Below are 144,179 nucleotides of genomic sequence, written 5' to 3' on the forward strand. Positions count from 1 at the left end.
GTTATTTTGTCAATGATGCCGGCTAGCATTATTTGGGGCCGATAGATTTTTTTTATATAGTGCACCCCTTTAGTCTATTTTATAGACATCCGGTTAATATAACACCATTTACGATTTGGGCAGCATTTGTTTATGCATCATGAAGTTGGAATATTATTTTCTATACACCCAGGTTTGAACAAGGTTAATTTGTGCTACATGACTCATTTTCGCACATCATGCACGCATGTGATCATAGAACATGCGACTAAGTATGGTGTCTTTTGACGAGCACATATTGTTTTGCAATATTTTTATATGCATTTTATTTGTTCATCATTTTTTATGTTGATTTTCCCCGAGTCATACTTTGCTGTGATTCCATTGAGAACAAAGTCTTCACTCTACATAAGGGAATAAATACCTTGATTTGTGTCAATATGACCAAACCAGAGGCAATTTTCATGCAACTTGTATTTCTTAACATGTGTCAACATGACCATGGCAAGAACAAACTATCAAATTTGTGAGAATACCACTTGACATGTGTCAACATGAGAATACTACTTCTGAGAGTGCTACTTGACATGTGTCAACATGACCATGCCAAGAACAAATTATTGAATTTTGAGATTACTTCTTGACATGTGTCAATGTGACCATGCCAAGCGTAGAATTCCAAATTTGTGGAGGATGAAGGCTACTTGGGATGTGCCAATATGACCAAGCCAAGAGCAAGAATCATGTCACTTGGAGAAAAATTCAAGATTTGTGTCAATATGACCAAATCAAGAACCATCATATGGAGGAAAAAGCAAGGATCATGCTACTTGAAGAAAGGTTCTAGATTTGTGTCAATATGACCAAATCAAGAACCATCATATCAAGCAAAAAGCTACTTGACTCGTGTCAATATGACCAAGCCAAGAGCAAAAATTGGGCAGCATGGAAAAGAATTCATGATCTGTGTCAATGTGATCAAATCAAGAATCATCATATGGGGAGAAGCCACTTGGTTCATGTCAATATGACCAAACCAAGAGCAAAGATTGAGAAAACATAGGGAAGATCACCAACAAGAGGAGCAACGGGATTAGGAGAGAACCATGAATTTCACCTTCTTGCCAAACTCCTCCAAGTCTCCTTCTCTTCGTGTGTGTGGAATATTTGCAGCAGTATTTGTGTGTAGCAGTGTTCGTGTACAACAATCTTCCTATGCAGTAGCGATGAAATGGGCAGTCTAATGCGAACTAACCAGCGGTGGCCATCCAACCTCCTTCCTGTATACAACATGACAGTATTTATAGGGCGAACGGCGACGGGGCGCTGTTGGACGCTCGCCCACGTTGGCAGATCGTGGGAAGTGTTCGTGCAATTGTGGGAGCAGCTGGCTCTTTTTTCATTTCTTTATTTCTTAATCACAAGTTGACCGAGCTTTGAACCGGTCACTGGCCTAATTAGCCCATTTATTCTCAATCACCGTGTGGGCTTGATTAATTTAATCAATTTGTGGGCCTTGTCACTGTTGAGCATGCATGCATAAGCCTACAGCCACTGGTGGAAAAAGGGCCTTTGGTCGCGGTTCGCAACTGCCATTAGTCGCGGTTGCGCAACCGCGACCAAATAGGCGCGACTAAAGGCCCCCCCCTTTAGTCGCGGTTGCTTAAGAACCGCGACTAAAGGCCCGTCCACGTGGGCGCCAGGCGGCCGTCGGGGCGGAGGACCTTTAGTCGCGGTTCTTCTGGCCAACCGCGACTAAAGGCCGCCGCAGGTTTAGGGTTTTAGCCCCCCCCCTAAACCTGTTTTCTGTTTAATTTGTATTGTTTTATTTCTTTTGTGCTTTATTTTAATTTTGAAGGAGTTTCACATATTCTACGGTACTACATACATGCATATGAATGTACAATTTCAAACAAATTTGAAATTAGAACCAAAAAGAATTCAAGAGGAATATACAATATATATTCAATATCATCGGATGACCATATACAATTTTGAACAAGTTTCCATACATAATTTAATGCATATAAAGTTCTACGTCCTCGTAATGGTGTTCTCCTTTAGGATGGAGGACTTCCCTCCTGAACCATCCAGCTAGTTCCTCTTGAAGTGGTCGGAAGCGAGCTTCTGGACTAAGCATCATCCGGAGGTTATTCCTCTGAGCATTGGTATCACTCGGAACCCGCTCAGAGGTGTATCTCCGGATCATCTCACAGACATAGTATGCACATAGATTGGTCCCCGCTGGCTGAATATCCTCACCATTCTTAGCCTAGCTCTTTTTTGAATTCACCGACCTTTGTATCTACGAACCGTCTCCAAACCCTACGAGGCAAAGAAAATTAAATGAACAAGAGAGTTATTAGTTACTTGATATTAGGAAATGAACGAAATAGGTCGATCGATATAGAGCGCAAATGAATGAAAATAATTACTTCTGCAGCATTCTTCTCATGCCGCCCCAAAGCTTTGGATCCTTATTCAGAGAGTCGTGGACAAGACATTCTAAGGTGTCAACTTTAATTACTAGCAGAATCCAGTGGAACCTGCGGACACGATACATGCACAGTACGTCATGCATAACTCATCGATTAGCCGGCCACATACCATGCATGGAGTAAACAAAAGAGAATGTGCTCAAGACAGAAATACTCACCCAAAATGGTAAGGAAATAGAATATCACTTTTGAGTTCCTGCTTTGTAAGAAACTGCCACAGGTCTGCCTCCATGTCGGCGGGGTGATGCTCCAACACATATCCATTAACGATGTGTGGGTCAATGAACCCAACATCATGGATGTTCCTTACTCTGCATTCCTTAATCTTCATTCTGCATGTATAATAGCGGACACAACAATATAGTTAGGACATATATATAGTGCAGGCAATATGAACGAGATGGGGTAGAAATAAATCACTTACAGAACGTAGCAACTGATGATAGATTTGTCGAGCTCGCGCAGATTGAAAAGCTGGAACAATTCACTCAGATGAATTTGTACATAGTAATGTTTGAAGTGATGCTCATATCTAACTTCCGCATAAATATATTCTTTGGCGCTTTTATTTTTTATGTAACCCTTGTACCATTTCAGCATACCTTTCATTTGTGGAGGTAGATCCTCTTCCTGCGCAGGCTCGACGAGAAGCCCATTCTTCACATATGTAATTACTACCTCCTTCACTGGCGCCTCATCAAGGCCTAACAGTTCACGAAGAGTAATACCTAAGTTGGCCGCTTGTTCTCTGGCACTCGTTACAGTCAATCCATGTGCTGCCGCAGCTGCTATGATATCGGGGTCATCCGGACCGGCGGCTTTCACTATAAGCGGGGCAATCGATTGTTTACTTTGTTCCCCGAGCTGGGCAACTCGTTTCCCGCTTTTTTTACTTTCTAATTCCGTTTTCTCGGCCTCCTCCAAGGCTTTGTTCTCCTGGTTCTCCGCCCGCTCTTTCTTCTCCTTCAACATGAGTGCCTGCCTACGAAGTTCACGTGCATAGTCGTCAGGCAGATTCTTCGCGGCTTGGGACGGTGTGCTCAAAAATGACTTAGCCCACTTCTTTTGCTCATCAGAAAATACTGGCTTGGGCTTGGGCTCTCTTTTCTTCTTGCAGTCGGCCTTCCATTTCTCATGATCAGCAGCCGCGGCCGCAGCAGTTTCCTCGGCACTATGTTCCCAAGGCCTTGTGGGGAGAGGCTTCAGTGATGACTCCGGTACCTTTGTGGTCTTAGGTACATAAGGGTCCGGGTTAATAATCCAGGACTGCTTCTGCTTCTTTGCCGGAGGTGGATTGGGGGGCGGCGTCTGATCACCCGCCGGACGAGGACTGGGGGGCGGCGTCTGATCACCCGCCGGACGTTGTGGACTGGGGGGCGTCGGCTGACGTGACGGAGGTGTAGGTGAACCGCCACCACCGTAGGGGGTGGACTTGTTGTCCTTGGCGCCTCGCCTGGAAACTTGATAAACTTCTTTTGCCATAGAATGAAATGGCGCTTGACATCTCCAAGTCTTTTCTCCCCTTCAGGTGTAGCAATGTCAATCTCCAGGTCCTCAAACCCTTGGACTATGTCCTCCACCGTGACACGAGCATAGCCATCTTGAATGGGGTTGTTGTGGTGGAGTGCTCCAGGTAAACATGGTAAAGCACTGCCGATGGCTACCTTCATGGACATGTTCCCGATAGGATAATACAGATGACATTCTTTCATCTCCTTTATATCGTCCACGGGGTAGCGAGGAGGCTCCGGTGCAGTAATTTCGACCACCAGAGGCTCCGGTGCAGTAATTTCGACCACCAGAGGCTCCGGTGTAGTAATTTCGATCGTGGTGCATCTGCACCAGCCGGTGGGGCCTCCGTGGAAGCCACACTGCTTCTCCGCTGCTGGCTTCTGAGATCCGCTGGATGATCTTCATGCTGCGCCCGAGCTGCATCTCTTTCGGCTACTAGTACACTCACGGTTTTCTTCATCACATCCATTTCCGATGCCAACCGCGCCACAACATCTGCTTCCCGATCCATCTTTCTCTTCCGGCTTCTGTAACCATACGGGTCATCGTTCTGGGGGAACCCTATTTTCCACGGAATGTGCCCCATGCCTCGTACACGTCCTCCGTGTTCAGGATTCCCGAGGGCTTTTGTCAGCGCGTCGTTCTCTCTGTTGAACTTGATCTTCCCCTCTTGAGCATCCCTCATTGCGTCAATAAGGGCTTGGGTGGGTTTAATTATTTTGCCCCGGTAAACACACTCCCCTGTCTCCGGGTTCAGCGTTCCCCCATGCCCGTACCACCAGCTTTTGGCCCTTGGGTCCCATCCCTCCGTACCTGGACAGATTCCTCGCGCCCTCAACTCGTTCTCCATCTTCTCCCACCTAGGCTCCCAAAGGCGATACCCTCCTGGCCCCATAATATGATTGTACTCCTTCTTAGCCGCATTTTCCTTATTTTTTTCGATATTTGAATGAACTGCTCCGATTTCTTTTGCTTCACAAATTCTGGCCAATCATGTTTCAGTTTCTCATATTGTCCTTTGAAATCCGGAGTCTTGTTCTGCTTGACAAAGTCATGGGCTAGATTTTGCTTGAATTTCCGGAATGCGTCGGCCATCTTATGAAGAGCGAACTGTTTGACTAGCCTCCTCCTCTCCTTGTTTTCCTCAATCTTGTTACCCTCCTCATCGAATTTGTTGTATTCCGAAGGTAGAACGAAATGTTCCATAAGCTTCTTGAAGCAATCTTCTTTTGTTCTCTTATCGACAAAAGTGAAACCAGCAATTCGTGCCTTCTTTGGCTTATTCCACTCCTGGACGGTGATCGAGACGTTGTCTCTAACAACGGCTCCGCATTGGTTGACAAACTTGGTGGCGTTCTTGCGGGGCTCCAGCGGCCTGCCGGTTGCACTGTCGACAACCTCGATGGTGCATGTTTCTCCTTGTTTCATCGTCTTGGTTGCGCCACGCTTTGACGATGTACTCGATTGTTTCGACGATCCGGCCGAGGGCTAAAATAAGAAAGAGAGTCGCGCGTGTTAGTACACACATATTTATTCAAATCAGTTAGTTTGTATCACCAGAGGCTCAATGTATATATATACCTCGGCGCCGGAGGTGGTTGCTACTTCCATTTGAAGATCGTCGTTTATCGACGTTTGTTCGGCATCATCTTGCTGACGGCGCCCTTCATCTTCACCGTCAAGGTTCAGATAAGAAGAGATATCATCTTCTTCTTGTCCGGTCGGCACATATAGAATATCGCCGTTTATGATGCCGAACATATGTGCTTCACCGTCCGGATCATAGTTGTCCATAATCGGGTCAGCTCTATCGTCCGCCATTATGTCAGTCCTGAAAACATGTAGTAAAAACAAATTAATTAAGTGAAGAAGGGGGGCGGTGGCGGTGGCGGTGGCGAAAGGGCGGTGGCAAAAGGAGGGGGCGAGGAAGGGGTGGGAGAGGGTGTCGCGGTAGAGCGCGAGACGGGGCGGCAGACGACGGCGTCACGGAGAGGGAGGCGAGGACAACACACATGTATAACCCTCGCCGCCCCCTCTCGATCCCAAAAAAAACACCGCGCGCATCGCCGCCCCCTCGCCGCCCCCTCTCCGTATATGCGCGGGGTCGTGTACATTTTTTTAAAGCGGGATCGTTGTACATTGACGCGCGGGGTCGTTGTATATATTGATTATCAAGTTTTACTTTTTTTGTTGTTAATTATCAAGTTTTATATATGTTTTTTTGTTAATTATCAAATTTTACGGTTTTTTTGTTAATTATCAAGTTTTAAGTTATTTTACCGTTTTTGTTAAACTAATTAACTAGTTAAAATTAAAAAGAACAAAAAAAAGAAAAAAAAGAAAAAATTCTGGTGGCCCGCGGCGCCCCTCTCTCTCTCCACGATCTCGCTCTCTGTCTGAGACCGGTGGCCCGTGCGCGCGCGGCAGTACTGAGGCCGGCCGGCGGCGTTGAGGGCGGGCGAGCGAGGCGGCGCGCGCGCGGTGGGCGAGGGAGGCCGGTGACGGCCGGCGGCGCCGTACGTGTGGGCGAGAGGGGGCGGCGCGCGTGGGCCGGGGCAGGGCGCGGTGTGCAAACATACGGCGGGCGACGGCGGGCGGCGTCGAGGGCGAGGGCGACGGCGGGCGGCGTCGAGGGCGACGGCGGGCGGCGTCGAGGGCGACGGCGGGCGGCGTCGAGGGCGAGGGCGACGGCGGGTGGCGTCGAGGGCGAGGGCGACGGCGGCAGGCCTTCGGCGCGGTGTTGAATCGGAGAAGACGAGAAAGGGTTCGGGCCCTTGTATTTATAGCCCCCCCCCCTTTAGTCGCGGTTGGGGAGGCGACCCGTGACTAAAGGGTAACCTTTAGTCGCGGTTGGGGAGGCGACCCGCGACTAAAGGGTAACCTTTAGTCGCGGTTGGCCAGACCAACCGCGACTAAAGGGTTTTTTGGCGGGTTTTTGCGTTCCCGCGCGCAACGACCTTTAGTCGCGGTTGGCCAGGCCAACCGCGACTAAAGGTATTTTTAAAATACTTTTTCTTTTTCAAAATCTTAAAAATACAAATAATATATCAAAAAATTCAGAAAAATAAAACTAATTCAATTCAATATGTTAAAAACACAAATATTATATCAAAAAATTCAGAAAAATAAAACTAATTCAATTCAAAATTCTAAAAATACAAATAATATATCAAAAACTTAAGAAAAATAAAACTAATTCAATTCAAAATGTTAAAAATACAAATAATATATCAAAAAATTCAGAAAAATAAAACTAATTCAATTCAATATGTTAAAAACACAAATATTATATCAAAAAATTCAGAAAAATAAAACTAATTCAATTCAAAATTCTAAAAATACAAATAATATATCAAAAAATTAAGAAAAATAAAACTAATTCAATTCAAAATGTTAAAAATACAAATAATATATCAAAAAATTCAGAAAAATAAAACTAATTCAATTCAAAATTTTATACGCCTAGGCAGGAGTACGACAGCGACGACAGCAGCGACGACGACGGCGGCAACTTAGAAGGCGACGACTACCAGTACAACGGCGGCGGCTATGAAGACTACGAGTATGCATATTATACGCCTAGGCAGGAGTATGACTAAATCACTCCAAATTTCATGTATCATCAGTGGTATCTCGAATCATTTGAAAATGGACACCAAACACATCACGGGTAATATAATTCACATGATCCATTCAACAAAGTTTGGTACAATAAATTATTACACATCATTTCTTCCCTTGTGTCCCTGCTTGCTTACGATTGTGCCGTATCCATGGAGCATCCTCATCATTTAACTTAATGCTTGGGTCGGTGTTCACTTTGAAGGGCGGAATTTCAGCAAACATATTATAATCTTCTGACATGTCTGTCTTGTCCTCCACTCCCACGATGTTTCTTTTCCCTGAAAGAACAATGTGGCGCTTTGGATCATCGCATGATGTACTGATCGTTTTCTTATCTTTCCGTTTCCTCGGTTTGCTACTCATGTCCTTCACATAGAAAACCTGAGCGACATCTTTCGCTAGGACGAATGGTTCGTCAAGGTAACCAAGATTGTTGAAATCCACCATTGTCATTCCGTATTGCTGGTCCACCTTTACCCCACCTCCTGTTAGCTTGAACCATTTGCACCGGAACAAAGGGACCTTAAAGGAGGGTCCATAGTCAAGTTCCCATATCTCCTCTATGTAACCATAATATGTGACCTTTTGCCCATTCTCGGTTGCTGCATCAAAGCGGACACCACTGTTTTGGTTGGTGCTCTTTTTATCTTGGGCGATCGTGTAAAATGTATTCCCATTTATCTCGTACCCTTGGAAAGTCGTTATAGTCGAAGATGGTGTCTTGGCCAACATGTACAGCTGATCTACAACATCATTGTCATTCATTAAATGTTTTCTCAACCAACTGCCGAAAGTCTCCATGTGGGCCTTCCTAATCCAGGATTCAGGCTTCCCCGGGTTGTCCGAGCGTAAAATATTCTTGTGTTTCTCAAAGTACGGAGCCACCAAGCTGGAATTGGTCAGTACAGTGTGGTGTGCTTCAGTCAGAGAATGGCCGTCCATACATGTCGTTGATTTCCTTCCGATCGTGCCTTTTCCACTTAGTCTCCCCTCGTGCCGCGATCGAGGAAGACCAATCGGCTTAAGGTCAGGAACAAAGTCAACACAAAACTCAATTACCTCCTCATTTCCATAGCCCTTGGCGATGCTTCCTTCTGGCCTAGCACGGTTACGAACATATTTCTTTAATACTCCCATGAACCTCTCGAAGGGGAACATATTGTGTAGAAATACAGGACCGAGAATGAAAATCTCTTCGACTAGGTGAACCAAGAGGTGCGTCATAATATTGAAGAAGGATGGCGGGAACACCAACTCGAAACTGACAAGACATTGGATCACATCGTTCTGTAACCGTGGTAGATCTTCTGGATTGATTACCTTCTGAGAGATTGCATTGAGGAATGCACATAGCTTCACAATGGCTACTCGAACATTTTCCGGCAGGAGCCCCCTCAAAGCAATCGGAAGCAATTGCGTCATAATCACGTGGCAGTCGTGAGACTTCAGGTTTTGGAACTTTTTCTCCGCCATGTTTATTATTCCCTTTATATTGGACGAGAATCCAGACGGGACCTTCATACTGCTCAGGCATTCAAAAAAGATGACCTTCTCTTCTTTGGTCAGAGCGTAGCTGGCACGACCTTGAAACCATTCCGGATGCCGGTCATCAGGGTCTTTCAAACGTTGCTGGTCCTGCCGTGCTTCCTTTGTATCATTTGTCTTCCCATACACGCCCAAGAAGCTTAGGAGGTTCACGCAAATATTCTTCGTAACGTGCATCACGTCGATTGCAGAGCGGACTTCTAGGACTTTCCAATATTCTAGCTCCCAGAATATAGATTTCTTCTTCCACATGGCTGCGTGCCCGTCAGCTCCCTTCGGAACTGATTGTCCGCCAGGACCCTTTCCAAAGATGACTTTCAAATCCTTGACCATATCAAATACCTCAGCACCAGTGCGTTCCGCAGGCTTCGGCCGGTGATCTGCCTTGCCGTTGTAATGCTTGCCTTTCTTTCTTACTGGATGAATTTTCGGAAGAAATCGACGATGCCCAAGGTACACGTTCTTCTTACAATTTGGCAAATGTACACTTTCAGTCTCATGTAAGCAGTGCGTGCATGCATTGTATCCCTTATTTGACAGTCCCGAAAGGTTACTAAGAGCAGGCCAATCGTTGATGGTTACGAAAAGCAACGCTCGTAGGTTAAATTCCTCTTTTTTGTGCTCATCCCACACACGGACACCAGGTCTGCCCCACAGCTGTAAAAGTTCATCAACTAATGGCCTTAGGTACACATCGATGTCGTTGCCGGGTTGCTTCGGACCTTGGATGAGCACTGGCATCATAATGAACTTCCGCTTCATGCACAACCAAGGAGGAAGGTTGTAGATGCATAGAGTCACGGGCCAGGTGCTATGGCTGGAGCTCTGCTCGCCAAAAGGATTCATGCCATCTGTACTTAGACCAAATCTTATGTTCCTTGCGTCAGCTGCAAAATCTTTGAACTCTCTGTCGATCTTTCTCCATTGCGTTCCATCTGCGGTGTGTCTCAACTCCCCGTCCGACTTACGGTCCTCTTTGTGCCATCGCAACAACTTGGCATGCTCTTTGTTCCTGAACAGACGTTTCAACCGTGGTATTATAGGAGCATACCACATCACCTTGGCGGGAACCCTCTTCCTGGGTTTCTCGCCCTCAACATCGTCACCAGGGTCATCGCCTCTGATCTTATAACGCAATGCAGTGCATACCGGGCATTCATTCAAATTCTCGTATTCACCGCGGTAGAGGATGCAGTCGTTGATGCATGCATGTATCTTCAGAACCTCTAAACCTAGAGGGCAGACAACCTTCTTTGCTTCGTACGTACTGGCGGGCAACTCGTTATTCTTTGGAAACATATTCTTCAACATTTTCAGCAAGTTTTCAAATGCCGAGTCAGCTACACCTGCCTGTGCCTTCCATTTCAGCAAATCCAGTGTGCAGCCCAGCTTTTTCAGACCATCATCGCATCCGGGGTACAACGACTTTCTGTGATCCTCTAACATGCGATCCAAATTCTCCCTCTCCTTTTCAGTTTCGCAGCGTCTCCGTGCATCAGCAATGGTCCGACCAAGATCATCAACGGTCTCATCACGTGCCTCTTCTTCACCTTCACCTTCCCCTTCACCTTCCCCTTCACCTTCAGCATCCTCCATGAAAGTATCACCGAAATGAGCAAGATAGCTTTCATCGATGAAATCATCCCCTTCTTCATCTTCTTCCATTATAACCCCTCTTTCTCCATGCTTGGTCCAACAATTATAGCTTGGCATGAAACCGTGCCGAAGCAGGTGCAGGTGAACTTCTCTTGAGGAAGAGTAACCCTTCTGATTCTTACAGTCAACACATGGACAGATAACAAAACCCTTCTGCTTGTTCGCATTAGCCACTACGAGGAAATCTTTCAAACCCGTAGTGAACTCGCGGGAGAGTCGGTTACCGTACATCCATTGCCGATTCATCTGCATTATTATAATATAAAATATATAATTAACCATCATGCATTTGTTAAACTAACTAGCTATAAACAATAGAAATTAAACAATGAACAACACACATGCATATTTTATCAATGACACACATGCATGAAAGGTTCAAGTTGCTAACCGCGATCGAGGAGGAAAAAATAAATGAGGAACCTCAAGTGTGGCTCCAACACTTCATATCATGTTTGTTTCACCCTCTTGGGGCATTTCATCAAACACCTTGTGTGCATAAGAGGAACCAAAAGCAAACCTACACCCCCTTGTGAAGCTTGTGAAGAGAAGTGGCCCCAAATGGCTAAGTGAGCATGCTGAACTGGTATATATAGGGGAGGAGCTTTAGTCGCGGTTGGCCTGGCCAACCGCGACTAAAGGCCTTTGGGCACCTTTAGTCGTGGTTGGCCTGGCCAACCGCGACTAAAGCCCCTCACTTGCACCAGCTGGCCACCGAGCGCCATGGGCCCAGGCCTTTGGTCGCGGTTCGTCTGCCGAACCGCGACTAAAGACTTCATTAGTCGCGGTTCCTACAGTTTCGCGACTAATGGGGCTGGACGGAAGCCTCTTTTTCTACCAGTGAGCCATGCAACGTGGCTGTATTTTTTTAATGGGCCACTAAACCTAATTAATATATTAATGGCTCATTGAGGCCTAGGGTCAGGGTGTGCATGTTAATTATTTTTGCATGCAAACTCAAGGTCCAGAATCAGATGAATATTTGACCAAGTACACCGCGCGTATATTTCATTAGCGTAATGTATTTTTTTATGCGCCGATTCAATAGTTCATTTCGTTGATGGAACAAAGCCGGACATTTATCATATAGTCAACATTTTGATGATCTTAGCATCCCTCATGACAATTTTATGTTTGTATTTTTTGCCGTTTAGTGGTGACGGCATGCGTGCGAGCCTTGTGTCCTCTATATTTTCTTCATGACAAAATCTAATGTGTTTCGTCACATTTTATAATTGTCAGTTTAATGTGTGCATTATCGACGTTCAAAAATATATCATATGCCTATTTTTTCAGTACTTAATTTGAGCGGTTGATTATATTTATAATTCATTTTTTCATGATAAAACATATTTTTGCCGTTTTGTATTTATATTTTAATATTTTATACGGTTTATCCATTTCATTTTATCTTGGTCAAAATCCATGTCAACAGATGCCCCTCGAGGTCTGGGTTCGAAGAGAATATTATTTTTTTGACTCAGGCCCAGAGCTCGAAACTTGATTATGCATATTTCATGTGTTTATAGCATTGCCGGTGAGTATATGGGCTTGTGATTTTTAATCAATTGTGTGCCAGCTATGTGGTTGTGCAGTTTTATCCATACAGTGCATTTTTTTAATTTCAATTTAGGCTCGGAACTTTTTTTTGGAGTGCACAGCTTAATACTTAGGAGTTTAAACTCATGAAGGTTGGATCAAATTCAACATTAATAAAACATGCTTATAGTTTAGCATCATATAGCATTAGAGCATTTTGTATGTGCGTACAAATATTTCACATGACGCTTATAGTTTAGGCTCATATAGCATTGGAGCTTATAGTTTAGGCTCATATAGCATTGGAGCAATATGAGGTTTCAGTTTATCCTCGTGAAGCAAATGATTTGTGCTCATAGCATAGAGCATTAATTTTCCGAATATATGAAACTAATAGTTTATTCTTATAAAGCTTGGAGTGTCTATTTAGTATGATTTATTTTGCATGATGTCAATGGTTTATATTTTCGAACACCCGGGTGATTTCATTCAGTTCTTTTTTTTTCATGAGGCTAGCTACTTTTACTCATCAACCTCTGGCAGGTAACATTTGTTTTTGGTGACATCTTTCAAAAGATACCATATGATACACAATTTGATAAATGCCACCCTAGTTTATACTTATGAGCCTAAACTTATACATATGAGGGTATGGAGTAATATTTTTTCCTATCATAGTTTGGACTCGTAAGTTTATTGGAGTGTATTTTTTTTGGGTGCCCCAGTTTAGACTGCTGAGGGTATGGAGTGTATTTTTCTGTGTGCCCCAATTTATACTCATGACGGTATGATTAATCTTTTTTTATATCATAGTTTAGACTCATAAGTTTATTGGAGTTTTCTTTTGTGTGCCCTAGTTTATACTTTTGAGGGTATGGAATATATGTTTCTTTTAAGTTACAACTTATACTCATAAGTTATTGGAGTAATATATGTTTTATACCATAGTTTATACTCGTGAGGTATTGGAGTATTGTTGGTATATGGTATAGTTTAGACTCGTAAGTTATTGGAGTGATATATGTTTTATACCACACTTTATACTCGCATTTTAACTCGAGTGATTTGTATATGCCACAGTTTATATTCGTGAGGTATTGAAGTATGTTTGGTGTGTTTTTTTTGCATCACAGTTTAGACTCATAAGTTGTTGGAGTATTTTTTCGTATGCCCCAGTTTATACTCTTGATGGTATGGAGTAGCTTGACGATTTTATTTTTGCATCACAGTTTATACTCGTAGGTCGTTGAAGTGTTTTTTTTTGTCTGTGCCCCAGTTTATACTCTTGAGGGTATGGAGTAAGTTTTATGATTTATGTTTTTTTTTCACCACAGTTTAGACTCATAAGTTGTTGGGGTAATATTTCTTTTTATGACACAATTTATAATCATGAGGTTTTGGAGTATATTTGCTTTATTTTATATCACACAGTTTAGACTCGTAAGCTTTTGGAGTATATTTTCTCTATATGACACAGTTTATACTCATGGGGTTTTGTACTATATGACATAGTTTATACTCATAAGATATTTTATAGCAGCATGATCGGTGTGAACAATCACTTTAGAATCAACAATGTAAGATCTAAATTTACCACAAGCAAACACCAATGCTAAGATTTCTATTTCAGTAGTAGCATAATTTCATTGAGCACTGTCTAGAGTTTTACCAGCATAATGAATAACATTTAATTTCTTATCAACTCTTTGTCCTAGAACAACACCAACAACATAGTCACTAGCATCACACATAATTTCAAATGGCAAGTTCCAATCAGGTGTTTGAACAACGGGTGCAGAAATTAAGGCTTTCTTAAGTGTTGCAAAGGCTTCTACACAATCATCATCAAAAACAAATGGAATATCCTTTTGTAAAAGATTTGTAAGAGTCCTAGAAATTATAGAGAATTCTTTAATAAACCTCCTACAGAAACCAGCATGATCGAGGAAACTACCAATACCTTTGATATCTTTAGGACATGGCATTTTCTCAATTGCATCAACTTTAGCTTTGTCCACCTCAATACCTCGTTTAGAACTTTTATGTCCCAATACAATACCTTCATTAATCATAAAGTGGCACTTCTCCCAATTCAGGACAAGATTAGTTTGCTCACACCTCTGCAGAACTCGATCAAGGTTGCTCAAGCAATCATCAAAAGAAGTTTCGTAAATGGAAAAATCATCCATGAAAACCTCAACAATCTTTTCACAAAAGTCAGAGAATATAGCAGTCATGCATCTTTGAAAGGTACCAGGTGCATTGCATAAACCAAAAGGCATACGTCTATAAGCATAAGTTCCAAAAGGACAAGTAAAGATGTTTTTCTCTTGATCAGGTTATGAGACAGGTATTTGAGAAAAACCGGAGTATCCATCAAGGAAGCAAAAATGTGTGTGCTTTGACAACCTTTCTAGCATTTGATCAATAAAAGGTAGAGGCTAATGATCGTTTCTAGTAGCTTTATTTAATTTTCTAAAATCAATTACCATTCTATAGCCAGTGACAATTCTTTGTGGGATAAGTTCATTTTTATCATTAGGAACAACAATAATACCTCCTTTTTTAGGGACACAATGAACGGGACTTACCCATCTACTATCAGCTATGGGATAGATTATACCTGCTTCCAGAAGCTTCAATATTTCAGTTCTTACCACACATCGTTGGTGATCAACAACGGGTTTAGCATCAGGCTCCATATTAATTTTGTGCTGACAGAGAGTGGGACTAATGCCCTTTAAATCATCAAGAGTATATCCAATAGCAGCTCGGTGCTTCTTCAGAACCTTCAGTAATCTTTCTTCTTCATGTTCTAAAAGGTCAGCACTAATAATAACAGGATATATCTTTTTCTCATCAAGATAGGCATATTTCAAAGTGTCTGGCAATTGTTTTAATTCAAACACAAGATCACCTTTAGGTGAAGGAGGACCTCCTAGAGTTTCAATAGGCAAATTGTGTTTAAGCAGAGGACGTTGTTCAAAGAAATTTTATCTATTTCATTTCTTTCATGCAGATACATATGATTTTCATGGTCTAGCAAATATTGTTCTAGAGTATCAGTAGGAGGCACATCAATAGAAGCAAGACCAATTATTTCATCCTTACTAGACAATTCTTTCTTATGGTGCTTTCTACTAAACTTGGAAAATTAAACTCGTGAGACTCATCACCAAAACTAACACCGACAGTTTGCTTCTCGCAATCTATTTTAGCATTAACGGTGTTCAAGAAAGGTCTACCAAAGATAATGGGACAAAAGTCATCTTGTGGGGAACCAAGAATAAGAAAATCAGTAGGGTATTTTATTTTCCCACACAAGACTTCAACATCTCTAACAATCCCAAGTGGTGTGATGGTGTCTCTATTAGCAAGTTTAATAGTAACATCTATGTCTTCTATTTTAGCGGGTGCTATATCATTCATAATTTCTTGATATAAGGTAAAAGGAATAGCACTAACGCTAGCACCAATGTCACATAAACAATGATAACAATGATCTCCTATTTTAACTGAGGCAACATGCATGCCAATAACGGGTCTATGTTTACCTTTTTCATCGGGTTTGACAATTCTAGCAGCTTCATCACACAAGTAAATAACATGCCCATCTATATTTTCAACCAAGAGATCTTTAACCATAGCAACACTAGGTTCTACTTTAATTTATTTAGCAGGTTTGGAAGCTCTAATATAACTTTTGTTGACCACAGTTGAAACTTTAGCATGTTCCTTTATCCTAACAGGAAAAGGTGGTTTTTTAATATAAGCAGTAGGAACAACTGGATCAACATTATAGATTATAGTTTCATCTTTAGCTATTACCGGTTCTATAATTTCTTCTTTGATAGGCGGGTGATATTTTAACCACTTCTCCTTAGGAAGATCAACATGAGTAGCAAATGATTCACAAAAGGAGGCTACTATTTCAGAGTCAAGTCCATATTTAGTGCTAAACTTTTGAAAAGCATTGGTATTTATAAAAGATTTAACACAATCATACTTGAGCTTAACACCTGACTCTTTACCTTCTCGAGTTACCAATCTTCATAGTTGCGTTTAATTCTTTCCAAAAGATCCCACCGGAAGTAAATAGTCTTCTTCATAAAGGAACCAGTACAACAAGTATCGAGCATGGGATCGATCATCATGAGATACCCAAACATAAAAAATCTGAATAATAATTTTTCTTGAGAGCTCATGATTGGGGCATGAATATAACATTGACTTAAGCCTCTCCCAAGCTAGAGCAATACTTTCTCCTTCACGAGGCAAAAAATTATATATATAATTCCGATCACGATGAACTAGATGCATAGGATAATATTTTTGGTGAAATTCCAATTTCAATTGATTCCAATTCCAAGATCCAATATCATCACATAGCCTATACCATGCAAATGCTTTCCCCTTAAAAGATAAAGGGAAAACCTTCTTCTTAGCTTCATCTCCGGGTAAACCTGCAAGCTTAAATAATCCACAAATTTCATCCACATATATCAAGTGCATATCATGATGTTCGGTTCCATCTCCTGCATAAGGATTAGCTAGCAGTTATTCTATCATACCCGAAGGAATTTCATAACCAGTATTCTCAGTAGGTGTAGTGGGTTGAGGGGTAACTAATTGTGGTTCCGGTCAAGGTGAAGATACCCGAAAAAACCCTCAAAGGATTGTTTTCCGTAGTAGAAAATTGTTGACACCAGATTTTGGCACAATCAAGAACTTATTTAAAATGGCTTCAAATGGAGAAGTGTTCTACATGAAAAAGTTTCATGTTGTCGATACGAACATCTTTGAAGTTTGGGCCATCGCCATCTGATCTCATCTCGAAGGCCGAAGTTGTGTTCGAAATACTGAGATTTTGTATTCAGAACACTATTCGGCACATTACGCCCCCAAGACTGCCTCGTACGGAAAAATGATCTACATGGATTGTCTTTGTCTAGTCGAAACGATCGATTTTGATATAAGAATCGTTCCAATCCGAGTTCGTATGCAAAAGTTAGAGCCATCCGAATACAGCACTATCACGAGCCAAAAGTGGCGCGCCCCACCAGACACCCTGTCTGATGGGTAGCGCGAATAACAGCCTGTGTTGCACGAGCGATTTGACCCTCAAGATGAACTCTAATCAAAAAACGTTCAACAAAAAGTTGTTCATCTCGTCAAAATGGTCAAGATTGCTTTTGGGCTCGTTTCCATCCGAGGTCGTTTACCACCTCAAAAGTTATCCGCAAGGTGCAGCCAGTTTAAACCGAACAGTTTTGGAAAGTTCGGACAAAACCAATCCGAATTTGACTAGGGTTTTGGATGTGAATCCAAGCCTTTTCATTGCACGGGAAGTCCAGACGCCTCTTATATACCTGAGGGGTGATGGCCGATTGAACAACACACAATCGATCAATCAATCTACCACTTTTTATCTTTTATCTTTTCTCCTTAACCCTAGTTCTTCTTCTTCCTCGTTCTTCGTTCATTCTTCTTCATTGCAGGGCAGCGAACCTCGAGGCCCTAGGGGCAATTAAGTCGACCTAGGGCAGCCCATAGCCGCCGCGCGCCCAGACGGGGTCCCTCCCGGGCGTGTGGGGTTTCGGGTCCCAAAAGCGTCGGCTTGCTGTCTTGCGTATTGCGCTGGAAGTCGGCCTCCCGCGGTGTGAGTTGCGGAGCATCTCCCTCGGCGCCGCGGGTACACATCGACGTGTTCGTGTGACGCGTTCCAGCGTCAACACACTTTTTGGCGACTCCGCTGGGGACGAAGCATTGAACGGTCTCCGGCCCATTCTTGCTACGAAGAGATCGTCATCTAGGGTTTGCAATCTACAAAGGTAATATGAATACCAAATTCACATATGTAGATGCAAATAATGCATATGTTGTTGCTAGATCATCTAATGAGCATAATGCATCGTCTAGCCCTAGCTTTATCAATCATGCATCTAATTATGTGCAAGGGCCGATGCAACAAAATCTCCATGATTCTACTTCATATAATTTTAGCAACATGCAACATATGTATCCCAACTCCCATGCATCGGCAACCCCACAAATTTATATGCCGATGAATAACATGATGAGTTCGGTTAATCAAGTTGAGACACCCTATGTAGGAACTTCCAATGCTATGCAACAAAGTGTTTCAAGTTTTTATTCATCGGCAAATAACTTGCAGTACGCTAATCCAAACGTGCCGGTGGATAGGGGAATTGGTCATGTTACTACTAGTTATTTGGCCAATTACCCTCAAACATCATATGCTACGCCTAACGCTACTAATATTTTGGCACCATACGCAACTGTTGATGTCCATAATTCGGCTCAGCACCTTCATGGTCATGGCCGAATAAGTGAAACTTCTGCAGGAGCACAAATGCCTTCACCTACTACCGTGGCATATCATGTCCCCCCTACACAATTACAGAATTTCGGCAACATCTCATTGCCGAAAGAGTCTAAAAGCATTGGGGGGCAACCATATCCAGACTGGGTAATTGAGAACAAGCTTACATTCTCTTGGGATTTGTGCAACTCTATTCACCAGGAACTAATAGAAGGCGGGAAGCCTCATGATTTTGCTGCTGTAAAAGCTAGAATTGTGCAAATGATGCAGTCGCCCAGTGCTGTACCATCCAGTGTACCACCTAAAAATCGCAAAGTTTCGGCACCTCATTGCCGAAAGAGTCTCAAAGTATTAGGGGGCAATCTCATGACGAGTGGATGGAAATTGAGATGAAAAAGTTTAAAGCTCGCCAAGCTGAGAAGTGGGCTAAAATTAGACGAGAGCGAGAAGCCTTGCAAATTCAGAAAGATAAAGTTGTTGATTCAGGTAACAAAGAAAATTCGATTATTAGAAAAGCCAAATCAAGTAGTATATATTCTGAGACCATCAAATCCAAAGAGGCAAGCATTATTGAGAAAAGGCATGGAAATCATAGCAAAACAACCATACTTGATTTTTCCGAAGTCAATGGAACCTACTTCCTGCCCTATGAGTTTCGTGCCATAGAAATTAACAAGCCTCAAGGACAAGAACAAGTAGCCGAACAAAGTTCGGCTGACATGGATCTTCAAAGCAATGATGCACAGAATCAAGAAAAAGATGATGACAAGGTGTTGGGGAGCCATCCAAAGACGAAGCAAGATGTTCTTCAAGTGGCACCACCATCATGCTCTCCCAACATATTTGAAGAGGTATGCATAGCGGGTAATTTACCTATTTTCAGATTTGGTCACAACTTTATTGTTGATGCATCTATTAGAAAAATCCTCATATGTAATTTTGAAAGACTAATGAAGAAGGGTAATTTACTTGTTAGCAATAAAATTGTTTTAGAACATATTGGTCAACCAATTGTGCCATTTATAAAGACCGATAATGACTTATTATTGCAGCCAAAGCTTTCCCCGTTGCTTTATCTAAAGTTCATATCTATTTGGGTAGCTTTGCTTATTTCATACTTGGCTTGCACTTGGTCTCAATTGAGACATGTATGTTCTAACTATTTTTATTTTAGAAATTTAAAGCCAAGGTTAAATTCTGTTGAGAAAACTGATGCTAGTATAATATCTTACCCAAAGACATCGGAGATAGAGTGCAAAACACAATGCATAGTCGAATGGTGTGATGCAAAATCTGAACCATTCGTTTGCTTAACTCCAAAGCCGCTCTCACAACAAGATCGGCTAGAGAATGAAAAGTTTACCTTCAATTCAAGCATGTGTGATCAAATATTTGATTTTTTGTTGCAAAATAATTATATTATAATTCTTGATCACCATGTTGAACCATTTGTCCAGGGACGAATGTATTGTAAGTTGCATGATTCGTCCAAGCATAATTTTGAGGATTGCAACATGTTTCGTCAAATAGTTAAATCGGCCATTGATAAAGGACGATTGAAATTTGTTGAGACACCAAGAGATGACCAGTCTATTCCGATTGGTCCCGATGGTAGAAAGTTTTTGCATCGGCTGATTCAAGCCGATCCATTTGAAGATAAGGTAAAAACTACAGGTGATGGGATCAAACTTTCAAGTAAAGAAGTTGTTGAAGAGCATAATGAACATAATCTTGAGGGTAAGAATTCCATCGAAGCTACAATGGAGACGCCAAGGACTGGGGGGCAACAAGCAAATTCAATGATCGATGAAAGCAAACCAGAAGAAAACAAAGGCCGAAATAAGCGCAAGTGTAAGAGATCAAAAGTCACCTTCGCTGAACTATTGGATAAATATCAAAAGAAGAGTGAAGAGAAGAATGCTTATCAGCCAAATCATGCAAAGAAACCAAGGTCACCCCCAAGGCGCAAATATGAGGATCGGTATTGGCAAAGTGATAATTTTAATACAACATATTCATATCCTAATTTTGGGCCGCCAATGCCAATGCCGTGGATGCCTCCCTATGCTTATATAGATACATATTCATCATGGGATAGGTATGATACAAGGGCACATTCTCCATCTTATTCTAGACCATCTCACCAATACTATGCAGCTCCAAGAAGATCAACATTTGAACAATCGCGCTTCAAAGACCGTTTCAATCATAAGGAATCGGTCCAGAGCTCAAGGAAGAAGAAAGAGGTGGTCAAGCAGGTTTACCGCATTAAGAGAGATGGTCGTAAGAGTGCAATTTCAGATTTGATCTCAAATGAAAAAGAGCCAATTAAAGTGTTGACATTGGCTACTAAAGGCAATGAGACAAAGCAACCAATTATTGAGAATCGAAGTGCCAAATCTGAAGAAAAGAATTTGAGAGTGCACAAGGCCAAAAAAGAATTGCCATTGGTCAAAACAGAATCACAGCCGAGATGCCCGCTTGGCTTATCGTATTGGCAAAAGAAGAAATTACAAAAACTTAGTGCACAAGAACTTGAAAAAAGGAACATGGCATGGGTTCCCAAAGGAAGTGCTCAAAATAAGAATTATGTGCAAGCTTCCATTACAAGAAGTGCGGCAAAGGTGAAGAAGGAAAAGTGTGAAAACTATGAAGGACCAAGCCGAAGGTTTCAACATCTTTGGTCTACACATTATCCATATTCTGCAACTATGCCATTAATGCCTATGCCATGGAATTCGTCATCAGGTATGATTGGTAACCCTCAATGGGCTTATTTTAATCCATGGATGCAATATAATTTCTTACATCATGAAAGGGTATTGCCAAATCACTATACATTTGATTAGCTACAAGTTTGTTGCTGATCCAAAGGGCCGAAATACTTGATTTATCATTTTGTTTGTTTATTTCGGCTATATGTGCTTCGAATGAAGTTTACATGGTAATGGTCGATATTTATCTATCGTCCTAAGATTATGTCAATGCATGGTCGGTGTGGTATCCAAACATCGTCCTTAGTTCAATAGGAGACCAAAACAAGCCTCATACAACTTAAAATATGTTTGCACAATAATAAAAGCCGAATATGAAAATTTATTCGGTTTGGAGCTTTTGGTTGCTGTAGGTGCTATACAGATTGAGGCTTTCAGTGATTCGTTATAAGTAGTGCAACAAATATATAAGGGTTATCAATGTTTTGACGAATCACTTATAGTTTATCTTGGGATATGTCTAGATGCAAAATTTACCTTGTGTTGCTTTAATATCCTTCATATATCTAGACATGACAATTCGAAAGAGTTGGCACAGCAAGCATCCGGCTACTATGTTAACCATGGTGAATTGTATTATTTCTATCAATAGCCGATGCTAGGTCTTGTCAACATAGGTAAGGCTGAACCGAAGCCCACCGCTTCGCCCACTAATGAAACTTTTATGCACGCGAAGTAAGGATTGGAGAAAGTTTATTATTGATTATCAGTAAAATCCTAGCGAAAGGGTGAATAATATGGTTCCGAGGATGACCTTGAGATACATATCTATGGGACTTTATCATCGGATTGTTAAGGAAGTTGAGAAAGTTTCACCCAAGCTTGCGTCAAAATATTCACACAAGCAATGGCCGATATAAACTTATCGTCCTAAGAATATGCCAAAATGGCCGATGGAGTGTTGACATCGTCCTTGGAGCAAGCTATGTGCAAGTTATTTTTCGGCACACAAGCTTTGCCGAAAAACAGGGGGCATGTGTTGACACCAGATTTTGGCACAGTCAAGAACTTATTTAAAATGGCCTCAAATAGAGAAGTGTTCTACATGAAAAAGTTTCGTATTGTCGATACGAACATCTTTGAAGTTTGAGCCATCGCCATCTGATCTCATCTTGAAGGCCAAAATTATGTTCGAAATACTGAGATTTTGTATTCAGAACACTATTCGGCACATTACGCCCCCAAGACTGCCTCGTACGGAAAAATGATCTACATGGATTGTCTTCGTCTCGCTGAAACGATCGATTTTGATATAAGAATCGTTCCAATCCGAGTTTGTATGCAAAAGTTAGAGCCATCCGAATACAACACTATCACGAGCCAAAAGTGGCGCGCCCCACCAGACACCCTGTCAGATGGGTAGCGCGAATAACAGCCTGTATTGCACGAGCGATTTGACCCTCAAGATGAATTCTAATCAAAAAACGTTCAACATAAAAGTTGTTCGCCTCGTCGAAACGGTCAAAATTGCTTTTGGGCTCGTTTCCATCCGAGATTGTTTACCACCACAAAAGTTACTCGCAAGGTGCAGCCAGATTAAACCAAACAGTTTTGGAAAGTTCGGACAAAACCAATCCGAATTTGACTAGGGTTTTGGACGTGAATCCAAGCCTTTTCCTTGCACGGGAAGTCCAGCCGCCTCTTATATACCTGAGGGGTGATGACCGATTGAACAACACACAATCGATCAATCAATCTACCACTTTTATCTTTTATCTTTTCTCCTTAACCCTAGTTCTTCTTCTTCCTCGTTCTTCGTTCATTCTTCTTCATTGCAGGGCGGCGAACCTCGAGGCCCTAGGGGCGATCAGGTTGACCTAGGGCAGCCCATAGCCGCCGCGCGCCCAAACGGGGTCCCTCCCGGGCGTGTGGGGTTTCGGGTCCCGAAAGCGCCGGCTTGCTGTCTTCCGTATCGCGCTGGAAGTCGGCCTCCCGCGGTGTGAGTTGCGGAGCATCCCCCTCGGCGCTGCGGGTACACATCGACGTGTTCGTGTGACGCGTTCCAGCATCAACAAAAGTGACAATAATTTTCAGCACATAGTAATAATTTTTCCTTACCGATTTCCACTTACCAAGAGCACTTCATTCCCCGCAATGGCGCCAGAAAAGAGCCTTAATGACCCACAAGTATAGGAGATCAATCATAGTCCTTTTGATAAGTAAGAGTGTCAAACCCAACAAGGAGCAGAAGAAAATGACAAGTGGTTTTCAGCAACGTAATGTCTGCAAGGACTGAAATTGTAAGTAACGAGTAGTTTGATAGCAAGGTAATTTGTAACGAGCAAGTAACGGTAACGGTACAAAAGTGCAGCAAGGTAGCCCAATCCTTTTGAGGCAAAGGACATGCCAAAACAGCCTCTTATGATAAGCAAAGCATTCTTGAGGGTACACAGGAATTTCATCTAGTCACTTTCATCATGTTGGTTTGATTTGTGTTCGCTACTTTGATAATTTGTTATGTGGGTGGACCGGTCATTAGGTGTTGTTCTTACTTGAACAAACCTCCTACTTATGATTAACCCCCTCCCAAGCATCCGCAACTATGAGAAAAGTACTAAGAATAATTCTAACCATAGCATTAAACTCTTGGATCCAAATCAGCCTCTTACAGAATAGCGCATAAACTAGGGTTTAAGCTTCTGCCACTCTCGCAACCCATCATCTAATAACTACTCCGCAATGCATTCCCTTAGGCCCAAGTACAGTGAAGTGTCATGTAGTCGACGTTCACATGACACCACTAAGGGAATCACAACATACATATCATCAAAATATCGAACACATATCAAGTTCACATTAAGGACAGTAAAACTGTGCCCTTTCCCAGCCCTCTCACGCCTCTGATGATTCTGGCCGTCCGATCTCGGGGTTCCCTCCTTCCCCGCCGTCCGATTTAATTTTGAGGCAAGTAATGGGCTAACTGTCCTAAGGGACGCTGCTCGCGTAGAAAAATCCGAGATCCCGGGTTAATTGGGCTTTTGACCGCACGAAGCCCACAACACGCATGTAACAACCTTGCTTGACCTTTCTTCTCCCTTTCATCACGCAGCGGCGCCCCCTGCTCCACGACACCGCCGCCGGCGACCCCTCCCTCCCACTCGAAGTCTTCATGCTCGCGTCCATTTAAAACCTTGCTTCATCCTGACTCAATTTTCCCTTCGCCCAATCCCCGTCCGCATCAAACCCTAGGGGCCCGGCCGACTCCAACGCACCCTCTCAGATCCAATAGGCAATGCGCCGTTGACGCAGAGGCTGGGAGGCGGGCACGCGTTGCCGGGGGCGGCGGAGCAGATGTTCGCCACGCTCGTCGGCGACTACCCGATCTCCTCCGAGTTCTGGAGGCAGCTGCTCGAGCTGCTCCTCACCCAGCAGTGGCCACGGGACCGCCTGCTGCAGGCATGCGACGCCTTCCTTAAGGACCAACGACTCGAGATCCAGACCACACATACGCCTACAGTTGCTCTGATCGCTTCCGTTTCCGCCCTTTTGTTGTTGCTTCGGATGATGATTAATTGTTGTTTTGCGGGTTTTGGTCTGCAGGGGCAATGCGGATCATGTGATTTATGCGTGCGCGGCTGTGGGTCGCACCGTTTATCTGCTGCTTTGAGGTGAGATGGCAGGGTTAACGTAGCATTTCCGGCATGTTTGTTGTGTCTTTCGGGGCGTTGATTTTTTGTCTACTGCAACTTGCATTGGTGCTTAGAATGGGAAATTAAGAGGTGGGCTTTGTGAGTGGACAAGGAAATAGGGCATGTATTTGCACACGCGTCCAATCAATATTTACTGAGTTTAGTGCGTGATCAAGGTTGACTAAGCTTAGAATATATGTCTATGTCATTCATCCCATAGAACTGTTTACTACTATATGCCACAGGTTACTTACAACAGAACAGTAAAATGTGCAAAAAAAACGTAGCCACTCATCGAGTGTTTGTGCTATCAAAAAGTATTCTTCTTCTTTTATCTATCTGTTCTCTCCTGCCATTGTTCTGTTCCTTGCATTCCCCATTTTGTTCAAATTGCACCGTTGATTGATAATAACGCGCCTTTCAATCCTGGTCATTCCAGCAGCCAGCTTGGATGGTATTTAAGCTAAGGAGTTGTATAAAGGTAACATCTGAACCTCTTCTCTATCAAACCATGGCCTTGTCATATTTAAAAACTTATATTATGAGCTGAATGATGTAACATGACTTCTACATGAATTTTTGTGACGGAGCTATCTCAATTAGAATACAAGATTGGTGGCTCTCACTTCCTACAGGGATTATATACCTCTGTTCTTACCTAGCTATGAAACTGAGCTAGGTAGTAAGAATTTTTGGTGACCCTCAGATGGAAGACTGAGTTTGCAATTCTTGACTAAATTTGCAACTAAAATGTACCTATGAACGATATTGTTGAAGCAGGTTTCTCGGACGTCTACATTAGAAGTACACAATAAGAAATTTAAGTCTTGGATTCACTCATAGCTAAGTTTGTTTTGATCAACTTGAATGATTCGTGTCATAGCTATGCTAAGATATTAGTACATGCTAAAGGGGGTTGTTAACTGTTAACTTTATGTATTTTAGTTTTACTTTATTGAATGGCCACATGAAATTCCCCCATAAATTTTATTGATGTGAATTGGTTATGTGGTATCTGTATGAACACCCCAGTTTTTCTACAGTAGAAACAAAATATGTTGTCAACTATGAAAATATAAGAATTTCTGCATTGTTTTGAGAAGGAATATTTTATCTTCCTAGTCAGTGTTTGGTGTTCCCCATCCGCTACAGATCTGTTTCAGGCCCCTACTGCAGAATGGTGGAGAGGGAGCAGGCTTTGGAAACTCATGTTTTTGCTTGGGATTAAATTTTTGGTCGTCTGAGAGGTTTAGAAGCTGCTAGGTACGTGCTAATTAGCTCATGGTGTGTGCTGATTAACCTGTTGCCTTAGATTTTAAGCTTTTGCTGTGACTCAAGGTTATCTTTGAGCTTTCTCCTTTTGCATGAATTTAAGATGTTGCTGAAGGCTAAGGCTATTCCTATTGACAAATTAATGAGAATTACCCATAATTTGGCATTCTAAAAATATGTGAATTTTATTTTGAGTGAAATGATTGCTATATCGATATGCATACATAATTTTTACTTATGACTTCCCTTCTGTCAACGGTTACCCTCTATAGAATTATGTAAACTCCTTTGGTATCCCCATAAACATTGTTGATCTATGTCCAGTTTATTTACCTAATGTATGATTGCACTGTTCATGGCTGTCAGGCTATATCCAACATGAAGCTTTGATGCTCCTGCAGATGGCGGCAATGTAATTACTCAAGGCTACAACTAACTACATTCACCTGTCCTTGGTCAAATTGTAATACACTAACCTATCAGTCTCCAGTAATAATAGTAAACACTAGCAGTAACAAGGAACCTGAGCACAAGGACAACAATAATGAAAGTGATAACAGAGGAATGCAGATCTTTCCTACGTTTTGATGCACAACCTTCCCTCCAACTTGTTCATATCATAGTATATTTGTTACACTACGCATGCCTTACGGTAGATTTGGACGGGAAGAATGAAAGACCACCAAAGGATCATTAGAGGGAGGTGTTTTAAAGACGTTTAGACTTCTGGTATGCCAATATGGATTATAAATTTATAATACAAGGTGATACTAATAGTTTTCTGGAACATATGCAGACCACCTAATGAGGAGACCAAAGGGTTGCTAACCTGGGAAAGTTACAGTTGTTTATCTTCTTCCCATCGTACCTCCTCCATTGGTGGTCGTAGTTGTGCGGTGCAAAGGTATCCACCTTCCTCGATGGCTTCTCCACACAGGTCCATCAGGAGGAAGATCAAAGATGAAAGTAAGCTATTAGATTGTTTTTCTTCATATGGGATATTTTATTGAATTGTTCCCTACGCTCCATTGCTTTTCAGCAATTCTATACTCAACGATGATTTGGTGTCACTCTACCACATCAATATATGTGATCCTATAGCTAAAGCTTTCAGCATATGTGACCCACTCTATATCGAGGAAATGTAATTTCAAATATTTGAAGTTTCTCAATATTTCCATTTTCTTTAAAAAATTCCCTTTTTCTATCACTAGACAACATGCAACTTAACTATAATATGTTTATTTACATAAATTCTTACCGTTCTACATCAAAATAGACGGACGCAGCAACGCGCGTCATCGATGATCTAGTGATTAGTTGCAACAAGATTTCTCCTGTGACCTCAAGAACAAAAGTAACTACTCACAAATGATAATCATTCTCATGATCAGAGGGGTATTAAACAGAATAATGGATTTGAACATATAATTTTTCACCAAATAAACCATATAGTAATCAACTACAAGATGTAATCAACACTACTAGTCACCCACAAGTACCAATCTATAGTTCTGGAACAAAGATTGGACATAAGAGATGAACTAGGGTTTGAGAGGAGATGGTGTTGTTGAAGATATTAATGGAGATTGTCCTCCCCAAGATGGAAGAGTTGTTGGTGATGACAATGACGATGATTTCCCCCTTCAGGACGGAAGTTCCCCCGGCGGAATCGCTCCGCCGGAGGGCAAAAGTGCTCCTGCCCAAGTTCCGCCTTGAGACAGCGGCGCTTCGTCCCGAAAGTCCTCTCCTGATTTTTTCTAGGTCAAAATGACTTATATACCAGAAGATGGGCACCATAGGTGGGCCGAGGAGGGCACAACCCACCAGGACGCCCCTGGGCTCCCTAGCGCACCCAGGTGGGTTGTGCCCATCTGGTGGGCCCCCTTTGGTAGTTATTTGCTCCAATAATTCTTATTTATTCCATAAAAATTTCTCGTGAAGTTTCAATTAATTTGGAGTTGTGCAGAATAGGTAGCCTGCCATAGCTTTTTCAGGTCCAGATTTCCAGTTGCTGGAATTCTCCCTCTTTGTGTGAACCTTGCATATTATGAGAGAAAAGGTATTAGAATTACTCCAAAAAGCATTGCTATGCATAAAAACATTATAAATAACAATAAGAAAACATGATGCAAAAATGGACATATCAGTGGCCATTGATCTCAAAGTTGACTGGTGGGGAGTGGCCTTCTGCAAGCCTTGCGAAGACTGGAGAACACTGCAGCATGTTGATATCACTGTGAGAACCCGCCATGCCGAAAAAAGAATGCCATATCTAAAGATCTTGTGAAGCCACCGCTTCTAATATGACAGTGCATGCTTTAACATGCCCCTTGTACTGGCCCTACCAAGCAAAAGGACAGTTCTTCCACTCACAGTGCATATAATCTATGCTGCCAAGCATGCCTGAAAAGCCTCTATCAGTGTTGATCGCCAACAACCTTTCTGTATCAGCGGCATTTGGTTGCCTCAAGTACTCAAGACCAAACACTGGCACCATGGCCTTGCAGAAGTTGTACAGTGACTGCAGACATGTGGACTCACTCATGCGCACGTATTCATCCACCAGATCGCCTGGAATTCCATATGCAAGCATGCGGATGGCTGCAGTGCATTTCTGATAAGAGGAGAATCCAAGCTTGACAAGGGCATCCATTTCGCACTCGAAGTATGGGTCATGAGCAACCACTCCCTCTCGGATATGATTGAACACATGCCTTGCCATACGAAAACGACGACGGAATTTATCCGGTTTGAAGAGCAGGGTATTCACAAAGTAATCATCATAGAGTAGGGCGTGGCCTCTCTCTCTCTTTGTTGAGGTTTAGGTTGGGAGCACGACCAGGAACTGACCCTCTGTACTGAGGAAGTTGCAGTTGAATGTGGTCTTGAACGACCAGTGCAGCCACCACAAGATCTTCGTCATCCGAGGATGAATCATCCGATGAATAAATGAAGTGGTTGAAGAAAAAATCATCTCCACTGTCCATACCTTTGTGGGCAAAGTGTCAAACACCTTGCGGTCGTGGTGGCTAGGAGGCCGCGATGATCACCTCGATGCAGCAGGGGTGGTTGGCGGCCGGCTACATGCCGCTCTCAAGCACCCGACGGAAGATGCCGTGGTCCCTAGCCGTCGTTGACTGTCGTATCCCCTTTGGCATTGACTACGACGATGACGGCCAAAACTCCTCCAACCGACGGCCAAAATCTTACGAAAGCGCAGGCGTGGCGGCGACCATGTCGAGACGTGGTTTGGTATGGACGGCTGGAGGGTGAGCAGTGAGGAGGCGGATGGAGTATAGTGGCGGTGCCGACGGCGGGGTGGGGGGAGAGCGGGTGAAGGGGTTGGAGACGAATGGAGTGCTAATGTCCTCGACAGGCGGACCACGGGAAGGACAAGGGCGTGTGTCCAGCCCGTCCGCGCGATGTCCGTTTCACCCCAAACACGACGCAAAGTTGGGCCGGGAATGGGTCAAAAACGGACAAAAATCGGACATTTGTCCGTTTGAGGTCGCGCGTTGGGCCACGCAATTCGTTCTATCCAAACAGATTAGGGCATGTACAATGGTGTTATCTTAGTAGTGCCACGTAGGATAAGAAATGAGGTGAAGGAGAGAGAACTCATAAGAAAAGACTTGTCTTCTCTTATTTAAGAGAAGACAAGAGCTGATCTCTTAGCACAATATGTCTCACCACATTTTTAGGAATAACTAATTATTGAAGATAAGGCTAAGAAATGACCCATTGTAGACATCTTTTTTTGTCCTCTCTAAAATACGTGCAAACTTAAGATAAGATCATCTTATCAACCATTATTTAAACCAATAATGAGGCTAGCCAACTCGCATCCACAAGGCTCCCCCGATTGCAAGCTTCGTTAGCCGTTGGATCTGGTCATCTAGAGTGTCTGAGCCGCATGATCTTTACCTGCTGTCAAATCTGATTTCACCTCGTGGTTCTTCTGGCTGTCCAATGACTGGTGGGCTCGCGCCGCATGTTTATGCTGGGTTGATTGATCTCGCGTGAAAAAGGCTTTCGCCCAATCCTCCCGCGCGCTCCGCTCCCAATACTCGTCGCACACCAGAGCCCACACCCGCACCAACCCTAGCCACCACACCTCATCTTCCTCCCTCGCTCTGCCCCAACCTAGCCGCCACACCTCTCCTTCCTCCCTTGCTCGACGCCATAGGCGCCGCAGCCCCTACCTCCTTCCTGCTCATCTGGATAGCCGCCGGCCGCCACATCCTTTCTCCTCCTTCTTCCTCCTCGCTGGCGCCCCTCGCCCTCGTCCTCGGATAGGGGGCCTCCCGCATGGATGGTCGGGTCTTCATCGCTAATCCCCTCCGCCCGCTCGCCGTGCTCATCATGTGGAACGTGCGAAAGGGTCAAAACCCTAGCCGCCAAGCCTCCTCGTCAAGCCCGTGCCCCCTCCGCCTTGTCTCCTCTGTGCTCCCTCCTCTCCCACGTCGCCACCCTCGAGCCCGCACCCCCTCCGCCTCGTCTCCTCCCCGCTCCCTCCTCTCAAAACCCGCGCCATTGACGTGCCGTCAGGGACGCCGTCGACACGTCGGGGATACGCCGCAATGGAGCTCAAACAAGAGCAGGGCAGCGGATTGGATCGAGGGCACCCGATGACCTCGCCGCCGCTGTCACCTGGATTTGCTAGCCGCCGCGTGGAGTCTCCCTGGCCGCTGCCTCGGGTCACCTCCGTCGCCGCCGCGAGTCAGCTCCACTTTTGCCGCCAGGAATCTCGTCCTCAGCAAGGTATGCTTCGAATCCCTGCTCTCCCTGGTCCTCCTGCCCTACTTGCTGCGTCTATGTTGTATGTGTTTAGCCATGATCTACTCGAGGAAGCTCGAATTCCTCGAGTTTTACAGGTACCATCCGCCTCCCTCTCGATATTCAGATCTCCATATTTGGTGAATGCGATGTTTTGGTTTCGTCAGATTACTATCTATATTCGGGGATTATGTTTTTAGTTCGAGCATGGATACTCGGCAGTAGCGATTTAGGTCTTTTTGTAGAGCAGAATGATTAACTCGATCTATTTCTGGAAAACTGCACTATAGAAGATATATGTATGAACGATCGTAACACTGAAAATGCAAAATTTACATTATGTTGTAATGATGGTCGGTGGGGTGTGACTTTTTTGCTAGCATTGTCCAGTGCAGTTTTAGGATTTCTACTAAGTGGTGCCGTGTTCTGAGATATGTTTTTGTGTGTTGTTGTCTGCAGGAAAATTCCTAGGGATTTGATTGACGGAGGCATCAGTATCTGGCATTGTCCAAGAAACCATCAGTGGGGTTGGATCAGCTAGGCCGGAAACCTCCGATCGCTTAGGCCCCATGGCAGCAGCCGGATCGGGCGGTGGTGGAAGGCCATGGAGGGTGTGGCGCATCCGGGCAGAACCAACATGGGTTGGTGGAGCGACGGATGCGGGCAGAGTCAGCGGTTAGGGGCACTGCGAGGAGTGGAAGGCAGCGGTCATGCGCCAAATCGGACCAGCAGCAGCAAGGAGCTGCTGGTGGTTCAGGTTTGCCTCAATGGTCGTCAGCTCCAGCCCCGGCCCGGACAGTGCCATGGATCCGGTGAAGTGGTCCACGCTGAGGAAGAGGCAAACAACGCAGGGAAGAAGCCAACGTTCTTGTGGTTTGTTCTCCTGTCGATTTCCCCTCTTGCCTGGTCTGATTTTGTGGTGAAAACAATGGTGGATTTCTCTGCTGGGTGGTCTAATGTGGGGTTGATTTATGCCCTCGATTCCTTCCTTTTCTGGTTCCTTTCCGGCTTGCTATTCATGTCGTTGCAATGGCTGGAAGAAAGGGGACACAATATAGCTTGTTACAAATCATTTCAAAATTTCCTTGAAAGACACCATAGAAGAGTTCTTTCATCATTATTTTGTATGGATTTATCCTTGTTTACTTTGTTTTTTAGTTCCCTGTGTAACCATCAGATGCCATTGCTCTTTTATTTAGTTGAATGCAGGTATATCTGAGGTATTAGGATGAGAGGCCAGTGGATGGAAAAGGCGTTGCCTGCTCTGATTTTGTGGTGAAAACAATGGTGGATTTCTCTGCTGGGTGGTCTAATTTGGGGTTGATTTATGCCCTCGATTCCTTCCTTTTCTGGTTCCTTTCCGGCTTGCTATTCATGCCGTTGCAATGGCTGGAAGAAAGGGGACACAATACAGCTTGTTACAAATCATTTCAAAGTTTCCTTGAAAGACACCGTAGATGAGTTCTTTCATCATTATTTTGTATGGATTTATCCTTGTTTACTTTGTTTTTTAGTTCCCTGTGTAACCATCAGATGCCATTGCTCTTTTATTTAATTGAATGCAGGTATATCTGAGGTATTAGGATGAGAGGCCAGTGAATGGAAAAGGCGTTGGTACAAAAGTCACTGACAAACTGGCGAAAAAGGTATTTTCCATTGATACTCTTCCATAATTCAACAATGAGTTTATTGTTGGGTTTGCATTCCCATTCCTACAGTTTCTTGCCTTGAAAGGTGGGGTGACTTTTCCCTTGCTTGCTTGCAAGATGTTCAATGAAATGCCTATGCAATCAGTAAACATCCTTATCTTTTGTTTCATCTTGGTGCTGCTAGAAACTGGTTTGTTCTTAGTGTTGCCACTTGCCAGGGAATTTAGAGTTGTAGATAAAGGCTTGCAGTAGGAGGGTGATCATTACGCTGGGGAAATAGCAAATTGTATAGGGTTACTGCCATATTGTTCATTTGTGTGCTCTGGACTGCATATTTTTGCCCTTGGGAGATTAAGCCGTTGTGGTGTTGCTTGGTTAGTAGACGATGGGATAACTTGTCAGTTCAGTTTAGATATGCATGCATGACCTAATAATGATGACTCATAATCTTAGGTTTAAGGTGTTTGGTTTAGTCAAGTGTGCATCAAGGAGATGGCTAGCCGCACAATGCTGGGTATAGAAAGAACCAATTGGTATACACATGATAGTTAGAGGCATTCTGAAGGAATTTCTATGAAGTGGTTCGCGCTAGAGAATGGAAAATATAGTAGTTGCATAAAAAATATTTCTAGATAGTTGTATCAGTTTTAGAGAATGTTTAATATAGTTGCTGCATAAGTTTCAGAGAATGTTCAACATAGTTGCTGCATAAAAAGATTGATAAGAGTCTCATGTCAATAGAAATGTATGTCTGGATTAGCTAGCATATTTTCCCATTGTTTGACTATATTTCAACATTCAAATAAAAGCACCCTGGTTTTGTTGAACCCTTAGGGAAATAAACAATCTGATCGATCCTATAAGGGTTTGGTGGTTGCTGCCACGATTGTCAAGGAGGCTCACCTGTTTCTTTTATGTTTCTTCTCTGGCTTGAGGGAGTGAATTTATTAGTTGATAGTCGGTAGTTATTAGTTGATTCCCTAATCTGATTGAAGTAGTCTGACGAATGTCTATTTACTTATTAGTGACAAGACATTGAATGTGGAACATTACAGAGAAATGATTGACAATTTGATAGAAGTATTATATGAGTTTCGGACGACAAGGTCGCGTATGGAGTACTTTCACCATTAGGTTTCCATTGCCCAGCTCCTGAAGGTATGATGTCTCGACGCCTAATTTGCTTATTTTTACTTGTTGAGGGGTATATAACAGGACGCCCCATTGTTGAAAATGTTTTAAAGATATCGACAAACAGTATAGCTCTTAGCACACATATGTTAAATTAGTTTTTTGGGTGTATGAATGCTTCCCTATCACATGAGTCATACGATTTATAAGTTGCACTATCACATGATGAATTTACGGTATATCAGGCTTAAAATTGGACTTTTGTTTGGAGAGATGAAGTATGGAGAATCGACGTCTAAAGGAAAATAAAATGCTCGCAATATGTTTCAGTTCATATGATAAATGTCTCGTGTTTCTCCTGTGTAATATTACGCTAAAGTCTGATTTTTTTTTCTCTGTACTACTCAATCTTGATTCTATCTCAAACCCCCAAACAAAACCTGCATGTCTTTTTCATTTATACATTGGTAAAAATGTGATGTACTAACCAGTTTTTAGTAAATCTGATGATCCAACTATATATTTTAATCATGTATGTGCTTGATGATTAGGCACATGTAAGTGCTTTTGTCATATTGCTCAAACAATGATCTGCTACCACTGAAGTTACTGACCAGCTCTTGTTTAGAAGGCGGGGGTCTGCTTTGGTTTCTTGCTATTTGCCTTTCTCTTAAAGTACTTGACTGGATGCATATGACAGTTTATAAATCAATAATTTCGATGGTTCTACTTTTTAAATTTATAACTCTTAGGCTTTTCTCTTAAAAATAATGTGAGAGTTATTTTTTAGGGGGAAATAGCTTTTGTTCATTTCATAAATCATGTTCGTTATAATCAGTGCTGCTATATCAAAAAGTAGTGCCTCGTGTTGGGTAGCATCCATGTTGCTATTTCTCCATGTCTTCTTCACATGAATAGATTGCCTTCCATCGAACAGGGCTACCATTCTTGATCATAAGATCTGTTATTGTTCTAATTTTATTAGATGAAGCTACAATGGTTAACATATGAAGTGCAGGTTCTAGGTTTGTTATATCAAACATGGCTACTGTTCTTGATCATATGATCTTATATCCTATATGTGCAAATCATGCCTTTAGGCTACTGGAATTTCACTATTGTTTAATTTAGGAAGAGTAGATTTATCCATTATCAAGGGCAACATGAATTATATGTGATTCAACACCTTTATTAAGTTTCCCTTCTTTTAGCTTATTTGTTGCTACCTGAGATAGTACCAAGCATGATCTTTGGTTTGTCATGTACGACACCGCGGAGTCATTTTATTAAGCTGGCATTAGTAATTTTGGATTTTACATAGTTCATGTGCAAGTTAAATGTATGTCCAATAATTACTAATATTAAGTTTATAATGTCGGCACAGTCTGTTATTGCCGTTATCTTCTTGGGAGTACTTGAGAAGGCGTAGCCGGGAATGTGGGGACACGCCTGTTGGGAAACATAGTAATTTCAAAAAAAATCCTACGCACACGCAAGATCATGGTGATGCATAGCAACGAGAGAGGAGAGTGTTGTCCATGTACCCTCGTAGACCGAAAGCAGAAGCGTTAGCACAACGCGGTTGATGTAGTCGTACGTCTTCACGGCCCAACCGATCAAGCACCGAAACTACGGCACCTCCGAGTTCTTGCACACGTTTAGCTCGATGATGTTCCCCATACTCCGATCCAGCAGAATGTTGGGGAAGAGTTTCGTCAGCACGACGGCGTGGTGACGATCTTGATGTTCTACCGTCGCAGGGCTTTGCCTAAGCACCGCTACAATATTATCGAGGAGAACTATGGTGGAGGGGCACCGCACATGGCTAAGAGATCAATGGTCAATTGTTGTTGTGTTTATGGGGTGCCCTCTCCTCCGTATATAAAGGGGGAGGAGGAGAGGGCCGGCCAAGGGGAGAGGCGCACCCTAGGGGGGCAATCCTACTCCAAGTAGGTTTGCCCCCCCCCCCCTTTCCTATTCCAAGTAGGAGAAAGGGGAAGGAGGAGGTGGAGAAGGAAGGAGAAGGGGGTCACCGTCCCCTTCCCTTTCTCAATTCGGATTGGGGCAAGGGGGGCCGCGCGCCACCTCCTGGCCTCCCTCCCTCCTTTCCACTAAGGCCCATAAGGCCCAATAGCTTCCCGGGGGGGGGGGGGGGTCCGATAACCCCCGGTACTCCGATATATATCCGATAACCCCCGGAACTATTCCGGTGTCTGAATATAGTCGTCCAATATATCAAACTTTATGTCTCGACCATTTCGAGACTCCTCGTCATGTCCGTGATCACATCCGGGACTCTGAACAAACTTCAGTACATCAAAACTCATAAACTCATAATATAACTGTCATCGAAACCTTAAGCGCGCGGACCCTACAGGTTCGAGAACTATGTAGACATGACTTAGAACAGTTTTCAGTCAATAACCAATAGCGGAACCTGGATGCTCATATTGGCTCCTACATATTCTACGAAGATCTTTATCGGTCAAACCGCATAACAACATATGTTGTTCCCTTTGTCATCGGTATGTTACTTGCCTGAGATTCGATCGTTGGTATCCAATACCTAGTTTAATTTCGTTACTGGCAAGTCTCTTTACTCGTTACGTAATACATCATTCCGTAACTAACTCATTAGCTACATTGCTTGCAAGGCTTATAGTGATGTGCATTACCGAGAGGGCCTATAGATACCTCTCCGACGATCGGAGTGACAAAACCGAATCTCGAAATACGCCAACTCAACATGTACCTTTGGAGACACCTGTAAAGCTTCTTTATAATCACCCATTTATGATGTGACGTTTGGTAGCACACAAAGTGTTCCTCCGATAAATGGGAGTTGCATAATCTCATAGTTATAGGAACTTGTATAAGTCATGAAGAAAGCAATAGCAATATACTAAATGATCAAGTGCTAAGCTAACGGAATGGGTCAAGTCAATCACATCATTCTCCTAATGATGTGATCCCGTTAATCAAATGACAACACATGTCTATGGTTAGGAAACATAACCATATTTTATTAATGAGCTAGTCAAGTAGAGGCATACTAGTGATATTAAGTTTGTCTATATATTCACACATGTATCATGTTTCCGGTTAATACAATTATAGCATGAATAATAAACATTTATCATGATATGAGGAAATAAATAATAACTTTATTATTGCCTTTAGGGCATATTTTCTTCAGTCTCCCACTTGCACTAGAGTCAATAATCTAGATTACACATTAATGATTTTAACACCCATGGAGTCTTGGTGCTGATCATGTTTTGCTCATGGAAGAGGCTTAGTCAACGTGTCTGCAACATTCAGATCCGTATGTATCTTGCAAATCTCTATGTCTCCCACCTGGACTTGGTCCCGGATGGAATTGAAGCGTCTCTTGATGTGCTTGGTCCTCTTGTGAAATCTGGATTCCTTTGCCAAGGCAATTGCACCAGTATTATCACAGAAGATCTTCATTGGTCCCGATGCACTAGGTATGACACCTAGATCGGAAATGAACTCTTTCATCCAGACTCCTTTATTTGCTGCTTCCGAAGTAGCTATGTACTTCGCTTCGCATGTAGATTCCGCCACGACGCTTTGTTTAGAACTGCACCAACTGACAACTTCACCGTTCAATATAAACATGTATTTGGTTTGCGATTTAGAATCGTCCGGATCAGTGTCAAAGCTTGCATCGAGGTAACCATTGACGACTAGCTCTTTGTCACCTCCATAAACGAGAAACATATCCTTAGTCCTTTTTAGGTATTTTAGGATATTCTTGACCGCTGTCCGGTGATCCACTCCTGGGTTACTTTAGTACCTACCTGCCAAGCTTATTGCTAAGCATACGTCAGGTCTGATACACAGTATTGCATATATGATAGAGCCTATGGCTGAAGCATAGGGAACATATTTCATTTTCTCTCTATCTTTTGCTGTGGTCGGGCATTGAGTCTGACTCAACTTCACACCTTGTAATACAGGCAAGAACCCTTTCTTTGCATGATCCATTCTGAACTTTTTCAAAACTTTATCAAGGTATGTACTTTGTGAAAGTCCAATTAAGCGTCTTGATCTATCTCTATAGATCTTGATGCCCAATATGTAAGTAGCTTCACCGAGGTCTTTCATCGATTTTTTTAAATTCAAATATTTCTTTATGCTATCCAGAAATTCTATATCATTTCCAATTAACAATATGTCATCCACATATAATATCAGAAATGCTACAGAGCTCCCACTTACTTTCTTGTAAATACAGACTTCTCCAAAAGTCTGTATAAAACCATATGCTTTGATCACACTATCAAAGCGTTTATTCCAACTCCGAGATGCTTGCACTAGTCCATAAATGGATCGCTGGAGCTTGCACACTTTGTTAGCACCTTTTGGATTGACAAAACCTTCCGGCTGCATCATATACAACTCTTCATTCAGAAATCCATTCGGGAATGCAGTTTTGACATCCATTTGCCAAATTTCATAATCATAAAATGCGGCAATTGCTAACATGATTCGGACAGACTTAAGCATCGCTGCGGGTGAGAAAGTCTCAACGTAGTCAACTCCTTGAACTTGTCGAAAACTTTTCGCAACAAGTCGAGCTTTGTAGACAGTTACATTACCATCAGCGTCCGTCTTATTCTTGAAGATCCATTTATTTTCGATGGCTTGCCGATCATCGGGCAAGTCAACCAAAGTCCATACTTTGTTCTCATACATGGATCCCATCTCAGATTTCATGGCTTCAAGTCATTTTGCGAAATCTGGGCTCATCATCGCTTCCTCATAGTTCGTAGGTTCGGCATGGTCAAGTAACATGACTTCTAGAATAGGATTACCGTACCACTTTGGTGCAAATCTTATTCTGATATACCTACGAGGTTCGGTAGTAACTTCATCTGAAGTTTCATGATCAATATTATTAGCTTCCTCACTGATTGGTGTAGTTCTCACAGGAACCGGTTCTTGTGATGAACTACTTTTCAACAAGGGAGCAGGTACAGTTACCTCATCAAGTTCTACTTTCCTCCCACTCACTTCTTTCGAGAGAAACTCCTTCTCTAGAAAGGATCCGAATTTAGCAACAAAAATCTTGCCCTCAGATCTGTGATAGGTGGTGTATCCAATAGTCTCTTTTGGGTATCCTATGAAGACACATTTTTCCGATTTGGGTTCGAGCTTATCTGGTTGAAGTTTCTTCACATAAGCATCGCAACCCCAAACTTTAAGAAACAACAACTTTGGTTTCTTGCCAAACCATAGTTCATAAGGCGTCGTCTTAACGGATTTTGATGGTACCGAATTTAACGTGAATGCGGCCGTCTCTAAAGCATAACCCCAAAACGATAGCGGTAAATCAGTAAGAGACATCATAGATTGCACCATATCTAGTAAAATACGATTACGACGTTCGGACACACCATTTCGTTGTGGTATTCCGGGTGGCGTGAGTTGCGAAACTATTCCGCAGTGCTTCAAATGTAAATCAAACTCGTAACTCAAATATTCTCCTCCACGATGAGATCGTAGAAATTTTATTTTCTTGTTACGATGATTTTTCACTTCACTCTGAAATTCTTTGAACTTTTCAATTGTTTCAGACTTGTGTTTCATCAAGTAGATATACCCATATTTGCTCAAATCATCAGTGAAGGTGAGAAAATAACGATACCCACTGTGAGCCTCAATATTCATTGGACCACATACATCAGTATGTATGATTTCTAACAAATCAGTTGCTCGCTCCATAGTTCTGGAGAACGGTGTTTTAGTCATCTTGCCCATGAGGCACGGTTCGCAAGTACCAAGTGATTCATAATCAAGTGATTCTAGAAGTCCATCAGTATGGAGTTTCTTCATGCGCTTTACACCGATATGACCTAAACGGCAGTGCCACAAATAAGTTGCACTATCATTATCAACTCCGCATCTTTTGGCTTCAACATTATGAATATATGTATCACTACTATCGAGATTCAATAAAAATAGACCACTCTTCAAGGGTGCATGACCATAAAAGATATTACTCATATAAATAGAACAACCATTATTCTTTGATTTAAATGAATAACCGTCTCGCATCAAACAAGATCTAGATATAATGTTCATGCTCAACGCTGGCACCAAATAACAATTATTTAGGTCTAAAACTAATCCCGATGGTAGATGTAGAGGTAGCGTGTCGACCACGATCACATCGACTTTGGAACCATTCCCCATGCGCATCGTCACCTCGTCCTTAGCCAATCTTTGCTTACTCCGTAGTCCATGTTTCGAGTTGCAAATATTAGCAACAGAACCAGTATCAAATACCCAGGTGCTACTGCGAGCATTAGTAAGGTACACATCAATAACATGTATATCACATATACTTTTGTTCACTTTGCCATCCTTCTTATCCGCCAAATACTTAGGGCAGTTCCGCTTCCAGTGTCCAGTCTGCTTGCAATAGAAGCACTCAGTCTCAGGCTTAGGTCCAGACTTGGGTTTCTTCTCTTGAGCAGCAACTTATTTGCTGTTCTTCTTGAAGTTCCTCTTCTTTTTCCCTTTGCCCTTTTCTTGAAACTGGTGGTCTTATTGACCATCAACACTTGATGCTCCTTCTTGATTTCTACCTCCGCAGCCTTTAGCATTGCGAAGAGCTCGGGAATAGTCTTGTCCATCCCTTGCATATTATAATTCATCATGAAGCTCTTGTAGCTTGGTGGCAGTGATTGAAGAATTCTGTCAATGACACTATCATCAGGAAGATTAACTCCCAATTGAATCAAGTGATTATTATATCCAGACATTTTGAGTATGTGTTCATTGACAGAACTATTCTCCTCCATCTTACAGCTATAGAACTTATTGGAGACTTTATATTTCTCAATCCGGGCATTTGCTTGAAATATTAACTTCAACTCGTGGAACATCTCATATGCTCCATGACGTTCAAAACGTCGTTGAAGACCCGGTTCTAAGCCGTAAAGCATGGCACATTGAACTATCGAGTAGTCATCAGCTTTGCTTTGCCAGACGTTCTTAACGTCGTCAGTTGCATCTGCAGCAGGCCTGGCACCCAGCGGTGCTTCCAGGACGTAATTCTTCTGTGCAGCAATGAGGATAATCCTCAAGTTACGGATCCAGTCCGTGTAGTTGCTACCATCATCTTTCAACTTAGCTTTCTCAAGGAACGCATTAAAATTCACGGAACAATAACACGAGCCATCTATCTACAACAAACATAGACAAGCAAAATACTATCAGATACTAAGTTCATGATAAATTTAAGTTCAATTAATCATATTATTTAAGAACTCCCACTTAGATAGACATCTCTCTAGTCATCTAAGTGATCACGTGATCCAAATCAACTAAACCATATCCGATCATCACGTGAGATGGAGTAGTTTCAATGGTGAACATCACTATGTTGATCATATCTACTATATGATTCACGCTCGACCTTTCGGTCTCAGTGTTCCGAGGCCATATCTGCATATGCTAGGCTCGTTAAGTTTAACCTAAGTATTCCGCGTGTGCAACTGTTTTGCACCCGTTGTATTTGAACGTAGAGCCTATCACACCCGATCATCACGTGATGTCTCAGCACGAAGAACTTTCACAACGGTGCATACTCAGGGAGAACACTTCTTGATAATTTAGTGAGAGATCATCTTAAAATGCTACTGTCAATCAAAGCAAGATAAGATGCATAAAGGATAAACATCACATGCAATCAATATAAGTGATATGATATGGCCATCATCATCTTGTGCTTGTGATCTCCATCTCCGAAGCACCGTCGTGATCACCATCGTCACCAGCGCGACACCTTGATCTCCATCGTAGCATCGTTGTCGTTACGCCATCTATTGCTTCTACGACTATCGCTACCGCTTATTGATAAAGTAAAGCAATTACAGGGCGTTTGCATTTCATACAATAAAGCGACAACCATATGGCTCCTGCCAGTTGCCGATAACTTCGGTTATAAAACATGATCATCTCATACAATAAAATATAGCATCACGTCTTGACCATATCACATCACAACATGCCCTGCAAAAACAAGTTAGACGTCCTCTACTTTGTTGTTGCAAATTTTACGTGGCTGCTACGGGCTGAGCAAGAACCGTTCTTACCTACGCATCAAAACCACAACGATAGTTCATCAAGTTAGTGCTGTTTTAACCTTCGCAAGGACCGGGCGTAGCCACACTCGGTTCAACTAAAGTGACAGAGACAGACACCCGCCAGTCACCTTTAAGCAACGAGTGCTCGTAACGGTGAAACCAGTCTCGCGTAAGCGTACGCGTAATGTCGGTCCGGGCCGCTTCATCTCACAATACCGCTGAACCAAAGTATGACATGCTGGTAAGCAGTATGACTTGTATCGCCCACAACTCACTTGTGTTTTACTCGTGCATATGACATCTATGCATAAAACCTGGCTCGGATGCCACTGTCGGGGAACGTAGTAATTTCAAAAAATTTCCTACGCACACGCAAGATCATGGTGATGCATAGCAACGAGAGGGGAGAGTGTTGTCCACGTACCCTTGTAGACCGAAAGTGGAAGCATTAGCAAAACGCGGTTGATGTAGTCGTACGTCTTCACGGCCCAACCGATCAAGCACCAAAACTACGGCACCTTCGAGTTCTTGCACACGTTCAGCTCGATGACGTTCCCCGTACTCCGATCTAGCAGAATGCCGGGGAAGAGTTTCGTCAGCACGACGGTGTGGTGACGATCTTGATGTTCTACCGTCGCAGGGCTTCGCCTAAGCACCGCTACAATATTATCGAGGAGAACTATGGTGGAGGGGGCACCGCACACGGCTAAGAGATCAACGATCAATTGTTGTTGTGTCTATGGGGTGCCCCCCTCCTCCGTATATAAAGGGGGGAGGAGGAGAGGGCCGGCCAAGGGGAGAGGCGCGCCCTAGGGGTGGCAATCCTACTCCAAGTAGGTTTGCCCCCCCCCCTTTCCTATTCCAAGTAGGAGAAGGGGGAAGGAGGAGGTGGAGAGAAGGAAGGAGAAGGGGGGCCGCCGCCCCCTTCCCTTTCCCAATTTGGATTGGGGCAAGGGGGGCCGCGTGCCACCTCCTGGCCTCCCTCTCTCCTTTCCACTAAGGCCCATAAGGCCCAATAGCTTCCGGGGGGGGGGGGGGTTCCGGTAACCCCCGGTACTCCGATATATGTCCGATAACCCCCAGAACTATTCCGGTGTCCGAATATAGTCGTCCAATATATCAAACTTTATGTCTCGACCATTTCGAGACTCCTCGTCATGTCCGTGATCACATCCGGGACTCCGAACAAACTTCGGTACATCAAAACTCATAAACTCATAATATAACTGTCATCGAAACCTTAAGCGCGCGGACCCTACGGGTTCGAGAACTATGTAGACATGACCTAGAACAGTTTTCGGTCAATAACCAATAGCGGAACCTGGATGCTCATATTGGCTCCTACATATTCTACGAAGATCTTTATCGGTCAAACCGCATAATAACATACGTTGTTCCCTTTGTCATCGGTATGTTACTTGCCCGAGATTCGATCGTCGGTATCCAATACCTAGTTCAATCTCGTTACTGGCAAGTCTCTTTACTCATTACGTAATATATCATTCCGTAACTAACTCATTAGCTACATTGCTTGCAAGGCTTATAGTGATGTGCATTACCGAGAGGGCCCAGAGATACCTCTCCGACGATCGGAGTGACAAAACCTAATCTCGAAATACGCCAACTCAACATGTACCTTTGGAGACACCTGTAAAGCTCCTTTATAATCACCCAGTTACGTTGTGACGTTTGGTAGCACACAAAGTGTTCCTCCGATAAACGGGAGTTGCATAATCTCATAGTTATAGGAACTTGTATAAGTCATGAAGAAAGCAATAACAACATACTAAACGATCAAGTGCTAAGCTAACGGAATGGGTCAAGTCAATCACATCATTCTCCTAATGATGTGATCCCGTTAATCAAATGACAACACATGTCTATGGTTAGGAAACATAACCATCTTTTATTAATGAGCTAGTCAAGTAGAGGCATACTAGTGATATTAAGTTTGTCTATATGTTCACACATGTATCATGTTTTCGGTTAATACAATTATAGCATGAATAATAAATATTTATCATGATATGAGGAAATAAATAATAACTTTATTATTGTCTCTAGGGCATATTTCCTTCAACGCCATGACAGAGGCGCGTGGTCGGCAGGAGGAGTCAGGGAGGCATGAAGGTGGACATGTTGATGTTATCATGGCATTGACACATTTCACTCCACCGATGCTACATACCAGGGTGAGTGAATGCTACCGTGGCCTTAGATACCCTGTCTAGTTCTTGCTTGAATTATTGGTTTTGTATGCTTGGATGTATGTTCAGTTTCTACATTGTTTTTCTCATGTGGAGTTGAAACCACATTTGGTTGGTCCAATAGCAAATAATGGTATGTTTCACTCTGAAATCATATTGCATATAGAGAGATGTTCATTGTTAGTCATTGGGTTGTGGTATGAACTGACGACTTTTATAGTCAGTTTATCGTGTCATCTATTTAGAATCAAGCAAATTTGGGCCTCTAAAAAACAATCAGGTCGACACCTTTGATAGGAAAATGTTTCCTGTTTTGTGGTCTAACCTGTCGTAATTTTGTCTCGTCAGTCCATCTATATGAGAACCTTCTGAGTGGAAGTCACAAGGTGGAGTCTTTGACAGGAAAATGTTTCCTGTTTTTTGGTCTAACCTGTCGTAATTTTTTCTCGTCGGTCCATCTATATGAGAACCTTCTACGTGGAAATCACATGGTGGAGTCTCAGTATGTTTTCATTTAAGTTAAGCTAAAAAGTTTTTACATGATATTTGAATTGAAACTTAACTATGCCATGACTGGTACTTCATTTGAGACTCCTGGCTGATACTATGACCAGATCTTCTCCATCTTGATTCTTAATGCCTTCTTCGTTTTAGTCTCCATCTACATGTGCAACCAATATTTTGCTAGAGTGTCTATATAATTGTATTGCACATTGTTTTTCTGCTATCTAAATAACACTTACGTTGGCTTTGACGGTGGTGGTGCAGGATATATTGGAAGCCACACAGGGCACCCGAGAAGGAGAGGAGGAGAATGCTCTGAAGAGAGGAAATGATAAGTTTTATTGTTTCGTTTTAAGAGCAAGGGAGTTGATATGTAGTCCCCTGGCTTATTTGTATTCTACTATGTGTATGGCCAAAGAAATCATGATTTTATACACACATATATTTTTAAACAAAAGCCTATGTATTTTTTGCTCAAACACAGTCACGGGAAAGCGCACATATTTTCAATGCGTACATGATTTTAGATGGTTCTTTGTGAAGATGGTAGCAAATATTTTGTGCTATCAAATTAAAATATGTATATATACATGTCATTGTAGACAACAATCAACCATGTTTCCTATTAAAAGTGATTGAACCATGGATAATTTTTTCCTTGTGCACAGGGATTTAGGGGGCCTCTGCGCCATTTGGCGTGACAGGTCCCTGTTTTCCCTAACTAAGAGAGATTAAATTTGTTGTCATGTGTGCTTGCCTGTAACAAAATCAACTAAACCATGGATTTATTTTTGTTGCTATTTTGGAATCATTGGCATGATAACCATATTCTTAGGTTTCTTATCTTTTTCCTTTATTTTGCAGGAACAATATGGATGGCCAGGTTTTTCATCATGATAACCATGTTTTCAAACTTGCTAAAAGAATACAACCATGCCAACTTTACTCTTTCATCATGGTGGCCATATTTTCAAACTGAACATATTCATATTATGCAAAGTTTTCCTTTTCCCAGACTATTACTCCCTCCGTCCAAAAATACTTGTCGGAGAAATGCATAAAAATGGATGTATCTAGAATTAAAATATGTCTAGATACATCCATTCCCCGACAAGTATTTCAGGACGGAGAGAGTATTTAACAACGTAATAAACATGTTTAAAAAATAGCATGATTTAATTGAAGGTTCTTGCAACATGAAACTATTTTCATCGACAACATATCTTTAGCACGTCTCTGTGTCATTTGGGACAACGGGTCAACTAGTATCCTTAGGAGGGCATGTACAATGCATAGCCTCAAGGTGATGCCTCGCATGCCATGTAGGATCGGATATGACGTAAAGTAGGTTCGGATAGAGAAGTGGGATCCTCTCCAGGAGGCGGGTGCTTGAAGAGAAAACGTGTGGTCCGGTGACAAAAGCTGAAAAGATTGGAGTAAAAAGTAGAGATGCATGTGTACTAGAATCTTTATTTTTTATTTCTTAATGAGGCCCACTAGTGGTAGCTTGCATTGGGGAGAAAAAATAAATGTAGATGCCTGAAATTACTTTTTGTCATGGGGCATATGTATCCATATGCCACCATCGTACATGCCCGGAGTTGGCCTGATGAAGCGAGCAGCAACCACTCCAAACAGGCGTTAAACGTCATCACTCGACACATCGACCCTTGACTCGAGTAGACGCAACAACAGCATCGACTTGACCAAAGTAACCTCCTCCTCGGCATGAGCGGCTCATCAGCCATTGCCCATCCAATCCGCCCAACCTCGCATCTCCCTTCCCCCGAGGAGTGGCAGAGCTCGCCTCCCTCGCGTCATCGTCCTCGTCGGCATGAGCGGTTTCCTCGTACGCACTAGATGCTCCAGCTTCATTCACTTCTCCAAATCTTCAACAGGAAGTTCCTGTTGATTTGTTTGTTGTTCGTCGGAGCCATTTAAGCTTCGATTTTTTATTTTTGTTTCGATTCGTCGATCTTGACTGTTGCCGTTACGATTTGCTTGGAGTTTCAGGCTGTGGCCGGCAAGATTGTCACGTTCCTGCTGTGGGTGCTCTTCCTGATCCTGCAGACAGCCACCAAGGTTGTTGGGGGCCTCCTGCAGGTTGCACCGCCAGTCGAGGCACGGGAAGAGCCGCAACCAGAAGCAGCACCACGACCCAGATCGCCGCCGGCTGCGAGGAACAGCGCCGGCGGCGGCCCCGCGGACCCATACGATCCATGGTCACAGCCGTGGGACCCACCACCGTCCCCCCACATCGCTCCGTTGACGGATGAATATCACTCGTCCTCAATCTACCGGCGGCGGGTGAGCGCTCCGCAGGCCGCTGAGGATTTGGTGGTTTCCTCCAGCAGTTACTCTCGTTCGGCCGTGGCAGCAGTGCCAGCCTCTCTGGCTCATGCTGTCTCAGCGCCACCAGTGTCGCGGACAATTAAGACACCGGCAGTTGCCAGTAAGCGGTCCAAGCTGGAGAGGAAGTACTCCAAGATTGTGGACCAGTACCGCTCCTTGGATGAGGTATGTATCAATGTGTGTATGGGATTTGGTGATGCTCAAATGTTCAACACTGCTTCCAAAATCGGGCTCGAAGCCATAACAGGGATGGAATTAGCCATTGTAGATGGCTTGGACATAGGTGGTATCTGGGCTAATGTAGTGCTGTGGAGCTTGCATGGTGCTTGCGTGTAAAAGGTGCGAAACTGATAGTGCAAAATTTCACCCGGATGATAACAAGGTGGGGAACAATTTGCACGAGCCGCACAACAAACTGATGCATCGCCTCTTTTGAAATTTAAAATTGCAAACCGAGCCCACCGAATAAACACTGTTTGTAGACTAACGCCAAACAACCGAGTCCGGAGGGGAGTACTTAACAAATTGTAAGGAAATATACTCCCTCTTTAAAGAAGTATATTTCTTCACGGAGGGAGTACTTAACAAATTGTGACACTTGGCTCAATACTAGAGTTCTGTATGCAGGTTATTGAAGCATTAGCGCAAGCTGGCCTCGAGTCTTCCAATTTAATCATTGGAATTGATTTCACGAGAAGTAATGATGGACAGGTAGTTGAATAGAATATATGCGTTGGACAAAACATTCATTCTTGATGCTTGACTATGTATGCAATTCGGCATGCAGGAAAGAGGTCATTCAATGGTGTGAGCCTGCATCATATTGGTGATGCCCCCAATCCTTACGAGCAGGCAATCTCCATCATTGGACAAACACTGTCAGCTTTTGATGAGGATAACTTAATTCCGTGCTATGGTTTTGGAGATGGTAAAGCTCAAACTTTTCTTTTGTTAATTTACCAATATATAGTGAAATTGCACAAGACTAATAGTTCAGTTTTATTTGGAAAACACAGCATCTACTCATGACCAAGATGTATTTGGCTTCAATCCTGACGAAAGACCATGCTATGGGTTTCAGGAGGCTTTGGCTCGATATAGAGAAATTGTTCCTCATCTTCGTCTTTCCGGTAGGAAAGCTCAATTTTGATTGTTTTTTTTGAAGCGTACAATCATGGTCAATGTATGCATAAAATTTGTTATATGTTTGAAGGTCCTACATCATTTTCTCCAATAATTGAAATGGCCACAACCATTGTTGAGCAAAGCGGTGGCCAATACCATGTTTTAGTAATAATCGCCGATGGACAAGTAGGCTTTTTTTCTATCACCCTTCTTATTTTTATTTTTTAGTTCAATTATTATATCATTGGCTTCTTGTGCACGATGATGTTTTTCCTATGTTGGTATTATTTGGCCTGTGTCTGAAATATCACTATACAGGTCACACGAAGTGTTAACACTGAATTTGGTCAATTAAGTACCCAAGAGCAGATGACTGTAGATGCTATTGTGCAAGCCAGGTAATGTGGGGTTATTTTAGGCGGAGTATGTAAAATGGTGTACCATAGAAGTTTCTTAGTTGCAATAAATATCATGATCAAGATGCTGTTGTGTTGTATGTTTAATCTTAACATGATTCCTGTTAACACCAGATGTGTACAGTTAAGGGTGTGTTTCATTATTCTACTACCCCAATTTTCTATTGCTTACCTGATGGCATAATGCGTATATGTACTTGGAAAGTTTTGTTTTGGTATGTCAAAATACACCTATTTGTTTGTATTTCTTGTTCCTGCAGTATCCATGTCCAGCTTGCAACAAATTATTTACATTTGATTAGTAACTACAGAGTAAGCGTAAGACATTGAAAAGCTCTTGCTACTTGTCTTGATTTTCAAACAGCTGCAGTAATTGCTATCAGCATTTAATTGTTTTTATGTCACCAATAGCCTTGGGGAAACACAAAGTCCCAACACAGTACATTACCCTCACCAGGATGCCCGTAATGGTGAGTATCATATACTAGTATCACGCATATGATACTAGTGTATGATACTACTTCTGTAATGCATAGAATCATAAGTTAGTATCTTAGGTTGCCTTATTAATTCCCATCCATGACACAAAGTAGTACAACATTTAATATGATACAGTATCATGATATGATACCACATCCTCTCTTTCCTCATTTAATTGTGTGCCACATAATAAAAAAGTCTAGTTGGCATGCATGATATCGTTTATGATACTACCATTACGACCAGCCTCAAGGACATATACGATAATGTTGTGAAAAGTGTTCGAACAAGTGATGGCGACACTGTTGACTTTCCAGTTAAAATAGCACTCCACCAAGGGTCAACTTTGAGGCCTTATCTTTTTGCTTTGGTGATGGATGAGGTCACAAGGAGATATCCCATGGTGTATGCTCTTTGCGGATGATGTCGTGCTAGGCAACAATAGTCAGACAGGGGTTAATAGGAAGTTAGAGCTGTGGAGGCAAACTTTAGAATTGAAAGGTTTTAGGCTTAGTAGAACTAAAACTGGGTACATGAGGTGCGGTTTCAGTACTACTAGGCGCGAGGAGGAGGAAGTTAGCCTTGATAGGCAGATGGTACCTTAGGACACCTTTCGATATTTGGGGTCAATGACGCAGAAGGATGGTGATATCGATGAAGATGTGAGCCATCGAATAAAAGTTGGATGGACGAAGTGACGCCAAGCTTCCGGCGTTTGCTATGATAAGAGAGTGCCACATAAGCTAAAAGGCGGGTTCTATAGGACGGCGATTCGACTTGTGATGTTGTATGGTGCTGAATGTTGGCTAACTAAAAGACGACATGTCCAACAGCTAGTTGGTACCTTAGAAGGACACCTTTCGATATTTGGGGTCAATGACGCAGAAGGATGGTGATACCGATGAAGATGTGAGCCATCGAATAAAAGTTGGATGGACGAAGTGACGCCAAGCTTCTGGCGTTTGCTATGATAAGAGAGTGCCACAAAAGCTAAAAGGCGGGTCCTAGAAGGATGGTGATATTGATGAAGATGTGAGCCATCGAATAAAAGTTGGATGGACGAAGTGACGCCAAGCTTCTGGCGTTTGCTATGATAAGAGAGTGCCACAGAAGCTAAAAGGCGGGTCTATAGGACGGCGATTCGACTTGTGATGTTGTATGGTGCTGAATGTTGGCTAACTAAAAGACGACATGTCCAACAGCTAGATCTACAAGAGATGCGCATGTTTAGATGGTTACAATGTTTTCGAGTCGATGAGTCGACGAGTCGCTCAGGGGGGCCGACTCTAGACTAGTCTAGACTCATGGTCGATGAGTCGACATGGCGCCGAGTCGACGTGAGTTAAGCAGCAGCCAGGGGAGGAGCACAAGTGCTCAACAGCAGCAGCAACAACAAGGGGAGGGGCACACCAGCAGCCACATCAACCAGGGGAGGAGGGGAGGAGCACAACAGCAGGAACAGCAACCAGGGGAGGGGAGGAGCACAATAGCAGGGGAGGAGGGGAGGAGCACACCATAGGAGGGGAGGAGCAGAACAGAGGAGGGGAGGAGCAGAACAGCAGCAGGGGCAACCAGGGGTGGCGGCTAGAGAGGGTTCGATCGGGGGAGGGGGTGGGGGATGATCGATCTAGGTTTCCAGGGGAGATGGGCCGGCCCATATAACAGTTGGGCTCAATTTAAGTGAGTCGCTCGACCCAGAAAGAGCGACTAGTCGTGACTAGTCGAGACTAGTCGCTCGAGTCGCTCGACTCATGCCAGGAGTCGAGTCAAGAGTTTGAGTCAAACCTAGAGCAGCGACTCATCGACTAGTCGCAACTAGTCGAACGACTCAAAAACAGAGGATGGTTATGTGGCCACACAAGAAAGGACCGGGTCTGAAATGATGATATACGTCATAGAGTTGGGTTGGCATCGATTGAAGGGAAGCCTGTCCAACATCGCCTGCGATGGTTCGGGCATATACAGTGCAGGCGTCCAGAAGCGCCAGTGCATGGCAGACGGTTGGGGCATGCTGATAATGTCGAGAGATTGGGGGTAGACCACACTTGACATGGGAGGAATTCGTAAAGAGAGATATGAAGGGCTGGAATATCACCAAAGATTTAGCCATGGACAAGGGGTGCGTGGAAGTTAGTTATCCAGGTGCCAGAACCATGACTTGGTTTCGATATCTTACGGTTTTCAACTCTAGCCTACCCCAACTTGTTTGGGACTGAAAGGCTTTGTTGTTGTTGATGATGTTATTGAAGTTTAAATGAAGTGGTGAATTCTTAAAAAAAGTCCGAAACACCACCACCACACATCACCGCAATCCTTGTCTGCCACACGCACCTATGTTTGCAACCGTCAACCGCTACCCATCGAGTTCCCATGCAACTAAGACACAAGATATTATCATCTACTACCCATGCCACCCAAGGTATTTGCACTGGTAGGTTGCCGGTGCGCCTTGGATTTGCCTGCTAGAGCCAAGGCCTTTGCCACCGGGTCGCGCTCTAACCTAGGGCCAGACCTCCAAAAACAATGCCTCTGGGGATGCAGCGATGTTGTTGACACCGTGTCTGATCTGGCAAGCCAAATCTTTGTTTCCAAGCGGAGGACTAGCCCATGACGGGTGGAGGCGATTTTTGGCTTTTGACAACCCCATCAAGGATGAGACAATGGGCGAGGGGGTCGACACCGAAAAAGGTTGCTAGGGCCTTCTCCTGTAGAGCCACGACAACAATTCATGCCACCTTCCATAGAGCCATGACCACAATTCATGCACTGATCACATCCCTTGAAGACATATTGGCAAAATCGTAGCACCACCCACTACTGCACCAGCTTGAGAATAGAGGCCATCACATGTGTCGTCTGGCCAACAAGGGCCAATACACGCCGCATATCAAGATCAGCACGGGTGATTGAGGGCAAGCCATTAGGGTGGCACTATCTTCACGATTGGAGGTGGATTCACGAATGAACATGAAGAACAAAGGGAAAATTAGAGGGAACACACACAAGGCTAAGGTTCACTACCTATACTCATATCACAAGTCAATACAAGATATGCCTTTTAGATCCAACAAACAAGCAAAGAAAAAAGTCAGATAGCTCATCCCCAAATCCCAAAGAGAGATGGAGGCCTGGAGGTCTTGAGAGGGAGTTTTCCCCCAAATCCAAAGAGGGGGTCTTGAATTCCCTTAGGAATCTTCTCGAATGGAGGTCTTTGATCACTCTAATGGAGTCTTCTCCACAAGTGGAGGCCCTGATCCCCTTGGGGAAGGTAGATTGAGGAAAGCTCTCTCAAGTTCTTAGTGTATACTTTGCTAACCCTAGAAACTGAAAGAGGGTTAACTTATGTAGGTCCCGAGGAAGAGGAGAGGGGGTAAGTGAGGGTACATGGGCCATTCCAAATCATATGCACGCAGGCAAGTCTTGGAGGCCCGTGGTTAAGTGGCCCGGAGCTCCGAGGCATCCAGAGAGCACACCACCCAGGGTTTGGAGGCCCGGTCTCTTTGGTATCCAGAGGCGTGACCACCTGATGCTCGAAGCTTCGGGGTCCTTGAGCCCGGGTCTCTGGGGTGTCCAGAATCACTTCCCCTGGGACTTGGTGCTCCATCCTCTTCCTCGGCTCCTCGCACCTGGTCATGAACTTGGTATTCCTTCCTCATCTTTTCATGATCGTTGTCAACACACCTAATTAGACATAGGGTTCCACTTTGAGGTAGCAGCCAAGTCTCATTCAAATGTATAGGGAGCTCAAAGCGGAGTAAAGTCGCCTTGGTTTGGGTTGCGCATGCATGTGCTCGTGTGGTCCACCTGGACTTGTCGGTGAGTCCATGGTGATGTCGATGAGCTGGCCTGTGGCTGAAGCAACACAAGGTTGTGGAGGAACAACTCCTCTGCTACAAAGTGTACATCACTAGTGTTGAAGGAATTATACTTAAACGAGATATTGCTCTAGAGGTGAATATTGGCTGGTGTGGCAGGAGTTCAGTCCAAAACTCCTAGAACACAAGATCTACTCCAAGATCTTAGATAAGAACACCAAGTATTATTATAGGTAGTTGGTAAACATGCTGAGTTACAAACTAGAGGTGAGAACCTCTATTTATAGGCTTTGTGAAGCCTTCACATCTCATCTTCTACTTATAGCTAAAAGACCCTAGAAAGCACTCCTTACGGTTCAACCTCTACTTGTAGTTGGAACACTCTAGATAACATTATTTATAGGTTAAAAAAATAACCAAATGCAGCTACATATGATTTGAGGACCAACTTATCTAGAATGGAGTAGAAGTATCTATCAGAAGTCGGATGGATTTGACTTCTGACTTTGTATTAATTCTCTCTGTTGTTCCTCATTTGTGGCCCCAAGGGCTTGTGCGTCAGCCAACCTAGACATGCAACAATGATGCCAAATCTGCATTATAACGCCGACACACTTGTAAACACCATGGCCTCATGAAGTCGTGATCCACACTGACAACAAGGTAAGGGAGAATGCCAACCCCGTGAAGCCGGCCTTGCCAGACATGGGCCAAGGTGCGCATCGGTGAACACACGCTGTACGCCACCAATCACCGTGTAGGCTGCCGGGTCAATCGTATGTAGCTACCTAAGCCAACCACCACGCCAAGAACACCTCCAACCCGCGTGACAGGAGGGCCCAGCTCTCGCCGGTCGCCTAACAAGCCAATGCAACCGAAGCCGACACTTCCCACCCACGAGGAAGGGTGGATGCCATGCTGTTAGGATCGAGGTCTCAAGACTAGAGGGGGGAGGGGGGGTGAATAGTCCTATGAAGATTACTACACCTAATTTGAAGACATTTGGCAATTTTAAGCAACACAGTAGATTGGTTGGTCCTTCGGTGCACTTTAGCAAGCAAGGTGCAAAGAGATGGTAGTGTAAAGCAACACAAAGGTCGTGGAGGAGCAACTCCATCTTGCTGCTACAATGTATATAGCACAAGTGTTGAAGGAACAACTTCAACGTGCTGCGCTAGATATCGCTCGAGAGGCGAATGTAGGCTGATATGGCAGCAAGAGTTCAATCCAGAACTCCTAGGGCACAAGATCTACTCCAAGATCTTAGATAAGAACAACAAGTTGTATTATAGGTAGTGGGTACATAGTCTGGGTTACAAAGTAGAGGTGAGGACCTCTATTTATAGGGCTTTGGGAAGCCTTCACATACTTCTACTTATAACCGGAACGCTCTAGGAAACATTATTTACGATTCACCTCTCTACTCACAGCTACTTATAACTAGAGAACTCTAGAAACAACAGGAAGGGTAAAGAAAGAAAAAAGAATACTACACTAGAGTGGAAGTATCTAGAAGTAGCCAAGCAGATCTGGCATCTGTTTTTTTTTTCTCATCTATTGTTCCTCATCGTTCTCCCCTGGTTGTTTGGAACTAGCCCTCGAGTTATTGTCATAGAGCGCTTCTTTTGGATGGTAGAGAGTCAAGTACGCAACATCGAAAGTGTTGGATATGCCCATGTCACTTGGAAGACCTATCACATAAGCATTATCATTTATCTTCCTCGTGATAGAGAAGGGCCCATACCTTCGCTGCCTAAGCTTCCCCTTAACACCTAAAGGCAACCTCTCTTTTCGGAGGTAGACCATCACCTTATCATCAACTTGGAATGATTTTGGCCTCCTTTTGCAATCAACAAGTTGTTCATATTTCTGATTTTGTGCTTCTAGAACACCATGAATCACTTCAAATAACCCAGTGTAATTATTAGCAAAGGACAATGCTGATTTTGAGTTTCCCCTTGATGGTAGCTTCACCAGGTCCACCACATGAGTTGAAACTCTAATGTAGACAATGAAAAAGGGATCCTTCCTGTGGATCTATGCTTGGAGTTGTTGTAGGAGAACTTTGCAAGAGATAGAGCCAAATCCCATTGTCCCTTTCTTTCTCCATAAATGCAATGGATCACATTACCCAAAAACTTGTTCACCACTTCCGTTTGTCCATCTGTTTGTGGATGAGCAGTGCTAGAAAATTTCAATTCAGTGTTGAATTGCTTCCACAAAGTGAGCCAAAATGAAACAAATTAACTTGCTATCACGGTCTGAGACGATGGACCTTGGTACTCCATGAAGTCTGACCAGTTCTCGAAAGAATAGGTTTGCCACATGATGAGCATCCGTTGTCTTGCGGCATGGTATGAAATGAGCCATCTTAGAGAATCTATCCATGACCACAAATACAACATCACTTCCTCGTCTTGTTCTTGGCAAGCCCAAGACGAAGTCCATAGAGATGTCCTCCCATGGAGCAACAGGGACAGGCATTGCAGGCTTGACATATGGGGCACCGCTGAACAAACTTGCCAGCATCTCTCTTTAGTTGTGGCCAAAAGTAGCGAGCTTCCAGGTTGGCGATAGTCTTGTCCCGTCCAACATGGCTACTAAGATCACTTGAATGGAGTTCTTAATTAGTTTGTCATGCAGAGAACTCCTTGGAATGCACAAATGATAATTTTTGTAGAGATAGCCATCCTGCACTGAATAGTCGCCACCTAATGGCTGGTCCCTGATGTGCTTTACCCAAACATGGCCAAAGTCTTCATCCTCATACAACTCCTTTATTTGATCCATGCCTGGAAGTTCAGCTTCAAAAGAAGTCAAGAGGCATGCACGGCGACTCAAAGCATCGGCCACTCGGCTAGTTGTCCCAGATTTATGCACGATGAGATAGCTAAACCTCTCCAGATATGCTGCCCATCTCGCTAGCATGCGGTCAACATGCTTTTGATTTTTAAAATGCTTCAAGGATTGATGGTCGCTATATACAATGAACTCTTTAGGCAGCAAATAAACTTCCCAAGTTTTTAAGCCTCTGAAAACGGCATGCAATTCTTGCTGATAGGTGCTCCATTTCTGTCTAGCTTCACCTAACTTCTCACTAAAGAAAGCAATGGGCTTCCTTTCTTGAGATAGAACCACTGATTACGAGTCGAGGGACTAGTCGAGACTAGTCGACAGACTAGTCTATGAGTCGCAACTTGAGTGTCGACTACAAATCTCGTGTAGACTACTTGGTGTAGTCGAGCAGTCGACAGACTAGTCTGGACTAGTCGAGCTATTTGAGTCGAGCGACTCAAAATTTTGAGGGGATAAGTCACCCAGCCTGGCCGGAGCTCGTGCTCGGGCGGCAGCCATGGCCGTGACATGTAGGCGCGCGCGGCCCTGAGACGAGAGAGAAGGAAGAGAGATAGAGGAGAGGAGAGGAGGAGGCATGGAGGTGGTCGGCGGTAGCGGCAGGGGCCGGTGGAAGGCGGCTGGAGGCACGGGTCACGCACGCGTGCTCCCTTGTGTGATGGTGCTAGCGGCGGCAATGGGATCGATCGGGAGCTAGGGTTCCAGTGACGGGAGCTAAGTAGGCTGGCCACTTGGGCCCAAATGGGCCAGCTGGGGGGTGTTGTGTGGTGCTGGGCTGGGCCTGGCGAGCGTTGCCTAACACTTCTAGTTTTATTGCATACTGTACTGTTTATATATACTACTACTAGTAGTTATTAACAAAAGTTGAGTACTACAGTACCATGTTGACTAGTCCAGCACTAGTCTAGACTAGTCACGATTAGTCTATGAGTCTCAACCTCGGAACGACTCGTAAACCTTGGATAGAACAGCTCCAATGCCTACTCCACTTGCATCATACTCCAACTCAAAAGTCTTGTTGAAATCAGGTAGCACCAAGACAGAAGCTTGTGATAGTTTTTGTTTAATCTCATTGAAACTAGCTTCGGCTGCTTCTGTCCATTGGAACTTTCCTTTCTTCAAACACTCGGTAATTGGTGCCATGATAGTGCTGAAATTCTTCACAAATCGCCTATAGAAAGTCGCAAGGCCATGAAAACTTCTTACCTCAGAAATGGTCTTCGAAGTTGGCCATTCTCGGATTGCTTCAACCTTTTAGAATCATCAACACGAATACCATCACATGTTATGACGAATCCTAGCAAAAGAAGTTGTGTTTGCAGGAAAACACATTTCTACAAGTTGACGTAGAGCTCATTTTCCCTTAGTACTTCTAGCACCTTCGGAATGTGATCAAAGTGTTCATCCTCATCCTTGCTATAGATCAAGATGTCATCGAAATAGACCACAACAAAGTGGGGTAAGAAGGGTCGAAGGACTTGATTCATTAAGCACATAAAGGTACTTGTGCATTTGAGAGTCCAAATGGCATGACTAGCCATTCAAACAACCCTTCCTTTGTCTTGAAGGCGGTGTTCCATTCATCCCCGGGTCTGATACGGATTTGATGATATCCGCTTCTTAAATCTAGCTTTGTGAACACTCTTGCTCCACTAAGCTGATCCAACATATCATCCAGACGGGGAATCAGGAATCTATACCTTACGTTGATCTTGTTAATGGCTCTACTGTCCGTACACATGCGCCAAGATCCATCTTTCTTTGGTGCGAGTAGGGCTGGTACAACACATGGGCTAATACTTTCTCGAATGTGCCCCTTTTGTAGCAATTCCTCCACTTTCTCCTTCAATATATCATGCTCCTTTGGGCTCATTCGATAGTGTGGAACATTAGGAAGACTTGCTCCCGGAATTAAATCAAATTCTATGTTGAATTCCTCTCATTGGTGGCAGGCCTTGTGGCTCTCCAAGTATGTTATGAAATTCTGCCAATAAACCGCGTACCATTGCTGGAATTTCAACAGTCAGGTGCTCTTCTCCTTTTACAACAAGTGCAGCACACAAATCTGCCTCCTTCAAGTCTTCCATAAACTCATGAGAAGTATGGGAGAAAGTTAACAGTTTTCCGCTCCTTAGAGGTATTACCTTCAGTTTTGTTTGGTAAAATAATGATCTTTCTTCTGTTCCAAATGAAAGAGTAAGAATTTTCCTTGCCCTTGTGTGTACTATACACATCAAATTGCCAAGGTCTCCCAAGAAGAACATGGCTAGCGTCCTTATCTATACCACTATATAGTGTGCCAATAGCTTCAAATATTAGTCGTTGGATATGCCCATCCAACGGTCAAGAGATGGCAAATCCGAGCATTGTCATCCGTTGGATATAGTTTTTAACTCATAGGATACTGCCACGTGGCCTTCTAATTGAAAACCCAACTCTACCATCTCATGTGTTCTAGAAGTATCTATCCACATGCCTATCCGATATTCTAATGAAAAGAGGCTAGAACAATCTGGATTCTAGAGAGGTAAGAGCCAAGTTGGATCTTGTCCAGTACGATTCTAGAAAAGGAAATACATATTCAAATGTATTTTTCCATGCTTTTTATATATATTTAAATGACGTGCAAAGCACATACAATTTACTAGTCAACTATGTCACTCAACACATTTGAGCGATAATGCTTGCCCAAAGAAAGTGGCAGGTTGCATTGTTTGGTGATCCTCATATTCACTCCTTTCTTGATCCACCCAATAGTGTAGGGGTTTTGGATGATCATGAGTATCAAGCTTTAAATGGTTCACCAACTTCTGGGAGATAAGATTCTCGCAACTGCAACTATCAATCACTAATTTGCATACCTTGCCATTCACTGTGCATTTGCTCTCAAATATTTTCTTCCGTTATGTGTCGTCAGGTTGTGGTGTGGAACATAGGAGACGCTGAATCACACATACCACCTGTTCACCTTCTTCTTGACAAACCTCTCGTCCCTCTACATCTTCAGATTCGTATTCTTCCTCATCGCCTTCACCATCATGGATAGTTGTGTTAACAAATTTCCTTAGTGGGCAACCGCTGGATATGTGTCCCTCTTCACCACATTTATAGCATTTTGGGCCTTCATTGGACTTACCCTTGCCTCTAGTTTGCATCTGGGTGGGTCGTTTTGCCTTTGGTGGAGCGGTCTTTTCTTCCACTCTATTAGGCTGACTCCTGGACGAGCCTTCGGCATGAGGATATGGAGCCTTAGTTGCCTTTCTTGTCCTCACAAACCTCTCGGCCTTTAAGGCTAAAGCTTGTGCTTGATCAATGGACTAGATTTGTTGCATCAACAATCGATCTTGAATAGCATCGTTGAGACCATTGATGTACCTTGCAACTTGTTGATCTTCAGTTTCAGCATGGTTGCACCTCACTTGTAGCCTTAGAAACTCCTCCGTGTAATCTGAAACAGTCCTATTTCCTTGAGCATAATTCTAAAATTGGACAATAGGATCTGGTCATAATCAGCGGGCAAAAATCTCCCTTTCAAGAGACTTTTCATTTGCCGCCAAGTTCTCACCCGAGGTTCTCCTCTCAGCCTGCGCTCTTCTTGAACGCGATGCCATCATGTACTGGCTCCTCCTTTCAGCTTGTATGCGACCAAATGAACTCTACGATCTTCCGGAACCTCCATGACCTCAAAGAAAGTCTCCACTTCATATAACCAATCTAGGCACCCTTCAATATCAACATTTCCATTAAAAGTTGGGATCTCAGCTTTCACCTTGTATGTATCTCTTGCATATGTAGGGTTGGGTACTCTCCGATATGCGTAGAGATCTGGTTCTTCAAGGGCATCATCATATTCTTCACCTTCCGAAGCTTCAACATAAATTGGCCTTGCTGCTACAATGTGTACAACACACGTGTTGAAGGAGCAACTTCAACGTGCTGCGCTAGATATCGCTCTAGAGGCGAATGTAGCCCGATATGGCAGCAAGAGTTCAACCCAGAACTCCTAGAGCACAAGATCTACTCGAAGATCTTAGATAAGAACAAGAAGTTCTATTATAGGTAGTGAGTACATATTATGGGTTACAAAGTAGAGGTGATGACCTCTATTTATAGGGCTTTGAGAAGCCTTCACATACTTCTACTTATAGCTGGAACACTCTAGAAAACATTATTTAGGATTCACCTCTCTACTCACAGCTACTTATAACTAGAGAACTCTAGAAACAGCAGGAAGGGTAAAGAAAAAAAAAGAAATACTACACTAGAGTGGAAGTATCTAGAAGTAGCCAAACAGATCTGGCATCTGTTTTTTTTTCTCATCTATTGTTCCTCATCATAGTGGTATAAAGTATCTTGCACGAAAATAAGAGTTGAGCTTAGAAGATGCAAACACAAGGGGCTCGATGACGTTTTCCCATGGTTCGATAGTTGGCGCCATCCTACTCCACATTTTTTATTGCGTGGATATCCTACTCCACGATGATGGAGGCTTTGAACCAAATGGTTCTAAGATTGCAAGGAGCTCAATGAACCTATTCCACCATGGTTTGCGCCAAGAAGCCTCACTAAGGGGTAGATCTTCACGAAATAAACGATCTCCTTGCCCTCACAAACTCTTGAGTCCTTCACAAAGTAGTGGATGAAGGCTTTTAAGTGATTCCTACCCATCTACAAGGCGCATACCCTCCAAGAGTAACAAGCGAAGCAAACTCACTTGGCAGATTTCCTCGAAAGATCTTTAATCAAAGCTCTTCTCAAGAGCCTATATGATCTCTCTGATACAAGGTGTATGAGTGGTGTAAGAAGAGAGGAACACTAGGTGTAGGTGTTCAAGAAGAAGGAAAGAGTTCTTGACCTAAAAACCTTCCAAGAATCAAAGAAGTGTTCATGTAATCACCCATTGCTTGTCTTCTTTTCTTTCCTCTCTCTCTCTCTCTCTCTCTCTCTCTCTCTCTCGACTTGAACTTTTGGTAGTTGGAAATGAATGATATGAGTTGAATGGCTTGCCAGAACGAAGGGGTATCCAAATCTATATATAGAGCTCGACGGAAACCTGACTGTTACTTGAAAAAGTCACTAGTCAAGAAGTGCTGGAAGAAATTCTTTGGAACTTCCCAATGTGTTTTTGGGAACCTTGGGAAAACATATCAGTCAGAAGTACCGGGATAAAAAAAATAGTGGTTGCGGAAGACAAAAAGGTGGCTCCTTTCTGCGTGCATAGAACTATCTTGGAAGCATACCGTGTAAAACCAAATTCTCAGTAGTACTTTAGTAGATAGAACAGTTCTCATAATGAGGATCATGCAGGAATGCCAGAGTCACAGCTCGGAAGTATTGGGTGGATTTGCTCGGAGGTATTGGACTTAAACTGTGACCAGATAGCAAACTGAAAGCTGTTTGGAAGTGTCTTTGTGACAAGTTAGGCTTCGAAGTGCCGGAGGTAACACAGAGAGGAGTTTGGCTTGGCACCGCCCGCACAGAAATGAGCGGCGGTCCGAACTGTGGAAAACTTGGTTTGGCGCTCTAGAATTAGCACACTCAGATAAGCTCGCTAGAACCGGTTAGCAAAAACGGTGGTACCGGGGCTTTGGAAAATCTTAGAAGTAGAGTGGCTAAAGTGAATTATTTCCAAAACTTTGGCTTGGGATCTTTTGTGGGGTTCAAACCAAAGTACCTTTGCTTGTGCCCCTCTTGATAGTACGACTGTCCTACACTCGATGGACAGCCGTCGCCTCAGGCAACTTGCGAGGTGTCGTAGGGTTCCCTCTGGGTTCTGGTAGTCATGAAGCGAGTGTTCAACAAACTGGTCCAGTTGATACATGAAGCTAAGCTAAGAGTTCGCACCTTGCTTTTGCATGACCATTGCCAAAAAATATAACATCATAAATTCATCATATGGATTGACATAACACTGACTTCTCCTTGGTCATATATTCCCATTTTGTTGCAGTGAATTTCCTTTGTCTATAATTCTGGTCGGAGTTGGAGATGGTCCTTGGGACATGATGAATGAATTTGATGACAACATTCCTGCTAGATCTTTTGACAATTTCCAGGTAAATACTAAAATTATATAAATACTGATATTTGCTTCCCAAGCAAAATAACGGTGATATTCGCTATCCTAGTTTGTCAACTTCACTGGAATCATGTCAAAAAAGATCAGTCAAAGCAACAAGGAGACAGAGTTTGCCCTTTCAGCACTCATGGAAATACCTTTGCAGTACAAAGCAACATTACAGCTTGGAATACTGGGGTAAGCAGAAGCAAGAGCACGTGTAGTTACACATATTTCTTATTTACCATTCCTAGTTGGCTTGATTGTCTCATTTTGTTATTCGTGTTTTTACTAACTAGGCGTCGACTTGCAAAGTCTCCAGAGCAAGTTCCACTTCCTCCTCCTTTCGCAAGTTATAATACCACCTCAAGAGCAGCACCATCTTGGGCAAATAACTTCCAAAGTGTGCCTTCTAATCTTAGGGAGGAGGCAACTTTAGATTCAACAATCACACCGTCAGTTACACCCCCACCAGCTGCAGATGCTAGAGCATCGGAACTCCAAGTAAGACAAATACTGCCCTGCTATATCGTATGATATTTATAAATTGATCCAGACTAGAAAAAAACGAGAATCTCATGGGCAGGCACACACAATATAGAAAATAGTGTATGTAGTAATTTTTGGAACAATGTTACAACATAGTGACTTGAATAGTAAAAGGTTGTTCCAAAATTGCTACTTTTTGTGCACAATTTTACTATACTACGTATAGTTTTTCTAACTATTCTACACTCGAGCTTATTGTGTGCGTGCATGCGTGTGTGTGTGTGCGCGTGCGTGCATGCTGAGCAATTAGCCAACTACCAAAAATAAGGAGATCCGAAATTCGTAGGAGACATGATAGTTTGGTTTTTCATGTGATTTGTTTGGCACCGTCAAATAAGATACTACCATATTTTTCATGGTGAACGTAGTGGTATAATGAATCAGTATATGAATATGAAAAGAAGTATATATGTTGAAAGTGGTTTCCATCTTTAGGATGATTAAACAATTAATGATACTAGCCACTATCCAAACAAGTATATACTTGTTGGCAATTGAAAGGTACTACCTCTGTAACTAAATACTCCCTCGGTCCCATAATATAAGAGCGTCTTTGTCAAAGACGCTCTTATGTTATGGGACAGAGGGAGTACAAGACATATTTAGTTACAGAGGCTTGAACTGCAAAAACATCTTATATTTAGTTACAGAGGTAGTATATATTAGCACTATACTGCTTAATTACAACCCAAAAGATTACAACCCAAAAGAGTATATATTGTTTGCCAATAAAATAGTTATATACTACCGCGTGCTAAATTAAGGGGTATGTACTGTTTATATCCAAAACAATATATACTGCTTGGCAATTAAAGGAAGATATACTCTTTTCTTTCAAAGGAGTATATAGCTTATTTTTTACGATGGAGTAAATAACTTCTTTTCTACCCAATGGAGTATGTCAAGCTAAAGTATGCATATATGTCCATAAAGAACAGGAGTATATACATTTAGGAGGTGTTTGGTTCCAGATTGGTAACGCAAACGCAAACGTAATGAGTTTACGGTGTTAATGTAAACGGAATGGACAAAAGTTGAAATTTGTTTGGTTACCTACTGTAACGTCAATCAATACCGGGGTTGCTCAAGAATTCACGCCAGTGAACATGGATAGGCAGGCCGGGAAACGGCAGTGGCGAGTCACCGTTGGATATGGCGGCGGAGTACAAGGCCACGGACGGTAAGAGTATGAGTGAGAGACGCGGTGGCCGCTTCCGCCGCCGGCCGGCGAGCGGCGACCTGCCGTCAAGGTTGAAGGCCGAGGCGAGGCGCCGCAGGCATGCTGAGGAGCGACCGCGCCGGCGTCGATGCCGCCGTCAGCTGGACAAGACCATGACTGGCGCTACAGGCACGTCAACGCCGGCGAAGCTTCCTTGCGGCGCATGAGGAAGGAGGAAGGAGGCCGCATAGCTCGTGCGATCGCATCTCGTGCGGAGAAGATACGGCTGTAGCGTTTTCTGTTACAGCAGATTTCCAGCGGTATCAGTTTTGTATTAGGCTGGGATTTGATACCATGTTATCAGATTACAGAGCAAGGGAAACAAACACGATTTTGCGGGACCTGTTAGCGACGTAATCAGATTATGTTACAGTAGCGCGAACCAAACACCTCCTTAGTTAATGGAGATGACTCGTGATCTAGGCTAGTGGCTGAGGGGATCAATTAGCCAAGAAACTACTAAACAACCCTTGAGATGTTATCAGCCTTGCAAAGGCAAGCTGACATGGCGACCACTAAGGTCTATTGCTGCAAGAAATTGAAAAATCCAGCAAAAACAAGGTAACAAGCAATCTTAAAAAAGATAAGCCCACTTCACAACCCTCAACTCACCAAAGAGTTTGACTTGCAAGCCTTGACTCCCAAATCGGTTAGAACACACTCCTAACTTCCAATACTGTTTACTTTACTCCCTTGAGACGATTGGGACATGGTTTTGTGTGGCGTGGCACATTCAAATTAACCCCTCAAAGCTGAGGTGGCATCCGAGTTAGCAAAAATTATAAAACAAAATTGCTTGTCCCATTTGTCATAGCACATCTTCTTCCTCATCTTTCTCTTTCCTTTCTTTCTTCCTATATCCCGAGCCCAAGCGAGCAGCTGCGGCGTGCTTCCGGCCGTACCCTCCCACCAGCGTGTTCCCGTGCTCATGAAGATCTAGCACGTCTGCTAGCATCTGCCTAATAACGATCCTAGGTCACCACTTCCACACAACGCACACTTTGCAACGTGCACGCCATGTAGGTGCAATGCTCGGTATCATAACATAATTCCATACAAATCCGTAGCTATGCGTAGGGGAGGAAAAACGAAAAAAGTCCCATAGCAATTAGGTCCGCGATCAGCCAACTGCAACATTGACCATATCCGCACCAACCATCTCATGAGAGCACACGGACGATGAGGTTCTTCAACATCAACTCCTTCAGGAAGGAAGTGACGCTCAAATGTCACTGTCACCGGATCCAACCACCTAGGCCAGAATCTAGGCTGTCTAGGTTTTCAGCCTGAATAATCAGACCGAGCATATCTGAGTAATGCCTTCAACAAGGTAACGACGTAGAAAAAACATCGCTATTGCCAGGTATAACCAGCTTGGGTCAGACCTAGGCTTTCACCTCGGAGCTCAAGTAGCACCACCATCGAAGTCACCCATGTGTTGTCGCCACCGCTTTTTCGTGATTCCAACAACTACATGTGATGTGCGACCGCCACTGCTGCACAACCATCCCTCTGTGTCAAGCCGTCGTCCATAGTTTGCATCTCACCGCCGAAGTCAACCACCAGATATGAAGGGGAAGGGATGAACCCTCCCGAAGACCTTTCAGTGACCACCGCTGTTGTGAAGCCGCATGAGGTCGCTCCCCCACAGTTTGTAGCCACCACGACTTGGCCGACCGGTTTTAGATCACCGCCATCACGACGTCCAGATTTGAATCAGGGCAACCACGCTGGTTTGACCAAGGACGATGCCAAGCTGTGGTTGAAGGGAAACTCCCAACTCATCACTACCATCAATATGTGTGCACAAGTCTCTCAATTCATCATCATACATCGCAATGGTTGAAGGGAAAATCCCATGCTCAACCGTCTTGTCACCGTCGCCACGGGTGAAGGCCGAAGATGGCACATCACCACTCGCCTTCATGACCGAAGGGAACATCCCATGCTCGGTCATCTCACTATCGCCTCTAAAGATGGAAGCATCATTCTTGCTTGTCACCTGTCACTCGCCTCCAAATCTTGGTCCTTGAGTGGCTCCGTAGTCGTAGTCGTCGCCGCACCGTTTTCAAAAAGAGTCATGGTAGACTCGGCATCGTCAATGCCACGAGGAGGGATGGCGGTGAAGTCGAACTTTGGAGCGTAGTCTTGGAGCTCGTCCGGCTTGGACATCTTTGTGGTACTACCCTCATGCTCGTCGCCTTGGAGTTCGGTTGTCGCAAAGTGTGCATGGGGTCGAGAAGCCTTGGCCTTCTTAAGTTCTTGTTCCGCATTGAGAGCACTAACGTAGAGGTCATCGAGAGACTCGTATTTATTGAAGAAGATAGTCTTAGCGATGTCGTTGTTCAATCCCGTGGTAAAGTGGCACTTCATCCAAATGGGGTCGTCCACACCGGCTTGTCGTAATGCTTTCTTCATCTGCATGAAGTATCTGTCGAGGGACTTGGAACCTTGTTTGGTGTTCTCCAATTGGCGTTGAAGATTTTCCGTGTAGGTGGATGAAAGGATCGATATAGTTGACTAGAGGGGGGGGGGTGAATAGGCAACTAACAATTTTTAGCTTTTCTTTATCAAATTAAACTTTGCATCAAAGTAGGTTGTCTAGATATGCAACTAGGTGAGCAACCTATATGATGCAACAACAACAATTACACAAGCAAGCAAGGGATACAACACAATATAAGCTTGCACAAATAAAGGTGAGAGATAACCACGAGTGGAGACGAGGGTGTGTTACCGAAATTCCTTCCCTTTGAGAGGAAGTACGTCTCCATTGGAGCGGTGTGGAGGCACAATGCTTCCCAAGAAGCCACTAGGGCCACCGTATACTCGTCACGCCCTCACACAATGCGAGATGGCGTGATTTCACTACTGGTGCCCTTGGAGGCAGCGACCGAACCTTTACAAACAAGGTTGGGGCAATCTCCACAAATTAATTGGAGGCTCCCAACGACACCACGAAGCTTCACCACAATGAAATATAGCTCCGCGGTGACCTCAACCGTATAGGGTGCTCAAACACCCAAAAGTAACAAGATCCGCAAGGGATTAGTGGGGGGAATCAAATTCTCTTAGTGGAAGTGTAGATTGGGGCCTTCTCAACCAATCCCTAGAGAATCAACAAGTTTGATTGGCTAGGGAGAGAGATCGGGCGAAAATGGAGCTTTGAGCAACAATGGAGCTTGGGGAGGGAAGAGGTAGTCAACTTGGGGAAGAAGACTCCCCTTATATTGTGAGAGAAAAGATCCAACCGTTACCCACTTACTCAGCCCGCGACATGCGGTACTACCGCTCGACGTTGCGGTACTACCGCTCCCGCGGCAGAGACCAGACGAGGCCATGTTGCGTTAAAGCAACGAGCGGTACTACCGCGCGTCCTTGCGGTACTACCGCAAGGCAGGGTTCGACTAGACTGGGAAGGCACGGACTAAAAAAATTAGATCCGTGGCTACTTCCGCTGTGTTTCGATCTGTGCAAAAATCCGGAACGATACTACCGCACGCATGGAGCGGTACTACTGCGTAGGGCGCGGGTGTAGAAAATTACTTTCGCCCCTACTTTCGCGCATGTCACTTTGCTGGGCTAGAGGCCACGGTACTACCGCCCTCGAGGAGCGGTACTACCGCATTGCGCGGTACTACCGCTTCCCTGGACGGTACTACCATGGGCCACTGCGGTACTACTGCTCCCTTGAACAGTACTACCACATGCCACAACACAATAGCGTTTGGAGTCCTCCATTTTGTAGAGACACGGATAAACGGTTGGTGCTCCAAAGAAGCAAAGGAAAGGTGGTGCACAGGGACAGACGTGTACGTGTTGATTCCACCCAAACCTTTCCGAAGCGGACCCCGTCTTAATAGTACGGCTTTCCTATGACTCAAATCCACCGAAAAGAAACGTAGAGAAATGCCGTCTTCACTAGGCTCCGAGGGGCACCGAATCGTCTTGTGCCTAGACATGAGATATCTGAAATGCTCAATGCACACGATTAGTCCGCAAATGCGTTGTCATCAATCACCAAAACCACATAGGGAGAAATATGCCCTTACAATCTCCCCCTTTTTGGTGGATTGATGACAATACGGGATTTGCACATAAGAGTATAAAAATGAACATAAGCAAACCCAATATCTATAAAATATAGAGATACTCCCCCTAGATATGTGCACTCTATAGATATGCTTTGGACTGCACGACACACATACTAGGATCAACACTCCCCCTATATTTTATAGACAAGGCATTCCTTGCAATAATATAAATGACGCTAAGCATGGAGGCAAGGCAATGTATATGAGCATAACGGAGAGGGCACAAGATAGCATAAGCTCACAAACTACTAAGCATAATAGACAATAAGATAAGCTTGAGTGCATATGTCTCACACCATATGATAGTCTCCAGGACACACACGAACACAAACACAAACCAACAAACCAAAGCAACATGAACGAAGGTCCAACGAAACGAAAACAAAGAGACACGAGTCGCAAATCCTACACTCTCCCCCTTTGGCATCAAGACACCAAAAAGGCAGAGAGGACATCTACGACACAGGTGGTAGCATCCTCTGTGGAGATCATCCAACAATCTCCTCATCGGTCTCGGCAGCGGGAATGGACTCCTCCTCTGACTCGGTCCACTGATTGCCATGCTTTGTCATCCAGTCAGCCTCAGGAGCGATGTTCTTCTCTGACCCGCTCTCCACGATCTCGCCGAACGTCCTCAAGATCCTCTTGTCGCGCTGGCGACTCCTTCTGAGCAACATGGGTCTTGTACTGCCCCTTGGCCTGCATGCAGAACAGAGCCTTCATCTTTGCCTTCAGCTTCTTAGCCCAAGAGGGCTCAGAAGATGGAGGAGCGTACCCCGCAGAATTGTCCTCAGCCTCCTCCTCAACCTCGTCCTCATCAACATTCATCCTAGCAGCCTCAGCCTCAGCCTCAGCCCTGGTAGTGGTATTGGCCCACTTGTTCTTCTGTCGCAGCTTGATAGGCTCATGGCAAACCCAGTTGGGAGCAGAAAAGTCTTCATCCGGAAAGAGCTTCTCCCAAGTCTTCGAGATCAAGAGGTGCATGTATGGACCATAGATGGGAACTTTGCGATTGTAGACCGCAAACCGGAGCTCAACCCACATGATATGAGAGATGCCCAGTGGTTGGGTAACTTGACGACGCGCCTCCTCACAAAGAAGCATCATATCCACGAGATAAGCATGCACCTTATCCTTGTCACCAATGCGCGGAAAGAGAGTGTTGCGGAAGATCCGGTGCATGACATCAAGGAAAGGGTTGAGTACGCAAGACTGCGTGCCATTGGCTAGCTTATTCTCCACAAGGAACGGTTGAAGCTTGTTCTTGTTGGCGGACTCTGGGTTGCCGTGAGGGCGGACACCAATGGGCACATTGAGCCCCTCATTACGAACATGCAACATCTCCATGAATTCCTTCCACTTAGCAGACATCCGCTCCCATTGGTCATCCAAGTCATAGTCCGTTCCTCATCCGTGTGGAAGTGGACGGAAGCAAAGAACTGAGCCACGATCTCCGGGTCAAAGTCCATGTGGAACATGATAAAGTCATCAATGCCAAACTGCTCCACCAAGTCCAACGCCTCACCAAAGTATGCCCGGTCCTTCCTTAAATGGTTCATATCAATCCACTGCATTGGAACATAGATGTTGTGCTTGGACTTGATCACATCGATGTAGATGAGATTCTGCTGCTTGGTCCAGAACAACTCATTCCCTTTGGCATTCTCAAGAGGGTTCACATAGGGGTTAATCCTCCTTCAAATGATGAACTCGGCTTGAGGCATCTCGTCCATCCAACGGTTGGCTCCTTGAACTTGTTGGCGGTTTTCTTGACATTGCGTTGTTGGGCATTGGAGCCCTTAGGTGCTTCTTGATTGCGAAGCCGCTTGGAGCTCGTGTCGCGGCTGGGATTCGAGCGACGGACATTGGAGAACCACCTATGTCACACAACACAAAACACACGAGAAGAACGAGAAGGGTCATTGCAAAGACCAGGGTCAAAACAAACGAAACAAGTAAAAATAAGATTGGGTAGTCACAACAAGGTAGTTCATATGTCAACGGTAGTACCGCACCATGGGGCGGACGTAAAAATTTACATCTGCTCTAGCCGAGGTAGTACTGCACCGGGATGGCACGGTAGTACCGCGCCTAGAGCGGAAGTAAATTTTTTACTTCCGCGCACCGGGCGGTAGTACCGCTCCAACGGAGCGGTAGTACCGTACGGGGCGGATCTCGCCAGAGCGGTAGTACCGCACGAGAGGCGCAGTAGTATCGCACGGATTTGAATTTGGCAAGAACGGATCTAGGCACATTCGCAAATTTGAATCGGTACTACCGTTGATCAAAATTACCGTGTTGCAACATATCAAAAGCATCTCTACATCACCAGCACTCTCCTACACCCTCCTCTTGCAATGATTTAGCCAAAAATCTCAAGAACTACACATGCATCTTCCAAAACCTAGAAGCAAAAACGACGAGGCAGAGAGAGGACTAAGGGAGATACCGGGTTCCATGGCAAGAGGGCGAGGTGGGGATCGATCCCACCGGTCGGAATGCGAGGAGAGCGGCCGGAGATGGAGATCTGACGAGGTCCTCCGGCGCCGTTCTTGGGCAGGAGAGAGAGACGAAGTGGAAAAAAGAGTTGAATGGGTATGGGGAAGTTGGAACTCCCCCTGCCCGCTCTTGACCCCCACTCGCTCGCGACGGCGCGGTAGTACCGCGGGTCAACGCGGTAGTACCGCCCGGGCTGAAGTACCGGGGGCGGTAGTACCGCTCTTCCAGCGGTAGTAAAAAATTACTGCCGCGATGGAAGCGGTAGTACCGTGCCTCGGATGCAGCTGTGCACGCACAGGGCAACCCATCTCCTGCGGTAGTACCGTGGCTTGCCACGGTAGTACCATAAACCGAAGAAAGTGCACGTTTCGATAAAACAGAAAAACACGGCCTTTGCAAAGCAACCGGACACGCAAACGAGCACACACACGAGGCAACTCAAACACAAACACGACTCAAAAGAAGGCAAAAGACAACAAGGACCAAACACGAAACAAAACCTCGTAAGGGGAGAGGCGGTGGCTGAAGCCACCTATGTTTGAGTCAATTGGTATGGCACCGAAAAAAATTATCCTTGGGCCCAAAACTCGTCTTTGAAACACAAGTACCATTAAAAATGGCTAATGTGAAAGAGTTGATCAATTTATGCATAATTGGGGGAGAAAGAGTTCATTGAGAGAACAACACCCTCCCTATGTCCATGCCTACACCTAAACAAGACATCAAGATGAGTATGGTGGGGTGTGCAAGGGTTCAAGCCACATTGCTCGAATCAATGATATTTAGCTCATGCCTTAACTCGTGAAATCTTGCTTCATCCAAGGGCTTCGTGAAGATCTGCAAGGTTATCATGAGTGTTGACATATTTGAGCTGGATCTCCCTTCGCCTAATGTGATCCCGGATGAAGTGATATCGAATCTCAATGTGCTTCGTCTTGAAGTGTTGCATCGGGTTGAGAGAGATCTTGATGGCACTTTCATTGTCACTCCAAAGAGGCACTTTGTCACAAATGACACCGTAATCCTTTAAAGTTTGCTCTTCCATAGAAGTTGAGCACAACAACTACGGGCGGCCACATACTCTGCTTCAATGGACGAGAGAGACATACAACTTACTTCTTAGAAGACCAACTCACCAAAGAGCAACCAAGAAATTAGCACCCTTCAGAGGTTGACTTCCTATCCACTTTGTCTCCCGCCCAATCCGAGTCCGAATAGCCCAAAAGGTTGAAGTTAGCTCCTCTTGAGTACCATAAGCCAAAGTTTGGGGTATGAGCCAAATATCGAAAGATTCGCTTGACCGCCACATAGTGGCTTTCCTTAGGTGCGGCTTGAAACCGTGCACAAATTCCCACACTCAACATGATATCTGGTCTAGATGCACAAATGTAAAGCAAGGAGCCAATCATGAAACAATATACCTTTTGATCCACCGCTTTGCCATTGGGATCTATGTCAAGTTGGCATTTGACGGGCATTGGAGTGGAAGCCGGCTTGACATCACTTAGCTTGAATCTCTTGAGCATGTATTGAGTGTATTTGGCTTGTTTGATGAAGGTTCCTTCTCTTCTTTGTTTGATTTCGAACCCGAGAAAGAACTTCAACTCTCCCATCATGGACATCTTGAACTTTGAGGTCATGAGAGCGGCAAATTCCTCATTGAAAGCTTTGTTAGGGGAACCAAAGATAATATCATCAACATATAGTTGGCATACAAACAACTCCCCTTTGACCTTCTTAGTAAAAAGAGTGGGGTCGATTTTCCCAATTTCAAACCCACGATCTTGCAACAACTCGGTAAGGTGCTCATACCACGCACGTGGGACTTGTTTAAGGCCATAGAGTGCCTTATCGAGTTGGTACACATGATTGGGGAACTCGGGATCCTCAAACCCTGGGGGTTGTTTGACATACACCAACTCAATAATAGGACCATTAAGAAAAGCACTCTTCACATCCATTTGTTACAACTTGAAGTTATGATGAGAAGCATAGGCAATCAACAAACGAATAGATTCAAGGCGAGCAACGGGAGCAAAGGTTTCACCGTAGTCGATACCCTCGACTTGGGAGTAGCCTTGTGCTACCAAACGAGCCTTGTTGCGAACGATAATTCCATGAGCATCTTGCTTGTTCTTGAATATCCACTTGGTTCCAATGACATTATGGTTCCCCGTTGGCCTTGGCACCAATCTCCACACCTTGTTGTGCTCGAAGTTGTTGAGTTCTTCATGCATGGCATTGAGCCAATCCGGATCCTCGAGCGCCTCATAGACCTTTTGGGGTTCAACACAAGAAACAAACGCGTGATGTTCACAATAGTTTGCTAATTGTCTACGAGTGCTCACCCCCTTTCTCAAGCTTTCAAGCACATTCTTCATAAGATGATCTTTGGTAGTGAGCTTGGAAGCAATCTTGGCGGCACGACGCTCTAATTCCTCCTCAAGAGATAGTTGAGGAGCGGTAACATGATCTTGAGCGTCGTCTTGAGCTTGTTCTTGATCTTGAGCTTGCTCTTGATCTTGAACTTGCTCGGGAGGGAGAACTTGACCTTAGGCATCACTTGGTGGTTCACCACCATCTTGAGATTGATCTTGCCCTTGATCTTGTTCACTTGGTTGAGGGCCTTCATTTTGTTCTTCGGAAGCGTGTGTGTCTTGGGTTGGTGATGGCTTCACTTGAGTGGAACTTTGTCCTTCTCCTTCAGCCACAAGGGGTTCCTCAATGGGTAGGATATGACCAACATCCATTCTTCTTATGGCTTGGGGAGGAATTTCATCACCTACATCACAAGTACCATTTTGCTCCACTTGGGAGCTGTTATTCTCGTCAAACTCCACGTTACACGTCTCAATGAGTCACGTGGACTTGTTGAGGACACGGTAAGCATGAGAGTTTGTAGCATAACCAACAAATATGCCCTCATGAGCTCTAGCCTCAAATTTAGATAAACGAACACCTTTCTTGAGAATGAAACACTTACAACAGAACACCCGGAAGTACTTGAGGTTGGGCTTGTTACCGGTAAGTATCTCATATGGAGTCTTGTTCAAGTCCTTGCGGAGATAGAGCCGATTGGGTGCATGACAAGCGGTGTTGATGGCTTCGGCCCAAAAGTTGTAGGGAGACTTGAACTCCGCCATCATGGTCCTTGCCGCGTCCATCAACGTCCGGTTCTTCCTCTCCGCTACACCATTTTGTTGAGGGGTGTAAGGTGCGGAATATTGATGCTTGATCCCCTCATCACTAAGAAACTCATCCAAGGTGTAGTTCTTGAACTTGGTGCCGTTGTCACTTCTTATTGTCAAGATCTTTGCATTGTTTTGACGTTGAGCTTCATTTGCAAAGTTGATGACGGTTTGTTGAGTCTCACTCTTCCTCTTGAAGAAATATACCTCAGTGTATCTTGAATAATCATCCACAATTACCAAGCAATACTTTCTACCCCCAAGACTATCAAAGGATGGAGGCCCAAAGAGATCCAAGTGAAGGAGCTCCAAGGGCCTCTTCGAGTAGATGATAGTCGTGGGAGGGTGAGCCTTCTCATGTAGCTTTCCTTCGATACAAGCACTGCAAGCACGATCTTTGGCAAAACTAACATTTGTTAGTCCACGGACATGGTCCCCCTTGAGAAGACTTTGCAAAGATCTCATATTGACGTGGGCTAAACGGCGATGCCAAAGCCATCCCACGTCAACTTTAGCCATTAGGCATGTCGCGGTCTTAGTGGGTCGCTCCAAAAAGTTAATCACATAAAGACCGTTCTCGACATGCCCAACAAAGGCTACTTTAAGAGTCTTGCTCCACAAGAGGGCCACGGTATCAATATCAAAGAAAGTGGCAAAGCCCATGAGTGCAAGTTGACGAACGGAAAGTAAATTGTATGCAAGGGACTCAACAAGCATGACTTTCTCGATCGTGAGATCATGAGAAATGACAACCTTGCCAAGACCCAATACCTTAGAAGACGAGGCATCACCCCACTCGACATTGGTGTGCATAGATGAGACCTTGTGCACGTCCACCACCAAGTCCTTGCTTCCGGTCATATGATTTGTGGCTCCACTATCGAGCAACCATGATCCCCCACCGGAAGCAAACACCTACAAGAGATCAATGCTTGGTTTTAGGTACCCATTTTGTAATGGGTCCTTTGATGTTAGTAACAAGGGTCTTAGGAACCCAAATAGACCATTCAATGTACTCATAAGGAGAACCAACAAATTTGGCATAAACATGCCCATCACTAGCACGGCATAGCACATAAGAAGGGTTAAAGTCGCCGGCTTTGTTGGAAGGAGTGGCAATGCCCTTCTTGACACCACCACCCTTCACATTGTTCTTCTTCTCCTTAGAAGCACCCTCTCCCTCCTTCACAAAAGTTTGCTTGAGAGGAAGAGGTTGTTTGGCCTTGTCATTCTTCTTCTTGTTCTTGGACTTGGGTGCAAACCCAATTCCCTCCTTGCCCACAACTTCCTTTTGATTGCTCAAAAGATCGTTGAGGTTCTTCTCACCTTGTATGCAAGACACAAGGCCTTTCTCAAGTTGCTCCTTCAACTTGGCATTCTCCTCCACAAGATGCACATGCTCACAACACGGGTTAGTAGCATTTGCATTATCAATTAAGACCATATGAGGAAAAGTGGCTTTCTCCTTGGTTAGCTTCACTTGGAGTTGATCATGAGACTCCTTGAGGCTAGCATGAGCACCCTTCAAGGCCTTGTGAGCCTTGTCAAGTATATCAAACTCCTCCTTGAGTCTAGCATGGTCAACCCCAAGTTTAGCCTTCTCAGAATTGAGCACACGAGATACAACAAGAGCATGATCAAGATCTTTCTTTAATTTAGCATGATCATCATTGTGTGACTCCTCAAGAGCCAAACGATGACCACGCTCTTCCTCAAGCGCATTAGAGAGATCCGATATCTCATCGGCATAGTCACGACTATGTCCTTCCATCTTAGAGATGGTTTCTTCGTGAGCCTCGAACATGTCATTGGCTTCACCAAGTTGTTCCAAGAGAGCAACAAAGTGCTTCTTGGATTTACCCTTGAGCTTACTCATAAAAGACTCAAATTCATTTACTTCCTCATTAGACCCCTCACTTTCATCAATGCAATCCGTCAAGGAAGGATTAGTAGTGATGGTAGTTTTGATGTTGGGGGTTACCTTGTTGGTGGCTTTGGCCATGAGGCACTTGGCGGTGATGTTCTCGTTGGGTGAGTCGAAGAGGGACACCCGTGGAGTTGTGACAATGGCAACGGAGGCCATTGCCACCATCTCACCATCTTCATCATCCTCATTGTACTCTTCTTGTGCCACCAACCCCTTGGGGAGGAGTCTTCTTGATGAAGTTGTTCTTGTTGGCGAAGGACTTGGCTTTGTCTTTTCGGATAAGCTTGCCACCATTGTCTTCCCGCTTCTCGTAAGGGCACTTCGCGACAAAGTGGCTCACATTGCCACAATTGTAGCATGTCCTCACACGTTGCTTGCCCTTGGTGCCACTTGAGTTGTTCTTGTTGAAGTTGGGTCTTGAGTTCTTCTTGCTCCAAAATTGCCTTGAAGCGAGAGCCATGTGCTCATGATGAGCATATTTTGTATCTTCGGGGTTACTCTCCTCCTCTTCATCCTCTTTTTCCACACTAGCCTTGGCCTTCAAAGCAAGGTTGGATTTCTTTACCCGTTGAGAGCGCATCACCGCATTGTTGGCGGTCTTGTCCAAGATTCTCATAGCAACAAACTCATCCAACACTTCATTTGAGGACAAGGTATGAAAGTCCGGCCTTTGACGGATGACGGATGACATGGCCTTATGGTAAGGCATCATGGCCTTGAGAAACTTGCGCTTAATCCAATTGTCATCCGTATCCTTGCTCCCATGATCTCGGAGTGAGACCGCGAGAGTGGTTAATCTCCGGTAGAGCTCACGAGGTTCTTCATCTTCATTCATCGCAAACTCATCGGCTTCATCTTGCACCACTTCATAGTTGGAGCGTTGAATGCTTGCGCTTCCCTTGTAAATGGAAACAACATGTTGCCAAGCTTCCTTGGCCATGGTGAAAGGTCGGAGATGCGCAATATTTTCGGGTGGAATTGCATCTTGGATAATGAGGAGAGCGGACTCGTTGAATGATGATCCGCGGCTTCTCTAGGAGTGAGGTTGCTTGGGTCATGCGGGTAGAAACCTTGCTCAATAATTCTCCAAAGATTAGTAAAACTATGATTCAAATGACGTTTAAAATGGTAGACCCAAGAGGCAAAATCCTCATTTTTCACAAACTTACGAGGAGGACCAACATGATACAAATGAGTGGAGGGAACCGGTCCTCCATAAGTAAGGGTGGTTCAACATGGGCAATGATGCCGTTTCCACTTCTACCACTAGGCAAAGGAACTTTATCAGTAGTAGCTTCCCCATTGTCGGAGTTAGCATCCGTCACCTAGTTAGTGGGATCGACCACATCCAACGGTGCGGTGGATAATTTAAGACCATCCTTAAACATGCCTTTGACCTCGGTCGTCATGGAGGTTTTCAATGTGTCCAAAGCCGCATTGAATTCCTCACGAGAGACCGAGGATCCCCCATCGGCCGTAGACGAGGATGGATTCACACCGGGGTGCTCCTCCCCACCGTCTACGGTGTCAACCATACTCTTCGGACGGTAAAGTCCTTCATAAAGAGACGAGGCTCTGATACCAATTGAAAGGATCGATATAGTTGACTAGAGGGGGGGTGAATAGGCAACTAACAATTTTTAGCTTTTCTTTACCAAATTAAACTTTGCATCAAAGTAGGTTGTCTAGATATGCAACTAGGTGAGCAACCTATATGATGCAACAACAACAAGCACACAAGCAAGCAAGGGATACAACACAATATAAGCTTGCACAAGTAAAGGTGAGAGATAACCATGAGTGGAGCCGGTGGAGACGAGGGTGTGTTACCGAAGTTCCTTCCCTTTGAGAGGAAGTACGTCTCCGTTGGAGCGGTGTGGAGGCACAATGCTCACCAAGAAGCCACTAGGGCCACCGTATTCTCCTCACGCCCTCACACAATGCAAGATGCCGTGATTCCACTATTGGTGCTCTTGGAGGCGGCGACCGAACCTTTACAAACAAGGTTGGGGCAATCTCCACAACTTAATTGGAGGCTCCCAACGACACCACGAAGCTTCATCACAATGGAATATGGCTCCGCGGTGACCTCAACCGTCTAGGGTGCTCAAACACCCGAGTAACAAGATCCGCAAGGGATTAGTGAGGGGAGTCAAATTTCTCTTGGTGGAAGTGTAGATCGGGGCCTTCTCAACCAATGCCTAGAGAATCAACAAGTTTGATTGGCTAGGGAGAGAGATTGGGTGAAAATGGAGCTTGGGGAAGGAAGAGGTAGTAAACTTGGGGAAGAAGACCCCCCTTATATAGTGAGAGGAAAGATCCAACCGTTACCCACTTACTCAGCCCGCGACATGCGGTATTACCGCACCGACTTGCGGTACTACCGCTCGAGGTTGCGCTACTACCGCTCCCGCGGCAGAGACCAGACGAGGCCCTGGTACGTTAAAGCAACGAGCGGTAGAACCGCCGGAGCGGTTCTACCGCGCGTCCTTGCGGTACTACCGCAAGGTAGGGTTCGACTAGGCTGGGAAGACACGGACTAATTAAATTACATCCGTGGCTACTTCGCTGTGTTTTGATCTGTGCAAAAATCCGACAGGGTACTACTGCACGCATGGAGCGGTACTACCGCGTAGGGCGCGGATGTAAAAAATTACTTCCGCCCCTACTTCCGCGCGTGTCACTGTGCTGGGCTAGAGGCCACAGTACTATCGCGCCTGAGGAGCGGTACTACCGCATTATGCGGTATTACCGCTTCCCTGGACGGTACTACCGTGGGCCACTACGATACTGCTGCTCCCTTGAGCAGTACCACCGCATGCCACAGCACAATAGTGCTTGGAGTCCTTCATTTTGTAGAGACACGGATAAATGGTCGGTGCTCCAAAGGAGCAAAGGAAAGGTGGTGCACAGGGACAGACGTGTACGTGTTGATTCCACCCAAACCTTTCCGAAGCGGACTCCCTCTTAATAGTACGGCTTTCCTACGACTCAAATCCACCGAAAAGAAACGTAGAGAAACGCCGTCTTCACTAGGCTCCGAGGGGCACCGAATCGTCTTGTGCCTAGACATGAGATATCTGAAATACTCAATGCACATGATTGGTCCGCAAATGCATTGTCATCAAGCACCAAAACCACATAGGGAGAAATATGCCCTTACAGTGGAGGCACAAACTCTCGCCGCATAGCCGTCTTCGTCTTGGGCCAACTCATGTGGAAGTTCTTCGAAAGTGTGTGAAGCCACCATGCCGACCCGTAGTCGTGGAAGTTTCTTGTGGCGCACTTTACTTGATCTTCGGAGGGGGACTCGATGTAGTTTGAGGTTCATAGAAAGGAATCTCATGGTTGGTGTCGAGGTCGTAGTAGCTCGTGGAAGTGGCGGACCTGTGCTTAGGGAGCTCCTCTTGTTCTTATTGTTGAGGTACTTGTCAGGGAAGATGCCGCACATCCAAAGGCGAAGATGCCAAGGGAGGTGGTGAAGTCCTCGAGCTCTCAAACTTCATGAACTTGTCGGTGATGGTGTCGATGCCGATGTGACCTTGCCGGAGATAGTAGCTCGTGAGCATGCCACTTGAGTGTCTTCTTGAAGATGATCTTGAAGACCTCTTGCCGTTGTTGATGAGGACATTGAGCTCCTCCATTTGAGCGTCCATCTTGGCGTTGACGTAGCTCTTGTTGACATCGAACTTGTCGTCGTGGATGTAGACTGAAGGAGATGTGTCGTCCCTATACATCATGGCACCAGTGCAAGTAGTAAGTGCTAAAAAGGAAAGAACAATATCAAGTTACCTTCTCGGCTCTGTGGATGACAAGGATAGAAGATTGTCCAATGTGTACTAATAGAGCAAATATGGTATTGATAAGTGTTCCCGAACGCACCCACAACTCACAACAAGGTTATATGTGGAGCTCGGTAAGGGATTACTGGCACAAAATATCAAGCAAATTGAAGTTCAAGGTATTGTAAATGTTGAAATCAATCCAAAGGACTCAAAATGGAAAGCAAGTGATCACTGAAGTAGAGGAGGGCAACAAAGAACACATGCGGTGGGATAATGAGACTTGTGCAACTATAGAGATGAGCAATACAAAATTGCCTAACTAACCGAAAAAGGCTTTCGCCCCGCTTTATATATAAAGCAATGATCATCCACAACCCGGTACAAACGCACGCCACCACAACACACGCACACACCCAAGGCAGGATACATAGGCGCTGATCGCAGCAACACCACCCCTAGCACTACAAGAGCAACCGGGGTCCTCAACCGTGAACACGCCACCTTGAAGAGATAGAAGCCGCATACGACGAACCGTGGGTCCAAGGCGGCGCCTTCAAGAAGGTTACGACACCGGAGCGTCGCCACCGCCTGACTTGAGGATCAGTGTTTTCCCTGGAGCAACACGACGGGTAAGGCAATGAGAGCCGCGACGACGCCTTCAATAAGGGAACGAGCTTCGCTGTCGCCTGTCCGTCCGAAGATCGAATAGGTTTTCACCCCGGCCAACACTCATCACCATTGAACGCCAACCCCGTCGACCATGCCGCCCACACGGCCATGGCCACAGGGCAACACCGAGCCACAGGCTCTTCCCATGAGCACCGCGCTACCACCTCACCCGGGACTCGCTGCCCCAGAATCCAAGACCTTGACACCACCTCACCCGAGACACGCTGTTACCCCAACCAAAGAGACGAGTGTAAAGGCCCCGCCTTTCGCACCCTTGGGTGGCCCCCAGCGTCGAGACCTAATAGACCGGCCAAAACTGGCCTCCATCGACCTGTCCTGCTGCATCGGGCGCTAGGTGAGACCGGTCCTGCTGCCGGGTGCGAGACGAGCTCGGTCCTGCTGCCGGGCGTGAGACGAGTTCTGTCCTGTAGCACCGGGCGCGAGATGAGCAATGGATCGCAACTGGGAGAGAGCCAACCCTTCGACGGAGGTAGCGACCGGACAACGACGAGAGGGATCGAAGGCCGACACAGGCCGCTCACCGATGGGCCGACGCCGGAGATGCCCAGCTGCCGCCGTGAAACGACCTAGACCACCGCCATGAGCCACCATCACGCCGTGGCAGCCCACATCCACGCCGGGACCCCGAGGGGCAGTACCGAGCTGCCCTGCAGCAGTTGCGGCGCGCCGCCGAAGATGTAGGCCACCTCCGCGCCGCCCGTCCGCGCCAGATCCCGATCCAGGAGCCGTCACCGCCACAAGCATGCCAGCCACCGCGCCCAGCCAACTCGGACCGGTGAAGCTACAGCGAGCCAAGGAGATCGCGCCGCGAGGACCAATGCCACCACCGGCTGAAGCGGCCAACCATCCCCGCCCGCTTACGCCCGCCATCCATCGCCGCCGGCCTGGATCTGCCGTCCAGGATGCGACCGCATTGGGGCACACCCCCGCAACAGATCCACACCACCACCACCATCCAACGCCGCCGCCAGAGCCCCGCGCCTCCGCTGCCGGAGGCCTTGCCGGCCTAATTCCCCCGCAAGGACGAGCTGCCCCGCGCCGCCCAGAGCACCCTGTGGGAGAGGGGGAAACGCCCTGCCGCCGCCAGCACCGCGCCGGCGGCGGCGGGGAGAGGAGGGAGGGAGGAGCCTAGGGGCGCCGCCGGCGGCGCAAGCTCTCCCGTGGCGCACGCGGGGTGCGTCGGGGGAGTTCTCTCTCAGTTTCGTTTTTTCTTCTCTAAGCTCATGTTGCTCAAACACAAGGAGCGACACTAGCTTGATAGCACATTTGGGCATGATTCACCACTTGGCACCAATCCTATATATGCAACCAAAACGTTTTCCTATTCCATGTATCCGTATGCACAAGTTTATCTTTTCATGCCCCACTTTTGCTTATAAGTTTTGATCTTTTCCTTGCTTAGAAGCTTTTTTTTCTCTTTGCCACTATTCTTATTGAGCCTCAACTAAATATGCATGGGAGTAAGCTTTCACACTATATGATGTACCAAATGATGTAACAATATGATATCGTATCACTATGGTGCTCAAGTTTTTGCGTAGCATGACAATACTTGGATAGCTAGCCTAACTCGTCAAACTTAACTTTTCACTTAGTTGGAGGTAACCGGCCTTGCTTCCGGAAGGTAGTCACGAAGGATGGATGATCATCGTCGCTTGCGGAAGCTTATGGTTGATGTAGTTGATGGAACGGTACACGGTGTCGTTGTTGAAGCAACCGTCCCTAAGTTGCCGAAACAACTTGGAGACTTAAATCACAACTCAACGACCACAAATGCAATGGGGATGAAAAAGGGTCAAAATTGCAGAAGTTATGGTGGTTTTGGTAGAGGGCCTAGGCGAAGATGCCAAAATTTGGAAATTTTGATGGACTCAAGTGGTGTGGGAACTAATTTTGGTGGATGGTGGATGTCAATAACTACAAAACAAGCTAAAGAACATCAAAATTGGAGTCCGGATGAATTAGTTAGGGCCAAAACAAATGGCAGCCGAAGTCGGTTTTCCAGGTAACGAATGTCTGGTCGTCTGAGAAGCACCGGATGTCCGGTAATGGCTAGATGTCCGGTTGATGGGACGCGATTTCTATACAGTCACCGGATTTCCTGTGGGGCTACCGGATGTCCGGTGGTTGATGTCTAGCACAGGATTTGGGCTCCGGATCGTGATTTTGGGGGCAAAATTGATGGGGGGAAAAGACAAATTGGGGCTAGAGAATGCCAAGGGAGGTAGATCCATTTGCCAAGCACTAGATCCACAGAAAGTAATCAACAAAAACTCGGTAGAACATCAAATCACAAGGAAAAATTGGAGCTATTTTTGTTGGAAATTTTTAGAAATTGGGCAAGAGAACTAAGGGTAGAAAGTGAGGGGTAAGGCTCCAAATTTGTGGCAACCTTGCTTTGATACCAAGATGATGTAGGGTAGAGATCCTATGTGGCCCAATCTTCATAAATTGGAGCTGGATTTGAGAAAACCCATGAAGAACACAAGGGAAATCACACAAATCAACACATAGATACAAATGAAGATACACATAGATAGATCCATGTTTCAAATCATCCAAGGAGTGAGATGGAACAAGATAGTTTTTCCCCAAGTCCTAGGATAAGGTGGGCTTGATGCTTTTATGAAGCCTTTCTTCTCCAAATGTGGAGGCCTTGTGTTCCAATGGAGTCTCTCTCTCAACAGGAATCTCACAAGGGGAGATACATGAGCTAGGCTCTATGATTTGGTTTCTATTCTTAAGGGGGAGGTCTATTTATAGTATAGGCCACAGAAGGGTAGGTGGGAGGGAGTATGAGGCCAAGTGGCCTGTCTTGCAAATTCGTTGATTTCCTCTTGGGTGTCCTGGCACCGGATTTCCGGTGGGTACTGATGGAGTCATGTACCTAGGGTAGGGTCACAGACCTGATCTAAGTACCCTGCCCAAGGACACCCTTAGAAGAGATCACCTTCCAGTCGACCTACGAGGGACTCACTCGACTGACTTGAAGGACTCGACCACGAAGACTCACTCGACCACCAGAAGGTCAAGAGGCACTCTGCACTGCAACGGTCTGTAATTGAGTAGACTTTATGATAGTAAAGACACTTTATGTGGGGCGTTACCAGTAACGCCCCGGACTTAATGTACCTTAAACCCTTCATTACGTGGGTTGGCTGGGGTCCTGACGCACTCTATATAAGCCACCCCCCTCCACAGGCAGAGGGGTTCGGCACCCTGTAATCCATATGCACATAATCCACTCGACCGCCTCCGGGCTCCGAGACGTAGGGCTTTTACTTCCACCGAGAAGGGCCTGAACTCGTACATCTCTTGTGTTTACAACCTCTCCATAGCTAGGACCTTGCCTCTCCATACCTACCCCCCACTCTACTGTCAGATTTAGATCCACGACAGGTACCGGATGTCCGGTTGGTTGGGAAGCACCAGATGTCTGGTACGCCATTGGATGTCCGGCCGCTGGAGCACGACTTAATCTTGGCTGCTCCTAGACGGTCCTCTTCATCAGGTTGTACCTCCGCAACTCCATCTTCCGTCTCCGCCTCCACGCTTCCTTCGCGGATGGTGTAGTTGTTCCTTTGTGCTTGCACTCCTCATCATCCGTGAAGCTCCGATCAAATCTATACATGCACGATAGATTATTAAGTAGTATACCATCCAAGAAGGAATCAAGTGAACACGTATAAAGGAGATGATTCATCTTTATATGTATGAATTAGATGCCGCACGGTCACTTGGCAAAAGTGCTCTTAACATGGTGATGTTCTTAGGATGCTCCGCATCAAGTGTCCTACTAGGACCCGACTCCATACTCTGTCTATCCATGGTATGACTCCAAGTTTAACTATAACCTACCTTGTACACAATATTCAATACAACTCCAACAAGCACTTGGTACTCTGTTCAAGTCGAGCCTGCTTTCCTATGCAAGCAAGCTTTCCCTGTCCCATTGTGGTTAGGTAGTGTAGAAAAGCAAGCAATATTCTTTTGAATGGCGAGCATAGCACGGCAAATTTTGTTTTTTTGCTCAATATCCAAGCATGCCATTTTTCATTAGTGAAGATTCTACTCCAACATCTGTATATTCTGTTTTTCAGTAAATTGTTTTCATTGAAATCGAACAAACATATGTATATTCACATCTACTTTTCGATATCTGCAGTTCTGCCCAGTTTGCCTTGCCAAACCCCGGGACATGGCATTTGGTTGTGGTCATCAGGTGAGACTATAACACTGGTAGGCCTAGACTGTGTAGCTAGACCGCATTTTCCCAGTTCTAAGTTTTTCTTTACATGCAGACTTGTTCAGGGTGTGGACCGCAGGTCGCGGACTGCCCCATCTGTCGAAGGCCAATTGATACAAGAGTAAAACTATACTAACAGCCTCACATGCCTAACTAGGTTTGACTGAAGTACGCTGGAGTGTTGGAAGTAGAATCCATGGAAAAGAAAAAGAACTCTGTTTGTACTGTAGCTTGTACCGTAAAGAAAATGAATAACAGTTGTGTACTGCTCTGTGTTATATGTCATCAGTTCAGTACCTAGAACGGGCACTACTGCAAAACTAGTAGCCAGTGGCAGGCAAAAATAACCAAGCCCCTATATCCGGGGAAGTTTTTGGTTTTACGTCTCCCACTTGTTTGACTGCAACGTTTGAGCGTACGGAGCCTCGACGCGTGTATTAGTTTGGGAGCTTGGGGGGTAAACATCGGTTGTGACGATAGGCTTTTCGTGAAAATTTTGTTAAGGCCCTCACCGATTCTGTTGGTGTGTCTAGCGAATTTTGGGGCGGGTGGGCCAGCCTGATCCGTTGACCTGGTTCTGCAAGATTCGTTCGGCGGTTCCTTGCATGCGTGGGCTTTCTCCTCTTTCTGGGCTGCACATCTCTCTGCGTGGCAGTTTCTTTACGATCCACCTGTGGTGGTGTTCGCGTTAGCGTCGTCGGTGCTGCTTTAGCGTGAATAATTGTTGCCGCTTTGATCGTGTAAGCAGAGGATGCTGGTGGTTCTGATCGGTGCCGCTTTCGTCTTTCTTATCTCTTATTCTTGATGTCTTTGCCCTCAACGATCGTGGTGGTTCTGGAAGACCCCGGTTGAATCCTCCACCACCATACGCATCTATAAAAAGCTCTCCTTTCTCTTCTCTGTGGTCAATGTCTCTCGCTTTCGATCCGTTCATTGCCTCGCAGGCGTTCGCCTGTGAAGGAAGAGGTGCATGGAGAAACATGAATGAGGCGGGTGTGCGCAGGGGTGACGGACTGGCAGAATTGCACCCTGTTGTGGGCAGCCCAATCTTCAAGGGCGTCTCGCCACCGGCGATGAGCAAGGAGGAGACAATGGCGTCACGGCCGTGTGCTCCGCGGCTCGCGCCAGGAAGTGCTTCCGGATCGTGTTGCCGCTTCCTTCCTTTCCGACATCCAGCGTGCGCGACGCGTTGGCGGCGAGGGTGGGTCTTCCTGGCGTCCTGATGCCCCTGGTGCCGGTGAGGATTGGGCTGCTAGTTCTAAGTCGTCGAGACGGAGAGGAAGCGGTACGGTGTTATGGTCTCGAGCGTGGCTAAGTGGCGGGGGACCGAGTGGAGCAGGAGCTGGCTGTGGTCGGGCGAGTTGGGCTGCTGAGGATGAGCAGGTGCAGGTGCTCGACAGAAATCAGGAGCTTGGCGGAATATTGTTCTGCTTTCCTAATCCCCACGTCTCGCATGCGACCAAGCTCTTCGCCCTTCTCTCCATGTAGCGGTGACAGAGCTATTTCCTTCCATGGTTAGGCGAGGGCGTGAGGCCAGCCAGGTCACGGCGGCACGCAGATGAGGGCATGAGGTGCGGCGGTGCTACTTGCCACTGTACGTTTCGTGTTTGTTTTTGTTTTCTTTTTCTGCCTCTCGTGAGTTATAAATAGGCCTTCTTTCCTGTTATGTGATTGTATTGCACTTGGTTCGTGGGCTTTGGTTTCTCGTTGTCGCATACATGCCCACGGCATCCGAGTCGTCCTCCTCGGCTACGTGGGGCTGTCGTCGGTTGTCGCGGTGTTTCGATTTGTCCTCCTGCTTCGCTCGGTGTATCTGGACGGCCTGTAGTTATGCCGGCTACTTCGATATGTGATGGTCGTTTATTGCGCCGAGGTGGCTGTTCCGTGCTGCTTGCAGGTTCTGAATTGATGGCGGATCCTCCGCCTCGGTCTCGTGGTGCGTATGCATGATCAGGTTTGTTTCTTGTATTATTCTTTCTTGTTCCCGTCTGTTTGCCGTGGGAGTTATTCTGTGTTTTAGGCGTTTTCTTGATTTGTTTGTCTAGGGTCTCTTTCTTTGGTGGCCGATCATCCTCCTAATGTTTCTTCTAGGCAGCGAAGGGAGGAGATTCGGTTGGGAAAGTGCCCTGTTGACTCACTCTTGGCTCCTCTCTCTCCTTTGCGCGAGGTCGCCGCGGCCGGCCGCCTTACCAGATACCACGCTGTCGACTGCCCCGTCTCCAGCGGCAACGTTGGCGCCGCGACCGCACGCTTGCCCTCCTTGCTGGCGGTGACGAGGCAGACGTCACCTGGCTCGCCCGCTCTTTACCATCTCGGTCGGCCTATCTACATGGGCCTACACTGCAACGGTCAGAGTAGTAAGGCCAACCAGATAACTGTGACAGGTTCGATGGTTGACCCGGCAGTCCTAGGTATTCACCGGCGTTGCTGGTTTCGACGTGCGGCTGTTCCTGGCAAGGCGGGGTCGCATGTCATGGACATCTTGGGAGACCCCGTGCATGGAGCCGTAGCTTCACGTCTGGGGGCGCCATGCAGTACATCATAAGGGGCCTCGGCATGGCGCTAGAGGGCAGTGACGACCAAAAGGAGGCCAGTGTGATGCCGTGGTCGACGCTTTACCCATGGATGTTCTCGGCCATCGTGGCATGGCGAAAACTTATAAACCACATGGTGTTCATGGTCACTAAGATACGGAAAGCTTGGCTTTTCTTTTCCGTCATTTTTGCAAAATGTAGGATTTGGAAGACTAAAGTAGGCTGGAACTAATGTACGTAAATTAGTTCAAAGTAGTGTTCTTTCGTCCTTATTTTAATAACTAGATAAAATCTAGATTGCTTCCACACGGGGTCTCATGAGATAAGCGAGACATGATAGTTTTGATCGGTCTCATGATTTGTGTTATTTCTCTAAAGAAGAGAAGTTCGAATCTAAGGGTAGTTGGGAGCTAATGAATTCCCTTTGTGCAAGAGTTCTGAAGGGTAGATATTTCCGGATACTGACTCCATGCATGCTACTGTTCCCAAGTGGCCCTCGACCACTTGGAGAGCGATTATTGCGGGAAGAGATGCTCTGAAGAATGGCTTGATCTCTCGTGTTGGAGATGGCAGCACCATTTCGGTCTTGACCGACAAGTGGATTCCAGGAACAATATCCATGACACCACTCCCGCGTCCGCCAAATACCACCATTGAGAGGGTGGCTGATCTTATTGACACGACCAACTGGTCTTGGCGGCAGGATATTGTCAGGGATAATTTTATTGCCCCAGATGCCGAGGCAAGGCGGGGGTGAGGACCTTCTAGCTTGGGCTTTTGAGAAATTTGGCAACTACACTGTGAAGACGGCGTACCGTGCTTTCGTGACTCAGAAAGAGCGTTGACGCTTGAGGAAGGGACGGCTACTTGGACCTCAGGGAATGATCAACATACACTACTAGGGAAAAGCCTATACACAGAATCTTAGCAGCAGCGCGGCTCAAAAAGGAGCGCTGCTGCTAACTAGTAGTAGCGCGTGTGCGGGAAACTCGCTGCTGATAAGGATTTAGCAGTAGCGCGCTCGGCGTAAAACGCGTTGCTACAAATATCGACCGGCGGTGTTCACCTAACTCTAATTAGCAGTAGCGCGGTCGCGCGAACCGCGCTACTGATAAGGATGTAGTAGTAGCGCGCTTTTTCTGAGATTGCTGCTGCTAAATTTCAAATTGCCACACTTTTTTGTCCCAGTTAGCAGTAGCGCCGTATCCCAAAGCGCGCTGCTGCTAATTCCTTAGCAGCAGCGCGTTTTAGATCCCGCGCTACTGCTAACCCGCACCAACCCACCACCTTTCCCCACCCGTCCCTCCCCTCCCCCTCCTTTCTTTCCCTTCCCCCTACCTCCCCTCCCCCTCCTCTCTTCCCTTCCCCCTACCTCCCCCACATGCTCCCACTCTCACTCTTCTTCTTCCTCAATACTTCTCCCCCATTACTCTCTCTCTTCTATCCACCTTTCTCTCTCTTCATTACTCCTACCTAACTACACCACCTCCATTAATGCATCTCCTTTCTCTTTTTCCTTCCCCCTCCACTAGTTGAAGTTGTCTCCTCCCAAATTAGGTAGCTAGGTAGATGTAGGATTTAGTTAAGTGACCTATTTGCTCCCTAACTAGATCTATCTTTGTCAAGAAGAGCTTTGTGCAATTTAATTTTGATCTCCCTACAACATCATCTCCACCGTGTGCTCGATCTCGATCGAGATAGAGGTGATGAAAATTTCATGCTTTTGCAAAATGGAAATATGTTTATGTGTGTGTGATATGTTTGTGGAAATTGTGTGTGTGGCATGAGTTGACGCCAAATTGTGCTTTTGAGTTGCCTATGTTTTGCCGAAATGTCGATTTATTTCCGTTTCAGCGAATTCCGGGCAAACTCTAGATCCATATATGTCCTAAATAGGGAAGGTCATGCCAATTTTTTTTATGACTTTGATGCATGCATGCATTTTTATAATCAATTTGTTTATTATTACCGTGCAGAGTTGACGATGGTCAGTGGAACGATGGTGGACAGGTGGTTGCGGTCGGCGGTGCAGGACATGAAAGAAAATAACCGGACAGAGGTTTTATGTCCGTGTCGAAAATGCAAAGGAATAGTTTGGCTCGACCCCCATGACGATGGTCGTGTCGAAGCGCACCTGCTCATGACTGGTTTCATGGATGGCTATACTCGGTGGATAATTGAAGATGAGGATGACGATGTTGAGGATGCCGACGGGGCAGGCAATGATGACACGGGGCAAGACGAAGAGATGATCGATAATGGCGGCGGGGAAGAGGCCGGACATGGCGGCGGAGAAGGGTCGGACATGGCGGAGGAGAAGGGGCCGGACATGGCGGCGGAGAGAACGACATGGACTCCACGCAGCAGAGTTCGTCGGTACTAAGTTCAATTGTGCGGGACCCTCATGTTCAAGCATTGCTTCGCAAGGAGACGAGTACTGAGAGAGCTGCTTCTAGAGAGGAGGCTAAGCTGGAGCAACTGGTGGTAGACTCGATCACTCCATTGTATGATGGTTGCAATCCTGAGGTGACCCGCTTGAGTTTAACGCTCCAACTCCTGAAGACGAAGGCTAAAAACAAATGGACCGACACTAGCCTCGATGAGCATCTCAAGTACCTAAAGGATGTTCTTCCCGCGGGTAATCTATGTCCTACTAGTGTTGATGAGGCCAAGAAGATCGTGTGCCCTCTTGATCTGCCACACGTTAGATACCATGCATGCATCAACGATTGCATAATTTATCGGAAGAAGCACGCGGAAAAAACAAGCTGTCCGGTGTGCAATGCTTCTCGATACAAGAAGGCCGGGAAGAAATGTCCCTAGAAAGTTGTATGGTACTTACCGATCACTCCCCGTCTCCAGAGGTATTTTGTAGATCCCAAGGAAGCTAAGCTAATGCGCTGGCACGCGGAGAGGAAGAAGCCCGACGATGGAGATGATCCGAAGCTGAGACACGTGAAGGATGGAAGCCAGTGGAGAGCGTTGAACAACTTCTATCGGTATTTTGAATGTGATGCAAGGAACATCGTGCTCGCCGCGTGTACCGATGGCATGAATCTGTTTGGCAACCAGAACACCAACCATAGCACATGGCCCGTGTTTGTATGGATGGGGCTACTTCAAGAGGAGTTAGACACGTTATGGAAAACACCGGCCAAGACATGGGATGCCAGCAAAGGTGAGTATTTCAACATGAGAGCCGCACTGATCACGACAGTGTAGGACTATCTCGGTTACGGATATGTGGCAGGCCAGGTGTGCCATGGATATTGCGGATGCACGCGGTGCATGGATGATACGACGTCTGAGCAGCTAACGTCAAGGAAAGATGGCGGGTCTGGGAAAATCGTGTACATGGGGCATCGAAGATGGCTTGAACAGGACGACCCATGGAGAAACCATGGAGATCTATTCAATGGTCACGCTGAGCATCGAGGACCTCCACGTAAGCGGAGCAGTGCCAAAATCGATGAGCTGTTGAAAAACTGGAAGGAGTGCCCCGCACCGGGAAAGACGATGAGAAAGGCCTCGAAGCCGCTGCTGAAGGTATGGAAGACGAGGTCTGTGTTCTGGGACTTGGAGTACTGGCACAAACTCGATACACCTCATTGCCTTGATCAAATGCATATATGTAAGAATGTTCTTGAGAGCTTGCTCGCAACACTGATGAACATGCCGGATAAGACCAAGGACGGGCCGAAGGCAAGAAAAGACTTGCAAGATTTGAAAATCGGGGAAGATCTGCACATGCCGCCCCGTAAAATGTCAGACGAGACAGAGACGGAGACCGAGGCACGGGAGAAGAAGGGCAATAAAATAAAGAAAGAGGATTATTGCCCCCTTCTTGCTTCACCTTAAGTCAGGCTGAGATCAATCAATTCTTTAAGTGCCTTACCGGAGTCAAAGTTAGTTCCGGTTACTGTGGCAAGATAAGCAGATATCTAGACACGGACAAGAAAAGGTTCAGCGGGATGAAGTCTCATGACTGTCATGTGATGATGACGCAGATACTACCTGTTGCCCTTAGAGGGATAATGGACAAGCACGTCCGTGACACGCTTATTGGTCTCTGCAACTTTTTCGACGTCATCTTTCGAAAGTCGATCAGTGTGAAGCAGCTCCAAAGACTACAGGAAGAGATCGTTGTGATACTGAATGAGCTTGAGATGTACTTCCTGCCCGCGTTCTTCGACGTGATGGTGCATCTGTGTGTCCATATTGTGGATGACATAATAGACCTGGGGCCGTCATTCCTGCACAACATGATGCCGTTTGAGAGGATGAATGGGATCATCAAAGGATTCGTTCGTAACATGTCCCATCTGGATGGAAGCATCATCCAGGGCTATTTGGCACAAGAGTGCATCTCTTTCTGTGAGAATTTTTTATATGGCGCAGACCAGCCGCCTGGTGTTAGTATTGGTTTGCCCGTTAACAAGCATGATGGGAGGCTCGAAGGAGATGGTCACTGCAACGGTCGTAGGGAACTGCACGTGGCATACTCAGATCGACGCAGCGACTTTGACAGAGCAAACTTGGTAGTGCTACAACACCTAGACGAGGTAGATCCTTTCGTGGCACTGCACAAAGAAATTATCGCAAAGAAGTATCGTGGCCGGGGGGTATGCAGGACGGACGCCGAAGTTACTAGAGAGCACAACTCCACTTTCCTGCATTGGTTCAAAGAGCATATTATTGCTAATCCCCCGGAGGAGGGCTCTAAGGACGGATTGCTCATATACGCCTTAGCACATGGCCCCTCGCCCAATCTCGTAACCTATCAGGCATATGATATCAACGGATACACGTTCTACACGGAGGCCAAAGATATGGACAGTGATGATCAGAACTCAGGGGTGAAAAAGTTTTTTACACGGACAAGATCACGAGAAAATTGATTAGACTACTGGAGAAGCAACACTGGCTTGCAGCCGAAAGCCCTACTTCTCCGATGAGGCCCAAGTGGGACACCCCTCTCAACCGGGCCTTGAACGAACTTAAGGGACTCCCTTTGGACCAGCGGCCGCAATATGGTCGTGTGCACGGCGCTGGAGACGGCGCCACGTGGAAGGTGTTTTACAACGACGGCCCGGAGGCCAAGAAGCAGAAAAAGAAGTTTAGTCAGGCGGACATCGACGCAAAGGTGAAGCTTGCGGTCGAGAAAAAAGCAGCTGAGGACGCGAAAAAAGCAGCCGAGGACAAATATGAGTTGCTACAGCAGGCAGTCAATGCAGCTGTAACTGCCTGCAGAAATGATTTCGCTACTAACTTGGTTCCAGTTATCATCAACTGGGCGGAGGAAAATCCAGACAAGACGGTACATGATTTTCCGATGCCCAGTTTCGTCGCGAGCAACTCCATGAACAACAACACCATCGCACCATCACTTGCTCAAGCAACCGGGTCTCCTCTCGCAGCCGCTCCCGCTCATAGCAGTCCGTCCTCAGTCTCAAGCGTGCTAGGTGGGCCTTCGTCTTTGGCTGAGCTCGACGCCTTCACGGTAATTACATGTCGCACCAACATATATATATAGAGAGAGAGAGATAATATTCCATTTTTGTTGCCTTTCGGTTGTTTTACGCCACAGATATATGTGTTTGCAGGCGAAAGAAACCCCGTGCACCATACTCTACTTGATCAAAGGCCAGAAGGTGGACGTGGGAAAGGGGATGATAATGGACCCCTCTCAACACACGTTCCACAACGAGTCGATCCCCGTTGGGCACTTCAGGGTTAGCTTGACCAGTGTGAAATCGGGGCACGAGGATTTGCCTCCTCCGGTACAGCATGTGGGAGCGGACGACAAGACCCTGCCGCGGATTGGAAGCTGCAAGAATTGGGTGCTACTATGGCCGACGAATCTTATTCGTCTGGAGCCGGCCGAGAGCACACCAATAACTACCACACATCAACAAGCATGTGCGGAGACCACCACCCCGCCTACGCAATTACCAGCTCCTGTAGTGCCGGCTGAGAGCGGCGGACGACATGATGAAGGGGGTGCAATAGTACTGGCTGATGTAATTTCTCCTGTAGAACAGAGAATGGATGATGAGACGGAGGTCGATCCTATGGATTACCTCAATACAAATGCGTATGACTGTGACATAGATATGATGAGTCAACCATATGACGAATCGGGCTATCAGCTTGCTAATGAGGATATGGATGATATGCCCGGGCAGGTTCGTACCATGGATTGCAAAAAGTCTCTCTTCATGAAATCCTCACAGGACACGCCTGAAGATGCCGCCTCAACACAGCCTCAACTAGCCGGGCGCGAGGGTCGTACAGTACTTAGCCCGGGAACACTGGTGCAGGGGTTAAGGAAGGGTCTGGAAGGTGTGCCCAAGAAAAAGGAGAGGAAGAGATCGGGGAAGGTAACTGCCTCCAAACAAGCCAGAGCACATAGCAGCCAGACGATGCATTCTGAAGAGCGTGTACCCGTGAAAGGTGCGGTCATGTTCCATCTCACGGGCGAGCCGATGCTACCGTCGAAACCACTGGAGGCACTATCAGGGGATCTCAGGAGACTGCACGACCATGTGTTGTCGACTGAGAAAAGCCTACTAGCCTCAAAGGATCCAGGATATCCGACATACGCGGCTCGTGTGCCTGAGGGGAAGTGCTACGTCGACACACGGCCTGCGGAGGTGTTCTTCCTGCGGTTTGACCATATCTTTGAGATGTTTCTAACAAGGCGGCTTGATTTTACTATCGTCCACCTTTTTGCGCTACATATGAGCTCCGTCATGAAGAGTGAAGAAGTCTCACAAATCTGTGTGGCGGATCCGTACTACATGCACGAGTCTTTCTTGAGTCTCGGCGACTTTGAGCGTGAAACTGCTAGGGAGTACCTCCAAAACTTCATGGTACAGAATAAGGACCGGAAAATTGTCCTCGTGCCTTATCATCCAAAGTAAGTCAGTTCCGGACAACCCTTTCGTACATTTCAATCATTCCTTCTCTCTCATATGGGGAATAATTTGAGGTGTCTTTTCCCTGCAGCAACGGGCGCGCCGTCCTTATCGTTCTTTACCCGCAAGTCTCCCACGCCGTGTATTTTGACCCTTCCAGAGACTACGAGAAAAAGGACTACACCCACATAATGAATATTCTAGATGATGCTCTCCAAGGCTTCAGCTTTAGAGGTGGCCACGTGCAGATCAAGAAACAAAGGAACAAGAAGATGGGTTTCGCGCATAAAACTAACTTCTCCTGCATCCATGTCCCAAAACCAAGCAAGAAGGATGGATTCTACATCGTCCATCTCATGATTCAGTTCAACACGGATCACCAAAAGCTTCGCATTAACAGCAGAAACGATGATCATATCCACAAGTGGCTAGAATCTCATGGAGAAGCGAATTATAAACTTAGAGATGACTTCTTTCGCATCCAAAGGGACATTGCGACGATCATCATGAAAGAAGTCATCGATGAGAAGGGGATGTTCCACCACGGCCCTATATCGCGAGCTGACGTCCGAACTCGCATAGGCATGCAACGTCTAGACCTCACGCCGTTCAAGAAGCTAGGGTTCGTCCTCGATGATATGGAAGGATGGAACTTCTAGTGATTTATGATGCCGATGATGATGATATGTGTCGGTTGAACTTGTATACTTTTTGTAGCGATGAAACTTTGTGATGTCCACGGTCCCTGCCGAACTTGCGTAACGCTACTTTGTTAGTTTGCGTACGATGATCTGCGTACCTCTAGTTAATTAATTTGCGTACTGTATATATTGCATCTAGTTGCTAACCCTTTCTTTTTCGGTGTTGCTCTAGTATATTTTGTTGCATATATATGATTGTACATCCTCTTCATGAACATGCATCTCTAACAGGTACCTAGTTTCTTGATGGCGAGATGGAAATGCTATGTCATGTACAAAGGGAAGGTTTCGGGGGTGTGCAACGAGTGGCATGAGTGTCAGGCGCAAGTGAATGGGTTCACGGGCGCCAGCCATAAAGGCTTCAAAAGCAGACAAGAAGGAGAAGCTAGTTACTTGAGGTTCACGCTAGCGCGAGAGAGGACTCGTAACCGCCACCTCATGTACTGCATAGTTCCGCTCTCACTCATAGTGATAGCACTTCTTGCGTATACCTTTGTTTAGATGGATGACGTTGTTGTAGTTGCAAGTATTCGAGACTTGCATGTATCGCTATTTTCGAGATGATGACAAGATATCACTTTGTGTTGGATGATGATTATGATGAGACTGTTTGTATGTACATGCTATGATTACATTTGTGGTCTCGCAGGCATTTGTATGTGTATCATGATGACATTTCTATGTGCTAAAGATTCTTCTACAAAGCCTGTTCAAATACAAAACAAATATGCCAAAAAAACTACTTAAATTAGCAGTAGCGAGTGTATAAAAGTTAGCAGCAGCGCCTCAATAGCAGTAGCGCGTCCAGGCAAAGCGCGCTAGCGCTACTAGCAGTAGCGAGCTTCCTCTAACCGCGTTGCTGCTACACTTGTGTAGCAGTAGCGCCGGTGTGTACGCGCTACAGCTATGCGTTAGCTGTAGCGCCTTATTAGTAGCGCCTGTACCGGCGCTACTGATACATCTAAAACCCGCGCTGCTGTTAGCCTTTTCCCTAGTAGTGATATCTGGAATACTTTATGGAAATTAAAGGTCATACCGAAGGTGAGAGTATTCTGGTGGAGAATTCTTCGTGGGATTCTTCCAGATGAAAGCACTCTCAAACATCGGCATATTGCAGAAATTCGTCGCTGCAAGGTTTGTTTAGCTATGGATGAGGATCTGAAACATGCACTAATACATTGTTCTCATGTTGAGCGCTTCTGGGAGGAGGCATGCGCATGGTTTGGTATTCGGCTTTCCCGTCTGCACCCAGATTCATGGGCGCGTGATATCATATGTGATCGTCGGTTTTCTGAAGACGATCGCGTAAAGATCACCACTATTATGTGGTCCATTTGGCATTCCCGAAATTGCATCAAACACGGTGAAGAGGGAAGAGATCCCACAACGACGATCAGAGCTACTAAGGAGGCTATTGGTCTCCTTCATCTTCCATGTAAGGCAACACTAGTTTTGCCTGGGTATGGGTGGCGCCCACCTGGTGATGGCTTTGTGAAGATCACGACGTATGGCGCCCTTAACCTTGCCGATGGGAGGGGTGGCGTAGGAGGTGTTGCCCGCTCCCCCACAACTCTTCTAGGCTCTTGGTGCAAACCGTACTTGGGGATCTCGGACCCCTTGATTATGGAGGGTTTCTCTCTGCGAGATGGAGTTCGTTTTGCCTCTCTTCAAGGGTTCTCGCATGTGATAATGGAAACTGATTGCTTGGAGTTGGTGACACTCTGGAATTCTCGCCACAGTTCTCGCTCAATTGTGGCTCCGATCCTGTTAGAAATAGGAGAGCTCAGCAATAATTTTTCTTCCTTTATTATTTAGCATGTAAACAGGTCAGTGAACCTCCCGGCGCATCTTTGTGCAAAGCGTGCTTGCACATTGAATGTGACCGAGAGTTGGCTTGATGAAACACCGAGTTTCCTAGTAACCAGCCTCTTGGCTGACTGTCCTCGGAATGCTCTTATATGAATAAAGCTCTCTCTTTTACCCGCAAAAAAGCAGGTCAGTTTAAATTTAAATGGTCATGTAGTTCGGGGTGGCTTTAGCTATTTGTCTGGGACATTCCTTTTGCCGTTGTATGGATCTGATTTGACTACATTTGGATTGGATTGGCAGTTTCCTGTTTGTTTGAAAGTTTACATGCGGGTGTCCTAGTGGTTGCGATTTTGCATGCCTCCAGCCTGATGGATACAGAAAGATCGCATGCACTGGTTGCTTATAATGTAGTCGATCTTTGGGCCATATGGGATTCATCTCTGGTCAGAGCATGTAGCGGTTGTGCACGATTTTCAAGCCGATGTGGCTACCTGCATGCAATTTTAAGAAGCGATGTGAGTACGTGCATGCTTTTGCATGTGAGCTGGCTCTTTATATAAATATTTTCAGACATTCTTTTTGGGCTGATTAGCATAGGCCACTAGAGTACACCGTATTGATTCTCATTTTTTTCTTTGCCTGTTTGAGAGATCTTTTGTTCGACCGCTCACAGGTCCTTTAGCGTCGATGGTCGCATTGACATGCGACTCTATTAGTGTTGAAGTGTTACATTTGGTTACTCCGTCGTGGTTGGTGGTGCCGTGCCGATCCTTCTTCGCTGTTTTAGGTCTACTGCTGCCTAAACCATAGTTTCTGCTGGTCTTTGATATTTTAGATGGTTGTAATGATAGAGTCTGACGCATATTAACAGTTTTATTCAGAGTGATCTGGTGATGAGTTTGTAAATTTTGGGCACCCATCTCATATACTGTCACTTAAGAACGCATGTTCATTTATTATTAGTCATTGTTGCCGGACTGCCTGGTTAGAGTTTTCCAATATCCACATGTTTCTTTTTAGGTGATATATATATGTTTCTATAAGGGACTGTCTATTTGACGCTTGAATGTTTTTCAATTCAAGAACATTCAAAAAACCTGACAAATGACCATATGACACTTGTACTGCCACAAAAACAGAGGACAGCGCTAAAAGGACGCCAAAAACGGGCCAGGCAAAATATTTGTCCCGGTAACCCTGGTCAACAAACCACTCCAGAAAAAATAGGGACCTACCCCTCTCTCGATCTCCAGGGCAACACAGCATGTGCCCAACTTGCAACCCACGAAAAGGGCCAAACCTCTCCCGCAAATCGCAGGACAGATCTCACCTAACAAAACAGAAAAAAGCAAATCAGGAGGGGGGGGGGGGGGGGGGGGGGGGGGGGAAGAAGGGAGAACATGGAGGCGCCATGGGCGATGGGGGAGAAGAAGAAGAAGGGAGGTCAAACAGAAATCACAAGAGAATCGAAGGAGATGTTGTACCTGACGAGCAGCAAGAAAGAAGATCATCAGAGGGGAATCAGCATCACCAACCACAGGTCAGCATCTCAACTGCTCACCAGCTTCTCTCTGCCCCTCTCGCATGAACAAATCAGGGAGGAAATTTCTTCATCTACAAAAAGAGATAGATCAACATCTAATGAACTACTGGGAAATTACATAAACTCTGTGATCAATTACATTGACATCATCATGGAAAAAATACATTGAAAAGCATTGAAATGATTCGAATGGAAAAAATACAGTGAAAAGAAATTCAGAAAACTTACAAGAAAAATTACAGAGGGAAAATGAACAATTTACAGTGTAAATCCCTAGAAAAATCTAGTGTAAGTAGCTCGTAATTGGCAGTGTATTTCCCAGTGTAAGTAACATGTAATTAACTTGTATATTCCAGAGTAAAAACATGATTTACAGTGTAAAAACCAGAGTAAAAAACTACTGTAAGTACCTTGTAAATTTCAATGTAATTACATGCTTTGCATTGTAAAATCCCAGTGTGGAAACTACTGTAGGTAACTTGTAATTTTCAGTGTAAAATCATGCTTTTACAGTGTAAAATCCCAGTGTAAGTAACATGTAATTAACTAGTAATTTCCAGAGTAAAAACATGATTTACAGTGTAAAAACCACAGTAAAAAACGACTGTAAGTACCTTGTAATTTCCAGTGTAATTACATGCTTTACAGTGTAAAATCCCAGTGTGAAAAACTACTGTAGGTAACTTATAATTTACATTGTAAAATCATGCTTTGCAGTGTAAAATTCCAGTGTGAAAACTACTGTAGGTAACTTGTAATTTCCACTGTAATTTTTACAGTGTAAATCCAACAGTAAAAACTACTGTAAATAGTTTCCCAAAGTAATTACAATGTTTTATAATAAAAATCCCAGTGTAAAAAACTACAGTAAGTAACTTGTAATTTCCAGTGTAAAAACTACTGTAGGTAACTACTGATTTCCAGTACAAGTACACTCCTAAAACTACTGTAATAACTTGAAATTTCCAGTGAAAATACTACTGTAAATTGCATGTACTTAGAAAGTTTTACTAAACTGTAAATCCCACTGTACAAAAATACTAGAACCTAGGAACTAACAGTGTAAAACAGCTAGAAAAAATTATAAAACCAAACTACTAAAGTAGAGAGCATAAGCTACATTAAAAACAGGGGAGACAGAACATTGAAAGTTCCGGCATCTCACTAAAAAATGCTTGGTTGCTCATGATTACACTAACATTGACATTTTTCTTTTTAAAATGGGTCAGGAGAGGAGCATGATGAGGGCACTGACTAAAGATGACCTACTGAGACTGTCACAGGAAGAACTGATACTCAATGTGAAATACAGTAGCTAAACTTTTCGTCCTACAGTTTCATTCACTGTGCTCCTTCATTTACGTCTGAATGAGCTTTTTCATTATGTTTGAAAAATTTACTAAAAATGTATTATGCTGCAGGATACATTGTCATTCACTGCCCTCCTACATTCATACATTATATACAAGGTAAAAAAAATCAAAAAATCACAAAAAAAACAACTACTGCAAAAAAATGATAGCAAAAATTCTAAATTATAAGTTGTGGTGAACCATGCAGGTACATTCTGGAGACGCATCAACGAATGTTGTGGAAACTATTCAGCAGAACTACAAGAGCAAGGTAGATGGTAGTTTCAACACAGAAATAGACAACAATGTAAGCAAGATAACTGCTGAATAACAATTACAAGAAATACCAAAGAAAATGCACTAACATTCATTATACTAGCATACTTTGCAGACATTGGAGGGAGACTTGCATCATGAAGTGGCAGAAAGTGAAGATGGTGGAGGAGAATCTAATCCATGGGACAGAAACCTGTTCTACAACTTGAATCTGCAACAGGTACACACTGCAAAAATTTCAGAAACAACAAACGATGAACATATATGAAGTTCAAATAGTATATCAGGAAAAAAAACTAAAACAAAACCCTAAACTTGCAGGAGCCTGAGGATGTCGACATAAGAGGGGCAGGAGCTAAAACAAACTCAAGCGCAGACCATAGCAATGAAGAAGGAGATAGAGAAGAACAAGAAGACTCACTTGGGCAAGATGCAGAGGATGAATTCCTTGATGAAGAAGACATTGAGAGGTTCCTGCAAAATGAACAAGATGCTGCATTAGAAGGCAATCTCATGAACACTAGCAGTAATTTCAAGCCACATTTAGGCATGCAGTTCAAAACAAAGGAAGCACAGGAATATTTCAACTTCTACTCAAAAGTAGCAGGCTTTTCAGTGGCTACAGTAGCAATCTCAAGAACAACAAGCAGAAAAAGTAACAATGAGGTGAAAAGGATCACTATGAAGTACAACAAGTGGGGCAAGACAAAGGAAATAGAGAAGGACTACATAGTGCCCATGAGAAAATCTATAGTCATTGCTAAAACAGATTGTAAAGTCGTGATGGTCATATCAGAGAAAGGAGGCTTATGGGAAATTACAAGACAACAACTAGTACACAACCATGAATTAACACCAAATAGTAGATTCTTCAGGTCTCATAAGTACATGTCAGATGAAGAGAAGTGCTTGATAAGGGTTTTGAAGCACACAAACCTGGAATCAAGAAGGATTGTTGCTGTCCTGGCTTACTTGTGAGGAGGAATGGCTCATCTTCCCTACACAAAAAAGCATGTGACTAACTATGCAGCAACAATAAACAGGGATATCGCAAATTCTGACATGATGGAAGTAGTGCAAATGTTCAACAAGAAGCAAGCAAAAAATCCTGGATTTTGCTACTCGTTTGAGCTTGATGGAGATAATAAAGTGAGAAGCTTATTCTGGACAGATGTGAGGTCAAGAATGATGTATGACATTTGTGGTGATTGCATCAGTTTTGACACTACATTCCTAACAAACAGGTACAACCTACTATTTGCACCCTTTGTGGGGATATCCCCGCATGGCAACACATACTTGTTTGCTTGTGCATTCATCATCAATGAGACAAAAGAAACATTTGCGTGGTTGTTTGAACAATTCCTGATGGCTATGGGAGGGAAGCATCCTACATCGATCATTACAGACCAGGACAAGGCAATGCAAGCAGCAATTGAAAAAGTCTTTCCTAATGCGACACATAGGAGCTGCCTCTTCCACATAAAGAAGAAGGTAGAGGAGAAAGTCGGGCCCTGCTTCCAAGCTAATGAGGGCCTCTACGAAGATTTCCAGGACATTGTGGACAACTCCTTGACCGTTGAAGAATTTGAAACACAGTGGCAAGAAATGATAGAAAAATATCAAGTTCACCACATCAAGTACTTCAACGACATGTGGGAAAACAGGAAAAAGTTCATACTAGTGTATTTCAAGGACAAATTCTTCCCATTCATACAAACTACAACAAGAAGTGAAGGAACGAATTCCCTTTTCAAAAAAGGGGTTGGAGCTAAATTTGGTGCTACTAGCTTTTTGAAAGAGTATGACCGGATACTTGATGTTGTGCATGACAGGGAAGAAGAATGCGACCATGTTTGTAGAAACAAGAAAGTTGCACAGAAAGCATTTTGGTCAAAATACAACATAGAAAGGCAAGCACATGAGCTACACAACATTGGAATATTTAGGAAATTCCAGTTTAAAATGGCAGACACAACAAGGATGCATGTCTTTGAGCAAGAAAAGGACAAATACTACATTGTGACACAAGCTGAAAACGACCCTATGAAAGAACTCCGGAAAAGGTTATACCTAGTGCAAGTGGGACTAAAAGAAGAAGAATACTCTTGCATCTGTTGCGCGCTCCAAAAAGATGGTCTGCTGTGCTCACACATACTTCGAGTGATGATCCATCTCAACATCGAGAAGATACCATAAAAATACATCATTGACAGATGGAGGAAGAGTGACTACAAGCTTGATATTACAAAGACACCAACTGTTACAGTTGAGAACTCCACACTAAGGTACAATGTGTTAGCAAGGAAATTGGTGCATGTGGCATCAATAGCTTCAAAGAAGAAGAGGAAGTATGAGTATCTCCTAGGAGAATTAGACAGGATAGAGAAAAGGTTACAGGAAATGGATGACGAAGAAGAAACAATTGGTGAGGGGCAGAGTGCAACAACAAGAACAGTTACATTCATACCAACAGCAGGAGAGGGAGAAAGAACAACATCATCATTCACAATTCAAGACCCAGATGTAGCCAAAACAAAAGGGAGACCAAGGATGCTAACTATTGGTGAAGCAATAAAGCAAAACAAGTTCTACAAATGCTCACACTGTGGATCTGAGAGACACACACTAAATAATTGCACGAACCTTGACAAGGAGTACAACAAGCCTAAAGGGAAACAACCGAAGCAGTCGAACCCGAGGAGTGTCAAGAAATGTAAGTAAAAAATGTATTTAAATGAACTCTACTTGATGGAAAGTATAGAATTTAATACCACTCACTGGATACAAGTGGAGATAACAAAAGAAGCAACCAGAGGGACAATGACAAGAAGAAGGGCAACACAACGGCACAACACAACCCTATAGCAGAACCCTTCGGAAGAAGTGAAGTAAACAATTGACCAGAACATGAGGAATGAGAAAGACAAAATGACAAGGCAGGAAAGAAAAAGATGACTAGGAGAAGAAAAAGTGATAGAAAAAACTACTAGTGAACAAAGAATCTACTATGATGGATAATAGTGTTGCTACTTAATTTCGAATTCGTTTTTGTACTATGATGGATAGCAGTGTTGCTACCTAATTTCTAATTCATTGTTGTACTATGATTGAGAGGATTGCTACCTAATTTCAATCTGTTTTGAGTGAATTAAACTACAATACATACATTTCAACAAAAATGGAAAGTAGCATACAATACATTCCAGAAACACATGGGAGAGGGGAATGTACCTGACGAGGAGCAAGGAGGAAGAACATCCGTGAATAATTGGGGGACAACAGAGCAAAATCAACAAGATGAGCCACAAGAACAAATGAGGATGGAGTTTCTTCATCTACAAGACATATCAACATCAAACTGTAAATCTGAGAAATTACATAATCTTTGCATGCTTCGTACAGTAATTACAGTGACATGAACAATGAAATTACACTGGAATTCCAAGGTAGTTCCACTGTAAAATCTGGGGTAATTATAGTGTGAATACCAAATCATATACATTAGTACCCTAGAATTGCACTGTAAAATCACTTGACCTTATAGTGGGCTTTACATACATTGAAAATATAGTCTAAATCAAGTGCAAAAGCCAATTGAATTTGCATTAAAATTCTTGGGCATTTTACATTGTAACTTCCCAGGATTTACAGTGTAAAAACCCATAACTTATACACCATAAAACCCAAGATTTACAGTAGGTATTTACATTGAAAATACAGTGACAAAGGCACTGTAACTTCCCACGATTTACACTGTAAAAACGCATGAACTTACACTGTAAAAACCCAGAACTTACACTGTAAAAACCCAGAGATTTACAGTGCAATGCCTCTGAACTAAGAAATGTATAATATTACAGTGTGGGAAAGAAGCCTAAGAAATGGAAAACCTACATGAAATTCATGGGAATACACAGAGTAAATATGTGGTAAATTACACTATAATATTACTAAAAAAATACAGTAACTAAGCATGGAAATTATACTGCAAATCAAAAAAATACTAGCCAGTATGATGAAAAGGCACACCCAAAATTAAACACAAAGGAAAAATGAAAGGCCCAACAAGCATTCTTTTACCTGGATATTGTACTTGTAAGTTTGACAATTTGAGTTTAATTATTGGGGGACTTAAGAAAGAATTAAACCAACCCTGCAACAACAACAAAGGGACAAAAATGTTCAGAATATACTAAACACCTAAAGGGAAAAACAAGCAAAAGAATATGTTGGGGGGAAATGAACCTTGATTACCCAAGAACGTCTAACTGCCGTTGAAGCAAGCATGCTTAACAATACAGTAAATAAAAATAAATCAAACAATCACAAAGGAACAAAAGCAACAAGTAAAACAAATGAGATAAAGAAACCATTCTTCTCATACTTCTCTGTTAAAAAGAGTCACTGATTCACGACATTAAAAATAGAACAACCATCCAACACACAGACATGACAACTAGACCAAAGCGTACAAATTTATCGGATTTAATCACACTACCGACAAAAAACATTGCCAGCAGTACTACTATCTATAATTTCTTGGAAAGCCTAGTTTTAAGCAAAGCCTTCAATGTCACAAAAATGCATCTTCCAGGAAAACCTAAGCCTTGACCTGTACAAAAGAAAAGACAACGGACTTGAATCTTCTTCAATAAGAATAAAACACATCAAACCAAAAATCAAAAGAAAGCATACAAAGAGAACTCACATCATCGAAGAAGTGGGTAACAAATGTCTTGTCGACACTGTTGAATCCACTGAAATACAACTCGTTTGCCAATCTGATTCTTATGTTATCAACATCGGCTGCGCCAAACATATTGCCAATTGGGGTCCTAGGAGTCCGGTGCTTCAGATACATGATAGTGAAAACACCACAATCCTCCCTTAAAAGGAAAAATTAAACCAAACCGATAAGAAACCCAGGAAGAAAATTGGACAAAAGGCACACCCAAAAAGGAAAAGGAGATATAAATACCAGTTATTTTGCTGTGGAACAGTAGGGTAGACAATGTCAAAATTCTCAAAGTCGATACGAGTACGTAGGATAGGAGTCACAAACTGATCCCAGATTGTTATGAAATTTTCAATCTATATGAAAAGATGAAATAAACATAAGGGCAAGAACATTGGTAAATAAAGGGGATGAATCACTAAAGGAAAAATAGTTTTGATTACCAATTTATCATGAATTCCCAGATGAAAATGATCCTTTGCCCCGTACAAAGAATCAAGAAATGCGAATGCCCTCTCCTTCAAGCAAACAACCAAGGTAAACCAGTGTTTCTCCTGTCCAATAGGAAAGAATAACTACAGACCAAAGACAGACCAAATTATACATCAACAGTGAAATAAAAATAACTAAAAAGACAAACTAGAATAATGAGACACCCGCACTAAAAAAAGGAAGCATAAAACAACTAACCAGATTACTTCTCCACATTGGGAAAGCACTTAGCGCCAGTAAATGCATTGCCTACAATATCAACATCAGTACCTCTTAGAATGGTTTCCTGAAAAGAGAAAAAAAATATAACTACATATCAGAAAATCAAAAAAGAAAATAACCAGACTTCAAATGCTTATATAAAAAATGCCACAAAATAAGAAAAGAATGACATAATACAACATACCCCAATATAAGAGAAGAAGAAATGTTTCCTTGATACCGATGGGTGGGCTTGTTTGAACAGATAACGACAAACGCACAAAATCAAGAAATTATCCACATGTTCTCTTGACTTCAAAGTTGCAAGATTACGGTAACTACAGTAGGATCAGTCATATCGAATTGCTTCATACCTAGCGAAAAAAATATAATAAAACCCAATCAAAAAATAAAGTCAACCTGTGGATAAAAATAAAATCAAAATAACAAGTAAAACACATTGGAAAAACTAGTAAATTTTGGAAGCTACTAAAATGACAACTACAAACCCTACCAGTCTAAAAAGAAGGTCAAACATCAGCATTGGATAGGCATTTCAAAAAAAAGGAAAAAACACAAGGCCAGAAAAGCGTACTTGCACCAACTTTCATGGTCTCCAATTTGAACCATTGCTAGGAGGTGACGCCTTTCTTTAGCAGAAACAGGAAACTTGTTACCCTGAGCAACATAAGAATCCGAGTTATATCTACCTGGTAAAACCATCCTGCGAGGTAGATGAGCACCAGATGAACCACTAGGAACAACAAAAGATGAGCCATGAGCTTTAGGAACTTGAGCAGGAGAAAGATCTCTAGAGGCATTCCCGGAAGACAAGATCTCTACTTCTGAACTAGCAATAGCCTGAAAACATAAAATGGAGCAAAAGGAAAATAAAAAGGGATGGACATTAGGTAAACAATTGGAAAAAGGATGACTACATTATAAAAAAGATGAACATGAGGGGAGAAAGGAAGAAAAATTGTCATTACTTTTTGATTCTTAGGGAAATGACTAGTTGATTGAGATTCTGTCAAGTTGAAGTTGTTAAGCTTGTTGTAAGCAACATCATTAGACCTTGAAAGGTCTTTGCATCTATCAACAAAACTGGAAGTCCCCACAATTTGAACGTCGTCTACTGGCTTCTTAACATACATTGATAAAACATGCAAGAAAAAGCAATAGATTAACATGGCGTTATAAATAAACTAATAAAAACAAAAGAATCAATAGACAAAAATCATAAAGAAAAATCACCATACCTGATCATTAAGGTGGCTTGAGGAGAAATTTGACTTTGAAACTTCAGAAGGAGGCAAGGTCACCATTTCAATGCAATCCTGGAAACAGAAAAAAGGAACAAACAAACAATCAGAAGTAAAAAACAAAAACCAACTACTAAACGAGAAGAGAAGATTTAAAATTCAGAAATAATTACCTCAACATTTGGTGGATCAAGCGAATTCAAGAATCTTTCAACATCATACTAAGAGCACTCAACATCATCTACCTAATATAAAACAATAAAACATACAAAATCAGTACTGAAATACAGGGAAATTCGAATGAACAAAAAGCATAAAAGGACAAACAAAGAGGTAGAAGCTAACCACATTGTGGAACCGCTGCGACAAACGAATAGGAACCAGAGGCGATAGTCCTCCAAAAGAAGAGTCACCCTCTTTAACTTTGTGCTGTTGAATGAAAACTTTAGGGTGTGATTGAACACCAAGAGAGCGACTGAATTCAGCAAAACTTGGTTTTTGAAAATCAGTAACAACAACCTTGGGCTCGCACTTTTTATCAGGACCAGCTACACAAAAAACACAAAGAGGGTCAACTACAAAGAAAAATAAAATGAAAACTACACCCTTGAAATAATTAAACACACAATGACCTGAATGCATCAGCGAAGAACCAATAGCAGGAATTGGACACTGCATTGTTGAAGGGGATATACCTACAAAAGGAAAAAAAATACAAGCACACATGAACGACAAAGAAAAAAAATCTAAAAGAAGAACCCATAGGAGAACACAAAAAATACAAAATAAAAAGAAGTAAAAGATCAAACCTATAGCATCAGAAGCACTTTTTCCACAAGATAGAGGATCCATTGGAATTGCACCTTCCGCATTAGCTTCATTCACCACACTCTATCAAAAAATATATGGAAAAAACAAGAGATTAGTCTAAATGCATCAAACAATTAAAAAGATAACTATTTTTACTAGACAATACCTCAACACACACCTTAGGAACTGGAGATGAACTAGATAATACTACTGGATTGAGAAAATCCCCATCCGAAATAACACCAGCAACAAAAGTAGAAGCTTCATTCAAATTGGGGATTGGGTGCTGGACTTGAGGAGATGGCTTTTCGACAATAGTTTCAATGTTTCTTTCAAGGATGAAAGAGTGAATAGAAATAAACTTATTGCCTTCAAAAAGAGAAAGAAACAACACTAACATGAGCAAAAAACTAACAATCATACAATAAAAAATTACATAACTCAGAAATAGAGACAACATAAAGAGAACATCAGGAAGGAACTAACCAAAAGAGAAGTTGTTTAGAGATTGAACATCGCTTGAAGAAACTTTTGGTGTAGCAATAGGTTTCGCATTCAAAGCTGAGTTTGCTATGCAGTCCAAGACATCAATTACAAGAGATTCTAAACATATCTTAGGCTTGTCTTTGTTCCTAGCTTGAACAAGGTCTATCACTACCTGAGCAGCCTGAAAAAGAAAAAAATTCAGTAAACCCACAAGATTAAACAAGCAAAAAGAAAAGGCAAAAAGAGCATAAATATCAAACTCATAAATAGGCTAACCTCTAATCCAAAACGAGCACCAAATGATTTCTGCGCATTCATTTCAAAAAGCTTGGTGTTGCAAAGGGGAACATCACCATCCTTGCTTGCTGAAGATTTCTCGATAGACTGCTACAACGACAAAAAAATAAATAAAGTTGGCATTAGAACATACAGAGTAACATCGACAACCACAAAAAGTGAAAGTAAATCCAAAGAAAAAATATACAAACAAATCAGGAAAAAAAACCAACCTGCAAATGAAATGAAGGACACAACTGCTTTAGAGGCCTCTTACCAAAAGAGCGGCTATTGTTTCTATCAAGCTCTGAAAATTGCTTAACTTTGTTACCTTTTCATACTAGGATCTGAGGCTTGACATCAGGGACAGAGTGAAGACCAAAATTAAGTTGGTCAAGGTAACAAACCTATAAAATAAGAACAAAAGAAAAGATTAAAATGACTATAACATGTCAAATCAAACTTACAAAAGGAAAAAAGAAGAAAAATAACAAGACTTACAGCAAAAGCATAGTGACAACCGCCAAATGTCACTGATCTTTTGGAAGCAACTTTAGTGGAATCCTTGAACTTTTTTATGCAACTCAACAGCCACTCATAAACAAATCTCGACAGATCATAGTTACGCACGAAAGGACAATCCCTGAAGATATGTAGGTACTTTGGGCTAGGACCGAGGCTAGAGTTGGGACAAAGGAATGATGAAAAAGCAACAATCATGAAACAAATAAAGACATCTTCATCAGGCAACTCGACTTCTGTTGACTTTAGCTTGTTTGCAAAGAAGGACACGGGAGGAATACTGGTCAAGTCAAAGTGAGAGAGAGGATAAAATCACGGCCGGATTTAGGATCACACACAAGTGGCTCACCATCTACTGGAAGGTCGAGGATGTCATGAATATCATACTTGGTCATTGGGATAAATTTCCTTTTGAGCTGGAATTCAGATGAAGGGACATCAAACCTACTGGCGAGCCACTTCATCAACCCGAGGGGAACCTCGGTCCTAACAAACTCTAAAAGACATCCCATGCCATATCTCTGGACAACACCATGATACCTAGAACACAGTCCATCAACAAGACCAGAGAAGAACTTCCCATAATATCTAGTGAAAGTAGCACAGGAAGGGTAATCACTAGAGCGTTTCTGCCTCTACAAAAACAACAAAAGTGAAACACCATATCAACCACTGAAAAAATTACTTCAGATTATTATTACTTAGTACAAAAAACACATTGCAATACATAGAAAAATACAGTTACTAAAGAATTGGACTTACACTAGAAAATCACAAAAAAAACATAAGTGAAAGCACATATCAACCACTCAAATAATTGCTTCAGATTACTATTACTTAGTACAAAAATACATTGCAATACATTAAAAAGTACAGTTACTAAGAATTGGACTTGAAAAAGTAATCACAATAAAATTTACAAAAATGCAGTGAAAACACACATACAAAATTTGAGGGGTAAGTGCATGAACTACAGTGTGAGAACACAAAAAAACATCAAATAAGCACACGATATTTACCGAGTAAAAAACTACTGAAATCAGAGTAAATAGGAACTAACCACATTCCTCCTTGAAGCAGATGATAATTTCCTCTTCAAGCATTTTACTTTCTGAAAAAATAAGGAAAACACAACTATCGAACAAGAGAAAAGAAAAAATGTCAAAAATGAAACAAGAATGAAAAGTCCTAGATAAAATAAAACATATTGATTAAGATAGAACTTCAGAAGAGCTTTGTCAAGCCCTCCTTCGTCATCAGATAATTTCTGCAGAAACAACCAATAAAGAAAATAAGACAACCCAAAAATAAATAAGTGGCAATAAAACTAAAAATAAAAGAAGCACAAAATAAATAATTACCATAGACACAGGGTAACAACCATCTTCTGCAAAATCATTAGGCACAAATGGTTCACCCCCAGAATCTCCACTCTCTAAAGATGATACTAAAGGAACATCCCGATGAGAAGCTTTCCGCAGCTTACCCATTTAAACCTAGAAAAAGGAAGGATCACAAAAAGGAAAAGAAAAGTTAAGTAACAGTGAAATGCATCCAATTAAAACTCAAAAAACACACTAGAAAAAAAATAGGTTTATTACACTGTAAGTATTGGAAAATTACACTGTAATTATACTGAGTGGATTTACACTTTAAACTAGCACAATTACACTGTGAAAACTGAGAGAAATTACATTGTAACACTAGGACAAAAATACACTGTAAGACTAACATGAATTGCAATGTAAAAATAACACTGAAGATCCTTAACCAACATTCATGGTACAAAAGGGGGATTAAACACCTAGAGCTCGCAACAACAAAAATCAGGAGGCGATTCCACGACCTACAGATAAGCTTGACATGAGCAACATAATGAGACAACATCATTAGACAAAAACGTTACAACATGACCAAAATCCAGAGGCTACAGGGGCTACAAACCAAAACTCAATCTTCAGAGACAAAAAGCTAAGGGATCAACCACTGAAACCTAATACCTACTACGCCTACCTTCACATCAACAACGACAAGCACACTAGGCAAAATTACATTGTAATGCTGGAATGAAAATACACTGTAATTATTGGGCATGATAGTTGATAGGAAGGCCAAATCAATCAATCAAATCATTCAATAGCTCCGCGAAAGGTTTATTACACTGTAAGAAACGGACAATTACACTGTAATTACACTGGGTGGATTTACAGTGTAATACTCTAGGGAAATGCATTGTAAAAGTCTGATGAATTACATTGTAAGTCATACTGAAGTTACAGTCCTCAAGCACAAAAATTAAAGTGTAGTACTCTAGGGAAAATACAGTGTAAAATTCTGATGAGTTACATTGTAAGTCATACAAAAATTACAGTCCTCAAACCATACAAATTACAGTGAAAAACTCTAGGGAATTACATTGTAAGCATACAAATTACAGTGTAAAACTATATGGAAATACACTGTTAAACTCTAGAGCAAGCCCTATGGTTACAGTGTAAAACTACAGGGAAATACACTGTAAAACTCTGGCGATTTACAGTGTAAGCCCTACCACAATTACAGTCCTCAAACCATGCTAATTATAGTATAAAACTCTAGGGAAATAAACTGAAAAACTCCGGTGATTTACATTGCAAGTGAATTACTCAACCATGCTAATTACATTAGAAAACTCTAGGGAATTATAGTGCAAAACTAGGATGAAATACAGTGTAAGCTCTGCCACAAATACAATAAATCAACCATACAAAGGTAAGTCAAACATACTACGAACAGTGAACTTCAGAGATACATTACAGAATTCATCAGGCATAAAAGACCAACACGGAAACTAGGGGAATACAGTCTAAATCAGGGATACATCGAAATACAAATTCAGAAGAAGAAAAATTACAGTGTAGAACAGGGGGTAATACAAATGTGAATCAGACAGACAATACAGAGCAAGGGAAAATGCTGGGGGGATTACAGTGAAATTCATGGGGTTGAGTACTGTCATTGGGGGCGGCGGGGGTATGCTAAGCTACAAAACTAGAAAATACACCTAACAGCGCCAACGAGACCTAGGTTTAACACCAGAGCACAAGGGAACTGTACGAGACCTAATCTACACAACAACGACGACAACCAAACTGGCGAGGGGCGCGGTATTTGGGCTGCATCCACAACAAAAACAGAAGACCACTGCATGGAGACTATTCATGGCACACTGCAGACTCCTACCAAAAAACTCACGCGCACAACCATGGCGTACTAGAACACCACGACACCGAAATGCACATCTCGCGGACCAACAAAACCACAAAGCGCGGATCCACGAAACCAAAAACAACCTAGATCTGGAACTACACGGCCGAGAACAGGAGGAAATCACCATGAGCAGGGGGAAAAGAGCGAGAGACAAGGGCGACCAACCAGATTAGCGGAGAGAGGAAGAGGATGAAGTCAGAATCCTGCGGCGAATGAGCTCCAAATCGCCATGAACAGGAGGAATCGCCTTGCCCTCCTCCGCCGCTCGATCTCTCTCTCCCTCCGCCTTATCCAAATGAGAAAGGGGAACGACATCCCGCTCCAAATTCAAAAGGACAAAAACCTACCGTGCGCAGCGGCTCGGCCGGGTCGAGGAAAACGGGCAGATGGAGAATATCGTGCCTGATAAAAAAACCGACCCGAAAACCAGCACAAAACAGCAGGACCGAGCGCGAATCTAAACGCGAGATCAAACAGACAAAAAATTGAACGACAACGAATTGGGAAACAGTCGAGTGTAAATTAGCAAATCCGTTCTATAAATACAAGTTTGTATATATGCCAGGAGAATTGAAAGCAGGCAGATTACGTTCAACGTCCAACTAGCTGAAACACTAGATGCACCTTAGGATAATGTTTCTCAAGCAACCTTGGAATTAATATGTGCTCACTATGAAATCGCCATCAATGATCATAACTATTATGCAGTTTGAAGTCACAAAAAGTACTAACCAAGCAATGGCAGTTATTATGGCACGTCATTAGGTAACTGCGCTACAAAATAAATTCACAAGACAAAGTAAGACATGTGATAATTTCTCGGACATAATATTATTGTGTATGTATTCTCAGCGTCCATATACTGATGATCCAATCATTTCTTACAATGGCACTCAGCCACCTATAGGTCGCGTGCAACAGTTTTCAAAATCTTTGTATCATTTCATTACAAATACCAATCCACGAGGCTCCACTAGAATGATATAAGTTGTCAATGAATGTAATGTGTTTAGTCTTGCTAGAAATAAATGACAATGTATACTTCCCATCTTGCAAGATGTATCACTCATGGTGATAATAAATGTATCCTTTCCAAATTGGTCATGTGCATAGCTTGCTTTTGTGTGACTATAAAGTTATAAGCTCTTATTTTTCACCACATGAGATAAAAATATCATATATACAGATAATGTATCGACAGGGCACGGCATGCCGTCGCACGGGCATGACTAGTAGCTACTAGTGACGGTCACTTGTTTTGGGCCTGCCACTGGTAACTTAAATACCGGAATTCTTCCCGCCACTGGTAACTTAACCAGGCCCACTAAAAAATGTTGCCATGGCGGTGTTTTGCAGTTCATACAAGACATTGTCGATACAAACATGCATGCATGTCATCATCCCTAAAATATGCATTCTATTAGTGACTAGTTGAATGCCCGTGCTTTGCCATGGACACAAATAACTATTTGTTAACACCAATAATATGAAGCCAATATCAGATATACACTTTAGTTTTTAATACCAGACAGTGTCATGTGCACATATTCCAACTCTGGACTCCAATGATCACTTGTTATAAAATATAGACACAAAAGCTCCTCTCATTTATAAATATCGCCAAATTTATGCATGACAAGATGCTTCAAGAATAAGAAGGAGGCTCCCATGATAAAACATTTATGGTCTTATCGACAAACAGTTGTTGTAGTTGTTGACATTCAATAGGAAACATTTAACAAAAATGGTAATGTCGGCATAGAATAGATCCACTCTGTAGTTACAAGAGTGAAAAATGACATGGGTCGTCACTATTTGTGAGCAAAGAGGAATTTGACCGGTTTTTTTTTCAGTTTTGTATTTTGTTACTGTACTCCTTTGACTATAGGTTGTTCTTGCTCCTTTGTTTTCCAACCATACCTTATATCTTTTTGTGAACTAAAACCAAAAATAACCAGAGATTGTCCACAACTCAAGGAACTGTTGGAAAACCACATACGACATACATAGAACTAAATTTTTATATAACATGATGTATGTTCAAGCAATTAAGCTAACCAAGTTTAGAGAAACAATATAGCCATCTAGCGCACCACTTATACACCTGATTATGTTCACATATTCCAACCTTTTCAACTCAGTGAAAAACAAACCAACCGCAACAGAAATCACATAAACAAAATAAGGAAGAAAGTGTATTTCTCCAAATAAAATTCGAACTTTGCTTGTTTACTTTTAAATAAAATTATCATTTATTTTTGAAGTTGTTTAACTTCTTAGTCAAAATCATTTGCAAGGAAGGTCATAAATTTAAATACAATAATCAATTATCATTCTCTTCGGATATAGTTAAAAGCACATGCATCGCTACATAGAAATAAAAATCATATCACTTCAGATTCAGATTCTTAGAACGTCAAGCTGCCATCACTGCTTGGCCTGACACCCAACTAAGCTCATCCCAGAGAGCACTAAGTGCTACCTCTACAATTGATCATACACTGGTAACTAAGGACTATCAAGAAAAATTGAAAGAAAGTGATGTGACATTACATCGAGAAATATACAACACACAATAAACTTAGCCCCCTTGTCCTTGTGAAGAAAAACTACAACATATGAAACGGCAAAAATAATCTGAAGCCATCTTAGACCATCTAGTATTACTAAGAATTTATAGTGAAAATGGTTTTCTAGATTTTGATCACCACATGTACCAAACCTTTACCTACAAGGCTATGATGAATCAAACTATATATGCATTTTATTAAATCCAATGTAATCGTTCTTAACACGGCCAACAAAAGAGGATAGCAACCAACATATGTTCTCACCCGCACCAAAAATGGAAAATCAAGGCAACCTTTTATCAGTACACAACAAAACATTAAAATGTGAATTAAGGAAAAAAAGTAAATAAACTAATTAACGTGTCTTTGAGGAAAGGCATAATAAGAACAAGAGTGGATGAAGCCAAAACAATTTATTGTACTACTTTCCCGAGTAGTTCATACCAGAAATGTGGTACTGTTATGTTATGCTCCAAATTCAAGTATATAAAGAGAAATGCTAACTTCTGACGAGAGAGCGGAGCGAAGCCCGTCTCCGGTAGGCTTGGGCGGAGCAGATCAGTATTGACCTAGGTCACCTGTGTTATACATACTTCTTGTAAGCCGCCGCACGAGATAAGTTGATCAGTTGTAAATCCCCGGCATTTGTAATCTCCCCCTATATAGTGAAGATTTGCTGGCTGGTGCCCGTGGGTTTTCCCCCTTCATATTGGATGGGTTTTCCATGTTAAATCTCATGTCTCCTGCTTGTTTTTGTTCTTCGTCGTATTGATTTGCCCGTCGTATCTCTCATAGTGGCATTAGAGCCTTGTTTCTATCTAGGGTTTTTGACGACATGGCATCGATGAAGTTCGATCTTCCGATGCCGGACTACGACATGAGCTTTTCCTTGAGGCAGGTAAAGACGCGGGCTATCCTGGCGCATCCCTATCTGGATGAGGCGCTAGATGGTTTCGGTGGAAAAGAACCGAAGGCGTGGACTGAGGATGAGAAGCGCAAAGATTGTAAGGCTATGTTTCTGATTCATCTTCATCTATCTAACAATATTTTGCACGAAGAGCTAGAGGAGAAATTTGCAGCAGCTCTCTGGCTGAAACTGGAGTCGATCTGCATGTCCATGGATCTGACCAGTAAGATGCACATGAAGATGAAGTTGTTCATGCACAAGTTGCAATAAGGTGGCTCGGTGCTAAACCACTTGTCGATCTTCAAGGAGATCGTTTCTGACTTATAGGCTATGGACGTAAAGTATGATGATGAATATTTAATCTTCTTATTTTATGCTCTTCACCTAGTTCTTTTTCAATTTTTTGAGATACCATATTATATAGCCGTGATGAACTAACTGTTGCTGAAGTACACGAGGCCTTGCAATAGAAGGAAAAGATGAAAGATATGTTGCAATCTGATGAATCATCGTCCAAAGGAGAAGCTTTGCAGGTACGAGTCAGACCTGAGCAGAAAAAATACAACAACAACAACAACAACAACAGAGATAAAAGCAAGAACGACAAAGGTCGTTTGAAGTCCGGAGGATTTGGGAAGGAAAAATTCTGTATGTATTATAAGAAAGAGGATCACCTCATTGATGACTATTGGAAGTTGGAAAATAAGGAGAAGAGGAACGGTACGTGGAAACCTAAAAACAAATCCGATGCTGATGGTAAGGTCAATGTTACACCTGGTAATAAGTCTTATTCATATGATGCTTTAGTTGTTTTTGCTGGTTGTGTTTCATGTCATGATGAATGGATACTTGATTCTGCCTGTTCGTTTCTTATATGCTGTAACAAAGATTGGTTTAGTACTTATGATTTTGTATAGAGTGGAGATGTTGTGCGTATGGGAGCTAACAACCCACATGAGACTGTGGGCATTGGTTCTGTTCAGATCATGATGCATGACGGCATGATACACACGTTGACAGATGTGAGACACATACCGGCATGGCCAGAAACCTCATATCGCTGAGTGCTCTTCATGTCAAAGGGTACAAGCACTTCAGTTCAGGTGGAGTTCTGAAGGTAACAAAAGGTTCCCTCGTTCATATGATAGGTGAAATGAATCCAATAAAACTAATATTTGGCATATGCGTCTTGGGCATATGACTACACTTGGGATGGAAGAATTGACCAGAAGAGAACTTCTGGATGGCTGCAAGTGTAAGTGAGTTGGAGTTTTGTGAGCACGGCATTTTTGGTAAGCACAAGAGGGTAAAGTTCAATGTTGTTCATACCATAGAAGGTATATTGGATTACATACATGCTGATTTGTGGGGATGTTCCCATAAACCCTCGCTTGCTGGTGCTCGTAATATGCTTACCATTATTGATGATTAATCTAGAAAAGTGTGGCCTTATTTTTTGAAAAATAAATATGATCTGTTTGATGCCTTTAAGGATTGGAAAGTTATGGTAGAAAGGAAAACTGAGAGGAAGGTAAAAATACTTCGTACTGACAATGGTATGGAATTCTGTTCAAAAGCTTTAGCAGTTATTGCAGAAACATGGGCATCGTCAGGCACCACATCGTCCCATACATTCCTTAACAGAATGATGTGGCTGAGCGCATGAACAGAACCATCATCTCCAGGGTTCACTGCATGTTGTCCAATGCTCGCATGGACAAATGTTTTTGGGCTGAAGCCGCCTCCACCGCCTTCTATCTCATCAACAGGTCACCATCCATTCCACTTAATAAGAAAACTCCCATCAATGTATGGTTTGGTACACCGGCTGATTATTCACAGTTGAGAGTTTTCGGTTGCACCACATATGCACATGTTCATAATGGAAAACTTGAGCCTAGAGCTCTTAGGTGTGCGTTTGTTGGTTACGGTTCAGGAGTAAAAGGATACATGTTATGGATCCTGGAACTTTTAAGGTTTTTGTGAGCAAGAGTGTTGTTTTCAATGGATCTGGTATGTATCATGATGATCTGTCAACAGATACTTTTGATGTAGAGCCTCAACGAGTTACTGTGCAGGTGGAGCAACTTGATGAGGAGTAAAATGTAATTGTGGATAATGATGTTACTCCAGATGCACAGGTTGATGATGCTCCAGATACAGAGGTTCATGATGATGATGTTGTGCAACACTCACCCCCTGTCTTGTAGCGACAAATTCAGTCTCTTGTATACGGCACGGGCAAGAGAGTCATTAAGAAACCTAAACGCCTAATTGAAGAGTGTGACATTGTTCATTATGCTTTCAGTTGTGCAGAACATGTTGAGAACATCCATGAGTCATCCACATACACTGAAGCAGTTGTTTCCGGTGACCATGAGAAGTGGATTACTGCTACGTAGGAAGAGCCATAGTCAGTTGAGAAAAATGGCACATGGGATGTTGTGCGCTTGCCTAAACAAAATAAGACCATTCGGTGCAAATGGATCTTCAAAAGAAAGGAGGGTTTGTCTCCTAGTGAGCCCGCAAGGTTTAAGGCAAGGTTAGTAGCTAAGCACTTCAGTCAGATACCAGGTATTGATTATAATGATTTGTTCTCTCCAGTTATGAAGCATAGTTCCATTCATGCATTTTTTGGTATTGTTGCTATGTAGCGACTAGACCTAAAACAGTCTAGTCTATGTGCATCAGTGTCATCCCTGGATCGGTAATGCTGACATGCACAGTACTTGAGGATTTATAATAGAGTTTTAATCACACACTTATTACATCGAATGTCTCAAAAGAGAACTAATTACAATAATATGGCTTAAGGCCATCTAAAAATGATAACAGCGGAAGGCTTGCAAGATAAAGTGAGTCCATCAACTGCAACGGCATAGCTGAGTGAACGACAACGACCTATGGCACCTTACTCGTAGTCTGAAAAGTCTGCAACATGATATGTTGCAGCCCGAAACGGGTCAGCACATGGAATATGCTGGCAATGTAACATATAGAGTAATGAACAGGTAAATGCTATCACTACATGCATATTTGGCTGGTGGAAAGCTCTATGGTTACTGTTTTGCATAAAGCCAATTTTCCCCTACAACAAAGGAATAAATTTTATTTAACTATCATGGTGGTTGTTAAACATTGAGAAGGTTCCTCCAACTCAATCCCAATTAAGCAACATCAATTAACCAAACAAATTTATTTTAGAGTGATGAGATCAACATGATAATCCAAGAACCAGATACTCAAGATGTCCATAACCGGGGACACGGCTAACCATGATTAGTTTATACACTCTGCAGAAGTTTGCGCACTTTTCCCCACAAGACTCCATCTCCTCCGTTGAATTTCTCGCACTTCATGGTGTTTGAGAAACGGATGACCGAGACACAGTCTTTCAGAAGTATTAACTCTTTACTCTAGGTAGACAGTACCACCTACACCCCCTACATCTGCTAGTCTACCACTGAAAGAGGTCACACAACTTATTCAACTATGCCAGAGCCCATAATGGCTTGTGGCTGCACACGGAAGTTTCTAGCATGAATAATCTTATGATCCCTTTGAGCCTGGGTGGCGAACCATAGGATGATCACACGGGTACTCTGGGATATCCTAGGACAACACTGGATTCTGCAGGTGCCCTGAGAACCACTGGGTACTCCAGGGTGCCTCAACCAATCCACCCAGATGTGTATTTAAGTAGTCACCTTAAGTTAACCATTAATTAATAATACTCACATCTGTCATGGATACACTCAAACCAAACCACGTCTACGAGCATAGCATAGCAATCCTGAGCATAACGTAGAAGTAACTCCCAAAGGTTTATAATAAAAGGGCAATAGGTTCTACCTCATCATCTACTTCCCAAACTCACATGTTATTCAGATCCTAATGATGCAATGTTTGAGGATTGAGACTAATGCATAAAAACTGGGTAATAAAGGGATATGATCAAAGTGTTACTTGCCTTGCTGATGATCTGCAAAACCTAGAGACTCGTAGTAGCACACTTCGCACTCCGGGTATTCTACCGCAAACAAACAATAACACACATAATTAAGCACTCAACTAGAAACACGGGTAAAACTCAAATAAAAGATATAACCAGAAAGTTCAACTGAAGAACTCCGGTCTGCAAAAAGAATCAAATCAAACGGAGCAACGAAACTCAAACTACGAAAGAAACAAGATTCATTTACTAATCTGGACTAAAGTCAAATTTTATAGTACCAAAATCTTGTTCAAGTTGGCCAAACAGAAAGAGGGCTTCAAGACGAAGATCTAGGCGCTTGTTTCACCTGCTTTGGATAAACGAGCGAAAAGATAAACTAGATCGAAGATCAGGGCAGAAATCGCGATCGAAAATAATCGCGGAAAAACCCTGGAAAGATAAAATGAGAGGAACAGGCTAACGAACGAATGTTCGAAGTCTGCGGCCAACTGACGAACAACGTTTGTTATAACGAATGTACGAACAAACGTCCGCTAAATAACTAAACCGAAAAAACCGAACCGAACTAATAAAAAAACTAGATCTAGGTTTCTAAAAAAACCCGACGGTTTTTCGAGAAAAACCGGGATGGCGGCGGCAGCGTCTACCTCCGGCGAGGTCCGGCGGCGGCGGCAGCGTCTCTGTCGGCGGGCGGTCGGCGGCGGCGGGCGGTCGGCGGCGGCGCGACGGGGAGACGGCGGCGTCGGGCGGGTTGGCCTGGCGGGGTCGGGCCTCGCCCTTATAAAGTCCGGCCAGGCAGTGTCCGGGTCGGGCACGACCCGTTAGGTCGGTGCATTTTTTTTAAAAAAAACTGATGCGGAAAAACAAACAAAAGAAATACTAAATTGAGTCCAAAAATCCTGAAATAAATTTTCATAGTCCTCTAAAAATATTGCAGATAAAGTGAACATTTATTTGGGCCACGAATGCAATTTTGAAAAATGCATTTTTTTCCTAAATCAAATAAAATAGCAATAAAAGTCCAAATAAAATCTTAATTGATTTTAACATTTTTCCTCCAATATTTCTTTTATTTTGGAGAAGTCATTTTATCTCCTCTCTTCTATTTTAACATTGGAAATACTTGGAGACAAAAATGATTAAAACCAAAATGGTCCTGTTTTCAATATTTGAGAAAAATTCAAATATGAAAATAAACGAAATCCCAACTCTCTCTGTGGGTCCTTGAGTTGATTAGAATTTCTAGGATCAACCAAAAATGCAATAAAATATGATATTCAATGATGACCTATGTATAACATTCCAAATTAAAAATTTAGGATGTTACAAACCTACCCCCTTTAAGATGAATCTCGCCCTCGAGATTCGGGTTGGCTAGAAAATAGGTGTGGGTAATCTTTCCGTAGGTCTTCCTCTCGTTCCTAGGTGGCTTCATCCTCGGTATGGTGGCTCCACTGAACTTTGCAGAACTTGATCACCTTGCTGCATGTGACTCGGCTGGCAAACTCGAGAATCTTCACTGGTTTCTCCTTGTAGGTCAAATCACTATCCAGCTGAATCGCTTCCAGTGGCACTGTATCTCTCAAAGGAATATCGGCCATCTCTGCGTTGCACTTCTTCAACCGGGAAACGTGAAACACATCCTGAACTCCTGACAATCCTTCTGGCAATTCCATCTTGTAAGCAACTTCTCCCATACGTTCCAAAACTTTGTATGGTCCCACAAAACATGGTGCTAACTTTCCCTTAACTCCAAAATGCTTGACTCCTCGAAGTGGGGACACATGAAGATATACTCTGTCTCCGACTTTGTAAGCTGTCTCCTTGCGTTTAGAATCCGCATAACTCTTCTTCCTGGACTGGGCTACCTTGAGTCTGTCGCGAATCAGCATAACCTTCTCTTCAGACTCCTTAATCAAATCTGGTCCAAACAACTGATGATCTCCAACTTCATCCCATAGCAACGGTGTCCTGCACCTCCTCCCGTACAAAGCTTCGAAAGGGGCCATCTTCAAACTGGTTTGATAGCTGTTGTTATAACAGAACTCTGCATACGGCAAATTATCGTCCCAACTAGACCCACAATCTAGCGGACAAGCTCTCAACATGTCCTCCAGAATCTGATTGACTCTCTCAGTCTGTCCATCTGTCTGTGGATGAAAGACTGTACTGAACTCTAGCCTAGTACTCAAATGTAACATCCCAAATTTTCAATTTGGAATGTTATACATTAGATCATCTTCGCATATCATATTTTATTGCATTTTGGATGATCCTAGAAATTCTACGCAACTCAAGGACCCGCGGAGAGAGTTGGGGATTTCATTATTTTCATATTTGAGTTTTCTCAAATTTTGAAAAGAGGATCATTTCATTTTAATTATTTTTCTCTCCGAATATTTCATATTTGAAAATAAAAGAGAGGGGATAAAAGGACTTCCCCAAAATAAATAAATATTGGAGGATAAATATTAAAATCAAATAAGTATTTTATTCAGAGTTTTATTGCTATTTTATTTGAATTAGGAATAAAATGCGTTTTCCAAAATTGCATTAGAGGCCCAAATAAATGTTCACTTTGTCCGCTATATTTTTAGAGGACGGGGAATTTTTTCCAGGATTTTTGGAGTCCGTTTATTATTTATTTTAATTGTTTTTGTGCGTGTTGGAATATTTTTATTTTAAAAAAGGAAACCGACCTACCGGGCCGTGTCCACCTGGGACACCGACCCGGCCGACCCTTTAAGAGGCCGAGGCCCGAGCCACCACCCCACCCTCACCCTAGCCGCCGCCCCGCCCAATCCGCGCCGCCGCGCCGTCTCGCCGCCGCCGCTGCGCGCCGCCGCCACCGTCCGCCGACCCCGCCGCCCCGTCGACCCCACCGCTCGCCGCCGGACCTCGCTGGAATAACCGCCCCGCCGTCCCGAGATAGTCGCCGTTTTTTTAAAAACCGATCGGTTTATTTCGAAAACCATAGATTCGTTTTTTCAGATCCGTTCGGTTTTCTTCAGTTTAGTTAAATAGCGGACGCCCATCCGTACGTTTGTTTTAACGAATGATGTTAACCCGTTAGCCACAGACAGTGAACGTTCGTTCGTTAGCCTGTTCGTCAATTTTTCTTTTTCCAGGGTTTTTCCGCGATTATTTTCGATCGTGATTTCTGCCCTGATCTTCGTTTTAGTTTATCTTTTTGCCCATTTCTCAGAATCAGGCGATTCAAGCACCTAGATCTTTGTCTCGAAGCCCTCTTTATGTTTAACCAACTTGAACAAGATTTTGGTACTATAAAATTTGACTTTAGTCCAGATTAGTAATCGGATCTTGTTTCTTTCACAGTTTGAGTTTCGTTGCTTCGTTTGATTTGATTCTTTTTGTAAACCGGAGTTGTTCAGTTGAACTTTCTGTTTAGATATCTTATTGGAGTTTTACCCGTGTTTCAAGTTGAGTGCTCATTCTATGTTGTTGTTTGTTTGCGATAGAGTACCCGGAGTGTGAAGCATGCTACTACGAGTCCCTAGGTTTCACGGATCATCAGCAAGGCAAGTAACACTTTGATCATACCTCTTTACTACCCAGTTTTATTCATTAGATCAACCCTAAAATAATTGCATGGTTAGGATCTGTTTAACATGTGGGTTTTGGGAAGTAGATGATGAGGTAGAACCTATTGCCCTGTTTATTATCAAACCTTTGGGAGTTACTTCTACATTATGCTTATATTGCTATGCTATGCTCGTAGACATGGTTTGGGTGAGTGTATCCATGACAGATGTGAGTATTGTTAATTAATGGTTAATTTAAGGTGGCTACTTAAATACACATCTGGGTGGATTGCTTGAGGCACCCTGGAGTACCCAGTAGTTGTCAGGGCACCTGGAGAATCTAGTGTTGTCCTAGGATATCCCGGAGTACCCGTGTGATCATCCTATGGTCCGCCACACAGGATCAAAGGGATCATAAGATTATTCATGCTAGAAACTTCCGTGTGCAGCCACAAGCCAATATGGGCTCTGGCATAGTTGAGTAAGTTGCGTGAAGCTCTTGAAGAGGTAGACTAGCAGATGTAGTGGGTTGTAGGTGGTACAGTCTACCCAGAGTAGAGAGTTAATGCTTCAGAAAGACTGTGTCTCGAATCTCCGACCATGGATGTATTCGAGTCTTGTGGGGGAAAAGTGCGCAAACCTCTGCAGTGTATAAACTAATCATGGTTAGGCGTGTCCCCGGTTATGGACATCTTGAGTATCTGATTCTTGGATTATCATGTTGATCTCATCACTCTAAATTAATTTGATTGGCTTAATGATGATGCTTAATTGGGATTGAGTTGGAGGAACCTTCTCAATGTTTAACAACCACCATAATAGTTAAATAAACTTTATTCCTTTGTTGTAGGGAAAAATTGGCTTTATGCAAAACTATAACCATAGAGCTTTCCACCAGCCATATATGCATGTAGTGATAGCATTCATTCTGTTCATTACTCTATGTGTTACAGTGCTAGCATATTCCATGTGCTGACCCATTTCGGGCTGCAACTTTTCATGTTGTAGACTTTTCAGACGACGAGTAAGGTGCCATAGGTCATTGTCTTTCACTCAGCTATGCCGTTGGAGTTGATGGACTCACTTTATCTTCCAAGCTTTCCGGTGTTATCGTTCTTAGATGGCCTTAAGCCATATTATTGTAATAAGTTCTCTTTTGAGACATTCAATGTAATAAGTGTGTGATTGCTAGTCTGTTATAAATCCTCGAGTATTGTGTGTGTGTCAGCATTACCGATCCAGGGATGACACTGATGCACAGAGACTAGACTGTTTGAGGTCTGGTTGCTACAAGATGGTATTAGAACACACGCTAACTGTCGGACACGACCACTAAGCTTAAACCATAGGTCATTCCTCTCTTCTCATTTCTGACTCCTCTCCCTTTTCTACTCTATAGGATGGCGGATGCAAGGAACAAGTTCACTCAACCGGATAAAGATACACCTTTTGGACGACACTTGAAGGAAGTTACTAGGTACCTGAACATCGTAATACCAAGATTCACCGGGACCTACATCGCCACTTTAATAGAAGAGGAGCGTTGGATGATTCGAGTTCAAGTTCCAGGAAGGACGTTCATGCCAGTCACTGAGCCCATAGAGTTTTCCTTTGATGCACCAACCTGGAGTCTAGGAAAGAGCATGGCAGCCCACATCACCATGGGACGCATTGAAGAAGTTTACCACAAGGATCTCAAGGATACTATCTACCAGATTTGTGGGCGCCGAGATGAGCAATGGGAGATGATCAGCACCAGGAGGGATAGGTCCATTGCAGCTTGCATCCAGGAATTAAACCAGCACATTCGACGCCAGGAGAATCAGATGTGCGCAGGCATGATAGATCTAAAGAAGGAAATGACCAGGATCCTAGAGCTGGAGGAAGAACTCAAGTCTACACGTGATGGATACGAGGAGGAGATGACGATACTCGTGGAGAAGAATGACGATTTGATGAGGAAGCTAGGAGTATTCATGAGAGACCCCACGCCAGGAGGAGAAGACGATGATTCCACTTGTCCGGAGAACTACATCATCATCAACGACACTGACTCGGACCCTGATGATAGTGATGATGACTATGTTGATGAAGCTGGAGCAGATATCATGGAGTCTTCCACCGATTAAAACTTCTAGCTGACCACCATATCAGTAGTAGTATTCGCCCATGTATATAGTATAGTCCGAGCACTTTTGTAACGATAGTTCGGCCACTTGTATGCCCTTGTGTGAATTGATTGAAGTGATATGATTGTGTTTGTCTCATGTGCATATGGGTAGTGTTTTCCCTCTAGACTTCATTCTAGTCTGTATTCTCACCTTTTCTAAACCCATCAGATGCCTCCGAGATGCGACAATGGATTTGCTTTCCCACCGGAGCTCACTTAGTTGATCCAGCAGCAGAATACCTTGATGCAGATATTAGTCCAGAATCAGAACCAGGGGAACAACAACAACAACCCACCACCACCACCACCACCACCACCTGTTGATCACTTAGCCCGTTTCTTAAGGCTGAATCCGCCAGTGTTCTCCAGTAGCACCGAGCCGATTGTTGCAGATGATTGGCTCCGCAAGATTGGAAGGGAGTTGACCACTGCAGGATGCACAGATGCGGAGAGAGTGCATTTTGCCGCACATCAGCTTGATGGACCCGCAGCATCATGGTGGGAGAATTTCACGGCCACTTACCCCATCGACACTGTCACATGGGACAAGTTTCAGCAGGCTTTTCGCACTGCCCATGTTTCAGCAGGAGCTATGGCCATGAAGAAGCGTGAGTTTCGCAAATTGCGCTAAGGAGGACGCACAGTGGGCCAATATGTGGATGATTTTAGTAAGTTAGCATGTTATGCCCCAGATGATGTTGCTACAGATGCCGCTAAGTAGGAGAAGTTTCTAGAAGGATTGAATGATGAGCTGAGCATGCAGTTGATGGTGGCAACCTTCAACAACTACACGGAGTTGGTAGATCGAGCTCTTATGATTGAAGGGAAGCAGCAGCAGATTGACAACCGCAAGAGGAAGTATGGACAAGGGAAGTACAACTCAGGAGCTCAGCAGAGGCCCCGTTTTACCCCGAACTAGGGAGGACACCTTCGCCATAACCATGGAGGCCATAATTCCAATGAAGGAAGTTCGCATAACCATAGTGGCCCCAAGAATGGGAATGGGAATGGGAATGGAGGAAGCAACGGCCAGAACCGTTCCAACCCAGCAATGCCCGCCAAGAAGGATCTAAGTCACATTACTTGTTTCAAGTGCGGAAGAATGGACATTACGCCACGGAGTCTTCTGAAGCGAAGAATGGAAATGGCAATGGAAGCTCTAGGAAGAAGCCCAACCCTTTCAACAGGGGACAAGTGAACCACGTTAGCGTGGAGGAGATTGAAGCGCAACCCTGATACGTCTCCAACGTATCTATAATTTTTGATTGCTCCATGCTACTTTATCTACTGTTTTGGACTATATTGGGCTTTATTTTCCACTTTTATATTATTTTTGGGACTAACCTATTAACCGGAGGCCCAACCTAGAATTGCTATTTTTTTGCCTTTTCAGTGTTTCGAAGAAACGGAATATCAAACGGAGTCCAAAGGGAATGAAACCTTCGGGAACTTGATTTTCTCACCGAACGTGATCCAGGAGACTTGGACCCTACTCCAAGAAGCAGAAGAGTCGGTCACGAGGGTGGAGGGTGCGCCCCCCTGCCTCATGGCCCCCTGTTGCTCCACCGACGTACTCCTTCCTCCTATATATACCTACGTATCCCCAAACAATCAGAACAGGAGCCAAAAACCTAATTCCACCGCCGCAACCTTCTGTATCCACGAGATGCCATCTTGGGGCCTGTTCTGGAGCTCTGCCGGAGGGGGCATCCACCACGGAAGGCTTCTACATCAACACTATAGCCCCTCCGATGAAGTGTGAGTAGTTTACTTCAGACCTTCGGGTCCATATTTAGTAGCTAGATGGCTTCTTCTCTCTTTTTGGATCTCAATACAATGTTCTCCCCCTCTCTCGTGGAGATCTATTCGATGTAATCTTCTTTTTGCGGTGTGTTTGTTGAGACCGATGAATTGTGGGTTTATGATCCAACTTATCTATGAACAATATTTGAATCTTCTCTGAATTCTTTTATGTGAGATTGAGTTATCTTTGCAAGTCTCTTCGAATTATCCTTTTTGGTTTGGCCAACTAGATTGGTAGTTCTTGCAATGGGAGAAGTGCTTAGCTTTGGGTTCAATCTTGCGGTGTCCTTTCCCAGTGACAGACAGGGGCAGCAAGGCACGTATTGTATTGTTGCCATCGAGGATAACAAGATGGTTTTTTTATCATATTGCATGAATTTATCCCTCTACATCATGTCATCTTGCTTAAGGCGTTACTCCATTTTTAACTTAATACTCTAGATGCATGCTGGATAGCGGTCGATGAGTGGAGTAATAGTAGTAGATGCAGAATCGTTTCGATCTACTTGTCTCGGACATGATGCCTATATACATGATCATTACCTAGATATACTCATAACTATGCTCAATTCTGTCAATTGCTCAACAGTAATTTGTTCACCCACTGTAAAATATTTATGCTCTTGAGAGAAGCCACTAGTGAAACCTATGGCCCCCGGGTCTATTCTCATCATATCAATCTCTATCGCTTTATTACTTGCTTTGTTTTTACTTTGCCTATAAATTTTTACTTTGCATCTATCTATCAAAAATACCAAAAATATTATTTATCATCTCTATCAGATCTCACTCTCGTAAGTGACCGTGAAGGAATTGACAACCCCTAATCGCGTTGGTTGCGAGTAGCTATCATTTTGTGTAGGTACGAGGGACTTGTGTGTGGTCTCCTACTGGATTGATACCTTGGTTCTCAAAAACCGAGGGAAATACTTACGCTACTTTGCTGCATCATCCTCTCCTCTTCGGGGAAATCCAACGCAGTGCTCAAGAGGTAGCAAGAAGAATTTCTGGCGCCGTTGCCAGGGAGGCTCACGCAAGCAAGTCAACCATACCAAGTACCCATAACAATCCCTATCTCTCGCATTACATTATTTGCCATTTGCCTCTCGTTTTCCTCTCCCCCACTTCACCCTTGCCGTTTTATTCACCCTCTCTTTCCCAATGTCCTCCTCTCTTTCCCGTTTGCCTTTTTCCTTGTCCGTTTGTTTGCTCGTGTGTTAGTTTGCTTGCTTGTCGCAATGGCTCTACCTAGACTTGGTGATCTTCACCTTAAAAGGCTAGAGGAGATCGAAAGCAATGTCAGAAAGTTTATGGTTTTGCAATTTGAGCATAATAATTTCTTTAGAAACGAGCTTAAGGAACAAAAAAGTTTTATGAGTTATATGAATAAAGAACTCGATGATATGTCTAAAGAATTTGATGGTATAAGAGCCCAAATTGCTCGTCTTGAAAAGATGACCGCCGAAATTTCAGATATGCAAGCTACCTTAGTCAATAAGATGGCCGCTAAATCGAATTCCTATGAAAATCAAGATGAAGATGTAAAAGTTATTGATGTGTCCCCCATTAAATCTTTGCTTTGCAATATGAATCTTGATGAAACTAAAGATGATCTTCCTTTACCTAGAAGGCGTTTTAAGAATTCGGAGTTTCTAGATCTTGATGATGAAATTGATGAAAATGGGATTGAAAGAAATAAAAACCGAGATGTTGCTAAACCCACTATTTTGGATCTCAAGGAATTTAATTATGAAAATTGCGCTTTAATTGGTTGTATTTCCTTGTTGCAATCCGTGCTAGATTCTCCTCATGCTTATAGTCAAAATAAGGCCTTTACCGAACACATTGTTGATGCCTTGATGCAATCTTATGAAGAAAAACTTGAGTTGAAAGTTTCTATCCCTAGAAAACTCTATGATGAGTGGGAACCTACTATTAAAATTAAAATTAAAGATTATGAGTTTCATGCTTTGTGTGATTTGGGTGCTAGTGTCTCTACTATTCCCAAAACTTTGTGTGATTTGCTAGATTTCCGTGACTTTGATGATTGCTCTCTAAACTTGCATCTTGCGGATTCCACTATTAAAAAGCCTATGGGAAGAATTAATGATGTTCTTATTGTTGCAAATAGGAATTATGTGCCCGTAGATTTTATCGTTCTTGATATAGATTGCAATCCTTCATGTCCTATTATTCTTGGTAGACCTTTCCTTAGAACGATTGGTGCAATTATTGATATGAAGGAAGGGAATATTAGATTCCAATTTCCCTTAAAGAAGGGCATGGAACACTTCCCTAGAAAGAAAATAAAATTACCATATGAATCTATCATGAGAGCCACTTATGGATTGCCTACCAAAGATGGCAATACCTAGATCTATCCTTGCTTTTATGCCTAGCTAGGGGCGTTAAACGATAGCGCTTGTTGGGAGGCAACCCAATTTTATTTTTGTTTTTTGTTTTTGCTTCTGTTTAGGAATAAATAATCCATCTAGCTCTGTTTGGATGTGGTTTTATCTTTTAATTAGTGTTTGTGCCAAGTAGAACCTATAGGATAACCTACGATGATAGTTGATTTGATTCTGCTGAAAAACAGAAACTTTGTGCGCACGAATATAATTTTGTTAAATCACAGAAACGTGATTTTGCGTTGATTCTTTTTGCTGCTGTTCAATAAACAAATTGTCCAGAACTTCCTATTTTGGTAGAATTTTTAGAGTTCCAGAAGTTTGCGTTAGTTACAGATTTCTACAGACTGTTCTGTTTTTGACAGATTCTGTTTTACGTGTGTTGTTTGCTTATTTTGATGAATCTATGGCTAGTAAAATAGTTTATAATCCATAGAGAAGTTGGAATACAGTAGGTTTAACACCAATATAAATAAAGAATGAGTTCATTACAGTACTTTGAAGTAGTCTTTTGTTTTCTTTCTCTAACGGAGCTCACGAGATTTCTATTGAGTTTTGTGTTGTGAAGTTTTCAAGTTTTGGGTGAATTCTTTTGATGGATTATGGAACAAGGAGTGGCAAGAGCCTAAGCTTGGGGATGCCCATGGCACCCCCAAGATAATCCAAGGACACCAAAAAGTCAAAGCTTGGGGATGCCCCGGAAGGCATCCCCTCTTTCGTCCACTTCCATCGGTAATTTACTTGGAGCTATATTTTTATTCACCACATGATATGTGTTTTGCTTGGAGCGTCTTGTATTATTTGCGTCTTTGCTTCTTAGTTTACCACAATCATCCTTGCTGTACACACCTTTTGAGAGAGCCATACATGAATTGGAATTTGTTAGAATACTCTATGTGCTTCACTTATATCTTTTGAGCTTGATAGTTTTGCTCATAGTACTTCACTTATATCTTTTGAGCGTGATAATTTTTGCTCTAGTGCTTCACTTATATCTTTTAGAGCACGGTGGTGGATTTGTTTTAAAGAAACTATTGATCTCTCATGCTTCACTTAGATTATTTTGAGAGTCATTAATAGCATGGTAATTTGCTTAATGTTAATATACTTAGTGTTCAAGATATATGAAACTTTCTTTTGAGTGAATTGAATACTAAGATAAGTTTGATGCTTGATAATTGTTTTGAGATATGGAGGTGATAATATCAAAGTCATGCTAGTTGGGTAATTGTGAATTTGAGAAATGCTTGTGTTGAAGTTTGCAAGTCCCGTAGCATGCACGTATGGTTAAAGTTGTGTAACAAATTTGAAACATGAAGTGTACCTGGCTTGTGCATCCTTATGAGTGGCGGTCGGGGACGAGCGATGGTCTTTTCCTACCAATCTATCCCCCTAGGAGCATGCGCGTAGTACTTGATTTTTGATGGCTTCTAAATTTTTGCAATAAGTATATGAGTTCTTTTGACTAATGTTGAGTCCATGGATTATACGCACTCTCACCTTTCCGCCTTTGCTAGCCTCTTCGGTACCGTGCATTGCCCTTTCTCACCTTGAGAGTTGGTGCAAACTTCGCCGGTGCATCCAAACCCCGTGATACGATACGCTCTATCACACATAAACCTCCTTATATCTTCCTCAAAACAGCCACCATACCTACCTATTATGGCATTTCCATAGCCATTCCGAGATATATTGCCATGCAACTTCCATCATCTTCATCATGACATACATTACTTTTGTCATATTGCCATTGCATGATCATGTAGTTGACATCGTAATTGTGGCAAAGCCACCATGCATTATTTTTCATACGTGTCACTCTTGATTCATTGCACCATCCCGGTACACCACCGGAGGCATTCACATAGAGTCATATCTTGTTCTAAGTTTCGAGTTGTAACCCTTATGTTGTAATCAATAGAAGTGTGATGATCATCATTTTTAGAGCATTGCCCAAAAAAAAGAAAAAAAAGAAATGCCAAAAAAAGGAAGGCCCAAAAAAAGGAAAAAAAAAGAGAAAAGAAAAAAGGGAAATGGTACTATCTCTTTTTCCACACTTGTGCTTCAAAGTAGCACCTTGTCCTTCATGTAGTGAGTCTCATATATTGTGCTTCAAAGTAGCACCTTGTCCTTCATGTAGTGGGTCTCATATATTGTGCTTCAAAGTAGCACCTTGTTCCTCATGTAGTGAGTCTCATAAGTTGTCTTTTCATACTAGTGGGAATTTTTCATTATAGAACTTGGTTTGTATATTCCTACGATGGGCTTCCTCAAATGCCCTAGGTCTTCATGAGCAAGCGAGTTGGATGCACACCCACTAATTTTCTTTTGTTGAGCATTCATAGCTCTAGTGTATCTGTTGCATGGCAATCCCTACTCCCCATGTTGACATCAATTAATGGGCATCTCCATAGCCCGTTGATTATCCTCGTCAATGTGAGACTTTCTCCTTTTTTGTCTTCTCCACACAATCCCCATCATCATATTCTATTCCACCCATAGTGCTATATCCATGGCTCGCGCTCATGTATTGCGTGAAGGTTGAAAAAGTTTGAGATTATTTGAGTATGAAACTATTGCTTGGCTTGTCATCGGGGGTATAGAAGTTGGGAACATCTTTGTGTGACGAAAATGAAGCATAGCCTAACTATATGATTTTGTAGGATGAACTTTCTTTTGCCATGTTATTTTGAGAAGACATGATTGCTTTGATTAGTATGCTTGAAGTATTATTATTTTTATGTCAATATGACTTTTGTCTTGAATCTTTCGGATCTGAATATTCATATCACAATTAAGAAGATTTACATTGAAATTATGCCAAAGTATCACTCCGCATCAAAAATTATTTTTTATCATTTACCTACTCGAGGACGAGCAGGAATTAAGCTTGGGGATGCCTGATATGTCTCCAACGTATCTATAATTTTTGATTGCTCCATGCTACTTTATCTACTATTTTGGACTATATTGGGCTTTATTTTCCACTTTTATATTATTTTTGGGACTAACCTATTAACCGGAGGCCCAGCCCAGAATTGCTGTTTTTTGCCTTTTTCAGTGTTTCGAAGAAACGGAATATCAAACGGAGTCCAAACGGAATGAAACCTTCGGAAACGTGATTTTCTCACCGAACGTGATCCAGGAGACTTGGACCCTACTCCAAGAAGCAGAAGAGTCGATCACGAGGGTGGAGGGCGCGCCCCCTGCCTCGTGGCCCCCCTGTTGCTCCACCGATGTACTCCTTCCTCCTATATATACCTACGTATCCCCAAACGATCAGAACAGGAGCCAAAAACCTAATTCCACCACCGCAACCTTCTGTATCCACGAGATCCCATCTTGGGGCGTGTTTCGGAGCTCCGCCGGAGAGGGCATCCACCACAGAGGGCTTCTACATCAACACCATAGCCCCTCCGATGAAGTGTGAGTAGTTTACTTCAGACCTTCGGGTCCATAGCTAGTAGCTAGATGGCTTCTTCTCTCTTTTTGGATCTCAATACAATGTTCTCCCCCTCTCTCGTGGAGATCTATTCGATGTAATCTTCTTTTTGCGTTGTGTTTGTTGAGATCGATGAATTGTGGGTTTATGATCCAACTTATCTATGAACAATATTTGAATCTTCTCTGAATTCTTTTATGTATTATTGAGTTATCTTTGCAAGTCTCTTCGAATTATCCTTTTTGGTTTGGCCAACTAGATTGGTAGTTCTTGCAATGGGAGAAGTGCTTAGCTTTGGGTTCAATCTTGCGGTGTCCTTTCCCAGTGACAGCAGGGGCAGCAAGGCACGTATTGTATTGTTGCCATCGAGGATAACAAGATGGGGTTTTTATCATATTGCATGAATTTATCCCTCTACATCATGTCATCTTGCTTAAGGCGTTACTCTGTTTTTAACTTAATACTCTAGATGCATGCTGGATAGCGGTCGATGAGTGGAGTAATAGTAGTAGATGCAGAATCGTTTCGATCTACTTGTCTCGGACGTGATGCCTATATACATGATCATTACCTAGATATACTCATAACTATGCTCAATTCTGTCAATTGCTCAACAGTAATTTGTTCACCCACCGTAGAATATCTATGCTCTTGAGAGAAGCCACTAGTGAAAGCTATGGCCCCCGGGTCTATTCTCATCATATCAATCTCTATCGCTTTATTACTTGCTTTGTTTTTACTTTGCCTATTACTTTTTACTTTGCATCTATCTATCAAAAATACCAAAAATATTATTTATCATCTCTATCAGATCTCACTCTCGTAAGTGACCGTGAAGGGATTGACAACCCCTAATCGCGTTGGTTGCGAGTAGCTATCGTTTTGTGTAGGTACGAGGGACTTGTGCGTGGTCTCCTACTGGATTGATACCTCGGTTGTCAAAAACTGAGGGAAATACTTACACTACTTTGCTGCATCATCCTCTCCTCTTCGGGGAAATCCAACGCACTGCTCAAGAGGTAGCAAACCCGATGTAGTAATAGGTAAGTTTTTGGTTAAGTCATTTACTTCAATTGTTCTTTTTGATACTGGTGCATCGCATTCATACATATCAAGGGGATTTGTGGATAAGTTTAACCTACCAACCCAAGCCCTTAGGTCACCCATGTTAGTAACCTTGCCAGGAGCACAGTATATGGCTAGCCTATGGTGTGACCAGTTACCATTTAGGATTGGTAACTACGTGTTCCCCTCAGACCTAATAGTATGGGAGTCACAAGGACTGGATGTAATATTAGGCATGGATTGGTTATCGAAGTATGGAGGGAACATTGACTGCACCAGTAAGTCCATTTTGCTCGCCACCCTAGAAGGAAGAAAGATTAAGTATGTATCCCGGCATGTGCCGAAGAGGACTCAAGTGAATTCCTTATCAGGAGTTGTACAGGAGGAAGTACCAGTGGTGAAGGATTTCCCTGACGTATTTCCAGAGGAGTTGCCAGGCATGCCACCAGATAGAGACGTTGAGTTTTTGATTGAGCTTTTGCCAGGCATAGGGCCAATATCTAAGAGACCATATAGGATGCCCGCAAAGGATTTGGAAGAAATTAAGAAGCATATTAAGGAGTTACTGGATAAAGGCTATATTCGCCCAAGCTCGTCACCTTGGGGATCAGCAGTGCTTCTAGTGGAGAAGAAGGATGGATCGTTGAGGATGGTTGTTGATTATCATGGATTGAATGAAGTGACAATCAAGAACAAGTACCCACTGCCGATGAACAATGATTTGTTTGACCAGTTGCAAGGAGCTAAAGTATTTTCCAAGATCGATCTGCGATCAAGATACCACCAGATGAAAATTCGAGAGCACGATATACCTAAGACAACTTTTACCAGAAGGTACGGGCTATATGAGTATACCGTTATGTCATTTGGTCTGACTGACGCACCTGCCTATTTCATGAACATGATGAACAAGGTGTTTATGGAGTTTTTGGATAAGTTCGTTGTAGTGTTCATCGATGATATTCTGGTCTACTCGAAGAATGAAGAGGAGCATAAGGAGCATTTGCGTTTGGTACTTGGGAAGCTCAGAGAACATCAGTTATATGCCAAGTTCAGCAAGTGTGAGTTTTTGTTGAAGGAAGTTGGATTCCTCGGACATGTTATATCTGGAGAAGGAATAGCAGTAGACCTCACCAAGGTTGTCACTGTGACTAATTGGGAAGCACCCACGTCAGTTGGAGAGATCCGGAGTTTTCTTGGACTCGCAGGATATTACAGAAGGTTCATTGAAAATTTCTCGAAGATTGCAAAGCCCATGACGGAGTTGTTGAAGAAGGACACCAAGTTCAAGTGGACTAAGGAATATGAGGCCACTTTTCAGGAGTTGAAGAAACGTTTGGTTACAGCCCCAGTGTTGATTCTTCCAGATCAACGCAAGGATTATCAAGTGTATTGTGACGCTTCTCGTCGAGGACTTGGAGCAGTGCTTATGCAGTAGGGAAGAGTTGTTTCATATGCCTCACGACAGCTTAAACCCCATGAGTTAAATTATGCTACGCACGATTTGGAGTTAGCAGCCGTAGTGCATGCGTTGAAGACATGGAGACATTCTCATTGGAAATCATTGTGAGGTGTACACGGATCACAAGAGTTTGAAGTATATCTTCACGTAGAAGGAGTTGAATCTCAGGCAGAGGAGATGGTTGGAGCTCATCAAGGATTATGATATGAGGTTGCACTATCATCCCGGAAAGGCTAACGTAGTAGTCGACGCGTTGAGTCGCAAGAGTCATGTCAATACACTCATGACCGGAGGATTACCCAAGGAGTTAGCAGAGGATCTTCGCAAGCTATGTTTGGAAATAGTTCTAAGAGGCTATGTAGCAGCATTGGAAATCCAGTCTACTTTGATGGATAAGATCAGAGAAGCTCAGAAGACTGACAAAGAGATTGCCGAGATAAAGGAAAGGATGAGCAAAAGGAAGGCTAAAGGATTTCATGAAGATGAGCACGATACCTTATGGTTTGAGGATCGCGTATATGTGCCTAATGACCCCGAGATCAGAAAGTTGATTCTGCAAGAGGCCCATGATTCGCCGTATTCGATTCACCCAGGAAACACCAAGATGTATCTGGATTTGAAGGATAGTTTTTGGTAGACTGGATTGAAGAAGGATATTGCTGAGTATGTAGCAGTTTGTGATGTATGTCAGAGAGTAAAGGCAGAGCATCAGAAGCTAGCAGGATTGTTACAACCATTGCCGATACCTGAATGGAAGTGGGACAAGCTAGGCATGGATTTTATCACGGGATTGCCCAGGACTCATTCAGGCTATGACTCGTATGGGTTGTTGTCGACCGTTTGACGAAGGTAGCTCATTTCATCCCAGTGAAGACCACTTACACCAGTGCTAAGTTGGCGAAGATGTACATGACCAGGATCGTATGTCTGCATGGAGTTCCAAGCACCATTGTATCAGATAGAGGAACCCAGTTTACCTCAAAGTTCTGGAATTAGTTGCATGAGACTTTTGGTACCAGGCTAGAGTTCAGTACAACCTTCCATCCACAGACAGATGGACAGACCGAGAGAGTCAATCAGATTCTGGAAGACATGTTGAGAGCTTGTGTGCTAGATTATGGATCTAGTTAGGACAACAATTCACCCAGGAAATCTGTCTTAGGTATATCCTGCTCTCTAATCTTCAACTGATTCTATCCTGATCGCAGATCGATCTTGGAAAACACTTTAGCTCCTTGCAACTGGTCAAACAAATCATTGATCATCGGCAGTGGGTACTTGTTCTTGATTGTTACTTCATTCAACGCACAATAATCAACAACCATCCTCAATGATCCATCCTTCTTCTCCACTAGAAGTACTAGGGATCCCCAAGGTGATGAACTTGGGCGAATATAACCTTTATCTAGTAACTCCTTAATCTGCTTCTTAATTTCCTCCAAATCCTGTGTGGGCATCCGATACGGTCTCTTTGATATTGGCCCGGTGCCTGGCAAAAGTTCAATCAAAAACTCATTGTCTCTATCCGGTGGCATGCCTAGCAACTCCTCTGGAAATACATCAGGGAAATCCTTCACCACTGGTACTTCCTCCTGTACAACTCCTGATAAGGAATTCACTTGAGTCCTCTTCAGCACATGCTGGGATACATACTTGATCCTTCTTCCTTCTAGGGTGGTGAGCATAATTGACTTACTGGCGCAGTCTATGTTCCCTCCATACTTTGAAAACCAATCCACGCCTAATATTACATCCAGTCCTTGTGACTCCAATATTATTAGGTCTGAGGGGAACACGTAGTTACCAATCCTTAATGGTAACCAATCACACCATAGGGTGGCCATATATTCTACTCCTGGTGAGGTTACTAAGGGCTTGGGTTAGTAGGTGATACTTATCCACAAATTCCCTTGATATGTATGAATGCGATGCACCAGTATCGAAAAGAACGATTGCAGTAAATGACTTAACCAAAAACTTACCTATAACTACATCTGGTTGCGCTTCAACCTCCTCCATACTAACGTGATTCACTTGTCCCCTGTTGAAAGGGTTGGGCTTCTTCCCAGAGCTTCCATTTCCATTTCCATTCTTTGCTTCAGAACATTCCGTGGCGTAATGTCCATTCTTCCCGCACTTGAAACAAGTAATGTGACTTAGATCCTTCTTGGTAGGCATTGCTGGGTTGGAACGGTTCTGGCCATTGCTTCCTCCATTCCCATTCCCATTCTTGGGGCCACTATGGTTATGCGAACTGCCTCCATTGGAATTTTGGCCTCCATGGTTATGGTGAATGTCTCCTGAATTGTACTTCCCTTGTCCGTACTTCCTCTTGTAGCTGTCTATCTGCTGCTGCTTCCCTTCAATCATAAGAGCTCTATCTACCAACTCCTGGTAGTTGCTGAAGGTTGCCACCATCAACTGCATGCTTAGCTCATCATTCATTCCTTCCAGAAACTTCTCCTGCTTAGCAACATCTGTAGCTACGTCATTAGGGGCATAACGTGCTAACTTACTAAACTCATCCACATACTGGCCCACTGTGCGTCCTCCTTGGCGCAAGTTGCGAAACTCGTGCTTCTTCATGTTCATGGCTCTTGCTGTAACATGGGCAGTGCGGAAAGCCTGCTGAAACTGGTCCCATGTAACAGTGTCAATGGGGTAAGTGGCTGTGAAATTCTCCCACCATGATGCTGCGGGTCCATCAAGCTGATGTGCGGCAAAACACGCTCTCTCCGCATCTGTGCATCCCGTAGTGGTCATCTCCCTTCCGATCTTGCGGAGCCAATCATCTGCAACAATCGGCTCGGTGCTGCTAGAGAACACCAGCGGATTCGGCCTTAGAAAGCGGGCTAAGTGATCAACTGGTGGTGGGTTGTTGTTGTTGTTGTTGTTGTTGTTGTTGTTGTTGTTGCCTTGGTTCTGATTCTGAACTAGTAGCTGCATTAAGGTATTCTGCTGCTGGATCAACTGAGTGAGCTCCGGTGGGAAGGCAAATCCATTGTCACGTCTCGAAGGCATCTGATGGGTTTAGAAGAGGTGAGAAAGTAGAACAAAATGAGGTCTAGAGGGAAAACACCACCCATATGCACATGAAACAAACACAATCATATCACTTCAATCAATTCAAACAAGGGCATACAATCGGTCTAACTATCGTTACAAAAGTGCTCGGACTATACTATATACATGGGAGAATACTACTACTGATATGGTGGTCGACTATAAGTTTTAATCGGTAGAAGACTCCATGATATCCGCTCCAGCTTCATCAACATAGTCATCATCGCTATCGTCGGGGTCTGAGTCGGTGTCGTCGATGATGATGTAGTCCTCCGAACGAATGTCCTTGGAATCGTCGTCATCTCCTCCTGGCGCGGGGTCTCCCATGAATACTCCTAGCTTCCTCGTCGGGTCGTCATTATTCTCCACTAGTATTGTCATTTCCTCCTCATATCCATCGCATGTAGACTTGAGCTCTTCCTCCAGCTCCGAAATCCTGGTCATTGCCTTCTTCAGATCTATCATGCTTGCACACATCTAGTTCTCCTGGCGACAAATGTGCTGGTTTAACTCCTGGATGAACACTGCAATGGACCTGTCTCTCCTGGTGCTGGTCATCTCCCATTGCTCATCTCGGTGCCCACATATCTGGTAAATTGTATCCTTAATATCCTTGTGGTAAACTTCTCCAATGCGTCCCGTGGCAATGTGGGCTGCCATGCTCTTTCCTAGACTCCAGGTTGGTGCATCAAAGGAAAACTCTATGGGCTTAGTGACTGGCATGAATGTCCTTCCTAGAACTTGAACTCGAATCATCCAACGCTCCTCTTCTGGTAAAGTGGTGATGTAGGTCCCGATAAAGCTTGGTATTCCGATGTTCAGGTACCTAGTAACTTCCTTCAAGTGTCGTCCAAAAGGTGTATCTTCATCCGGTTCTGTAAACTTGTTCCTTGAGTCTGCCATCCTATAGTGTGGAAGAGGGAGAGGAGTCAACAATGAGTAGAGAAGAGTGACCTATGGTTTTAGCTTAGTGGCCGTGTCCTACAGTCAGCGTGTGCTTAGGTACCATCTTGTAGGCACTAGACCTCAGACAGTTTAGTCTCTGTGGATAAGTGTCATCCCTGGATTGGTAATCCTGACACACATAATACTTGAGGATTTATAACAGAGTTTCAATCACACACTTATTACATCAAATGTCTCAAAAGAGAACTTATTACAATAATATGGCTTAAGGCCATCTAAAAGCGATAACAACGGAAGACTTGGAAGATAAAGTGAGTCCATCAACTCCAATGGCATAGCTGAGTGAACGACAATGACCTATGGCAGCTTACTCATCATCTGAAAGTCTGCAACATGATATGTTGCAGCCCGAAACGGGTCAGCACATGGAATATGCTGGCAATGTAACACATAGAGTAATGAACAGGTAAATGCTATCACTACATGCATATTTGGCTGGTCGACAGCTCTATGGTTACTGTTTTGCATAAAGCCAATTTTTCCCTACAACAAAGGAATATATTTTATTTAACTATCATGGTGGTTGTTAAACATTGAGAAGGTTCCTCCAACTCAATCCGAATTAAGCAACATCAATTAACCCAACAAATTTATTTTAGAGTGATGAGATCAACATGATAATCCAAGAACCAGATACTCAAGATGTCCATAACCAAGGACATGGCTAACCATGATTAGTTTATACACTCTGCAGAGGTTTGCGCACTTTCCCCACGAGACTTGATCTCCTCCGTTGAATTTCTCGCACTTCATGGTGTTTGAGAAATGGATGACCGAGACACAGTCTTTCAGAAGCATTAACTCTTTACTCTGGGTAGACAGTACCACCTACATCCCCTACATCTACTAGTCTACCACTGAAAGAGGTCACACAATTTATTCAACTATGCCAGAGCCCATAATGGCTTGTGGCTGCAAGCGGAAGTTTCTAGCATGAATAATCTTATGATTCCTTTGAGCCTGGGTGGCGAACCGTAGGATGATCACACGGGTACTCGGGATATCCTAGGATAACACTGGATTCTCCAGGTGCCCTGAAAACCACTGGGTACTCCAGGGTGCCTCAACCAATCCACCTAGATGTGTATTCAAGTATCCACCTCAAGTTAACCATTAATTAACAATACTCACATCTATCATGGATACATTCATACCAAACCACGTCTACGAGCATAGCATATCAATCCTGAGCATAACATAGAAGTAACTCCCAAAGGTTTATAATAAAAGGGCAATAGGTTCTACCTCATCATCTACTTCCCAAAGCCACATGTTATTCAGATCCTAACGATGCAATGTTTGAGGATTGAGACTAATGCATAAAAACTGGGTAATAAAGGGATATGATCAAAGTGTTACTTGCCTTGCTGATGATCTGCAAAACCTAGAGACTCGTAGTAGCACGCTTCGCACTCTGGGTATTCTATTGCAAACAAACAATAACACACATAAGCACTCAACTAGAAACACGGGTAAAACTCAAGTAAAATATCTAACCAGAAAGTTCAACCGAAGATCTCCAGTTTGCAAAAAGAATCAAATCAAACAGAGCAGCGAAACTCAAACTACGAAAGAAACAAGATTCGTTTACTAATCTGGACTAAAGTCAAATTTTACAGTACCAAAATCTTATTCAAGTTGGTTAAACAGAAAGAGGGTTCGAGACAAAGATCTAGGCGCTTGTTTCACCTGATTTGGATAACCGAGCAAAAAGATAAACTAGATCGAAGATCAGGGCAGAAATCGCAATAAAAAATAATCGTGGAAAAACCCTGGAAAAATAAAACGAGATGAACAGGCTAACGAACGAACGTTTGTTGAACGTCCGCTATATAACTTAACCAAAAAAAACCAAACCGATCTAATAAAAAAAACTAGATCTAGGTTTCTAAAAAACCGACAGTTTTCCGAGGAAAACCGGGACGGCGGCGGCGGCGTCTACCTCCGGCGAGGTCCGACGGCGACGGTGGATGGATTGGTGGCGGCGGTGGCGTCTCCGGTGGCAGGCGATCGACGACGACGGCGACTCCGGCGGGGTCGGCGGCGGCGCGACGGGGAGGCGGCGGCGTCGGGCGGCTTGGGCTAGTGGGGTCGGGCCTCGCCCTTATAAAGGCCAGCCTGCCGGTGTCCTGGTCGGGCACGGCCCGTTAGGTCGGTGCACTTTTTTTGTTTTTTTTAAAAAACTGACGCGAAAAAAGAAACAAAAGAAATACTAAGCGGAGTCCAAAAATCCTGAAATAAATTTTCACGATCTTCTAATAATATTGCGTACAAAGTGAACATTTATTTGGGCCACTAATGCAATTTTGAAAAGCACATTTTTTCCTAAATCAAATAAAATATCAATAAAAGTCCAAATAAATTCTTAATTGATTTTAACATTTTTGCTTCAATATTTCTTTTATTTTGGAGAACTCATTTTATCTCCTCTCTTTTATTTTAACATTGGAAATACTCGAAGAAAAAAATGATTAAAACCAGAATGATCCTCTTTTCAATATTTGAGAAAAATTCAAATATGAAAATAAACGAAATCCCCAACTCTCTCCATGGGTCCTTGAGTTTCTTAGAATTTCTAGGATCAACCAAAAATGCAATAAAGTATTATATGGAATGTGGTCTATGTATAACATTCCAAATTGAAAATTTGGGATGTTACATGCTACTTGCTATGCATGATCTTGGGCTTGTGAAGTTAGATTTGAAGAATGCTTTTCTGCATGGTGAACTAGAGGAGGAGATGTACATGGACCATCGAGAAGGTTTCATAGTGCCTAGTATGGAGAAATTTGTTTGCAAGCTAAAGAGGTCCATATATGGCTTCAAATAGTCTGTGAGACAGTGGTATAAAAGGTTTGATTCATTTATGATAGCACATGGAATTAAGAGGTCTGCATATGATAGTTGTGTTTACATTAGTTTGTTGATGGATCACCTATATACTTGCTGTTATATGTTGATGATATATTGAATGCTGCCATGGGCAAGAAAGAGATCAATACTTTAAAGGCATGGTGAAGTAGTGAGTTTGAGATGAAGGATCATGGTGCTTCTAAGAAAATTCTAGGTATGGAGATTACGAGGGACAAAAATTCTGGTATGTTATTTCTTAGTCAGCAGAGTTACATTAAGAAAGTTCTACACTATTTTAACATGCAAGATGCTAAGTCAGTAAGCACTCCCATTGCTCCTCATTGCAAATTATCATCTTCTCATTGTCCTAGTAATGATGAAGAGTTTGAGTATGTCAAGAGTTCCATATTCCAATGCTGTTGGTTCTTTAATGTATGCATTGGCGTATTCTAGGCCTGATTTGTCATTTGCAATGAGTTTCGTCAGTTGATACATGGCTAACCCAGGTAAAGAACATTGGAAGGTTGTTCAGTGGATTTTCAGGTATCTTCATGGCACTTCCAATGCTTGTTTGAAATTTGGCAGAACTGGTGAGGGACTAGCTGGCTATCTGGATTCAGATTTTGCTTCCAGTGATTTGGACAAGAGGAGGTCCCTTACAGGTTATGTGTTCACTGTTGGTGGTTGTGTCTTGAGTTGGAGCGCAATGTTGTAGCCAGTAGTTGATCAATCTACCACTAAAGTAGAATACATGGCTATTGCAGAAGCATGTAAAGAATCAGTTTGGCTGAAAGGTTTGTACGCTAAGCTTTGTGGAGATAATACTTGCAGTAACTTGTCTTGTGATAGTCAGAGTGCCATATACCTCACTAAGGATCAAATTTTCCAAGAGAGAACAAAGAACATCGATGTCAAATATCATTATGTTCGAGACATTGTTGAGCAAGGTAAACTGAAGGTATGCAATATTAGTACTCATGATAATCCAACTGATATGTTGACAAAGCCAGTCCATGTTGCTAAGTTTGAGCTTTGCTCAGACTTAGTTGGTGTAACACATTAGCCCTAGTGGTTGTTTCATGTCGAAAGTGTTTTCTTTGTTTTTCAGGGAGGAGGTTCTCATTCATGCTACACGATGGAATTTGTCTCAAGGTGGAGTTTGTTATGTTATGCTCCAAATTCAAGTATAAAGGGAAAGGCTAACTTCTGACGAGCGAGTGGAGCAACACCGATAGCTGGTAGGCTTGGGCCGAAGCGGATCAATATTGACCTAGGTCACATGTGTTATATATACCTCTTGTAAGCCGTCGCATGGGATAAGTTGATCAGTTGTAAATCCTCATCGTTTGTAACCTCCCCCGATATAGTGAAGATTTGTTGGCGGGCACCCATGGTTTCCCCCCTTCGTGTTGGAGGGTTTTCCATGTTAATCTTGTGTCTCCTGCTTTTTTCGTTCTTTCTCGTGTAGATTTGCCCGTCGTATCTCTGACAGGTACCACAAAAAATTACTGCCAGATCTCAGTGGCACAAAAATCTTAGATTGTGCAACTTTCCTCACCATTTTACGGCTACACACAACCCTTATATGACTATCCATCACTAAGGTTCCAGATAAAATCCTACAATTTACCACCGTTTTACAACCATAACACTATTTAAAGTTAAAAGCATGAAATAATACTGCAATTCTTATTCAAGCAGCACAGATAATAAAAGTTATCAGGATATGCATGTATCCATTTAGGATAAAGGAATTCAAAGAGAGGTGATACCCACACTCTGTTTGATGTATTAGATGGAGTGAAGCATGTTAATGCCATGATATCATCTACCTAGGCATATATCTACACTTCTAGATTTTGGTAGAGAAGTCCTTTTAACCTCGCTGGGAAGTTGCCTTCAGCAATAGATTTGGACAGTTACACCGTAATATATAGAAAACTGCACCGAGTTTGTCAAGAGGAAACCCAAAACTTGAGGTAAAGTCTTCGTCGTCACATTTGCATCAATGATAGCTAAAGAATGTAAAAAAACATGAAATCATGGATCATACTTCATAGTGTAAATGTCCAAAGATATCATTAAGCAGGAAAACAAAGGTATCTCAGCCTCTCAGAGATGTAATTCATGATATATCGATGTTAGTGTACAGAATATGTGACTTCTAGGTTAATTAACGACATATCACCTACCGAATTCATAACACACAGTCCCTATTGAAAATTCTAAAATTGTTATATTACACCGGCGATGCAAATAGAGGGATGGTTCTTACATATTGGGGTACATCAAAATACACATTTCCAAAACTAGTTTTCATTCAGGGTACTTAAGCATAACACCTAGCAACACAACAAACAGAAATAAATGATAAGGTTGTTTTAATGCTAATACCAGATACGTCCATTTTGCATGATGCATTTATATCGATATTTATAGCATTATGGGCTGTTATTACACATTATGTATCAATACTTAGGGATATTCTCTCTTATTTTACAAGGTTTATCATGAACAGGGAGAATGCCGGCAGTTAGAATTCTGGCTGGAAAAGGAGCAAATCTTGGAAACCTATTCTGCACAGCTCCAAAAATCCTGAAACTCCACGGAAGTCACTTTTAGAATTAATAAGAATTACTGAGCGAAGAAAATACCAGAGGGGGCCCACACCCTGGCCAGGAGGGTGGGGGCGCCCCCCCTACTGGGTGTGCCCCTGTCTCCTGGGCCCCCTGTTGGCCCTCCGGTGCC

At 43.5% G+C, this 144,179-nt stretch overlaps 5 protein-coding genes and 1 long non-coding RNA gene across 29 annotated transcripts; 4 read left to right on the plus strand and 2 right to left on the minus strand.

Annotated features, from left to right (window-relative positions):
* The first annotated feature begins 24,435 nt into the window (after window positions 1–24,435).
* Window positions 24,436–27,665, plus strand: LOC123110935 (uncharacterized). Its single transcript, XR_006453848.1, has 5 exons — window positions 24,436–25,078; window positions 25,539–25,580; window positions 26,263–26,362; window positions 26,738–27,337; window positions 27,411–27,665. It is a non-coding gene; the product is annotated as an uncharacterized lncRNA (long non-coding RNA).
* Window positions 27,666–30,438: 2,773 nt separating this feature from the next.
* Window positions 30,439–84,439, plus strand: LOC123110936 (E3 ubiquitin-protein ligase RGLG2). Its single transcript, XM_044531581.1, has 17 exons — window positions 30,439–31,135; window positions 31,610–32,023; window positions 32,350–32,796; window positions 33,825–33,957; window positions 44,115–44,242; window positions 45,026–46,610; window positions 46,775–47,278; window positions 47,741–47,824; window positions 47,906–48,041; window positions 48,130–48,243; window positions 48,327–48,424; window positions 48,557–48,636; window positions 61,753–61,858; window positions 61,931–62,058; window positions 62,160–62,364; window positions 83,977–84,033; window positions 84,113–84,439. Exons 6-17 carry the CDS (start codon window positions 46,596–46,598, stop codon window positions 84,191–84,193), a joined length of 1,608 nt encoding a protein of 535 aa, XP_044387516.1. The 5' UTR covers window positions 30,439–31,135; window positions 31,610–32,023; window positions 32,350–32,796; window positions 33,825–33,957; window positions 44,115–44,242; window positions 45,026–46,595; the 3' UTR covers window positions 84,194–84,439.
* Window positions 84,440–97,016: 12,577 nt separating this feature from the next.
* Window positions 97,017–106,078, minus strand: LOC123110941 (sentrin-specific protease 5). 18 transcript variants are annotated; one of them, XR_006453857.1, is made up of 16 exons: window positions 106,056–106,078; window positions 105,880–105,957; window positions 105,216–105,481; window positions 104,826–104,994; window positions 104,618–104,705; window positions 104,371–104,502; window positions 104,171–104,283; window positions 103,901–104,078; window positions 103,438–103,804; window positions 103,273–103,345; window positions 102,424–102,527; window positions 100,126–100,187; window positions 99,611–99,663; window positions 99,279–99,416; window positions 97,503–97,632; window positions 97,017–97,348 (listed from the first exon to the last, which is right to left on the minus strand). XR_006453857.1 is itself a non-coding variant. In XM_044531599.1 (9 exons), exons 5-9 carry the CDS (start codon window positions 104,663–104,665, stop codon window positions 103,793–103,795), a joined length of 483 nt encoding a protein of 160 aa, XP_044387534.1. In that variant the 5' UTR covers window positions 104,666–104,668; window positions 104,826–104,994; window positions 105,331–105,481; window positions 105,610–105,759; window positions 105,880–105,963; the 3' UTR covers window positions 103,554–103,792. The 18 variants fall into 18 exon arrangements, 11 of the variants coding, with proteins under 11 accessions (XP_044387534.1, XP_044387533.1, XP_044387536.1 ...); XR_006453855.1 differs by lacking the exon at window positions 106,056–106,078 and adding an exon at window positions 105,610–105,759 and having other exon boundaries at window positions 97,021–97,348; window positions 103,447–103,804; window positions 105,880–105,963; XR_006453856.1 differs by lacking the exon at window positions 106,056–106,078 and adding an exon at window positions 105,610–105,759 and having other exon boundaries at window positions 97,021–97,348; window positions 99,298–99,400; window positions 105,880–105,963.
* Window positions 97,401–102,345, plus strand: LOC123110938 (uncharacterized). 6 transcript variants are annotated; one of them, XM_044531583.1, is made up of 6 exons: window positions 97,401–97,558; window positions 98,791–98,862; window positions 98,983–99,030; window positions 99,122–99,220; window positions 99,293–99,409; window positions 99,511–102,345. In XM_044531583.1, the coding sequence occupies exons 1-6, from the start codon at window positions 97,430–97,432 to the stop codon at window positions 100,165–100,167; spliced, it is 1,122 nt and encodes a 373-aa protein (XP_044387518.1). In that variant the 5' UTR covers window positions 97,401–97,429; the 3' UTR covers window positions 100,168–102,345. The 6 variants fall into 6 exon arrangements, with proteins under 6 accessions (XP_044387518.1, XP_044387519.1, XP_044387520.1 ...); XM_044531584.1 differs by having other exon boundaries at window positions 99,305–99,409; XM_044531585.1 differs by having other exon boundaries at window positions 99,122–99,184; window positions 99,305–99,409.
* Window positions 100,252–102,345, plus strand: LOC123110937 (protein FAR1-RELATED SEQUENCE 5). The gene is made up of 2 exons (XM_044531582.1): window positions 100,252–101,905; window positions 101,981–102,345. The coding sequence occupies exon 1, from the start codon at window positions 100,252–100,254 to the stop codon at window positions 101,386–101,388; it is 1,137 nt and encodes a 378-aa protein (XP_044387517.1). The 3' UTR covers window positions 101,389–101,905; window positions 101,981–102,345.
* A 1,608-nt stretch (window positions 106,079–107,686) lies between the features above and the next one.
* On the minus strand, window positions 107,687–111,618 carry LOC123110940 (uncharacterized). 2 transcript variants are annotated; one of them, XR_006453850.1, is made up of 5 exons: window positions 111,391–111,618; window positions 109,338–109,472; window positions 108,996–109,243; window positions 107,956–108,611; window positions 107,687–107,861 (listed from the first exon to the last, which is right to left on the minus strand). XR_006453850.1 is itself a non-coding variant. In XM_044531589.1 (4 exons), the coding sequence occupies exons 2-4, from the start codon at window positions 109,464–109,466 to the stop codon at window positions 108,261–108,263; spliced, it is 687 nt and encodes a 228-aa protein (XP_044387524.1). In that variant the 5' UTR covers window positions 109,467–109,472; window positions 111,391–111,617; the 3' UTR covers window positions 108,216–108,260. The 2 variants fall into 2 exon arrangements, 1 of the variants encoding a protein (XP_044387524.1); XM_044531589.1 differs by lacking the exon at window positions 107,687–107,861 and having other exon boundaries at window positions 108,216–108,611; window positions 109,037–109,243; window positions 111,391–111,617.
* Between the last annotated feature and the right edge of the window lie 32,561 nt (window positions 111,619–144,179).

This window comes from Triticum aestivum, chromosome 5B (assembly GCF_018294505.1).
Source record: "Triticum aestivum cultivar Chinese Spring chromosome 5B, IWGSC CS RefSeq v2.1, whole genome shotgun sequence".
In the NCBI taxonomy this organism is placed as follows: Eukaryota; Viridiplantae; Streptophyta; class Magnoliopsida; order Poales; family Poaceae; genus Triticum; species Triticum aestivum.

Bases quoted from the DNA above. Each gene is read 5' to 3' on its own strand.
- LOC123110936 (XM_044531581.1), top strand. The intron at 47,279-47,740 runs GTATGTATCAAT...TTCTGTATGCAG, and splicing joins AGTACCGCTCCTTGGATGAG to GTTATTGAAGCATTAGCGCA. The intron at 47,825-47,905 runs GTAGTTGAATAG...CATGCAGGAAAG, and splicing joins CGAGAAGTAATGATGGACAG to AGGTCATTCAATGGTGTGAG.
- LOC123110938 (XM_044531583.1), top strand. From the start codon at position 97,430: ATGGGCGATGGGGGAGAAGAAGAAGAAGGGAGGTCAAACAGAAATCAC. The intron at 99,221-99,292 runs GTAAGCAAGATA...TCATTATACTAG, and splicing joins ACACAGAAATAGACAACAAT to CATACTTTGCAGACATTGGA. The intron at 99,410-99,510 runs GTACACACTGCA...CTAAACTTGCAG, and splicing joins ACAACTTGAATCTGCAACAG to GAGCCTGAGGATGTCGACAT.
- LOC123110937 (XM_044531582.1), top strand. From the start codon at position 100,252: ATGATGGAAGTAGTGCAAATGTTCAACAAGAAGCAAGCAAAAAATCCT.
- LOC123110941 (XM_044531590.1), bottom strand. From the start codon at position 105,441: ATGCCTCTAGAGATCTTTCTCCTGCTCAAGTTCCTAAAGCTCATGGCT. The intron at 104,669-105,330 runs GTAGATATAACT...TTGATATTGTAG, and splicing joins TCGCAGGATGGTTTTACCAG to GCAATGCATTTACTGGCGCT. The intron at 104,284-104,370 runs GTAATCAAAACT...CTTTTCATATAG, and splicing joins TGGGAATTCATGATAAATTG to ATTGAAAATTTCATAACAAT.
- LOC123110940 (XM_044531589.1), bottom strand. From the start codon at position 109,466: ATGGGTAAGCTGCGGAAAGCTTCTCATCGGGATGTTCCTTTAGTATCA. The intron at 109,244-109,337 runs GTAATTATTTAT...TTGTTTCTGCAG, and splicing joins GTTGTTACCCTGTGTCTATG to AAATTATCTGATGACGAAGG. The intron at 108,612-109,036 runs GTTAGTTCCTAT...TTGTTTTTGTAG, and splicing joins CTGCTTCAAGGAGGAATGTG to AGGCAGAAACGCTCTAGTGA.